Consider the following 106,893-nt stretch of genomic DNA (forward strand, 5'->3'; position numbering starts at 1 on the left):
TATTCATGGGCCCAAGAGTTCCACCGTTGTAGAGTTTCCTAATAGGCCCAAACTGCAATGAAACTTTGAGGCCCACAAAAACATGGACATTCTACAGGCTATGGGGGCGTTGCCCCCACACCCCCGCCGGGGAGGTCTCCCCGGACCTGCGCCCGCTCACTGGGGAGCAAGACTCTGTATCTGTCGGCAATATAATGTGAAGCATGAGCCATACTCAACAAATTTGCGCTTTCCCTGGCTATTTCGACCCAAGTAGCCGATACCTCCGCTCAATCTTCCTAGGATTAAGGACACATAAGCATTTACTTTGATAAGACCATCTATATGAGGGATTCATCAATTATGTTTCAAGTTGATCGTTTGATTTGAGTGGGAATTCGAATTAGGGATTTTCAAGCTTTCAACTTAGTTGAATTCACCGGATGCTTAGCTCGCGAAGAAGCACCACAGGAGACATCAGATGGGACACGCGGAGGGCAAGCACAGGCAGCGGGCCCCCCGGCGTATGTCTGTCTCGCTGTATAATCTGGTTTACCAAAAAAAGATGCTTGGGTCGCTGCTTTGATGATTTTCAGAGGTGAGAGGCTGCCATGGTTTATGGCCAAAGGTAAATTCATTTCTTGCTAACCAAATTTGCCAAAAAACGAACACTGCGTATCCTTTACTTGCTGACTCTTTGTTCCTTCTCTTGATATCGTTCCAACTGAGGATGCATTCGTTTAATTTTGACCCTCGTTCACCTTGAATAAGGAAGGAAAGTTGGGAGCTGAACCACACTGCTCTGGCTAGATCATAGTCCAGGATAATATGATTAGCAGTTTTAGTCTTCTTGCTGCAAATCTTGCAATCAGGGTCAACAAGAATGTTTATGATCTTGATAGCTTGACCTGTAGCTATGCCTTGAGCACAGCTGCGCCAAAAGAGATTTATGATTTTCAGGGTTGTGGGGCATTTCCATAGTAAACTCCAAACCTGGTCATCAAAATCATCTCAATAATGTCTATGAGATGGAGATGCTTAATTTTCCTTTTGTTTCTCCTTCATTTTCTGTAATCTTATTTCTAAAAAATAAATCTTGAAGGTTTACCCGATTTAGACACGCGACTTGTTGAGGTAAGTGATGATGTTATAAAGGTTTTCTTTCGTGCTAACACTAGCTTTTTCAATCTTTACCTTATTTATTTTTTTTCTTTTTAGGTAAAACTTTTTAACGAAATGCGTTTTTTCGTCTACCAAAGCAGCTAATTTTTTATTCCATTCTCCCCCATCGTTTTAGTATTTAGGTTGATGTATTAGATAATCTAGGCCTCATGTTTCTTTTTTGTAGGCTCTCACTTAGAAATTTGACTTTTGCTTCAAATTCTGTATTTTGTTTTCCACGTGGAAATTATTAAATAATAAAAAAATTAAAGATAAATTAAGCTTAGGTATTGACGATTCTTCTGTCTTTTGTGGTATATTGACATTTATTATTTTCTTGTGCTTTTCATGCTGGTTTGATATTTCATTTAGAGTTAAATAAACTATTGTGTTGCATCTGTTTCTTGCTCTTATGGCTTAGAGAAATATCATTGAATAGTGAATTAATGGTTTTGTTCTTCTTTTAATTAGTCACGTGTATTAATAATGTTGAGAAAAAAATACCCCCTCTTTTTTATTATTATTAATAATTTAAATTTACCATTTTGGCCTTATTTCTTTTGTTCCCCCTCTCTCCTTACCCGATTTTGCTTTTTGTTATTTATTTTTTAAAATAAGGAGAATGTTGAATCCTGGCTCCGCCCTGCAAACTGCATTTTCGTTTTTTTATGACAACCCTCAAAGATTTGCTTACTAAGAACTCAACCACAGTGGAACAACTTCTAATGCCAAGAATCTGTATTGTGGACTTCCCTCCACTCCATACTGCATGGAGTATCCCATTTTCGCTCTATGGCCGTTTGGATACTTGCAACAAAGAGTGCTCATCAACGGTCGATGTAGCCAATAAATTAGCTATTGAATTCATTTTGCGAAAGCATTATGAAATCTTCAAAGACAAGTATGCTCTTTATAACAAACAAATTTGGGATGAGGTTTTGGGGGGGGGGGGGGGGGAAGAGAAATTGTTTTTAGTTTCTTATCGGAGTATATGGTTTGGTTTCGATTTCGATTTCTGAGGTCTGGCCCAATGAATAACTTCTATAAGTTGCAGTGGGCTTGATGGGCAAAGATTGGATTTACTATAATGACATTAACTGGACCTGTTCATGGCCGTGGGCTGGGCTAAAAGAATGCAAGATTTCTCTTCCTTCATTTTTATAGTTCTTATACAAACTTTTTTTTTGGGGGTAATTTCTCATACACACTTTTTTTTCATCCTTACATGTGCTTTTATCATGTTTTTTTCCTTAAAAAATGGCAGCAAACAATATTTAAAATAAACCAAAAGTATTACTCGTATGTAATTATATTTAACATACAAAAAAAAAAAAACTTATATCACATTTTCTTTTTACTAGCTAATCCTTATTGTAGTCTGTTCCCACACAAAAAAATCCTCATTGTAGGGTTGAAGTGTTGAAAAAGAGAAAAAAAATTCATATATTTATCCGTAATCAAGACTTTTTGTGATAAAAAATCAAAGAACCTCAATTGAACTTTTCTTGACAAGTACCGGAGGTTGATTAAATGGATAGAAGCACCAACCAATAAGCAATATCCATATGGCTATGTTCTTCTAAGATAGTTACCTTGTTCGGGGTATATGTGTATGAACAAAAGTAAAACATATCCGAAAATTTCAAAGGAGTTGTTTTATCCTATTCAATAAAGAGAAAATAGAAAACGACGTACCATTCCAAACAAACAACTTGGAGAAATGACCTTGCGATTATGACTTCCAATAGAATAAAAAGTTTTATTCTTCTATGATTTATATCCATGTGCTTTAACAAAGAATCTAAGAACTTGAGAACTTGGTTGGTTCAATTTTGCAACGCAAACCATGTTGAGTGATTCTCTTTGCCATTTTAATAGTAAGGATTCTTATCCATGAAGCTTCATCTACTTACTCCCATTAACATTACACAAACAATTTAAACTCTAATAAGCATCTATAAAGCACATCTCAGTCCATGTTGGGTTCCAATCATTTCAAAGTAGATTCAAATTAGCTTGATTGATAAGAAAACAAACTCAAATAAACAAACATGACAATAAAACGAAAAGAACCTGAAATCCAACTAAAGCCGAAACTAATTGAAATCAATTTATGGCCATTATCATTATCAATCCAACATTAACTATAGCTACAATAAGAACGGTTGTGTTGGTTTTTCAAACCTTGACTTCAACTAACTCTAGAAATCTTAGATTTTCCTTATTTATTTATTTATTTATTTTTAAGTAAAAAAGGGGATGCAGTAGTGGCGTCCTTACGCCTGATCCAGTTCCATTTCCTTGTCAGAAATGAACTGGATATTAGTCTGTGACTCCATGCCAAAGCTAAAAGAATACACAACTGTTCATTTGAGAAGCAGAAAAAATGAGATTCAAACTTCAGACATGAAAACTACCAAACCACTTGAAGGTGAGATTGGGACCACCAGAACACCACCTCCAGTGGTAAATTCCCTTCATCTACAATTAAGATTTTCATCTTTATCTTTGGCAGGAAACTTCAAAGTACCAATACAGCCAAGCTGTGTCTGAATCGGTCCTTTTTCAGAAAAGCTCAGTTATACATTATTGTATTGAATGTTTTAAGAACTGAATTTGATGAGCAACTTTACCCAAAAAGTATATATATAATATTAATTGATCAGCTACATCCTGAGTCGGGTTTTAAATTTTATTTGAAATTCAATTATTTTCCGAGTCCGATGGAGAGCAGTTTATGCTCCTCGAACACTTTCTGACTGCAAGAACATGATCGTCTCTCCTGATTGGGAACACTCTGTGCTACTTGATAGCTACTAACCACAAATTTTAAGAGAACCAGAGGATTAAAGTGATGAGTATTTTTTAAGAAAATATTTTATTATTTTTACTTGTAAACTTTATATAATTAGTTTACATAATTTGTGGTAGAAAAACACAGAATGCTTCTATACATGAGATAGGAAATATTTAATGTGGGTCCCACCTGTTCTAAATTTTTTTTTGCATTTCGTGTGATTCCTACCTAATTTTGTGGCTAAGAAAGTTGATTTCAGAGTCTGATGGGGGAGTACTTTGGGCTGGTCGAACACTTTCGTACCACAAAATTGGGGGCCACAGGATATTAGTGTGGGTCCCGCTTCCTCTGAATTGTTGTTTTACTTTTTTGTCCGTAAGCGACCTAATTTCGTGAGTAAGAAGTGTAAGGGAGCACTCCTGTCAGGGTGAGGTCGTGATGATCTAGAGTCGTTTTCATGGTGTGTTAATATTAAAATTCCAGGGAAATAAGAGAAACAAGTCACAGAAGAAAGATCCAAACTTAGACAAACACCATCATGATCTCTGCACACGCGAAGACTGACTTTGCTTAGCCAGTGATGGAAATTGGGTTAATGGACGATGTATCTCGTGAATAAAGTCACTTACCGTGACATTTCTGCTGTCAAAACCATCTTATCCATCTGTCTCTGATTTCTATCCATCTGACCAAAATCTAAAAGCTAGAAGCGACATCAATAATAATGTCAATTAGTTAAAGATAAAGTCTTGCTGAAGCTTTCCTATGGTGTGTGTTCGTTTTCGACCAATGGCTGTTATTCCATTTCGGATATTCATGGAAAATGCATCAGTGACTAAAAATAGGATAAAAATTGGAATATCCTTTCCTTCTAGATCTACGATCTGTCATTTCAATTTTCAACCATAATTGTTATGGTTTGGTGATGAATCCGGTGTAAAATTTAAACAATAAAACACAAGAGAAGGAAGAACAGACGAGGATCTGTTGCCGGAGTTCAGTAAATGTTGTTTACATCTCCGAAGCTCATGTGTAGTTCGATATCACTATGAGATATTAAGATATAGTATAAATACCTGTTCAAGAAACACAACCGAAGATTAATCTAGCCATTAGACCTTGAAATCCCATGAAAACAGGTTAATCTGAGCCAAGAAATTGCCGGAATCCTCCACCGAGAGAGAAGAAGCGTCAAGCCCTAATCGCCTCTGTGATTCTTTCCCTAAAAAATGACCCAATGAACAGTAACATGAACCAACCCCAAAACATACTATATAGCACCGGTTCGCCAACAATGCATGGCATCGGTTCAAAGAGGCTAAACCGTGAAAAATAAAATGCAGCCCATGGTTCAAGTAAATTACAAAATGGGCAATAGAAAATTACAGAAATTACCCTTCTCAGTTTGAATTTTACTAACGGTCTTAATGGATTTTGACAGAGCAGGGTTTTAGATCGTGATTTATGTAATAATAGAGGTCACATCTAATTAAACCCAAGATAAGAGGATTAGAATGCAAAACTTTTTTAAATAAATTTCCTTTTGATGAATAAAGGAAAAAAAAAAGATAACAAATTACAATATACTTTTGAAAAATACTAGTAAAAGTGTCACGTGCAAATGCACAAAGTATTTATCAATCACCATGTATTGGCCATGGAAGTTGAATAGCCTATGTATGAGTGAACCTCTTAACAACAGTTAAGGTTGGAATTTCGAATAAGTTTATCTTTTAGATGCGTGATTGTAATTAAACATTTTTAATGCAGTTTATTCTTCAATTAACATAACATTTCTTAGTTTTCGGGATAAACTTTTCATATTTCCTTTGGTGATAATGGTTTATTTGAAAAATGAGAAGTGGAAAATTTGAAAATTTAACTGATTCAAATAATTTTAAATATTTTAATTGATTATTATAGACATCATTTATTACTAATAAAAATGTCTAATTGATTGAATACAAAAGGGTATTGGAGGGAAACAAATTGTAACCATGTCCTTTTGAGTTCATATTTTTATAATAGTAGTATGATAGTATGATAAGCAAAGGATTATAAAATAAACCTACTACAGTTTAAGGATTATGAAATATTCTTAAAATATTTAATTTGTTTATAGAAATAGAAAACAAAATTTCCATTTATAAAATTTCATCCTTACTAAAACCCTTTAAGCAAATGAAAGCACAACATAAATGAAAAGAGTTTTTTCATGTTGGTCACTTAAGTGTGGCCCAAATCTGGGTTGCTCACTTAGTGATCTTGAAATGTTACAAAGAATCCAACATCAGTTTATGACATCTTGACCGTTAAGTTTTCAAATTTGAAATGTGTAAAGACCAAAATGTCCTTTCCATCTTATTTGTTAATGCAAAAGAATACCCCTCACTCATTATGTTCCTAACTCCTAGGTGGGTGAAAGGATTCTCATATTCTTCTTACACCTCACCAGAAAATCCACCACCGCCGGCGACTACCACCATTTCCCCTGCCGGCAGCCACTACCTCACCTCCCCCATGCTTTGCTATATTCTGATCCAAACATTTCCCCTACAAAGATGAATGAATACATTGTTGGAGTTTAAGACAAGGTAACGAATGTTGAGGTTCTGATTTTGGTTCTAAAGAGTAAGTAAGTGGAGATAATAGGGATCACTAACTAGTAGATGAGAGAAGTGGTGAAACCTTGAGCGGTAGTTTTTCTTTTAAATTTTTTTTAAATGAATTATTTTGGTTTCTAGGAGTTGAACCCTTTTACAGGAAAGCACCTATTTAGCTGATCTCCCTAAGGGAAAGTGCTTCTCTAATGGCATCTCAACACTTTCACCCAGAAGTGGGCTTTTCGGATTAGGGTCCATGATAAAATGGGCTTTCCGAATCAAGGCCTGTGACCTACATCTCAAGTCATATAGAATTATTAATTAATATATAGCTATATAAGCATGGCTGGGTCACACCAGGGTTTAGGCTTGGTTCGCGTCGCACAGGGTTCGATCCTTAACCCCAAAGAAATATTACATAATTCATTATTATATATAAATGTGATAATCAGGTCATTTCAGCCCTATGTGGGACTAAAGTTTCCGTTATAAAAACCATAGAGTAAAAGACATGATCAAAACGTATATTTATATAAAAATACAACATAATAAACATAAAGTTTTAAACATAATTTACAATAAAAACTTGGAAAAGTAGTGACCAATTGTTGGTTATCAGGAAGGATTTGAAAGCTTTTCGCAAAGATTGAATATCTCCACCTTTTGATAGATCCAGGCGATTTTCCTCATCTAAAGAATCAACTTGCCATCAAAGCTCCATAAGAATCTGACGCTTTTTGCTTTAGATCTAAAGTATTGATTGAAACCGCAAATGCATCCATATCTGAATCAAAAAGTTTCTGCAATCTTATCAATGGAGGTAGACCCAAAAGGAGGGCCGATAATTCAAGAACCAGCAATGAAACTCTACCATGGCCATAAAGATGGTGATCTAGGTTAAATTCATTTGCTTTAGGCTTTGCAAGCAATCGAATCGGCTTTGAAGAGGAATAACTTCCACTTCAGTTGCAAAAGAAACCAAGAAAATCAAGAAAGAAGGATGAGTAGGAAACTATTATCTTGTTCTTTGTTTAGTAGAACAACTAACTAATTGATAAAAAGTTGAAAGCCAGATAAGATGAGGGAAAAAAATTCATTTGCTGTGCCCAATAGCCCAATTTTATACCATGTAGAAGACTATTGTTAAAGACTTGACTTTAAATAAATAAATCAAAAAAAATTTCATTAATCTTTTAGGTTTTTTGTTTTGTCGGCCATTTATTTGGCATATTAGTGCACTGTTGTGCACAACAAAGAGAGGCGCACAACAGAGAGTGTTTTTTCGATAGGTGAGTGAGGGTTTTACCAGAATTACAAACCCTAATCATTTGAATGCTTTGAAGAGCGACTTGAAATGAAGGGTTGAGGATTTCATTGCAAGGGTGAACAGATTTCGGGAGAATCATGAAAACCTAAGGAACTTCCGGCGATAGGGAGTGTTTCTGGCAAAGAGAATGTAAATGAATCCGTTTACCCACCTAGGGATTGAGTACACTGTGAGTAAACTGGGCATTTTGGTCAAAAGATAGATGTGAGGTATTCTTGTCCATTAACAATAAAGATGGTGAGTGTATTTACATTTCAAATTTTAAAAACTTAACAAAAAAAATGGTCAAAAAGTAACATTAGATTTTTGTAGAGCAAATTGCACTAGCACCCCAAATGGAGGCCTTAAAGTATTGACACCCCACTTTATGTTTAAAAAACACAAAGACCTCAAAATTGAATTTTCATTGGATATATTTGTCCAATTTGTCATTGGAAATCTTTCAGAGAATGTTTATTATAGGAAATTTTTAAAAATAAATAGTGATTTACTTATTTTCTGTGATAAGTTTGACAAATATATCCAACAAAAATCCAATTTTGGGGTCTATGTGTTTTTAAATATAAAGTGAGGTGCCAGTGTTTTAAGGCCTCCATTTTAAGATGACTATGCAATTTGCTCATTTTTGTAATATTTAAAATTTATCTGTGTGGACAACATGTAATATTGACCACCTAACTAGATAATCCACAAAATTTGAACCCAACTTTAAGTGGATAACATGAAAAAAAAACTAATAAAAAAGATTGCAATGAGCGAAGTAATTATTTTTTTGATGTAGACACACAGCAAAGGATCAAACCGACTTATTTCTCTCTCAAGAAGATCTTCTTTTTCAGGGCAAACCGACTTGCTTCTTTCTCAAGAAGATCTTCTTTTTTATTTTCAGTAATGACTTTGTCAAGAAGATTTGGTCAAGGATGGTCAGATTAAGCACCGACCAAGCCAATTGATTAAATGCGTTAGGTGCAGTGACTTTAGTCAGCTTTCATCTTTGTTAAACAATAAAAAAAATTTAAAAAACAATTTAAAAAAAATTTAAAAGTGGAAAGGTCAGCTTTCATGTATGCAACATTATCCAACAACAAATCTTCCTCAAATGGCTTCCATACCTAGATATTTTGCATACAAAATAAACTATTTTTAATACATATAATAAAAAAGGGTAAATTTTTCAAAAAACGCTCTAAAATGTACAATGAAAACTATAAACAGTTCAAGAATATAATAAGCTGATATAGACATCTCAAAATGTCACTTATATTTACACAAATAATTAGATAATTTCTAAATTACCCTTAATGTCTTGTGACTTTACAGTAATGTCGATTCAATGCATTTCCTGTTCATAGATGGATGACATGTGTCCAACCAAAGTCTATTGGTTAAAATTAAGTCAAGACTAAAAAAAGTTTTTAATGTTCCAAATTCTGTCTCTGTCCTCTGTCGTCTTCAACTCTATCTAAACCATAAATTGATGTTGAACTTTCTTTTATATTCATATTGAGTGTATCTTCTTTCAGAGTAGATTTCGACGTAGTGAAATGTAAAAGGATTTGAAATCGTAGAGATTCAACGTGTGTCTATAAATAGTTTACAGGTTTATAACAATTTTTTGTGTGAATCTGAGAGCATTTTAGGCTCCAGATTTCCTCATGTTCTTTCACCATTATTTATCCTTTGTGTCATAATGGATTACTCGAACCTCCATTTTAGGGTTGGGAGTCATCATCAATGTTGGCAGCATTGTGTCAAGAATCCATGTATTTGAGATTCTCTTCATTTGTACTGTAAAATGCATTCCTTCATATCTGTCAGAATATCCTTTGAAGGTAAAAGGACGCGAAATCGTAGAGATTCGAACGTGTTTCTATCAATAGTATACGGTTTTGGCATGGTAAAGAAGAATGAGAAGACAATAGAGGAGAGAGAAAGAATTCGGAAATGAAAAACTTCTTTATTTTGATTTAATTTAAACAATTAGATCTTATGTTAGACACATGTCATCCATTCATAAGGAACTGGATTGAAAATGGTTAGGAAAAAAAATCAAAGGTTATGGGTAATATTGTAAAGTGACAATTCATTAAGGGCAATTTAGGAACTATGATATTATATAACCATGAGTCCATGAGTTAATGAAATTCATACTATTGTGCAAATTTAATAGACATTTTGGGGTATCTCAGCCAATTTGATATATTCTTGGGGTGTCCGTGTTTTTTATTGTATAGTTTGGAATGTCCATTAAATTTATCCTAAAAAAAGCACAAATAACCGCTAGTTTATATCGGTCCAGCCAACATATCAGAGTCAGACCCATGGATTTTAAGTCAAACCAAAGTCCAGTTTTCTATGGACCCGACCAAGGGTCCATCATGTGATTAGGGACACTAATTATGGCCAGGATGATCCAACAGTTGACTGAAGGTGACGTGAAATAACTAACTTACATGTATTTTTTTGTTGGGGTACAATGATGCTTTTTATGTATAGGGGATAGAGATATTACATAAGCCATAAGTAAAAGTCGAACACACGACCTCTTCATTAAAAGGTGTTGGCCTTACCAATCGAGCAAGCTTGCATTGGCAACTAACTACATGTGATTAGCAAGTCTATGTGAGCAGGATTAGGGGTGTCAATAAAACCCTATTAGCCCAAACTCGCCCTAAGTCTGGCCCAATTTCAATCTGATTTTTTAAACCCAAATTAATAAGCCTTGACAGGTTTGGGTTGGCATTTAGCCCTTAGGCCAACCCGACCTTGTGTTAGTTTAATTTAATTAGAATTATATTAAAATTATTTTAACAATCGAATATTCCCATAAGTCATACATTTCCATGTCAACAATATGGTATGTTTATCATTTTTCATCATTGTCTATATTACGCTTTCTCAAGATAAGGTGTTACCAACAATTCATCTTTGTTTTAGTGATAACTTTAGATGTATGATCATACAAAAACAAAAACTTTAGATGTATGATTATAGCTTTTGATATATAGGACTGAGTTGAAATTTTCTGAAACAAACTTGTCTATGAATTATTTTTGCAAGTTTCATGTTATTAAGTCTTATTTTGCATTAGAAAAAGTTTTCTTTTGCAGTACAAGTACTTAAGGGTTCTAATAGATTGACAATGCCTTTGTTTGTAAGCAATGGATTCGTTTACAATGTATAATGGGTTAATCATATTTATACCCATTGTTAATAAATAAGAAAATGAGTATTAGCATGTTACATTATTGAATTATCACTTGATAAGAAGTGATACAAATTGGGATCGGGGTCAGGGTAAATCTAGGCCAACCCGACCCCATCAAAGTCAATTATGGAGGGTTTGACATAGAGATACTAGGGTGTGGTTAGGGGTAGGGATCTTTAAACCTTGACAGAGTTGGGTAGGGCTTAGGTTTCAATTTCGATCTTCAAGATAGGGTTAGGGTTCAAGGCTAGCCCCACAACCCGGCCTGTACTCCCCTAAGTAGGTTTGTTATTTGTTATTCCACAAGGTATGCATTCACTCTTGAACCCACCATCTTCTCTCTCCCACTACTCACTTTGTGCAATTTCTACCACTCATATTTCTCGTTCAATCTTGGCCTGACATAATCATCGGAGGCAGCCCGCTAATCATTCAGATCAATGTGCTCTGACAGACCTTTTAAGATTTTGTAGACTCATCCAACGATTAGGTCAAATCTAAGGAATTTCGGATTAAATCCGCTTTATATAGGAAGGTCCAATCTGCAGCTAAACCTCTGCGACAAATTCCGCAGCAACATCATATAATGGATTGCCTTAACAAAATTGATATAAGATTCAAAGACCTTGCTTAACTACGATTCTTTTTGGTATCAAGTATCATTCTCAATTATAGGAAATTTTCATTATTTTAAATTATTTGACATCTATTATCAGTTTTATTTTTATTTAAAATAACATAAAAATCTCCAAAATTCATAATAGATTTTTTGTGTGTTATGGATTATGGTGATAATTTCATAATCCTCATTCCATAATTTATTTTCAACAAAATTCATTAAATCATTTTTCATTCTTGACCAACAATAAATTCTTTTATTATTTTTTTTTAAATATACATAATTGAGAATGAGAATTAATACAAAAAAGAGCCTATGTATGATAGATTAATTGTATTATGTTCTCTGATTTTGTTAGTTCTATTTGAATGAAGCCTCTGATTGTACACATTGCTTGTCCTTAAATTCTTATTCTATCCAAAGAAATATTTACTCCTTTTAGCTCAGTGTGGGGTTTTGTTGACACTTCAAATGTGATTCTCTCCAACGTCTCATTTATTCTTTATCTTACTTTTATCTCTTTTCCTCCAATTTCATGTACGACTTGAAGTATTTAATGAAACCATTAATAAAGAATGTGTCATTTTCTTAGTCCCAAAAATATTCGAGGGATTAAGGTACAGATTGAAGTCTTTATAAAAAAAATGAGTACAGATGTTTTTTTTGTCAAAGTAAGATAAACCATGAAACTCAATAGTCGAGGAATATAATATAATATAACATAACCAATTCAATAATAGAGAAGTATAATATTAATAATTTGTTGATAAAATAATATATTTTATAATAAACTAGTAAATGATATCTTATGTCTTCCATTTTAAGAAAAGAATAGTAAAGGCATCGTGCTACATAGAGACGAAGGATGAGAGAGCCCTCATTCTCTCTTGCTTTCATTTTCTAGTCTTTGTCATGAGTTATCATGATATTGGGAAAAAGTCATGGTAAAACATTTTGGCAAATTTCGCTGCCAATGAATGATTTTTTGTTTTTAAAAAAAAATGAAATTTTTTAAAACTCGTTAGAATATCGTCGATTTTCTGGCAAACCAATGAATATCATTGAAAGTCTTGAAAAAAATACTAGCAAATATCGTCAGAGGTGGAGAAGAAGGTAGAGACAATACCATATCTAGCAAACCCTGCAAACCCTCATCCTTGTCTCACAAGTATTTAACAATCTCTATCAAACCCTGCAATAAGGACCACAAACTCAGACAGAGATCTCCTCTCCCACATCCGAGTTAGACCCACCTAAATCTCTATTTTAGTGTTACAGAGATCTCCGCCTAAAGGAGGAGCAAGCCTCGATTGCCAAGTATTTTGTCGAGAAATCCTTGGCCGCTACTACCTCATCCTCTTCTTCTCCTTCTTTGACCTTGGCATCATCAGAAACCATCAATGATCAACAGGCTCCTCTAGCTATATCAGCCTCCGCCTCCGTATCAAAACCGGTGGATTTACACGTGATTCGGCCACCCACGGTGTGACAATCCTTTCACTTGCTCGAGTTCTTCCAAACCTCACAAACCCCTCCATCCAAAACTTAATGACTGCACCACCCTACACCATGTTGAAATTGTTGTTGAATAACTGGCGAAATATTGGCAAAAATTCGTTGGTTCGCCAAGGGGCGAACAGCGAATTTCGCCAAAATGCCGCACCTTGAATAGAGTTAACTTAGTCCATGACCAATATCATGGATCGACTTCTACCCAAAAAAAAAAAAAAAATCAACTCCTAAAATTGTTAATAAGAAAAATGTTGCGCACCCTATTACACATGACATTAATTGATATCTTTAAAATGTTAATAAGGGTAAAGAGATGCCATCTTTTCAAGTGACCAGTTGCCACTGTGCTCATATGTTTCTAACATAGTGATGATAACCTCCTATATAGAGATAATATATAAGACAAAGAAAGAATAAAGACTGTAAATCTGCAATCTTTGCTATTAAGAAGTTGCCTAGTTCTCTGCCAATTTGTCTAGAGTATTCTCTCTGTTATTTCTTGTCTTGAAAATGCTAGTTTCAGGTGCATTTCTTGTTCGGAAAATCATAAGAAGACTTCCCAACCAAGGGGGCATTAAGCTTTTCTCTTTCTAGAGTCCAATGACAGTCTTCACATTTTCTTGTAAATAATTTTAACCTTGCCTCAAGACTGGTCGCTTCAGAAAGCCTAATATAATTTTTCTTTTGACACAAAAAAAGAGAGAGGAGCTCCCCCTTCCTCTCCCCTATGCTTATGAGCTCCAAGTTTTTGTGACAGACTTAACAATAATAAAAAAATAAAAAATAGAGTTGCCACTTGCCACCATAGCTCTTCGGATATACAATGGCTCTCTTCCTATAAAAGTACTAATATTTTTTTCCAATATTGATGCTGACACATGTTGTTTTTCCAAAGAACACCCTAGCCGAAGTTGCTTTAGGGATTTATTTATTTATTATTATTATTAATTTTTTTGAAAAATGCACTTGACATTTTATCTTGACATTTTATTTTCACATTTGAATAGTAATATAGGCATCTTAGAAGTGCTTCTACCTCCGACCATATGGAACCCAAATGGTGCATTAACTTTTTTTTTATTCCAGCACATATTTTTTATTTTTGTGGGGCGTACAAAATTTATAGGTTTTCTACACTTGAAGCAAAAGAATCTAATCATTTCATCACTGGCTACTTTTCATTGAAAAGAAACGAACAAGTAAAAAGCTGCAAATAAATTGATGCAAATCAATCTTAAACTAAAGTTTTTTAGACACCATGCTAAGATATCTTTTGGGCCACTATATATTGGCGTATGAGTGGAGAGAATCATCATTTGCTTGAATGCATGCATGTGAACATATATTTTTAGATGGAAGTCGCTTGAAATGGGTTCCACATCATGTGAATGTGTCACTTGCATTCATGTCCTTTAAGATTCATTGAAGCTTTTGTTGTTTTAGAGAAAAAAGAAAGGAAGAAGATAATAGATTCTAGTCTTTCATCACTCGAATTAAATAGTCTTATTCTCCCACAGATATGCCATAATTAATGGTGACCAAAGAGAAATTTGTTCTTTCCACTCTACAGATCATCTTAAAGCAACTAGAAGACATTCTTTAAGCTTCTTTAGGGCTAAGTATGCTATCATATTTTTGTCTTTCTCTTTATATTATATGAAATATCTTCATTGGTCACTTGAATTTGTGCAGTGGTCCCTTAAAATGGAACCCTTAATATATTGACACCCCATTTTATGTTTAAGAAAAGTTAAAATTGTTAGTATTAGCAATAGAAAGACCAATGCACCCTTTGATAGAACCCAAAGGCTAAAGATGAAAAGACTACTTTACCTACATCTTCTACCATCGTCTATGCCTCCTGATCATGATGGTCATCGTCTTTGTTATTCCAAAATCTGCATGCGTGCAACTTGGTCCATTGTTGACCCGAACCAAATTCCAATGGATCAAAGAGATGTGAGAGTGGACTGCCGTTGGGGACGTGAAACCATCTCTAATGATTAAGTCGGATTCCAAAAAATACAGATCCTCGTATTGAAGAGTAAGTGCTTCAAGAAGGAATGCCTTCTTTGAAACTTGTAGGAGAATTAATGCGAAAGTTATTGTAACTGGATTTACTTTTATTTGTTATGAATGTATTGCTTATATACCAACTCTATATCTCTGTTGTTGTGAAGACACATCATGATCATAAGATCTCTTCCATTGAGATGAAGGGTTGAGATTGATGGCGGCAGATAACTTAATTACCAAGTTAATAACTCAATATTCTTGGAGAAGCTTTGAGCTAGTTGCACCTTCTTCCAAATTGATCATCAGTTAGTTCATATTCACGTGGGCTCAGACGTGACATCTATCCCTTTAATCTCTAGACAAGTCATAAGATAACAACACTCGAAAAGACCTGAATGAATGGGAGGCTTCCCTGATGGGCGCGGCAATTTAATGCTTAATTTAATGCTTTTATTGATGTTTGGATAAAGATGAGCCGAATCCCTTTGCAGTGTTACTTTTGCCAAGAAGTGACATTCCAAGTGCCACATAAAGTATATGCTAAGAAGTCCCAATGCCACGTGGCAGTCATTGAGAGACGTTCCTCAAGGTTCGACTCTCTGCTGATGCATATTAATAATATCCCCATCCCTCGGCTTAATAAAGCGCCTTTGTATAAAAAAATTAAAAAAAAAAAAAAAATGGATCTATGTAATGTCCCCAATCGAACAGTTTGTATCGGTTTTATAGTCTAAACCATAATGTACATAATAGTCTTCCACCAAAGAAAAAAGAAAAAAAAAGCAGAAGAAATAGAAGAAGCTTGAAAAAAGAGATTAAACCCTAAATCTTGATCTCTATAACCATGATCATGCACCCCGAAAAAGATAAAATAAAACAGAAAAAGTATCCTCGAAGAAACATTTCTAGAACATAGGTTTTAAGAATAAATTTCTCACACCATTATAAAATCAGAGGTACCATTGTACCTTCACTCTTGATTTTTACAGCTAAAATCTGAGGTACTTATCATTTTGAATGCTAGCTTTAATTAGGGGTGTAAATGGATGGCTGAAGTTTCGAATTTGCATCCGTATAATTTTTAATTAGGTACTTATCTGAATTTGTCCGATTACTAATAGGATGCGGATATGGTATACCTCCTTCTTACCGATTATTATCCGTCTGATAAAATTATCCGATTAAATTACTTATTTAGTTTATTTTTATAAATTTTTTACGTGTGATATGTGATTATTGTTCTAGATTTTATACTATAATAGCTACCAAAGTTGCTAAAATCGTAAATTTACCTAGCCCTCACAAATAAAATGGTAAAGATGTAAACAAGTAGTCGAAAAGTTGTATTCAATCTGTATTCATGCCTATGTAGAAGAATCTACTTAAGAAAACAACTATCCGATTATCATCCGAATCCGACTAAATCCGTCAAAAAACCAATAGGATATTATTCGAATCTGTCTAAATATAATAGGATGCGGATATGGTATTACCACTATCCGATCCGTTTACACCCCTAGTTTTAATTGATTAACCAACAAAAATGCAAAGCTTGATTCTTAATAAGGCAGCCTTTAGCGTCTTGAAGCCATTACGAGTATGACTTTGTTTTCCTCTAGAGGATTCCCATTTCTCTCAAACACCAATGTAGAGAATTGCAGTTATTTCTGTTTTTGAAAAGATTTGATTCACACCGGAGCATTGTTCCTGGCAGCAAGGAAGGAGGAAAAGAACCCGATTTTTGCTCACAAGATAAATAAATTTGACTAATGTGCCCATTGCAAATCCAACTTTGGGGTGTCTGTATTTTCAAACATAAAATGGGGCATCAATTTATTAAGGGTTCTATTTTGGGGTGTCACTACAATTTACGTTTTTTTTTAAATTGTCTTTTTGGTCCCTTTTTTGGGGGATCATGGAACTGGCCTTATTTTCATGTGTGAATTACAAGCACTTGATCTCCCCTATTAGAAAAAAAAAATTAAGGATAAAAACAATAGATAGAAACTGTCGTTTTAGCCACAATGTTGAATCCTGGCTAAGACAATGGATAGAAACATCATTTTGGCCCTAATATTGAATCCTGGCTCTGTCTCTCATTAACACATTAACACATTATTCTATCTTTTTCTCTTTAAAATAATTTCTATGCCCACTCTTTAATGTCGGATTGTTTTCAACCTTTATTTGTGGTACCTTTTTTTCTCAGAATGGTACTCTTTACTTTACCATACAAGTGCAATGTGGGTATCTTTCTCCCTTTCTCCCTATCCAACAAATGAAAGGATATTTTTTATCCCCTCTCTCCAACAGAGAATCTCATGCATTATTTTTTTTTGGGGTGTCAAGACATCATTTATTTAAAAACACAAGAAATACCATACGAATAGTATATACTAGTACTAGACATAAATGTCTGATTCTAAGCAATGCATAATGATCCATCTGTTGTACATGTATTTGATAGGAATTTTTGAATGATTCTAACTTTAGCACAATTTTTTTGATGGCTTGCAATTGTAACCTAAGATCAAAGCATTGAAATAGTTCCCGCAACGGATTATATAAAAAAAGTTATCTCCTCGAACTTTGCTTATGTGAGAACCTTCAATACCAAATTTGCCCATTTTTATGAAAAGTCAGAAAGAGAAACTACAAATGAGTCATCACTCATAATCCAACTTCTCCTTTGTTTGCACTTCAATGGTAAAGTTGATTTATTTTTTTACCCATGTCAAGGCAAACTTGCTTCCATAGTTCAAGATTTTAAATATAGATACAACTTTTTTTTGTATCAAGATTGTTTTTAGGCAAACTTTCTTCTCATGGTTCAACATTTTAAATATAAATACAATTATTTTATGTATCATTATTTTTTTCAAAATTTGGGTAGACAAAATTAGGGGCAAACCTAGGATTTAACATTGAGAGAGGCCAAGTGTTCAATTTTCACACAAATTATAATGATTTTTTATCAATTGTTTTTACGTTTAAAAAATTTATATAACTGAAGGTCAAATACTAATATATATAATTTTTTTGATATGAGGTTCATTTGGGTTAGCTTGCGTGCACTACGATTATATCTTCAATGGAACTTTTTATACTAATATTTTACACATGAAGAAGGTCAGGGTTCAAATCTCTTTTCGTAGTTAGGGATAAAGTTCTGTGTATATTAATTATATAAAAAAACAGAAAAATATTAAAAAAAAAGTAGATGAAAAGACTGCTTGAGAATAAAAAAGAAAAATCCAGCAATTGAAAACAGAAGGAGGAAATTTAAAAAAATTTGGGGGTAACTGGGTAACTCTGCCGTTGGACAAAATGGTCATTTTACATACTTCACAGGCGCAGGCGCGCAAGGACCACGCTAAAGTAAGGTTTCTTTTCCATTAGTCATTCAATCTTCACAGTCAACTCCCATCAAACAATTGCGTACGCATCCAGCGTGTTTAATGCATAAACTTTTGTCGTTATTGTTAACTCTTTGGTCCACCATTGAATAGGCATAAACAGTCTATTGAATAAAAATCATGAAACGCACGGTTCAGATTTATTCCAGTTATTTAGAAAAATCATGAATATTTGTGATCCAATAACTACCAATAAATTTTCTTTTTTTAGAAAAAATAAATAAATACAAATGATAATGTAATGGGGGAATTTTTTTATTCAGGAGATGAGGAGATGTGGGAGGTTTTGGTGTTGAAAGGTCGCGAGAGCGAAGAAGAGGTTTAAAGATTTCTGAAGAAGCTAAGAAGGTCACCGGAATCCAGAGAGGCGGAGAGGTCGTTTCGCCGGAACTCTGGACGAAGAGTGATTATGTGACTGCCGTCTTAGTGGATTTCGCCGGAGGAGTTGTTGTTTCAGGTGGTTTTCCAGCAGTCGATGGTAGCAGTGAGAAGATTTTCACGATGAATGGTAATGGATATACCATAATGGAGTCAGAGTATATATGGAGACATCATAGACATGAAGCCAGAGAGAATCAGTGTAGTTCTGAAGTCATCAAACACATCAAAGCTCCTGTTCATCTCGTAAGATCTCCTTCTTTGTCTCAAATCAAGATCGGTTATTCTTGCTTAAATAGAGGCGGTTGCCGGATATTTGAGGCTTCAATTCTATTTCTGAAGCTTCAGGATCAGTTCGCCGATGTTTCGGGAGATTAGGTTGTAGGCTTGTAGCTTTCCTTTCTCCCGGACATCTTCTAACGAAATTTTCGGTTCAGATCTGATTATTGCAGTTCGATCTATTTTGGATGATCAAATACTATCCGGTATATTTTCTGGAGTATTACTAGTCACTCTCTGAGTGCCTGCTTTGTAGTTTTCATGCTTCCACGTCTGTGCTACAAAATTTATAGTCGATTTGGTCAAGTATCTGGACTTGTTTAGTCATATGTGAACTGTTCCAGCGGTAAATTTCCGGTTTTTAGACAAGGTCGAAGGAGCTGGATTTGGGGGGATTTTGAAATTCTTTTCTGTCTTTGTTCCTCTACTTCATTTCAATGCGATGTTAACTTTCGATTTCTGTTTTTTACCGAGAATTTCATGGTACATGCCGGTTGAATTTATCCCTGTCAGACGTTATTTATTGAGGATAGGAATTGAGGAAACTGAAACATCCTTAGAATTCAGATAATTACTCCATTACCTTTTTTACGATTTAAAGCTGCTTATATATTTATTTAAATCTTTGGTGCTTCTCACGATTATGTCTTTCCTAATTGTTCCAAGTGTTCTTCACCAGAAACACTGGTATATGTTGGGAAGGCGTTGTCTGCGGGTCTAATTTTTCAACTGTACTTTCTTCTTATCAGGTTTGGTCTTTGGTTAGGAGATTCGATCAACCGCAACAGTATAAACCATTTATCAGCAGGTGCGTTGCGCAGGGAAACTTTGAGATTGGCAGTGTTAGAGAAGTAGATGTGAAGTCCGGGCTTCCAGCGACGACCAGCACCGAAAGGCTGGAACAGCTTGACGATAACGAGCATATCCTCAGCATCCGGATAGTCGGCGGGGATCACAGGCTAAGGGTATGGGCTTTTCTCTGCTTTTTACTCGATCTGTTCTTTCTCTCTGCCAATTCAATTTTGCTTTCAAATAAGATGCTAAATTAGGCTACGAATGGATTGTCTACTGCCATGTTGTGTGTTGTTTGTCATGGTTTTTCTATGATTTTCGTGTGTATTGGTGCGTCCTGGATGTTTTACGATGGCGCTGGAAGCATTTCATTGTTTTCCTGGTCTATTTAATTGAGATATTTCGGTATTCTTAGCAAGTTTTCCCAGAAAAATGAGAATTTGTCTTCCTCAGTAGTCTCTTTTTTCCACTTTGTAAATCCTGGTGAAATTCTTATTCTGATTGAGGTGGCTTTAATCCTCATTCAGCCGTTAAGAGATGAACACTTATTCGTATGGTCCTAAAAATGCTACTTTGAATCGGATGCTGATATCTGCCCCATTGCTGTCCGAGAAACTAGTCTTTAGGTTCTACATTCTTCTTATTGGCTTTAGAAAAGTTAATATTGCCTGTTTAGTTCCATTCATCCGTAGCTGTATCCCTTTGTTTTGTTGACCAGGGAAATTGTTTTTTATTTCTTTCAAAGTAGGTAAGAAAATAGAACTGAGGAATATGTCTTAAAGCAAAGCAGTGGAATGTAGGCAGAGGAGTGGAAGAAACCACAGTTGTTTCAAGCTATAGGCCAAATTGTGTGTCAACTGATTATGGCATTGGGTTTCATTTTTTCCCCTGTTTGGATCATGCAAAAGTTACTACAATAGCCATCTCCTGTTAGTGCCTGAAGAAAATTTAACTGGAACCAAACTATAGCATGTCTGATATGCACAATCAGGGAAGTGAGAAAATGTTGATTTAGTTACGAATTGAGTGCTGAACATCTTAATTTGTTCTGGTTGATCTGAGACGTTGACTTGATCATTTTCCATGTGTTTCACAGGGGTTCCTCCAATAATGATTCATTATAGTACAAAATTGCTTCAGCTGTCTTTTCATTTCCCAAAATTATCTTTCTTCCTCTTGATTCCAGTCCAATCATCTTTCTTACTGCTTTTGGTTTTTTTTTTTTTTTTTCCTTTTTAGAACTATTCATCGATAATTAGCCTTCACCCAGAGATCATTGATGGGAGACCGGGTACCAGTGGTGATCGAGTCATTTGTGGTGGATGTGCCTGAAGGGAATACCAAAGATGAAACTTGCTACTTCGTCCAGGCACTGATTAAGTGCAACCTCAAATCTTTGGCAGATGTCTCAGAGCGGCTTGCTGTGCAGGATCGAACGGAACCGATACATCCAATCTGAGTAAGTGGTTCACATACCTGAACCCCTCAAAAGAAATTGAGAAAAAAAAAAAAAAAGAAAAAAAAGGAGAAAAAGAAATCTTTGTAAATGGCGGTGGTCATGTGGGGGTGGTGGAGACTCCAATCGCCATGGATGAAGCTTCCTAGCTTCTTTGGATCTTAGAAGCTTTGGAGAAAGACTGGTAGCTGCGCTTCTTCCATCTTCAGGGAGATCTTCCTCCCTATTCTGCTTCTTCTTGTTATCGTTTTCCGTTTTGAAATGATAGTGGGATCTGCTTTGTCTCTGTAGTGTCGGTAGAACCACCTCTCCACCGTAAGAGGGGAAAAAAAAACGAAAAGAAAAGTACCAAAAAAAAAAAAAACCGTAAAAACTAAGTTCTCTCTGATTTTATTGCAGCTCTGCAGTTGTGTATTGACCAATTGTGACTGTTGTACAGGTATATTTATCTGTATCGCGACAAGTTAGTGTTTATAGGTAAGACTTGTATGCTGTAAATGGTTGTGGGAGAGGGAGAATGAATGTGTGGCGGATGTGGAAACGGTATTTAATTATTGGGGGTTGCAGGTGGTGCGGTCCTGTGCAGTGTAGGCCAAAGAGAGCCAACGTGGTGATTGTTTTTCCTTTGAAGGTAGGGTTAGGGTTGTTAGCTTATCTTTCCCATCTCTCTTGGCCAAGAAATTGGTATTTCTTATGTCCCTCCTCGCTAGAACAGAGTTCTGATCTTCGATCTGTGAGGGCAGAGGCATGTGTTTCTCTAAAGTGTCTTTACCATGTAGAGTCTTTGTAGATTTTTTCTCTAACCTATTTTGTCAGCATTAAAAAATAGGACTTATCGTGTATGGTAAAGAGGTGTTAGAAAAATACAAACTCTTATCATAGGAAAAATGTCCAGACTCAAGGAAATAAACGAAAAGGGACACAGGTTATCTCTTTAGGGCAATTTATATGGCATTCATTATGTTTGGGGTTACACTGGTGACAACCCACTGTATTGTCTCAAAAATTTTATGACTAACATGCATAAGTAGAAGTTATTCATAGTTTAATTTATTGTGAAAATGGATTTTAAAGTTATTCAAATACCCTTATTTTTATTAAAGTCATTTAAACTTTATATTTTAAGTTACCCATCATCATTTCCCTAGCCTAAATCAAAATAGGGACATCAAGAGGGAAATGATGATGGTGTCCTTATTTTGATTTAGCAAATGACTTTAATACCTTTACTATCATTTTAGTGATAAATTATGTAAATGTTCTTCAGTAAGTGAAGTTAGAAAATGTCCCAAGCTAGTAGTGTTGTCTCTCTCTCTCTGCAACCCATCTTCTCCATCTCCTCTGACCATCCTTCTGCAGCTCTCCACTGTGCAACCTGTCTTCTGCATGTCTCGGAGCTACTTGGAATTGCAGCGCCGTTTTTCGGGTCACGGTCAAATGCTAAAGCAGCAATTATTAGAGAAGAATTGAGGAGAAGACGAACCCGGCTGAGCGGCACCACCACAAAGAAATGCTTGTCGAAGAATTTCCAAACGCAAAGATGATGGCTTCGTTCTTGAATTCGAATGAGAAAGATCTGTTTTCTCCATGTTCTTTTCTTCCATTTTCCCGGCAATTGCTAAATTACGCACAGGGCTTTTGCGGAATTAAACAAAACAGAACTTTTTTCCCAAATTCGTCATCGTTCCTTACAGCAAGCAGCAGATGCCTTGGTATGATCCTAGTCTTATTTACGACCAAAAAAAAAAAAAAATTGATCCTAGTCTTATTGTTATCTCTTGCTGCATTTCTACCCAATTCCAGGACCAAAGAACACATAAGCAAATGAGAACAACTTAAAATCAACACAAAAACCCTATAGCTTCCAATTTCTAAATAACACGATTAATTAACCTTAAAAAAACATGATTATACTTCAGCAACAAGGTACTTGAGTACAGCAACGAGCCTGAAGGAGGTTGATGGGAGCACCAGTTCGAACCTCTGTGCATAGTAACATTTCTTCAAGAAACTAGCAATGGTGAAGCCACATCATGGGGAAAGAAGCCTCAATTCTAAGATAAAAATGATAGGTATAGATGTCATTCTTAATCATTATCCAATGGTTATCATTAAACTCCTATTTTTTAAAGAATAAACAGTTAAATCTTAATTAAAAAAATTAACTCATTATTCATAAATTTCTTTTCAAACGGTTTAATACTCGTCAGATAGGAAGGTGATTTAGACTTATTATTTAGCCCCCTAATGTTTAGTCCTCGCTCGCAACTAGCAACACAACCCACTGATTGACCTTAGCTTTAATGGACTTTGAAACTGCCTTCTTGGATGTTCATTCTGTAGACCCAATCGAGAAACCCAATGGCTTTCTTTAAATGAACCGGTTAGGTTAAAATGATGGAACACCAAGATCTAAGGTTAAGCAGAAATTTACAAGAATAAAACCAGTCGTGAATTCAACAATAAGAAAATGATTTTGGTGAGTAGTGCGCGGTGGAGAGCGGCGGGTGGTTGGAGAAGATAGAGAGATGGTACTATTAGGGTAGGTAGCTTGGGGTATTTTGGTAATTTCACTTACAAAAGGGTATTTACGTAATTTGACTTCATATTTTCAATCACTAAAATAATAATAAGGGTATTAATGTCATTTATTGACTCAAAAGTGGGCATCATTGTCATTTTCCTACATAGAGGATATTTAGATAATTTGAAAATTAAATTTAGAGTGATTTAAATAAAAGTAAGGCCATTTAGGTAATTTTATAAACCATTTTAACCGCAAATTTAACTAAGGCCATTTAGGTAATTTTATAAACCATTCTAACTGCAAATTTAAGTAAAGTTAATTTGTAATTATGCATGTGAGTGTTATATAATTTTTGAGACAATCAGATTCGTTGGTGGCCGTTAACTCTATTTTGGGAACCTATCAAACTCATTGGTCCACCCTTGAAGACATTCTTGATTTGAAAGGTTTTTTCAGTAATTGTGTAATTCGTCATATAGTTAGGGAGACTAATACATGTGCTGATTTACTTACAGGGCTTCCTAAATGTTGAGCAAATAATTGCTTTTGACCGTATCATATTTCCTGACCACATTGCCCTCTTCGTTCATGAAGAGAGACAAGTATATTCAATATGTCTCCATTTTCTCCAAAAAAAAATTTGAGACAATTGCGAATGACCGCTAATTTCACCCTTCATCTACTAATTTCACCCCAAATATAATGAATGTTATAATTTGCTCATCTTTTTAGTAGAGGGGCAGATCACTATCATCAGCCTGCTTGGTCTTTCCAGCCGGTGGGTTCCTATATTAATTAGTAGTTGTTAGGTTTGGAAAAATATGTGCTTGAGACTCAGATTTGGGTAAGATTTAATTGATGACCGAGTGGGACGTCCATGACGCTGTAGAATAACGCATATTCTTCCGCCAGTTCCCATAGATGCTGAACTGTTTGCATTCATATCCGCTCTATTCTGTGTCACTATCGTTGACGGTAAAGAGCTTCCGGTCAAAAACTAATAATTGGCCTGGTCTTGCCTTATCGGTAAAGATAAAGAGTGCTGCTTGCTCTTCCATTCAAGGACGTCTCTGAAACACATCAACATCACTTTTCCAGAAGTGGTAAAAGTGTTTTGGTGAAAGTCTTTGACGGTTGCTCTGAGGTTCTCATTGATACGGCTTTCAATTATACGTTCTGTGAAAGCTGAGATAGAACCGTAGAGTGAAGTTCCACTAGTTAGTCTCGGTTAGGTGTATTTATATTTTAAACGTGGTATATATAACTACGAAATTAACGTTTAATGACCAATTATTTGTTTTCAAAAATATATATTAATTCTACTACAAATCCTGTATGTTAATATAATGTATTAAATAATCTGAAAGACATTTTGGTTTGTTTGAAATTCAAATTAGAGCACAACTAACGTTTACTTGACAATCATCTCTATAGGATGTATGTAACATTAATTTATGATCCACTAAATGCTTACATGTGGATCATTAAAGAAAAAGAAAAACCAGATTCATCTCTTCCAATTAGCCGCCTCTTAGACAACCATATTTCAAATCTTGTGATTCTTGACTGAGCCTTATATCCGTTTACTTGTAAAATCTAACATGGCCTCGAGATTCACCTTTATACTAGGCTTCAGAGATTTATCAGCAACTAATTTTCTCATCGATCCTTGCTCGATTAATGGGTAAGGAGGTCCAGAGATTTCAAAAAAGCTATACATATGGCCATTTACAAAAATGTCGATTCAAATAATTTTTTGGAGTAGCCATGATTTCATTCCACAACCAAACGTTCCCTTAATTACCCTTCTTTATTAAATATCATAAGTGAAGAAAATCTTAAAAATTGGGGTCAGAGAGGCTCGAACTCTCGACCTCAGGATCACTCTATAGCTATGAGACCTACGCGCTAGCCAACTGCGCCACCACCCCATATGTTTAATAACACAAAATCAATGTTTTTCTTGGAGTACAGCTTATTTCACCCCACACATTCTCCATCCAAAGAAGTGATATTTACCGATCCTTAAAAACAAATTGAGATGAATGCTAGCAAGTAACTACTCATTTTGCCTCTTTAGTGATTGGTATTATAATGACCCAATTATTTCTTTTCAAAAATATATACTTGAGTTATTTCTAAATAAAAGTCCTGTATGTTAATATAATGTATTAAATAGGGATGCGAAAGACATTTTGCGTCCTGCTTGACAATGTTCGGAAATTTGAGTTCGACAACCAACCATGTTAGTCTTGTAAACTTGAGATTCACATGCAATCATATTGATATTCACAGGAGGCCTAGTATCATTCACGGAATTTGTGACCCATGCTTAGCCGAAGAGGATGCAACTACCCGAAAAATGAAAAAATAATAATAATAAGATTCGAATGGGATGCTTTCAAATTAATTGTGTTATTAGAAGCTATCATACCACGTGAGAGAGAGCTATCTTAAAAGATTGGGGTGAGAGGGTGGCTGGAATTGTTGCTCGACCTCAGGTTGATCACTCGAGAGGCTGATGAAAAAGAGCTGATCGCGCTAGCCAACTGGGTTAACGCCTATTATGCGCCACCCCATATGTTTAATAACACAAAATCAATGTTCGTTTCTAATGGAGCACAGCTTGTAACCCATTCTACGCTTCTAATCACCATGCCACCAATATTCTTCAATCCAATAGAAGTGATCTTTACCGATGCCTAGATACGGATTGAGATGAATGCTAAATAGCAAGCTACCATTTGCCTCTTTAGTGATTGGTATTATACCGAACCCAGGTCACAACATCAACAACATTCGCTTCACCAATTACACTTTGAGATATTTTTAAATAGAAGTGTTGTCTGCATTTTCTTTTTTTTTGAAAGATAAGCAAGCTAAGTACTTCTACATTGAGTTTTTGAAAACCAGACACATTGTTATGTGGGTACTAAGGTCCAATTTGGTGTATGTTGGGGATGGAAGATAATTCCGAAGAATAACATAAATAGAACAGTGAAGAATTTAACATGATTTGGTAAGATTATCTACGTCCACCTAAAAGGAGGATTTACTTTATGTCCGAAATTTTCACTACACTCACACTTTACTAGTGATGTCATTTTCTTGCTCTCTCATATATAAGTTATGCAACAGAGAATATTTATAAAAAAACCCTAATCTTTGTATATTTATAATTTTACCTTTGTCAAACCCTAATTACAAATGCAATCAAACTATATTTATATGGATCTACAGAATATAAGACACCCAAACCCAACAATGTATTGTGTTAAATTTGGATTTGATCCACTTGCTTTTTCAGCTTTAAAGCTTTTAGTACATTGCTCAAAGTACATGACATCTAGTATCAAAGCTGGTACACGTCAAGGGAGAATATTACCCTTGCCAATAAAGGACTACCTGCCACAAAAAAAAGAAAAGAAAATGTGGGATCGGTTGTTTTACTCGTAAGTAAGAAAGAAAGAAGAGTGTGAGCTGCAAATAGGTTTATGTAATTGAGCACTATGGACATGCAAAAAGCCAGATTGATGGCTAGGGGATTTACTTGCTTAAGTGATCTAACCTAACAAGGAAGGGTTAGAAGCTAGATTCATTTCTCCGTCTCTCGTTTCTCTGTGGTTGAGGAATTGAGACCCCATGCGTTGGGGCAAGGTGTCTGTCCTGGACATTGGATGTTGTGCTTGTGGTACCAAGGTTGGTTGACGCGCTAGAGGTGTTAACAGTGTGGTTTGGAGCAGTTTCGGGCTGAAAACCCCCCAGTTCAAACATAGCTCATTTAAAAGATAATAGTTTCGGTGCAATTTTAGTTCAGTGTTGACTAGTTGTTTGGACTAACGGTTTGGAATAAATTAAAAATCAATATCCAATACTTAAATTAGAAATCCATGATGGATTCCATTTTGATGTCTCAGATGCATTCACGTACGTGCACATCTGTACGCTTTCTCCCATTGCATCAGTGCTGATTTAATTTCTCTCTCACAAAATTGGCGCGAAATCTGTCATCCTCTCGCGTTCTTAGGGTTTCGATAAAGCAGAAGCAACTGACTGAAGTTTTATCCATGGCTTCTTCTCCTCCTTCGAAGCGTCGTCGTAAGGAACATATTGAAGCTGAATCAACCGGGGATTTTACTCAGAAGATCTCACCTCTCGTCGTTTTTGCTCATGGCGCTGGAGCTCCTTCAACTTCTGACTGGATGCTGAGGTCTTCCCTCTATTTAGTGACTTCTAATGTTTTGTCGCTTTTTAGTTCAACAGTTTATTTATATTCATCATTTGATGTACTTTTATTTTAATTTTTCTAAGTGTACGCCAGATAAGAGTTTTCGAATAATTAGATTTTGTCTTGTTAATTTTTTACGAACAGATTTGAATGCTATCCAACAGAAATTGGAGAAACTTGAACATTTGCTTGACTAAGCATCCTAACGGTCTAAATCTCAGTTTTTGTTCTGGTTCCATTTTAAGTGAAAATTTACTTTTAAGTGTTTTTAGATTATAATTGCATTTGATGAGGCGATGTCAACCTAAAAGTATGGAATTTATGTAGATGGAAGGACATGCTAAGCAAGTCGCTGGACGCTGTTGAAGTTGTTACATTTGATTATCCTTGTAAGTCTACGTCCCAGCAGATGTTACTTGGTTCCTTCATTTGAAATAGATCTTTATAATTAGTCATGTCAATCTTACTTTCACGTTACAACAAGGGTGGAGCCAGGATTTAACTTCGGGGGTGGGGGGCAAATAGTGGTGAATTTGGCATTTTGGTTGAAATAGGGCCAGAGGGGTCTCTGCCCCAGATTACAACCATATTTGGTTATATTGGCTTTATTAGTAAAGAATTTAAGCACAGAATTCAACTGATAATTTGTTGTCATTAATTCAAAGTTAGGGTTTTCTGTGATCTTGCTGAGTTGCTATGGAAATTTTTACTAACTGGGCTGAGCTGTTCCAGACATCTCTGGTGGGAAGCGGAGAGCCCCGCCGAAGGCAGAGAAGTTGGTTGAATACCATTCTGATGTTGTCAAGACGGCTGTTGCAAGATTTTCTGGGCACCGATTGATTTTGGTGGGGAAGTCCATGGGTTCCAGGTATTCATATGAATCAAATCATGCTCGGTACCCTCTCAAAGAACATGCCTGTCAAAATATTTCCTGTGCCACAAATTTAATAAATAAATAAAGGGTGTTCTCTATTTTGTTTATGTCATTTGGTTTGGGTTGTTGGTGATTAAGTTTTATATTCCTCTTCTAATGTCTACAGAGTCAGCTGCATGGTGGCTGCTCAGGAAGGCATAAATGCTTCTGCAATAGTTTGCCTGGGATACCCACTAAAGGTTTGTAGTGGTTCATTGTGTCACTTTATAATCTCTAGTTTGTGTGTCCTTGATAGGTTGATCGTTTCTTTGAAACCTTTGAATGCTTCATTCAGAGTTCTGTTCCTTTACTAGTTGTCTAGATAGCGGTGTAGTGGTGCCACTCCTTTGAGAGTCCCTATGTCCAGGGTGACAACTCGCCTTGTTTGACACTTCACAGGTTTATGTTGATATATGTTTTTTGCTTGGTTTTTTATGAATATGGTTATATAATATCACACGATTCGTATCGTATGTTGGGTTTCTCATATTAGGTTGTTACTCAATTATGCATTGTTGACATATTCTATATCATCTTGAATTTGATGTGAGTTCTATGTGGCATATGAGCATAATTACATAAAATCACTGTTGCTATATTATGTTTATTGCGCACTTAGGCTGGCTTCTTGTTGCTTGCATGCCATCTGGTATTGTCATCTATGGTTCATTTTGAATTCTTCAATAGAAGCTTATAACTCTGTATAATCAAGTTTGACCATTAGCAATAAACATTTTCTACATGTCGTGAACATGTTATTTTCTACCCAGAGGAAAAGAAGAACATGTTATGTATGTTAAAAAATTATCTCAAAAGAAAATAATGTATTTGGTGATAGCTGTGACACATATGGGTCATGATTTTCTTCTTTTACTTCTATTTGAGCTTCTTGAATCTTTCACTTTAATATTGCTAATTTAGCAGTTCAATGCAGTAGAATTTGAGATATTGATGTTATACTCAAGATTGGACTAGTGAATTATGATACTACCTAACAAATGGAATGGACTGAGATTGCCGATGGGATGTCAGTGTTATATCAACTTGTGGAGTTTCTCGTTAGGAAAATGAATGGATTAATTACAATCTATGTGTTCTTTTTAATGCTGAAACTGCTTTACCTGATCATCTGATTATTTTCCATGTTATCACATAGATACTATTGGTCTTGGAAGACAGTTTGAGTTGGTAAGCAAAATTAAGAAATAAGCCAGTATATATGGTTTAGCATATGTTGTGAGAGCTTAAGACGACTCTCACTAGTGTTGTCACAAAATATGATGGAATCTAGGAAAAGCGAAGCAACCTCACTTGGGCCAGGTGGACCAAGTCAAACCAGATCGCAGGTCTTACGGGCCAGAAAGAGGTCAGAACCCTGTTCATGTGAACAGTGTTATAACCCTTTTTGGGACCTTAATGAGAATATTAAGGAGATTTTGTGGGATGCAATACCATAGCAATGGAAGATTTTTGTATGAAGACTAAAAGCTGGAGACCTTGATAAAATTTTAAGTATGTTATTTTCTTAGTTTCTAATTTTGCAACTAGGGAGTTTTTGTTTTTGTTGTGTCTGAGAATCTTAGATAAATAACTCAGTGAAGTATCCTTTATTTCCTAAACTAGTAGTTTCTAATCTTTTTTCTTGGCTGTTCTCAGCCAGTAAATATTGTGAAGTTGACTATTGAAGCCTTGCTTTGTGTGATTTTCTTGTCTCTTGCTTGAGTTATAAGAAGGGCAAGGACATTCTGCTGAGAGCTAAATACACAAGGTTGAGGAACCTAGCTGAGAGAGCTGAATTACCTTTATCATGTTACTTTCTATTTTCATTATTCTCATGTTTGAGTTTAACCTTTAACTCAGACCAACATCTGCTCTACTGTGAAGGGAACTTGAAGGTTGTTGTGAATCTGCAAGACTGCAACCACCATGCTGGCACTCAATCAGGTCTTGCTGCTATTTTGAAAGTTGACTTCCTACTGAACCCTACAATTCGAATTAGTCCACCTTCATAACCGTGAATAGTCTCAACACTCAAGTTACTAATTCCTTTCACTATTTCTAATTCTCTGTTTTGGGGGGTTAAATGGGACTAAATCATCCTTGATCTTAGCTTTACATTAAAATAGCTAGCAGAAACATAACTAGGGATTATCCATTCCCATGTTAGAAGCTTGTAATTGTCAAACTGTAAAATCTCAGGAGATGTCTGCTAAAGAAACGGAGGGCCTTCGACCGGAAGTTTCCAGATGATTTTCCAATAAAAATCTCAATGTTTGTTCCCATCATACAAATCCTGGGGAATGTTATGATTTGGTTTCCAAGGAATTCTTATATATTAAAACTTGGTTCATCTTAGAGCAGGAGCCTATGAGGATTCATTGGATTATTGTGATAAACATCCTTTGCAGTATTGTGTGCAACCTTGTTATGTGTGTGCTAGAATTGCTTTACAGTAAGGGTTACCTACCAACCTGCCCTACTATGCGTAATCAGTACGAATGATCTATGTAGATTACTGTTGCATTCTTCATGTTTGAATATATCAATTGAGCTAGACTTTCTTTGCTTAATAAAAAGCAAAGAATTTTTTGTATTGATGAATCAACTAAGTGTGCAATTGAGGTACTGCTTAGTTCTTTTTGCTTTGTTATATTTCCAGACTCTCATTGTATTCTGCCAACCATGAAGGCACCCTGTTCCTAATAAAATTTATCAACCTCAATTCTCATCTCACTGTCTTGCGCAGGGTATGAATGGAGCAATTCGAGACGAAACTCTACTTCAACTTAAAACTCCTGTGATTTTTGTACAGGTAAGAACATTTAAATTTCATCATTTTTCTAGCATTTTGCCACCCTGGGTATGTTAGTTTTAAGTAGCTTGTTTGGTGGACCGCCATCAACATTTTTGGATGACTGTACATGCAGAATTGCTGATGGATATTAGCCGTATTCTGATTGGTATATCTGACCTAGGATGCCTCTTAAATGAAAACTCCGAATACAATGAAATACATTCCTTATTCTTTTTTGTTCTTATGGACTGTCTAGAAAACCAATATTCTATTGGGTAGCTATATTTCTTGTTGAAAATTTCAGAATACTAGGAATCTTGACTCACTTCACTGCCTCATAAAGTTAAGCTCCCTTTGATTGCCTATACAATTTTTCCATGTGGCAGAACAATGTGGTACATTGCCCATTGGACACTCAGTACTCCGTAGACACTGCTGTAGAGCCATCTGTCTAGTTTCAAACTCAGTTTCAGACATATTTTTTCCTGTGCATTTGCATGAGTTCCCATTTGTTCCATGCAAACCTACAAAAGTCTGATGGGTACTGCACAATGATATCTGATAAATCTGGAATTTCAGACCTCTGTTGCAGCATTAACTACACTCTATTCCTCAGACAACTATTTGTTCTCTCCCATAGCTCTGTATTCTTTTTAGTCTCCATCAGTGCCACTGATTAAACTATATACCCCTTTGGACAACTGTTAAAAGAGTTCTGTATGTGAGAGCCCACCCTACTAGGACCAGCATTCTAGTTCTTCCCTTTCTCCCCTTAGAATAGAACTGTGTACAGGTGGGGAAATTGGGTATCTACTCATGTACAAAATTTGAACCGCATCCAACATGCTATTTAATAGCCCTTTGGGCAACAGAGAGCAATCTAATCAAAAAAGACTTCTACCTTGCCACAATGTTGATGTAGTGCCGTAGGATTGTTTGAAGATTCAACTTACGTTGGATCATTAAATCTAATGTGCATCTGGGGTTCTGCATTTGTCTAAACTCCAATGGTTTAAACGGCCTATACTCCCTTGGCATGAGGAAAATAAGATCGAATCATCTACTCGTAAGGGGTTAGTTTTGTGCTCCCCTGCTGTATCTCCGTACATAGTTGGGGTGGGGCCCGCTTCTGGATATTAGGGTAAAATGAATTAGAAGTGAGACTTCTAATGGTCTCACGTGAATCTCGATCTTATTGTATGGTGAAAAAGCGTAAAAAAACACATACTTCTCCCAGGGAGGTGATCCAGAATAGAGAAAAATAGGCTTGGCACTTAAATGTTTTATCAATATCTGGTAGATGTTCGGGTTTTCGACCCTTTCCCAGTTGGTTTCTAAATTCTCTTGCGAAGTCATCTAGATCGCATTATGGGTGCAACAAAATTCTTTTCCCCTTCTAAAAAGAAACAATTATTACACATTTTGGCTTTATATCTTGGCTATGGTGTTCCTGTTCTGCTGCTTTTTGGTTCCAATTGAATGCTTTCTTATCTCCCCACAGGGTAGCAAGGATGGGCTATGTCCACTGGACAAACTCGCCATCGTTCGGAAGAAAATGAAATGTGCCAATGAGTTGCATACCATTGACGGAGGGGATCACTCCTTCAAGATCCCTAAGAAACACCTACAGTTGAACGGGATGACCCAAGACGAAGCTGATGATCAAGCTATGAAGTCAGTAGCAGAGTTTGTCAACATTTCTTTGGGAGGTGCTGCAGGGGAATGACAGTGTTCGAAGTCTTTTTGGCTTTGGTTCTTGCTCGCATATTGTAATGATAAGTTCTGGGTTCTCTGTAATCTATTGAAACGACGCCCTTTTTGGAAATGGCCAAAACAAAAACTTCTTACCCCTGTTGGCTCTGTAATCTACAACTGAACATTCATATCTATGTAGATCGTTTCATAGTCTTGTACAACAAATATTAGTGGCGAAAAATAAACAAAAAGCCAATATCAACGAGACACCATAGACAAACAAAAATCTTATGCTCTCAAGCCTTGCCAGTACCAGTTAGGATATCTCTACCACCACTAATTAGGACATCCTTGTAAGGAGTAGGGATTATAATTGGTGGTGGTGGTTCTTCCACCGTTTGCTTTTTCTTCCTCAGCTGTTCTTCCAATATGAGAGGTACTCGACCTTCCCTCTCCAGAACGAGTTTCTCATGTGCCCCACCTCGCAGCTTCTCTAACCTCAAACCGCCTGGTTGCTGCATTTTAAACACTTTCACCAAGTTTACAATTCCCCCAAACAAGAATAGCAAGCTCCCTGAGATTCCCATCCATACCCAGTTCCTTCCCTGCCAAGAACAATCAAAATAAGGGAATTAGGGAAATCTCACTGTGACTCTGAAACCAGTGTATCGTTTGTTCATAGGATAAAAAAATGAAAAAATAAACAGTAAAACTCACTATCAATGGAAAACAAGAAAGAGAAAGAAAAATTCAATGTCGCTTCTCAGTTATCCCTTAAAATTAATTTCGCTCTTGAATTATCTCATTCATGAATTAGACCACTTATAAGGTAAAAATATGACGTAAAAATATAACGAAGACATACCTGCCGTCAAAAAATTACTGTACAGTTAAATGTTAATACAAGCAAGTTAACTATTTTAAAATAAAAAATAAATTTCAATGAAAAAACCCCTCCACCGTCTGTGAATAATTCCTCTCTCGATCGTACATTTTCACAAAATTTGAAAGTCATGTATTACAAATAGCATTTTTAAACTTAAAATATAAAATAATATTGAAAATAGGCAAGGAAAACTAAAGAAAACGTTAGTAATAGTGAAATTTTATCAGTTTCTTTTGGCCGATGTCCTCTAATCATATCCAAAGATAAGATTGATGTAAGATTTAGAAGATAAAAAAAATTAATTTAATTTAATCTGAGCATTTGAATGTAAATGATGGAAATGAATGGTTACCTGATAAAAATCCTAGCAATAGTAAATCTTTCTTTCTATGGATTGAATTAACTCTAAATAATAAGGGTGCACTGAAAATTTCTTTATAAAAAATTAATAAATAATATAACAGTTTTTCCATTCCCTCCGTTTTGTAAAGTCCTACTTTACAACCCAAATTTTTTTTTTTATCACGTCATAAGAAATCTTGTCATTCCCACTTTATCGAACAAAACATATTTTGGATATTTTGGAATTTCAATAAAAATATTGTATTTTTTTTCATCCATTTTTGTCCAGACCATTTTATTCTTCCGTCAAACAAAAGCATCTTTTCTTCCTGAATTAATATTCTAGGGTTGAATCAGTTCTTACCAGTAACATCAAGCCATGATACGTTCTCCCTTTTCGCTCACTCAAGTTAAGAACAGAGCCAACCGCAAAAAGAAGGCTTCCCATCAAGAATGGAATCTGAGTGCTAACTTGTAAGATTTGAACATGGCCATCAGCTCTCTCGTAAATCTGGCATAAATTGTGCACTGAACCAAGAAGCCATAAAATAGGGCCAGCAACCAACATGCTTAGACAATGCTTCTCCCATCTGTAATAACCTAACCCTTTCTCTTCCTGCAATGCAATTCGAGCTCACTGATCGAGAAAGCTCATGTATATGGCTTGGAAATTGGAATTGCAGGCTAAAAATTACTTACCTGAATGAAGATGAGAAGAATAGCTACGAATGTAAGAATCGATCCAAAGGCCAGAACGATTGGAACAGAGAACTCTACGAGCACAAGCTGTGCGTCGAAGCCCATCACTGATAAGCGATAATCGATACCAGCATAATGCGCGAACAGATCGTGAAGATTTACAAAGATGTATAAGAACAAAGCTATGAAGATGACAACGAGGCCCGATTTGGCTTCCATGGAAAACTGAGATACAAATCCAGCGAGCAGCATAATCGAAGCAAAAACATAGATCCCTGCATTTATGTATTCTAATTTGTGACGGGAAAGCCATGGACCGTATAATCTGATATCTCTAGCAGTTGCGAGCTTCACCATTCTGAAAATGTCTTCTGATCCTGAGAGAGAACCAGAGAAAATAGGGTTTTTCTTTTCTTCTGTGTGGAAAGAGAAGTGAATGAAAACTTCTGTTAAGTCTATCGATGCGCATGAGGTGCAGTTGGAAGGAGATACGTGTCGTGATGCATGGGGCTTCCAGAGGGTTTAGCTTTTCAAGAGTGTTGCGGAAATTGCTTTACGTGTCACCTGGTTCTTAGCTCACTTCTGGGCTTTTCAATTAGCTGGGCCATTAATGTGGACTTCAGGCTTTGCCCATAGGGGATCAATAAATCTCTGTCGACCCAAAACTGTTCAAATCAATCTTGAGTTCAGTGTCACCTTTCTAACCTAAAAGGGTTAGTTTGGGTTTCAAAATTACTAGATCTAGTGTGGTTGGTTACGGTTCAACTTCATTACTGCACATTAATTATGCTGCTAACGGTGTAGATTTTGATCTCGAGCATTTGTCTTGCAGATGGTTGAAAGCGAGACACAAATCGAGATCAAAATCTCAAGATTGAAAGCAGGTTAATGCGCAACATTCAAGTCTTACTCGGTTGGGTAGGATTTTAAATATAAATAGCCCTTGGACCAATCTGGTCCAATTTTACCTCATCCTTTGTTAATTTAGTTTAAAATTATTTTTAATGAAAGTTAATTTAGTTGAATTATAATTATACATAAATTGAGTTTGAATAATTATTTAGGGCATGTTTGCCTGTTTGGTTACTTGAGTCTAGAGATTTCAGACTCCATGGTTCATAAAATTAGTTGTTTGGTTAACCTAAATTTGTGGTTCGGAGAGTTCCGTCAAGGTGATTTTGTGAATGGCACAAATGTTTTAACACTTTTATAGTAAGAGTGAAATATCCAGATTTCACCTCATACTCATAAATCAACTGATTCACATTTTTAATGTAAAAATGTGAATCCCAACATTTCATGAATCCATGGATTCACACAACCAAACGGGTATAAATTTATGTTAATGAATCCAGAGATATGAAAATTATGGATTCATGTAACCAAACAAACCCTTAATCAAGTATTTAATTAATTATATAATGAATTATCTCAATTGGCAAATTTTGGCATTTCACCTAAAAGAAAAGAAGAAAAAAAAATACCATTAAAGCACAGCTCAGTTGGTAATACCGGCACCTCCAATTGAAGAGGTCATGTGTCGAGTCTTCCTATAATATATGTAATAGTCTCTATCTCCTTTGTTAAAAAGAAAAAAAAAAAAAAAAAAAAAGGTTAAGAGTTCAAATTTTATTTGTGCCACTAAGTATGCATCTTGCTTCTTTTACAGGGTTAACAATTAAGACTTTATGTATGTGTTTGGTAACGTTTCCATTATGAGAGATCAGTTCTTAAGCAAAACCATTTTTTAATGTTTTTATGCTAAAATATCGTTCTTTGCTTGGAAATGGACATTTGATAAATCCGTTCTAAAAATATTTTCAAAATACTATTAGAATAAGTTAGTGTTTGATAAACTCGTTCTAAGGTTTCAATTTGAACCAATTTTATCATTTCTGTTTCTATTCTTTGGTAAAAATATCTTTTTGATGTTCTGCAAAACACTTTTTTGACTTAAAAACAGAAGAACAAACCATTTTAACAAAAATGCCTCTAACCCGTTCTATTCGGTTCCCAAAAAACAGAAGAATGCCAAAAACATTTTTTAAAAACATTATCAAACACACCCTATCATACCCTTTCATAGTAAATTGGGGCAGCGCCACTAACTAAGCATTTTGCTTTGCAAGGTTACAATTAATCAAGACTTGATCTGACACTTGCACAGTAAATCAAAGCTGGAGTTCAGACTTAAGATTCAAATCTTATTGGTCCCACTAATTATGCGTTTTGCTTTGTTCTCAGTGTGAAACATCAAGACTTTATTCGAACATTTCATAGTAAATCAGAGCAAGTCAGACTTGGAACCACTAGGCTGCATTTGTTTGCAAAGGTGGGGTGAGAAAAAAAAACATGTGGGTCCCATGTATAATAGGGGTGAGGGAGAAGGAAAGGGTTTTGTGGAAAAGTGATAGTGGTGGGTCCCACTTTTTACTTTTCCCACAAAATTCCACCAAATATGTGGGGTTTTAAAATGGCTTGGGGTGGGAAAGTTGGATTGCGACATCAGCAGACAAGTTTTCTTGAATCTATCATTTTAGAATTTAAGGGAAAAGTAAAAAAATCTGCACTCTTTTCAAGAATTTTCCCACCCCACCTTTATTCCAGCAAATAAACGCAGCCAGTGAATCCTACATATTAACTGTAAAAAAAAAAAAAAGAAGTGAATTTGGCATGGGCTTGACCAGATTTTGTGATGAAAGAAGTGTCAGCTGCTCCCACGTTGGAGAGGTGATCTAAATTCTCATTGGCCACTCATACAATGAAGTGTCTGCTGCTCCCACATCTCCATTTGAGGAGCTGAAACGTTGAATGATTGAGGCGAGAATTGGGTCAAGTATGGCAATTTTATGCAATGGAGGATTGTTCATGGCCGTTCCACGGAGCAAAGCATAGAGAAAGAATGAGCAGAGGTATAAAATTATTCTTTCACCCATTTTGGGTGGATCATTTTACATACTAAGTGATTTTTTTGTCATTTTACACGTCCAGTTAACTGTAGTTTAACTTGTAATTTTGAGTGTAACCGCCATGTAATTTAAGAAATAAAAGAACTGATCAACGATTTACTCCCTCGGTGCCCAATAATTTGCTTTTTTTTTTTTTGGGTAAACAAAAAATCGATGCCCGAATCCGATACAATGGGACACCAACGTAGTAATGCCGTTACCCGATCTATTTAAATCCTATTCAGAAAGTTCGATTTTTTTGTTTTTGGAGAAATCAAGTCGAATCAGTGAAGGTAAGTAGAGATGGGAAAGAGACGAGAGCGACGAATTCCAGCGAATCCCAATCGCGATCTTCAACGGACGGAAGCAACAGATCGAGAAGATCGAAGCAGTAGCAGCGTTGCTTCTGATCGCCGCCGGCTTACCGTTATCTTCTTCGCCTCCCTTGTCTTGCTTCCCATCGTTTCACTAATCGTTTACCGTGTTAAACTGGTTCGGCAGTCAACCGATGAGTTCCTCTCTGTATACGACAGAAGCCTTGTGAAGACTAACGTGAACTACCAAGAGATCCTCTCTGTAAGTTTTATTTCTCGATATATTGTTTTGTTTCTTAAGAATTGTGGGATTTCAGATTTGTTGTTTTATGCTTCCAAGGAATCCAGGAACATTCGAAGGTTTCGGAGAATACAAGCAGTCGACGATATACTAATCCAGTACTGGCTTATGTAACCCCCTGGTATGGTTTTCTGTGATATCGATTCTTATTCATAGAGTGGCAGTATCGTTTTAGCTTAGTGGTGAACTCCCCAAACGATACAGATAGTTATGGGTCTGATTGTAGTGAATTTATCTCTGCGAATTTGCATATGCAATAACACTAGAAAGTGGCAATTAACAATAGTAGAGGCAACCATCTGAATACTAGTAAGGAATTCATATGTTGCCAGTGAGCAAGTTTGGCATGCAGAATACAGCCGCCTATAGTTTATAGACTCAAGCATTTCTGATGATGCAACCTTTTATCTCAAAACACCTAGGAGGAGGGAATGAATGTTAGGGTTAGGGTTTAAGCACGAGGTTGCTTAAATCATTACACCTTGAGTATCTAGTTTGTAATACCAGACCTCTGCTTTCAGCTAGTATTTATAGAATAAATACTGAATTCTATTGGTAATTGGACTCTCCTACAAGGCCCATTACACCGTTAGATCGTAACTAATCTGATGGCTCATATTAAAACATAAGTTGAGTATGACTCAAATACCTCAACAATAAGTTGGGTATAACTTGAGTACCTCAACCTAATTGGGTATGACTCAAATACCTCAACAATCTCCTCCTATGTTCTACATATGACTCTTGGATTAGTCCCAGAAATGTAATGTTCAAACTCAATACAGAATCATTCATAACTTTCCAAATTTAATAATATCCAATTAAATTCAAATGAATACTTTAAAATAGAATCATTAGTTTTAGAATTAATCTAAACAAAATCAAATCAAATTAAGGTTTTATATAAACTATTTAATTTGTATGGACAAATAATAGTTCCTTCTAGCCTTGAACGATTTACTCATCAAGTAAATCATCCTCGTCGAGCTCCAGATTAAGATGCTCTCCTCCATTTTCGTCATTTCCTGTAAATTGTCAATGAATTTCATAAGAAAATGACTCCAATCATTTAGACAATATATATATACCAGTATCTAGTTTTACTAAAAGAACTTAGTACATTTCCACATAATGACTGAAAGAACATTTGCATTTTCATCAAGTTTCTCTACAAGAAAAAGATCTAAATGGTTTCTTTTACCAAGAACCATACCATGTTTTTATTTGGAATGTTATAATCATCTTGTCCAACATAGTTGTTGATTGTATCATCAAAATTGGAATGACAAATCTTTCTATGGAAAACATATCATCAGATGTGGAATGATATATAGATAACAATAACATCATTGAAACCTATTTAACAATTTCTATATTTCTTGTTTGGAATAATAAGGTAATCAAGCTTCATATAAAGGTTGCTACATCATCAAAGTGGAATGACTTCACAAAGCTTTATACTTCACACAATTTTACCAAATTATCTGAAATATGTATATTGTCATGAATGTTAACAATGGCTAGATCATATTCGAAACACTTCAAAATAACATAGAATTTTGGATTAAGACCTACCTATGTGGTGATAAGCCCCTTGTTATACAAGTATATAAACGGAAGGGCAAATAAGGGAAAGCAGCATCAGTTGTAGCAAAGCCACAGAGAACCTAGCACGTCTAATATCTGAAACAGGGGAAGGGACAGGTGGCAACTCACCATTGGTCATTGGACACTCCAGCTGGCAGAAGATGATTGGATAGAAGAGTAAGTTTTGTTGGAGTTTGTTACGTGAAGGGGAGTATGAAAGGAGGAAACTGGGAGGGAAAAGAGGAGGAGAAAATAGAAGCAGCAAGCAGAGCTTGCGGAGAGAGGGAAGACCTCTGGGAATGGCTTAGCCATTATGTTGTTCAGGTTTATCTGTGTTTCAATTTAGTTTGATTAATAGTCCTAAATCTGTAGTATATTCATTCTATCTTGTTCAACAATTTCCATATAAGAATGTTAATGGAATCGACTATCATCTGATTACCAATCTGCTGAATATTGTTCTGAGTTCTTAAGCCTTCAGTCTATAGATATCGATTAATGCTGTGTTTATTTCTGAGATTGGAAGAGTATAGATCTGAAACAGGGGGTTCTATCATCCTGGTATCAGAGCGCGTGAATCCAGGGAATGGTAAGAAGTAGAATGGAATCCAGAGTAGAGATTGTCGAGACTGGTGTGAAGGATTTACAAGATCAAATGGCGATCATCGATTCCAAGCTCAATAGAGTTGAGCAGAGCCATATAGCTTTTGTTAATGAGTTGAGAGCATACCTGCAGAAAGGGAAGTCGATAGAGGTAGAAAACACCATGCCAGAGAACACCGTAAATAGAGGTAACGATCCCATTCGCACTTCCATAAGAGACGAGACCCAGGAAACCCTCGGACAGGAGCAGCAACGAACTACGGCACCGATGGGTCGACGAGAATTTTTTCCACGCCATTTGGAGTTACCAATTTTTAACGGTGATGACCCTAATGGTTGGACAGCGAGGGCTGAGCGATACTTCACGCTGCAAGGGCTTTCTAAAGCAGATAAACTGCAAGCGGCTTTGATCTGTTTTGAAGGGCCGGCACTAGGGTGGGTACAATTCAGGGAATTACAGAACCCTCTCCATTCGTGGGTAGAATTGAAGTATGAACTACGGCGGCGATTTGGTTCGACACAGGCAAAATCTCCCTTAGAATTGATCATGGAGCTCAGACAAAATCACATAGTAGCTGAGTATAGGGGACAATTTGAGACGCTCGTCGCTACTGCCGGCGCCAGAGAAGACGACTGGCTTCAAGGAGCTTTTCTTTCAGGGCTGAAGGAGGCGGCTAGGGCCGAACTACAATTGTTTCAGCCAAGGGGATTAACTCAGATAATGGACTTGGCCCAAGCTATTGAGGCTAAAAATCTGGCAGTAAGTGGGCCGAAACCATTTCTTACAACCCAACCCAGCATTGGTTGGGGACAGCCAACGGCCCAAAGGACAGTAGCAGTGAACTGAAACACTCCAATTGGGCCCCGATTTAATCCTAGCACTCCAAGTAAACCTAATCGTTTCGGTTCGACCACAGCAAACCAACCAACCTTAGGGCAAAACACTTCGTGTTCTCCATCGACATCGAAGAATGCCCCTGCAACTTCGTCCGCCGGAAGTAGCAAGCCGCGATGGTTAACTCCAGAGGAAATGAAGGCCAAAATGGACAAGGGACTCTGTTTTAGCTGCGATGGGCCATATTCTCGAGGTCATCAATGCCCTATGAAGCAGATGAGAGTCATGCTTGTACATGAAGAAGGTTCAAAAGAAGAAACAGAGGACATTGCGTTGGAGGCAGTGAACAGTGATCAACAGTCCCATAACCTGATAGAAATCAAACTGTCACATAGCTCGGTAGCAGGTCTCGATTCACCTCGAACGATGAAGCTTAAAGGAACGATTGAAGACATCCCTGTTGTGTTGCTGGTAGATTGCGGAGCTACACAATTTTATTTCGCTGAGTATCATGAAAAAAATTGGCTTGAACGTGGAAGGGCAGAAGTGTTTCCAGGTGACATTAGGCGATGACAAAATAGTGAAAGGACAAGGCCTGTGTCGCAATGTACAAATTGCGATCGATGGTGTGGAATTTACATTGGACTTGCTGCCGTTCGAGTTGGGAGGAGTCGATGTGATTTTAGGTGTAGAGTGGCTATCGTCGTTAGGCGAGATACAGAGCAATTGGCGATTGCAGACGATGCAGTTTCGGTGGAAGGAAAGGCAAGTGACATTAAAAGGGGACCCTGCACTACTCAGGTTAGAAACCACCTTACAACAATTCTGTAAACTGGTACAGTAGGAAGATGAAGGAATTTGGCTAAAACTAGTACCAGCAGATGCTCAGGCAGGGGCTAACAACAGTAGTAAGGTGAGCAAATTGCTAGAAGAATTTCCATCTCTGTTTGCAGAACCCAGAAACTTACCACCGAGAAGACCCTATGATCATTCGATACGATTGGTCGACAGCAGCAATCCACCAAATATCAGACCATATCGGTATCCTCATTTACAAAAGAATGAAGTGGAAAGGTTAGTCAGTGAGATGTTATCCGCTGGCCTAATACGACCAAGTGTGAGCCCGTATTCAACCCCGGTGCTGTTAGTACGAAAGAAGGATGGAGGTTGGCGGTTTTGTGTTGATTATCGTGCACTCAACAAGCTTACGGTACCCGATAAATTTCCCATTCCAGCAATTGATGAGTTACTAGATGAATTGGGAGGGGCCAAGGTGTTTAGTAAGTTTGATCTCAAGTCTGGCTACCATCAAATTCGAGTGGCTCAAGGGGATGAAGAGAAGACCGTATTTCGAACACATGATGGACATTACGAGTTCCTTGTAATGCCTTTTGGACTGTCAAATGCACCGGCCACTTTTCAAGCACTCATGAATGAGGTATTTCGAGAGCACTTAAGGAAGTTTGTGTTAGTTTTTTTTGACGACATCTTGGTTTATAGCAGGTCCGACGTAGATCATTTGATTCACTTGCGAAAGGTTCTCCATCTCTTATCACACAATCACTTGGTGGTGAATTTGAAGAAGTGTTCCTTTGCGGTACCCACCTTGGATTATTTGGGACATATAATTTCAGCTAATGGAGTTGCAGCAGACCCGTAAAAGCTCTGTTGCATGAGTGAGTGGCCACAGCCCAAGAATGTCTGCGCTTTGAGAGGATTCCTTGGACTCACGGGGTACTACCGGCACTTCGTGCGGGATTATGGGAAAATTGCCACACCCCTCACCAATTTATTAAAAAAAGATGCTTTCCGATGGGATGAATCAGCTACAGCAGCCTTTGAGGAATTAAAAGTAGCCATGACATCACTGCCGGTACTAGCCATGCCTGATTTTTCAAAGGAATTTGTGGTGGAAACGGATGCATCTGGTGTAGGTTTTGGAGCTGTCCTCATGCAAGATGGGCATCCCATTACATTTTGGAGTAAAACTTTATCCCCCCGCACCCGCACTAAATTAGTTTATGAGAAAGAGTTGATGGCCGTAGTGCTGGCCATTCAAAAATGGTGCCATTACCTCTTGGGCAGACACTTCAAGGTCCGCACGGACCAAAGAAGCTTACGGTATTTGATGGACCAGAAATTGGTAGCCGAAGATCAACAAAAATGGATTATGAAGCTATTGGATTATGATTTTGAGATCATTTACCGACCGGGATGTGAGAATAAGGCGGCTGATGCCTTGTCTCGACAGATGGAAGGTATACCCCACCTCTTTAGTTTATCGGCAGCAACATGGGAAGAGGAAGAAAGTCTAGCAGAAGCCATCCAAAAATTTGAGCGTTGTAAGAAGGTGGTTCAGTCCTTGATCAATGGCTCCATTGACTTTCCAGATTATGAACTGAAAAATGGAACTCTCTTTTACAAGAAGAGGCTGGTCATTCCTGAGAATTCCACACTCATTTCTAGACTGTTATCTGAATTTCATTCCACCCCTTTTGGAGGCCATTCTGGATATTTTCGTACCTATAAAAGGCTGGCTGCAGTTGTGTATTGGTTTGGTATGAAGAAAGCTGTGAAAGACTTCGTGGCAAGTTGCGACACCTGTCAACGAAGCAAACACCAAGCAATGAAGCCGGCAGGACTGCTACAACCCCTCCCCATCCCCAATCAAATATGGGAGGACATCAGCCTTGATTTCATTGGCGGTTTACCCAAAACCCGAGGGGGTAACATCATCCTTGTAGTAGTGGACCGACTGTCAAAGTACGGGCATTTTATTGCACTTACCCATCCATTTACAGCAAGGGAGGTTGCCATGATTTTCAGTCAAGAGATAGTACGTCTCCATGGTTTTCCACGGTCAATTGTATCTGATAGGGACAGATTGTTCATGAGCAACTTTTGGAAGGAGTTATTCAAATTGACCGGGACTAACCTTAAGTTCAGCAGCGCTTATCACCCCCAAACGGATGGGCAAACGGAAGTGGTGAACCGGGGGCTAGAGATATATCTCCGCTGTTTTTGTGCACGGCAGCCGAAGAATTGGACTACTTGGATCTCTTGGGCAGAGTATTGGTATAATATCACTTACCACTCGGCTACTAAGATGACACCATTCCAAAGTGTTTATGGCCGTGCCCCTCCTCCTTTACTTAAGTGGGCCGGAAGTACTTCCAAAGTGGATGTCTTCTTATGTGAATGGGATCAAATTTTAGATGAGCTGAAGACCAACTTGCGGGTAGCCCAAGATCGCATGCGCTCCTCTACGAATCAGCACCGCCGAGATGTTACCTACCAAGTAGGGGATCAGGTGTTTCTCAAACTTCAGCCATACCGTTTCAAGAAGTTAGCCAAATGTCCTAATGAGAAGCTCAGCCACCGCTTTTATGGGCCTTATTCCATAACAGCACAAATTGGCCCAGTTGCTTATAAGCTTGACCTTCCACTTGATTCTAAGGTTCACCCAGTTTTCCATGTCTCACAATTAAAGAAGGTCGTTGGGCCACACATCACTACTCAGCCCCTACCAGCATGTTTGGCAGACGATGGGGAACTCCAGCTTATCCCTGAAGCTCTCTTAGACATCCGGTATTCAGCTCGTGGCTCTCTTGAGGTGCTGATTCAATGGAAGCATTTACCTAGTTTTGAGAATACCTGGGAGGACTTTACTGACTTGCACACTTAATTCCCTGATTTCCACCTTGAGGACAAGGTGAAACTGAAGGTGGGGAGTGTTGATAAGCCCCTTGTTATACAAGTATATAACGGAAGGGAAAATAAGGGAAAGCAACATCAGTTGTAGCAAAGCCATAAGAGAACCTAGCACGTCTAACATCTGAAACAGGGGAAGGGACAGGTGGCAACTCACCATTGGTCATTGGTCACTCCAGCTGGCAGAAGATGATTGGATAGAAGAGTAAGTTCTGTTGGAGTTTGTTATGTGAAGGGGAGTATGAAAGGAGGAAACTGGGAGGGAAAAGAGGAGGAGAAAATAGAAGCAACAAGCAGAGCTTGCGGAGAGAGGGAAGACCTCTGGGAATGGCTTAGCCATTATGTTGTTCAGGTTTATCTGTGTTTCAATTTAGTTTGATTAATAGTCCTAAATCTGTAGTATATTCATTCTATCTTGTTCAGCAATTTCCATATAAGAATGTTAATGGAATCGACTATCATCTGATTACCAATCTGCTGAATATTGTTCTGAGTTCTTAAGCCTTCAGTCTATAGATATCGATTAATGCTGTGTTTATTTCTGAGATTGGAAGAGTATAGATCGAAACAAGGGGGTTCTATCATGTGGTCTTTAACCCCATTTCCCCCACAGTTTTGAATGTTCGATCTTTGTCTACTCCCTTTGTAAGGACATCTGCCATGTTCTTCTTTGATCTTACATCAATCAAAGAGATCACTCCTTGTTCAATAAGATAATTCAGCACGGCCTGTCTTAGCCTAATTTAACTCCTCTTACTATTATAGAGTGAGTTATTAGCTATCATTGTCGTTGCTTGATTATCACAAAACAAACTCAAAGAAAGTTACCTTTAAGTTAACTAATGGAATATCCAGGATCAAATCTCTTATCCACTCTGCCTCATCCCCTGCTGAGGCTAGAGCATATAATTCTGATTCCATAGAGCTCAGAGCAATGCAAGTTTGTCTCTTAGATTTCCACGCAACAGCTGCTCCACCTAGTGTAAATATATAACCACTAGTGAATTTGCTGTTTCCTATGTCTGAGCATCATGATGCATCAGAAAATCCTTCCAAAATTGGAGGAGGTCCAATATAGCAAAGGTTATAGTTTGTAGTACCCTCAAGATATCTTATTAACCTTTCAAGGGCAGTCCAATGCTCTGTACTAGGATTACATGTGAAGCGACTCAGCATGCCTACTGTATAGGCTATGTCTGGCCTAGTGCAACTCATTGCATACATGAGACTACCAATCAGTTTAGAATATTCTGACTGATTCATATTCGGTATAAGCTTTTTGTTATAATCATATGGTGTCTCTACCAGTTTGCATTCATAGCCCTTAGCTACTAGACGTGCTTTGAGAGTTAACAGTTAAAGTTACACTACCACTATGAAAAGAAATACACATGCTAGCATTGCATAAAAGGCTAAGTGAAATTAAATTCTTTCTAAATTAGGAACTACTTTAACATCTTTTAAAGTTAGTTTCTTACCTGAATATAGAATCAGATTTGCAGTTCAGGAATTTGTCCACTAGTTGAGGTATTTGAGTCATACCCAATTAGGTTGAGGTACTCAAGTTATACCCAACTTATTGTTGAGGTATTTGGGTCATACTCAACTTATGTTCTAATATGAGCCATCAGATTAGTTACGATCTAACGGTGTAATGGGCCTTGTAGGAGAGTCCAATTACCAATAGAATTCAGTATTTATTCTATAAATACTAGCTGGAAGCAGCGGTTTGGGTATTCCAAACTAGATACTCAGGGTGTAATGATTTAAGCAACCTCGGCTTAAACCCTAACCCTAACAATCTTAAAGCAGTAGTTTTTCTTGAGAAATTCTTATTCAGAAAAGGTGATCGACGTTGCGATCAACGCTGCTTGGAGTATTCTGCGATTCAAGTAATCAGTGAGTAATCCTCCCTCACAAGTAAGTGGTTTCCTCCATCCGTACTGATTTTGCTTTGAAAGAATAAAGTTTCTTTTTTTAGTAAATTCGAATGAACGAACAAATGAATTTTTCTGTCTTGATCGTTCTTTTATAATTAAATATTTGATTCGACGAAAAGTCAAGCAATCTGTACTCGGTTTTTCGTGATTTTATCTTCAGAATAATGACGGCTTCTTACATTGAATTGCATTATGAAACCTTTGATTTCCGTTAACCTTCTGATAAGAGAAGGTAACATTGGTTTTGTCATCATTGGTTTTTTCCACTTTGGAAAAGAAGTTTGAAGATTGTTTAATCAAAGAAAAACAATCCTTATCAAAAGCAATTCTGCCAATACCTTAAATTTGGTTTTGACTCGGTTTTTGAGGTAGACTAAAGTTAACCTGACAATGACCTTTGGAACTCGTTTTTTGAAGAAGACATAAAGTGACGTTATGTTTAAAAGGTTTTTTAAACAAAAGACAACGACTTTATTGTTTTTTCGTTTTGTGATCAAATTGTATTTCTTTTTGAAGATCAAAATTTCTTTTAGAAATCTGTTAGATTCAAACGAATGAAATATTGGTTTGTCTCGTTTTTTTTGAATTAATATTTGATTCAATGTTTCGAATTTTACTTGAGAATTAAATATCTGATTCGATAGGAGGTAACGATTACGTTACGAAGGTAACTATTACTTTATGGAGTTTTTTTTTTTTTTTTTTTTTTTTCGAGAAACAATGAGAAATTCTGACAAGTGACAATGCCATGCTTTATTTTGATTAAAAACAAGGCATTGTTAGAGAAACTTTGACAAATTCGTTTTTGTCTTTATCCATAAAGTGGAGTACCTCAAACAAAAGTGACAAGGTATTCAATTTTAAAAGCAATTTTATGTTGGAACTTGGAACTCGTTTTTTGAGGTATACTGTGTTTATAAAGTAACTTTTGTTTAAAGTGTTTTACACAAAAGACAAAACAACTTTATTGTCTTAGTTTTATGAATCGAATTCTTTATTTTTTTTCATCATTGCATTGAAATCTGGTAAGTTTCCTTTTGTCTTATTCACTGATTTGAAAAGAAAATCATAAAAGTATTTTTTGCTACTTTATTCATTCGACAATAAACCAGTGATAAAGAAAAGGAAGAGTAGACATTGGTTTTATACTTTTATTTCATTTGTATCTTTTTTCCAACCGTACATCATATTTTTGAAAAGAAGATGTCAATTTTGATTTCTTGAAATTCGGTTTTGTTGAGTTGACATAAAGTAACTTTATGTTAAAGAGTTTGTTTTTTTTTAACTCTAAAAGACATTGTCAGTTCTGATTTATTTATACTCAGTTTTGTGAGATAAGGTAACTTTATGATTAAAGTTTGTTTGTTAAATAAAAAAGAGACAAAAGTTTTGGACAATTCTTCCTCCTTTTGATAGGACATTCAACAAGTAGTCTCTGCCAAAAACCTCATCTTTTTTCCATTGTAATTCAGTGATCTCCTCAACAGTATTTTCAAAAGAGGATTCTACTGTATGAAACACTTTCAGATACCTTAATCCAAATTGTGTTTTTCTTTTCCAGGCATTAAATTCAGATCCAGTAAAGGTCTGTAGTTTGACCATGTCAATTGGAACAACATCCATTTTGATCCTGGATATAAAGAAAAACAAGTAAAGAAAGATACAGGTAATAATTATAACTGTTAATATGGCAACTATTGAGGGTATCTTAGTAGCCAGTACCAATGGTTGTCACTTCGGTTCCACCAAAATTAGGTTGCAGTAACCAATTCACTTTGTTAAAGTATCAATTAATTCCAAAACAACAATAGTTACTTTAATCAATTCACGCTACAGTAACCGCAGATGAAAAGTAACCGAATAAAAGAGATAACCACAATTGATCTTTTAGAATCATGATAGCTTTCTTTAAAAAAAATTCATAATTTCAATTCAATAAAGGAGAGCTAATCAAGACTTTGACTATCCAATGACTGTCTTCAACAAGGTTCAATAAATAAATAATGATTTAATAAAGAACCGGTAATGATGACTTTGGTTTTAAAATCTTGTAACCTTCTGAGCATTCAGTTACCCAAAAAATCGAATCAGTAAGTGACTTTGTCTCTTTTTGATTTAACAAACAAACTTTAATCATAAAGTTACCTTATCTCACCAAACTGAGTATAAATAAATCAGAACTGACAATGTGTTTTAGAGTTAAAAAAAACAAACTCTTTAACATAAAGTTACTTTATGTCAACTCAACAAAACCGAATTCCAAGAAATCAAAATTGACATCTTCTTTTCAAAAATATGATGTACGGTTGGAAAAGAGAGACAAAGGAAATAAAAGTATAAAACCAATGTCTACACTTCCTTTTCTTTATCACTGTTTATTGTCAGAATGAATAAAGTAGCGAAACATACTTTTATGATCTTCTTTTCAAATCAGTGAATAAGACAAAAGGAAACTTACCAGATTTCAATGCAATGATGAAAAAAATAAAGAATTTGATTCATAAAACTGAGACAATAAAGTTATTTTGTCTTTTGTATAAAACACTTTAAACAAAAGTTACTTTATAAACACAGTATACCTCAAAAAACGAGTTCCAAGTTCAAACATAAAATTGCTTTTAAAATTGAACACCTTGTCACTTTTGTTTGAGGTACTCCACTTTATGGATAAAGACAAAAACGAATTTGTCAAAGTTTCTCCAACTATGCCTTGTTTTTAATCAAAATAAAGCATGGCATTGTCACTTGTCAGAATTTCCCATTGTTTCTCAGAAACCAAAAAAAAAAAAAAAACTCCATAAAGTAATAGTTACCTTCGTAACGTAATCGTTACCTCCTATCGAATTAGATATTTAATTCTCAAGAAAATTCGAAACATTGAATCAAATATTAATTCAAGAAAAATGACAAACCAATATTTCATTCGTTCGAATCTAACATATTTCTAAAAGAAAATTTGATCTTCAAAAAGAAATACAATTTGATCACAAAACGAAAAAACAATAAAGTCGTTGTCTTTTGTTTAAAAAACCTTTTAAACATAACGTCACTTTATGTCTTCTTCAAAAAACGAGTTCCAAAGGTCATTGTCAGGTTAACTTTAGTCTACCTCAAAAGCCGAGTCAAAACCAAATTTAAGGTATTGGCAGAATTGCTTTTGATAAGGATTGTTTTTCTTTGATTAAACAATCTTCAAACTTCTTTTCCAAAGTGGAAAATACCAATGATGACAAAACCAATGTTACCTTCTCTTGTCAGAAGGTTAACGGAAATCAAAGGTTTCATAATGCAATTCAATGTAAGAAGCCGTTATTATTCTGAAGATGAAATCACGAAAAACCGAGTACAGATTGCTTGACTTTTCATCGAATTAAATATTTAATTATAAAAGAACGATCAAGACAGAAAAATTCATTCGTTTGTTTGTTAGAATTTACTAAAAAAAGAAACTTTATTCTTTCAAAGCAAAATCAGTACGGATGGAGGAAACCACTTACTTGTGAGGGAGGATTACTCACTGATTACTTGAATCGCAGAATACTCCAAGCAGCGTCGATCGCAACGTCGATCACCTTTTCTGAATAAGAATTTCTCAAGAAAAACTAATGCTTTAAGATTGTTAGGGTTAGAGTTTAAGCACGAGGTTGCTTAAAGCATTACACCCTAAGTATCTAGTTTGGAATACCCAAACCGCTGCTTCCAGCTAGTATTTATAGAATAAATACTGAATTCTATTGGTAATTGGACTCTCCTACAAGGCCCATTACACCGTTAGATCGTAACTAATCTGATGGCTCATATTAGAACATAAGTTGAGTATGACCCAAATACCTCAACAATAAGTTGGGTATAACTTGAGTACCTCAACCTAATTGGGTATGACTCAAATACCTCAACAATGAAGAGACCCGAAAAAAAAAAAAAAAAAAAAAACTGAAACACGCACTAAGGTACTGATTTAAACTTCTGGATCCGACTGAATCTCCTCTCGTGCCCGGGACGATGAGTCCTGCAAGAAAGGTTAGATGCGGGCTGGCTTGTATGCCGGGTAGCTGCCTCCGATGGCTAAGTCAGATGATGAGCAAGAAGAATTCTTATATAAAAGCAACACAAGATAATGCTCAGAGTGTCTTGGATCCTTATCGGAGGGGTATGACCCTCTTTCTATACTGTAAGTATAACCTTTTACGTACTTGGTAAGTTTACCCGATGGAGGCTGTTGTTTCTCCTAAGATTATGCCTCCATGTCGTTGGTCCTGCTCGATCAGTGATTGAGTTGACCTTCCTCATTGAGAACGGTTGCTATATTAGTCTAGCATACGTTATGCCTTGGTCGGGGTGGTCGGCATATGTCCCGACTAACTAGCATGTAGAGCCCCATCCGCATCAGACCCGGTCGGGTAGGAATCTTCCGTATCATAAGCCCCCTATCCCGATGTGTTTACATTGTGCGGGATAGCAAGGAAGATTAAAAAAGTGCAAGACCTTAAGGAAGGTGCAAGATGACCGGGATTGACCCGAATCAAATTATTGCCTTAAAAAAGTGCAAGACCTTAAGGAAGGTGCAAGTTGACCGGGATCGACCCGATTCAAATTATTGCCTTAAAAAAAGTGCAAGACCTTAAGGAAGGTGCAAGTTGAGCGGGATTGACCCGATTCAAATTATTGCCTTAAAAAAGAGGTAAGGATCCTGTCTTGGAAGGCAATAAATTGATTCGGGTCCATCCCGGTCATCTTGCACCTTCCTTAAGGACTTGCACTTTTTTAAGGCAATAATTTGAATCGGGTCGATCCCGGTCAACTTGCACTTTCCTTAAGGTCTTGCACTTTTTTAAGGCAATAATTTGAATCGGGTCGATCCCAATCAACTTGCACATTCCTTAAGGTCTTGCACTTTTTTAAGGCAATAATTTGAATCGGGTCGATCCCGGTCAACTTGCACCTTCCTTAAGGTCTTGCACTTTTTTAAGGCAATAATTTGAATCGGGTCGATCCCGGTCAACTTGCACCTTCCTTAAGGTCTTGCACTTTTTTAAGGCAATAATTTGATTCGGGTCAATCCCGGTCATCTTGCACCTTCCTTAAGGTCTTGCACTTTTTTAATCTTCCTTGCTATCCCGCACAATGTAAACAACATCGGGATAGGGGGCTTATGATACGGAAGATTCCTACCCGACCGGGTCTAACGTGGATGGGGCTCCACATGCTAGTTAGTCGGTACATATGCCGACCACCCTGACCAAGGCATAACGTATGCTGGACTAATATAGCAACTGTTCTCAATGAGGAAGGTCAACTTAATCACTGATCGAGCAGGACCAACGATATGGAGGCATAATCTTAGGAGAAACAACGGCCTCCATTGGGTAAACTTACCAAGTACGTAAAAGGTAATACTTACAGTATAAAAAGAGGGCCATACCCCTCCGGTAAGGATCCAAGACACTCTGAGCATTATCTTGTGTTGCTTTTACATAAGAATTCTTCTTGCTCATCATCTGACTTAGCTATCGGAGGCGACTACCCGGCATACAAGCCGGCCCGCATCTAACCTTTCTTGCAGGACTCATCGTCCCGGATACGAGAGGAGGCTCAGTCGGATCCAAAAGTTTAACTGTGACGCATCAGGTACTACCAAGGCCACAAGGTTGCATGCATGGTGACCAAGATAGAAGGCCTGGTGCTGACTTGGGTCAGAAATTTAACCTGCACTAGTGCTTCTGTGTTCAGCAGGGTATGGGAATGATCAAATGTACACAGACATACCCCCTGTTTCTAGAGCACTGTTTCTAGCTTTACCCTCTTTTCTTTAGTATTTCGTTATGTTATTTTGACCATCTATGGAAATTACTGTGTTAACACTTAACAGTGCAGAGCATTTATATAAAATATATTCTCCTCTCCCTACCCCCTTCGCCAACCCCTCCCCAACCCACAAGAAAGAAAAAAATGAAAAGGATAAATAATTGTGGTTTTATCATTTTCAGACTCATATTTAGAACTAACAATGCTTAACCACTATGACCAACTTAGTACTAATGTCCAAGGTAGTTTAATGGTTAGGAGCCCTTTTGTCAAGGCGTCGCCTGGGCATCCTGGCCCTTCTTTAGGTCAGAGGCATCATGGTGTTGCCTTGTTGCCTAGGTGACGCCTTGCTTTTCTTTGCCCTCCATTGCCTCGCCTCGCCTTGTAGTATTGACAACTATGTTTTTGAGCATATGATTATTAGGGTTCTAGTTTTGTACTTTTGTGATCATTTTGTATGATGTTGGTGTGAAAAATATGATCTTAGCTCCATGGTTTGTGCTGGATTTAGACCTGGTTTCTGCAATCAAAATAGAGTGAAAGTGGGCCGCCTCTGAGGACGGGAAGCCACCTCCGACGATCAAGTTAGTTTAAGCAAAAAAACCAAAGACTCCAATGAAGGGTAAAATACCCAAAGAGATGAAGAAGATCATGCTATTTTAGAGTTAAAAAATGCAAGGGAGTGGTGGCTGGAGTGTTCAAGCATCCTGATGGGTTATATAGTTGATCCATACCTAAAGAGATAGTGGATGCTTCACAGCCCTTGGATGCTTTTCTGATGAGATGGAAGGTGGAGATGACTTTTTAGAGAAGCTTGAGCAACAAGCTAGATTGTGTGATCTTCACACCAGCTGAAGATTTTGTTGGTGAATTGAGATTTCAACATCAGATTGATCTTGAGGTGATATCTGCCTACAGTTGAGGGGACAAAAAAAATAGATGCAATATTCAAGGCAAACTTGGGTTACGTGAAAAAGTTCCTTTGTCAACAATAGTATTTAATGCTTTTTGGGGCCTTTAATGCTGAGTTGAATGACCATAACATTATTGCTGCTGAAAAGCGTTTGCAACTTCGCTGCTGAAAAGCGTTTGCAACTTCGATGTTGAAAAGCATTTGCAACTTCGCTGAAAAGCGTTAACAACTTTGCTGAAAGACGTTTTGCAACTTCTCAGAAAGGCTTTTTTATCTCCCAGCAAATTCTTGCCCTCAAGGCTTTGAACGTTGGCAAGATATTCTTCATAACAAGATTTATCATGAAGACTAGGGGGCTAATGTTATGGTCATTCAACTCAGCATTAAAGGCCCCAAGAAGCATTAAATGCTCTTTGTTGACAAAGGAACTTTTTCACGTAATCCAAGTCTGCCTTGAATATTGCATCTATCTTTTTGTCCCCTCAATTGTGGGCAGATGTCACCTCAAGATCAATCTGATGTTGACATCTCAATTCACCAACAAAATCTTTAACTGGTGTGAAGATCACACAATCTAGCTTGTCGCTCAAGCTTCTCTAAGAAGTTATCTCCACCTTTCATCTCATCAGATAAGCATCCAAGGGCTGTGAAGCATCCACTATCTCTTTAGGTATGGATCAACTATATAACCCATCAGGATGCTTGAATAAGGGTAAGACTTGAACACTCCAGCCACCACTCCCTTGCATTTTTTAACTCTAAAAGAGCATGATCTTCTTCATCTCTTTGGGTATTTTACCCTTCAATGGAGTCTTTGTTTTTCTGGCCTGAACTAACTTGATCGTCGGAGGTGGCTTCCCGTCCTCAGAGGCGGCCCACTTTCACTCTATTTTGGTTGCAGGAACCAGGTCTAAATCCAGCACGAACCATGGAGCTAAGATCATATTTTTCACACTAACATATGACATATAGAGTTGACAAAGTTTTGAAGGTGGCTAGAATTCAGTTTCAAAACATAAATAGCGAGGAATCCAGATGAAAAGGCTTCCTCATGTTCAAGGCTTTTGCTACTTCAAGTGCCTGGGGGGAGCAAATGTATGCAGCCTTATCCCAACTTCAATGAGAGGTTGTTCCCTTGTTTTGAATCCACAGCCTTATGGTTGCAATAGCGCAACTTAACCTTGCTCCAAGGCTTCCCCAGTAGTAAAAAGTTCAGCAAATACATGAAAGTGGTTAAGGTAGAAACTCTTTCAAGCCTCCATTGTTTTATCAATAAGCAATATAGATTCAGATGAGTCTTATCCTGAAGACTTGTTCTATAGGTCTAACATTGGGCCAAAAGCTCAGAGCACTACAGGTGTCGAATTAATTAACCTATATGTACCAGTAGGTCCAGCACCCTAATGGTTATCTTTCTTAACGTAGCTGTAGATGAAAACAATAATAGAAAACTGTAATCCATATATGCTTCTTATTTCTCAGCCTTGTTTCTATTTTTTATGCTAGTCGTCAACACCTTGAGAAATCCCAGTTATAGTTGTCTGGGCATCTTGGCGAGCCAAGGTGTTGGAGGCAGCATGGATTCAAGGCAGCACCAACAATGTGATCAAGGCATTCGTGTAGGTGATGACCTGACGACTACAATATTTGTAAAATAACAAAAAAATGTTCCACCATGGAAGGATTAAAATACTACATATTTAGGAAGGTTTTTAAACTGAAGTGAACAACTAGCAGGTGACCACTACTGCTACAGCTGCAGCATCATATGTCATGATCCTCTTGTCTGGCATATCTTAGCCTTACAAATAACTTACTTGCTATCAGCTTCTTGGAATGGGGTAGAGCTGGAGGTACTGCAGGATAACATGCAGAAATGTTACATTGGACCTGTTAAGCGAAAGGTTCATAAAATTTGGGTTTAATGTGGATGATAATGCCTATGCATTTTGTGTATCAATTACCACCAATGACGCAAGTGCCCTTCTTATGGTTGTGCTTTTTATCATATTCGGTGATTGCTGATGTCAGTTAGTGGTTTGCATTGGCCTCTTTCTGCATCATATGCCTCAGTGATTAGTTTTCTGTATTGTATATGCTCATTGGACAATATTGTTCTTCCATTGATCATTTAGCTTTTAAAATTAATGTCCTTCCTTTGTCCAATTGCCGACTGTAGGAATTCCAGAGGCTATGAACTGGCAAAGAGATTCATCTCTAAGATAACACATTTATCACCTGTTTGGTATGATCTGAGAAGGTATGGTTGAAATTGTAGTGCGGGTGCTTGTTCTCTCTCCGCTCTCATTTTCATGTCTTGTCTAAGGTTTCTCCACTTCCAGTGAAGGGACAAAATTAGTTTTGGATGGACGCCACAATGCTGATAGAGGATGGATTTCTGATCTTAGAAAGAATGGGCATGCTCTGGTATGGTTATTAACCTAACATATTCTCCTATAAAATGCATAATATCAAAAGCATGGACTCTGTCTTCTTCTTCTTCTTCTTCTTCTTCTTCTTTTTTTTTTTTTTTTTTTTTTTTTTTTTTTTTTTAATTATGAATTGTCAGCAAAAAAGAAAAGCATCCATTGAGAGTTAATGCCAGGCACTAATTTTTGATACTGCTGGCCTTGGGAGGTTTAAAATAAGTAGGACTCTTAAGTCCTACGAAGATTAATTAGAACTAGGAAGTTTTGATTCTGTTTGGTGTCTGACTTTATTTTATTCTGAAGATTATAAGTAGGAGAATTATGTTTTGGAGTCTTCACACATAGAGAATTGAAGCTCCTTGTAAAATTGAGCTTTCCTCTCTTTCTTCTTCTTCTGCTCTTCACAGGTTTTCATTATAATTGACATTGATAAATGGATGATGTTCAGCAAAATGTATGTGCTCCATTCTTAATAGGAAGATGCTAAAGAGAAGAAGGGATTTAAATCATGGACAGTAAACATAAATGATCAAACCATAATTTATTCATGAATTGTACAGCTAATTATTATTTTTCAGTGGATACTTGTGACCAAAGTGAATCATTTCCCCCTCTCCTATCTCCATCTCCTGTTCTCTCTCTTTGGATCTCTTTGTATCACGAAATTTCTTTTTTAATTTAAAGTTAAATTTTCTTTTATTGTCAGCTATCTTTTTCCTAAACCAACACCCTGCTTCTCATAGGTCTTTCTTTCTCTCCTTCCTTGTTCTCTCATGATTCTCTCACCTGAACCTCTCTTTCTCTCACATCCTCTTTATTTTTTATTTTTTTCCCCATCTATTTGGTTTACCTTATTAATCTCTCTTTCCTATAACTTCTTAACCTCTTTCTCTCCATTGATTCTCACTCACCCACTTTACCCTTCAAGACATCAAGAAGAGATGGGAAGTTTATTTTTTCTAGCCTACTAAACAAACTTACTCAAGTAATAGTATCTTGGAAGATTATACTATTCACCTTGACTATTTTTGTACATGTATAGGGAGAATTATGATGTCCGAAGTAAAAGAAAGCTTTACGGAGGATGAAAGTAGGCAACAGACACAGTCCAGATAGAATCCCAATGGAAGAATGGAAAAGCTTAGGAACCTATGACTTAGCTTCTCACTCTCTCCCTCCCATGGCTTGCAACATTCACCTCACTGCTCTCTCTCTTTCTTTTTTCCCTGTTTAAATTCAAACTTTCGGCTTGGCTGCATTCTTCCCTTTATTTGCAAGAAGAATGGGATAGAAACTGCTTACAACCAAAAGAGGGACTTCCTATAAAATCTAGTTGCCATACATCAAACTTGAAACTCTTATTTTAGGGACCAACAAAAATAATAACAGACTGAAATCATTAACTTATACAGCTTTATAGAATCAGCCTTCTATGCAAACTTGAATAAAGAAAAAGAAAGAAATAAAATTAGAAACTATTAGATCACTAGCCACCAATCTTCATGGGTATCTACTATAGGAATAGAGGAGTTGTAGGGTATCAAACCCAAATAGCCACGTGGGGGACAAAATCAGCCACAAAAGGACGAGGACAAGTGGCAAGCTCCTGCTTAGTTAGGATTCATTAGGTTATACTATGGGATAGGAGGTGAGGGGAAAGGGTGGGTTGTGGTTGTGGTGGTGGTGGTGGGGGGGGGGGAGAATTTTGTAAGGGAAAGGGGCGAGCATAGCTCGTAGGTGAGGGGAATACCCTCGGTTGCAGGAGTTCTTGTAATGGCGGCAGCCATGATGGAGGAGTTTAATGTAGTTTGAATTAGGTTCTTTTCTGTTAATGCCAGTGATACTTGATTTGCCACAGTTGCTTGTTATTGTTGCTTTTCATTGGTTAATTACTCCTTTTTGGATGAAGAGGTTGAGTGAACCTGTCACACCCCACCCACTGGTATTGGTCCGCCCGACAACTCGTGGGTGCGATCCATCATAGGATCCAAGGTTTTATCATCATTAATAATAAATGCAAGTAGTAATAATCATAAGCAAGAATAAATTCGAATAATTGAAAAAAAGAATTACAGGAGTCCAAATACTCCAAGGAGAAGAATCAAAGATAAAGGAAATAAAGTAACAAAGTTCCAAAATTTATCGAGTTCAGCGGAAGCAAAAATTAAACTAGTTCAATTTTATTCTTTTAGTTCTCTCCCGAGCGAGGGTCTTCTCTTCTAATCTATCAACGAGGGGAGCCATCCAACTCTCCTCCACCGATTTCTCGAAGTGTCAAGCTATTTGTCTCCTTCTGCCGTCAATGGGTGCTATAAGTGCATTCCATGCATTTGCAGGAGGTTTCATGACATAAATCTCCGCCTCCCACTGATGTTGCCACAACTTCTTCACAGGAGTCACTCCAGTCATACAGAACTTCTCCTGGTCCAATATACCCATCTGTATAATATAATGTAACATACAAAGAAAAGGAATGAATTCTTACAAACTCAGTAAGGAAAACACATCTCACTTACATATCGGCAGTGTATCAAAGTAAGCACATATATAAAGAATGATATGCAAATATATGGATACAACTATGAGTCTAACTATGCAAGTCTTTATATGGCGAACGTGCTTTAAGATATAACACCAGCCCTCCTCTGGGTAGGTCTAGTCACTCTGATCCCTCACGGACTAGTTACCTCTGTTGAGATCTCTGGTAAAGGGGTTCAGTCCTCATCAATCAACCATGGTTGGGGTTTAGGTCCACATTCTCTCACCAAGACCATTGGCATGAGTACTGGCGCATGTCGGGGTTTCTAATCCAATGCAATGTCATACAATAACATATTACATGTAGTCCAGATACTTCCAGATACTTCCCCTATGGCACCAACCAACTTGGTTCAGTATCTTTCTCTACCTAGGAATGAGAACCCTCACGGACTGGCTACCGTTGTTGGACTCCATTCCCTAACCCTATGGTTATCCACACATTGTTGGGGTGGATGCTTTCATGACCCCTCATGATTCCCAGCTACTTCTTGGATGTCTATGAGCTCAAACCCTAACATATGCAACCCTATCAATGCATGATCAACAGTGGACCACTGAATCTCCGCACGGACTGGTTACCGCTGTAAGATGAAACAATGTCACATCACTATTATCACAGGTCATTCGGCTTCAATTCCCCTACATAAAAGGTACTAGCATGTATGGGTACCTAGCCATGCAATCTAGACTCCTTAGGTATGTCATCCAACAATCATAATAGTGCTGGGGGCATCAATAGGCGGTGTCCCATACCACAGCCCTTTGATATCCCAAGCAATGGATACCCAATATGGATATTCTTCTATGACAATTACATCACATCACCAACCATTATAACCTAATCATTCATTCAATATCACAAAGTAATGAAAAATACATATAAACATTAATCACAGTATATATTCGACTACTAAACATAGAATCATACTACTACAGCAAGTTATAGAGCATATCATCGCATATATATAAGAATGTGTCATTACTTGTAGATATGTAAAAACTAAAGAAATTGCAATTAGACCTCACCCATAACAGTTCCAGTATACCTCAGAGATCACCTAAATATAGATTACAAAGTTATATTAAGTACAGGAGTCAAACCAACTTCACAAAGCTATTGTGACCCAGCCGGTTGCTTGGGGCTGTTGGTTGGCCAAACGACCGCCATAAGCGAACACCCTTGTTCCAGACTACTTCAAAGTCCGAAATTCTGACTTTTGATCTCCCAATTTTAATCCGATTTTGGGATGATCTATATCCGAATTTCGTCCATAAGGAGCCTACAACACAAGCACGAAACAAAACCCTAGAATTCTAATGATTCAATATTCATATCATCTCCTTTAATCAGATCTATTATTTATTCAGGTGTAAGGATCCATTTTCGGACATGATCTAATCAAAATCACTAATGGGGAATAAAACGAATACAATTAAGTCACAACCAATCCATCAAGGAGGATGGATCCACACCATTCAAAGAGATGAGGAAAGAATATAGAGAGTGTGGGATCACTTACCTTCACTTGATTTGCAAAACTGATAAATGATTGGATCTTCTTCGCAAATCACACTTCTCTCACCTTCCAGCACGTGCTTTCTGCCTCCTAACCGTTCTCAGCCGTAATCCCGAATATAATAATGAGTGAAAAGGTCGAGATTGGCTATATATAGAAGACTGGGTCAAATTAGGGTTTAAAATCCCGTAAGTAGACCTGGCGGTTGCTTGGTCAATCAACCGCCTTAAGCAACCGCCCCCTAGTACTTTTCAGTACTTGGGTGCTTTGCTCAAGGGGTTGATCCCCAACTTAAACCTAACCCTATACAACATGTGGGGGTGTTCTTACATTGATTCCGGACATCTTCAACCACACCTTGACTTCGAATGGTGATCCACTTTCCCAGTCCATTAAGGTTTCTATAGGTTCTTCTTCGGATTCCCAATAAGGCAGGGTCTTCATCGGCAGAATCCAGATCCATGGACTCAGGATATGGATCATGGACTCTAATCCGGATATTTCACAACTTGGATTTGCAATACGGATCCCAGATGAGAATTACGGTGGTTGTTACAGAACCATTACCGGAGGTACCAGCGAGTCATTGCATTGTCACTGGAGTTTACTAGGTCTCAATAGGAATTATTAGAAGACCACAAACTAATTTGTTGCAGCAGCAAATAGAATAGTCTACCAACGTCCAGCACCTAATCTTCACACCAGCTGTTCATGGAACACCCCCCCCCCCCCCAAAAAAAAAAAATCACTACTCTTGTGAACATAAATTCTTATGGTACTTTTCATGTGAAACATTATTAGCTGCTAGTGGGGATTTTGTTTCGGTTCCTTCTCTTTGGGGGGCCTGGGGCTGCCTTATATGTTGTTTGTTCTGTTGAACCACTAATACCTGCTGGATCATCAGACCAGGCTGCTTCACGCATCGTGCTAAAGCAATCATTCTGTGATCTATCTCACCAGTCCATAGGATGTGCTAAAGCCCATTTGAGTATGGAAGTGCAAAAGCAATTTGCGAACCAAGTTAAAAGCATGACTGAGGATTGTAATTATAGCATTGTGGCTTGGGTTCAGAATGATTGTCACAATTAACTTGCAGCAATGAAATTTGTAAGTCCCTGTAAATTAGAATCTTAAGACTTTTCAGAGTATGTCTTTTCCAGTGAAATCCAGAGAATTCCATGGCTCTGTATAGGAGCTAGCATGTAAAACCCTTGAAGCATGTCTCACCAAGGAATTAATGTTGTTATGTTTTGCATCTTATTAGTGCTGTTTGTGAGTTCTATGCGCATCTGTATTTCAGTTGTAGTGGATTATTGTCACTGGAGTACCAAAGTTTTTTGGTTGGTTACTTATCCTACAGCACTTACACCCATAAGGATTCTGTAGTGATGAGGAGGTGGGTGTTGGGGAATAGAAAAAATTATTATTTTCATTTTAGGTGTGTTATGATGGAAATTGCGTTGGTTTTCTAAAAAAAATTTTGCCCTTTAATATTTCAAAACATGTATCCGTCCCCAAGATTTTAGAATTTTGTTTAGCAAGTTATCATTAATTTTGCTCCGTGACCTGTCTTTTATTGGGTTGTTTATTTTGGATCATCCAGTCTTTTAAGGATTGGCATCATCTGATTAATAGGTGTTACCTAGAGTTGTTCTTGAAGCATCTCCCAAGGAGTTTCTTAGGAAGAAAAAGCAACAGGCTAAAGCAATAGATCTCATAGTAAACGAGTGCAGGTAAGATATCTACCTTTACTTCTGTCATCTTTCCCTTACAAATAATGCTGATCCTAGTAACTAAAATAAGGGAGGAAGTTGATATGCTCTATGCATGCCTATCCTGTTGTTGGCAAATCTTCATACATCTTTCCTCACCCACCCCCTTTTTTGCTTTTGGTCATGATCCATTTTGTATCATTTGCATATATTTATACAGAGAAGGACAAAATAGGCTGTCATGACTCTTGAGTACTGTTTGTTAAAACCATATCTGCCCAAGGCAGTTAGCTGCCTAAGTGCTTAGGTGCCCATGGTGCTCAGTTATTTTTTATTAATTCCTCTTGTTTCTAGGACCCTTGAGGTGTGCTTATCATCAGAAACCAGAATTAAGCCACATCAAGTCATCAAAACCAACACTAAGCCACATCAAGCCATTGGAATTGAACATTAAGTCGCATCAAGTTCAAAACCAATATTATGCCACATCAAATTGTCAAATACCAATTTAGAACTAGAAGACAACAAAAATGAAGGACCAATATGTAGGAAATTAAAAAAGAAAAAAAGAAAAAGAAAAAAAAATCAAGTCATACATTTGGTCGCACCGAAAGAATATATCAAAACATACATTCGGTCATACTGTTTTTTGAATTGTTCGTTCTAGTATACCAAACCTCACATTTTGTTTATATTGTTCTTAGAAAGTATGATTGTATCTAAAAATTATTAAATTGCTGTTTGATTTAGAGAACTATTCCCCCCCCCCCCTCTTCGTGGTGCAATTGTTGGTGGACCACAATTGTAGCCTAAGTACAAGGCATCAAAACAGCCTCTTAGCAATAATTGTTGGGTTAAGGTCCCGTAGGAATTTGCTACCTCGACGGACTTTGCTTATGCTAAAGCCTTGAAACTGGGTTTGCCCTTTTTTAATTCTCTGTTCAAATGGTTTTATTTGCATGAGACCGTAGTTTAAAGTCTTATTTCATCTCGGTATTGTCAAAACCTTTTACAAATTTTGCCAGGTCTCGGTTATATGTTATGGTGGGGTTTATGCATTTTTTGGATTTGATTCTTCTTGGATAGCTTAGTTTGAAGCCTATAAACACATAGCCGTAGTAAGTTTGATAAAAACAACCCACAATTGTCTTTTGGATTCGCACTCATACTAGGTTTTATTTGTCAAAATTACATGTATTTTCATGTATCTAAACGCACTTGAAGTATAAATTGACATAAATGATAAGAAATTCCAATTGATAATGAAGTGGAATATATAAATCTATATTAAAATACGCATAACAAATAACTAAAACATATGCACATACATCGTTAATAGTCAAATTTCAAAATATAACTCGTGCAAATTGTGTCAAATAAGAGTTTACATGATAACTTTGATTTCATAGGAAATAATAGACCAAAGAATCTCCTTTAGAATATAGAGTCAGTAGACTAATAGAAGTTGCAATGCAGGCCTCGCTCAATGTGACCGTTATGTTGGAGTCAATGTGCATTGCACTCTGTGACATATTTGAGTCCCATGTCATAGACTTCGAGAAGAGTCGAACATAATCTGACACCATAGACATGTATGTCTGCATCATCAGCATGCTGAAGGTCGCCCATATCCTGAGGTAACACTATGATGCGCTAGCATCAGCACCCATTGATCAACCATCATACAAATCATATGGAACCACCTGGAGCATGTGGGGTCTTATTCGGTGTGAAATGTAGGAGATTATCTTATCAACAAATGAGGATCTAGTACTACCACCTGGTAAGTGGGAACTAAGTCAACATAGAATATAATGTAGGCATATTGATACACATCAGATACCTATAGCAATCCCACCGGGGTCACCTAATTCGCCATGTAGATCCACGCGCATGAGTAGGCCCCCAGTCTCTCTCAGAGATTATACTCACTAGAATGCTCGAAGTTGTTAGAGGTGAAGAGAGTGGTGAAGAGAAAAGATATTCAAAGATCAGATCTGAGTAACCGTTTAGATATAAATGTAATTGAGCACCAGAGGACAGATATGAAAGAATTGATTTCCCTATCCTTCTTGTTTTCGTCTATTCTCTTCTCTGTTCTGTAACTCCCAATTTCCCTTGGTTGTAACAATTTTTGGTCCGACCTGCCGAATCCCATAGCCGACGGAACTAGGGCACGACAGACGGAAGAAATCCTACAACAGCTGAGCACAATAGCCACCGACCATACCGCTAAGATTGGTTCCTTGCAAGAGGCGTAAGCAGAGCAGCGGAGTATTTTGGCTGAAATAATGTCTAAATTAATGGAGATGGATGGAAGAGCAACCTCCGGAGTGACCACCCTAGATAACAAAAGCATTCTTGGTTCACCACCAGGTACTACCAACTCTTCACCATCGAGTTCAATTCAGGCACGCCCAGCTCGCATAGATTTTCCAAAATTTGACGGCAACGATCCCATTGGATAGATTTTTCCTACCGAAATTTTTTTTAGCATTCATGGCACTCCAAATGATCAGAAGTAAGATTTAGCATCGATCCATATGGAGGGTTTGGCCTTGCAGTGGTTTCAGTGGGTGAGCAAGACAAGGCTCTTCCATACCTGGAAGACTTTCACTCGTGCTCTGGAAATACGTTTTGGACCAACGGACTTCGATGATCCATGGGCATCGTTAGCAAAATTGATCCAAACAAGCACCGTGGCAGATTACCAAGCACATTATGAAGCCTTAGCCAATTGAGTTGATGGATTACCATTTGATTTCTTAGTATGTTGCTTCATCTGGATTGCGTTCGGAAATTTGTCACGAGGTCAAGGCTTTTAGACCAAGTTAATGGATGCTGTAATGTTGGCTAGCATTTAAGAGCAAAAACAGGCCGAAGGAAGACGACCGTTTCCCTGAGCATTTTCCACAACCATCAGAGCACAAGCTCCAAGTACATTGACACCAAATACCTATGCCAAGGGACCACTACAACCGCTACCGCCACCATCACCGTCCTCTGGAATTCCGATAAAACGCTTATCTACTACAGAGATGCAAGCCCGAAGAGAAAAAGGACTATGCTACAATTGCGAGGAAAGGTTCGTTCCAGGTCATCGCTACAAGCAGTGGCACCTTTACCTTTTAGAATTTGAAGACGACGGCGATCCAAGCACAAGCGGTGACTCGGAGAGGTTTGAAGCCATCATACCTGACTCTACTGAGGCAACAGAACCGGTTAGGGAAATGTTCTCATTGATGGGGGTTAACTCACCAACGACGATTTGACTTACAGGCTTCATTTTGGGCAGGCCGGTTCAGGTACTAGTTGACGGAGGAAGTACCCATAACTTTGTGCATGGTGAGGTTGCTAAATATCTTGATCTGACGGTGGTAATGGCGCACATCATCTCAGTGCTACTTGGAGATGGGAACCGATTAGTATGCGAAGGGCACATGCGAGGTATGACTTTAACACTTCAGAAATATTCCACTAATCTCGATGCATATGTGTTGCCCATCGTTGGTGCAGATGTAGTACTAGGTGTTCAATGGATGGCAACTCTGGGACTAGGGATGTCAACGGTGCGGTTTGGGGCGGTTTCGGGCTAAAAAACACTCGGCCCAAACACGGTCTGTTAGCAAAATAACGGTTTCGGGCCGGTTTTAGTTTGGTGCAGTTTGGGTTCAAGCTAATGGTCTATACTCGGGTTGACTAACGGTTTGGGCTATTAATTTATGGTATGCAAGAAAAAGAATAAACATAAATAGTCGAGCATCCTATAACAAGAGTCAAAATTCTATGGAAAACAAAATTTCTATTGATTAATTTTCATTAAAAAAAATGAAAAGTCATTCCATGTTGTAGAAATCCCACCCACCTTATAGAAATCAAGAATTCAAATAATATGTAGTAACATAGAAACTACAAGCTCATTCCTTAGGCTCCACCGGATAGTCCTGAAACAAATCTTCAAACCAAAAACCTTTTTGAATTCTAACTTGTGCTATGATTGATTGTCTTTAATTGAGTTCTTGTTTTGTGAAAATATTGATTTTTTCCCCTTTCTATGAAATCCGTCTCTTTTTTTGGGTTGGTATTTAGTTGATATGCAAAAAAAATACCTCTTGATAAATATAATTATACTTAATCAACATTCTCATACTTGATAAATATTTACTTAATTTAAACAAACTTTATACATTCAATTGGACATTCATACTTAATCCTTCTAATTGTCTCTTATAAGTAGTACAATGACTATTTGATCTTTGAATTCATGCCCAATTTTTCTGATAGTCTATACCAACTACCTAATGGTAATATGATGATTCAAACAATATTTAATCTTAAACTATATAACGGGTTATAATGGGTTGCGGTTTGGGTTTGGGTTGGTGCGGGCTTTGCCACCCTCAGCCCAAACACAACCCATTAAGGTTCGGTTCGGGCCGGTTCAGGCTATAACGGGCCGGTGTGGTTCGGTTTTAACGGTTCGGGCTGCAAATTGACACCCCTATCTGGGACCCATAATTTTCGATTACCGTCACATAACTCTACAGTTCAAGGATGGCCATCATACGGTTGAATGGCCACTGAACATTCACCTATGCAGCTGCAACATCATTTATTACGCAGAAATTATGAAGCCCATGATTTGGTGGTCTTATTAAGGTTGTAAATGGCGCCCCAGAGCAAGCCCACAAGGCCCACAGCAAAACCAGATTTACAACTGGTCTTGGCCCATTACTCTTCAGTATTTAACGAACCGAATGGGCTTCCTCCTCCGTGGGCCCAAGATCACGTCATTCACCTGCAAAAAGAGGCTCAACCGGTAAACGTTAAACCTTACCGTTATCCTCACTTCCAGAAAGAAGAGATCGAACGGTAAGTCACCACCATGCTACAGAATGGCATCATCCTGCCAAGTATCAGCCCTTTTTCATCGCCGGTGCTCCTAGTTAAAAAACGCGATGGTACCTGGAGGTTTTGTGTAGATTACTGTGCTCTCAATGCTGTCACCATCCGAAATAGATTTCCGATACCCACTGCTAATGAATTGTTTGATGAACTCCATGGAGCTCACTTCTTCTCAAAGATTGACCTTAGAGTAGGGTATCACCAGATCCGCGTAAGAACCGACAATATTGTGAAAACTGATTTTCGCACACATGAAGGTCATTACGAATTTCTCATAATGCCTTTCAGCTTAACAAATGCTCCCTCCACCTTCTAGGCAGCCATGAACCAGATTTTTTGACAATTCCTACGCTGCTATGTTCTCATCTTCTTCGATGATTTATTAATCAACAGCAAAACATGGGAGGATCACTTGTTCCATTTAGAGATAGTTTTACACATGCTGCTGCAACATCAGTTATACGCCAAACAAAGCAAATGTTCCTTTGGGCAAACTGAGGAGGAATACTTAGGACATATTGTGAATGGTAAGGGGCTCTCGGTTGATCATTCAAAGGTAACCGCCTTTTTGGACTGGCCTATACCCAGCACTTTGAAGGCAATTCGGGGATTCCTCAGCTTGACTGGTTATTATCGACGCTTTATATGGGGCTACGCTCAGGTCGCAACACCTCTAACGAACCTCTTAAAAAAAAGGGGAATTCTTGTGGAATAAAGACGTTGTGCATGCCTTTTGCACCTTACAACAACTATTGGTTAGTGCGCCTTTACTTGCCCTTGTTGATTTCTCACAACCATTTATTGTAGAAACAGATGCTTCAGGAAATGGTGCCGGAGCCATTCTCTCCCAGCACGGGCATCCCATTGCTTGCAATAGTCGCAAGTTGTCCCCTAAATTACAAGTTGCTTCAGCCTATGCTCGAGAAATGTTCGTTCTTACTCAAGCTGTTTCCAAATGGAGACAATATCTTCTCGGTAATCGATTCATCATCCGAACCGATCACCGAAGTCTTTAGGATCTCACCTACCAGGTCATTCAAACACCACTTATTGGTTGAGCAAGCTGTTGGGATTTGAATTTGAAATCCAATACAGACCTGGAAAGGAGAACTAGGGAGCAGATGCTCTGTCTCGGACGCCCTCTTTCAATTCATTATCAATTACACTTCCTTCACCTATTTTCCTTGAACAATTACTCTCAGAAATCAAAACATCTGCAGAGTTGCAACGCATATATAAAGGCCTTTAGACAAACGAAGCAGAGTTCCAACAGTATGCAGACCGTAATGGCATTTTACTATACAAAGAGCGAGTCTTATTGCCTTCTACTTCAGATTTATGCAAGGTTTTTCTTAAAGAGTTTCATGACTCTCCTCCTGGTGGTCATGCGGGGTACATGCGCACACTCAAAAGGCTTACAGCCAACGTGTGGTGGAACGGGGTTGCCAAGGCTGTTCAAAAATACTCTGAATGCCAGGTCTGCCAGCAACTCAAAACTCCTAGGCAACACCCTGCCGGGTTACTCCAACCCTTACCTATTCCTAATCAAGTTTGGGAAGCAATTTCCATAGATTTCATTACTGGGCTTCCTCCTTCTCAAGGTAAAACCTCTGTCATGGTGGTTGTTGATCGACTTTCTATATATGGCCACTTCAGCCCGTTGCCAAGTGCCTTCACCAGCGTACACGTGGCTGAAGTCTTTTTCTCTGATGTGCTACGCCATCATGGGGTTCCACACACCATTGTGAGCGACAGGGATCCTCAGTTCTCAAGTAATTTTTGGAAGGAACTACATTGGCCTACAGCTCTGCCTACCATCCCCAAACTAATGGTCAAACCGAGGTCCTAAATCACACCTTGGAGATGTACCTTCACAGCTTTGTTGTTGTTGATGCACCCCAATGCTGGACGAAATACTTGGGTTGGGCAGAATTGTGGTATAATACTGCCCACCATTCTGCCATCAACACCACTCCATATCAGGCTTTATATAGACATCCTCCCCCTGTTCAGAGTCATTATCTACCTCATACCACTATAAATGATACTGTGGATGACATCCTACAAACATGTGAGCAGCTCCTCTCCACTCTCAAACAAAATCTACTTTGTGCCCAAGAAAGAATAGAACTTCACGCAGACTGCCACCGTCTTGATATGGAATTCCAGGTGGGAGACTGGGTATTCGTTCGCCTGCGTCCCTACAGACAATCTACTGTTGCTCGACGCCTTAATACCAAGCTTGGTCGCCATTATTTTGGTCCATATCAGGTGTTGAACAGAATTGGAAAGGTTGCCTATAAATTGGCCTTGCCTGCAGGAACACGAGTGTACCCTGTCTTTCACATTTCGGTGCTCAAACCCTGCACAGGTAACCCGCTACCGTTCACTACCACTCCACATTTTCCTCCTTCGAACCTCTTTCCTGTGGCCATCCTTCAAACTCGCTAGGTTTTTCTTGCCGGCATTGGCACCACACAGTTGTTAGTCCAGTGGAAGGACTGCCTCTAGAGGACACCACCTGGGTCACTTTGGCAGATTTTCAACATTGTTTTCCTACTTTCAACCTTGAGGACAAGGTTGTCTTACATGGGGATGGCAATGATACACGTTAGACACCTATATCAGTCCCACCAAGGCCACCTAATTTGCCACGTAGATCCACACGCATGAGTAGTCCCCCAGCCTCTCTCAGAGATTATACTGACTAGAATGTTCGGATTTGTTAGAGGTGAAGAGAGCGGTGAAGAGAAAAGATATTCAAAGATCAGATCTGAGTAACCGTTTAGGTTTATAGATATAAATGTAATTGAGCACCAGAGGACAGATATGAAAGAATTGATTTCCCAATCCTTCATGTTTTTTTCTATTCTCTTCTCTGTTCTTCTCTCTGTAACTCCCAATTTCCCCTGGTTGTAAGACATATGCTCCCCCGCCTCCTAATCAACTGACTGCTTATTTATGAATAATTAAGTAAATGAAATAACAAAATAATTTACTCAAATGATATTTGGCAGGAATAAGTGCCAATTTGGCCCAAACCTTTCTACCCTTTATACTGCTTATGGGATTTCTAATACTCAGATGAAATTCTTTGCATATAAGTCCTATCTGGACTTCTTTAGCATTCCAGGTACTCTTTTCTCTGCCAGAAAACAGTCAACAATCGGTCAATTTAAAAAAGTAACGCCTTCTTTTTGTTTGAGAATTTTGTCAATTTGTATTATGGAATTTGGATTTGGGTATATGCTATAAGTGGAGTATCATGGGCTCACAGCTATGCATGAGCATTCATTTCCTATTTCTAAGTCTCAATATGTCAAAAAAAATTTATGTGATTTTTAGATTCTTCAAGAACCATCATTCATGTCCACTGACTTCTTACTTTATACAGGGAGATGGGATATGATGGAATCATCCTAGAATCTTGGTCGAGGTGGGCAGGTTATGGTGTCTTGGATGATCCTGGCATGAGAAGTATGTCATTAGCAATTTCCCTTCAATCTATTCTCCTGATCTTGTCGAGGCCCAACATTTCACTGTTTTGAGATGTAGAGAAGTCATAAAAACTTTTGGCACTTCCCTATTTTAGTTGTGAAGACAATTAATTTTCTTTCTTGTTCCCTGTTTGAGGTGGCACTGAATATGGTATCCCTGCATGAGTGCTTTCTACTAAGAGTTATGTTAAAGAGGAATATTTCTTAGTTCTCTTGACAACATTGTCGAAGGAATCAGGGAATAACCTCTGAGAAAATGCTAAGGAATTTTCTAGATGTCCTTGATGATGAAGAACTTCGTTTAATTTATTGAGAAATCTAACTTTCACAGATTTGTAATGGAACGTGGAAGATTTTTTTCTTCTTCTAATTATCTTATTGACTCAAGCTGCAGGGCATGCTGTGCAGTTGTGATGAATTAAAAATCACTAAAAGAAAGGGTGTGGAAGAAGTTACCTGATGTATTCTTGTTTATTGATCCTGTAGTTAGTGTCACAGCTATCAAAGTAGTGATTATTCATGCACTGGAATTGTCTCTGTTTGCTTCTGACAGTCATATAGTCAGAGATCTTGCTTGCCTTAGAGGCAAAGATGCTAAAAGCCTAAGAGCCCTGACCAGGCCACCTCTGTGCATTGCCCAATATCAAAATCCAGTGTGCTCTGTTCTGCTATTGTTTTCCCTTAGCTAGAAGGGTTCTATTTGGGACTAATATTAGTTAATTTGGCTATGTTGGCTAGTTGATAGAGGGCAGACCTTGGCACAATGATAAGGTTGGCCCATTGTTAACACTGTAGTTGCTGGTTTGAGATGTGGAACAGTCTCTCTATGAAGTGGGGTTAACACTGTCTTATGATCCTCCCTAGACCTTGCTGTGGCTGGTACCTCTTGCACTGTGCATGCCCTTTATGTTGGATCTTTCATGGATTTACCTCTTGTATTATTTGCATGGATGGTTCAAGAATCATTAAGAGAAAAGTTTTATGAACAAGTATTTTATTTATAAAACTAGAAACGTTCTCAACGCTTTGAGATTGAGAAACAATTGAAATAGGGGCAAAATGATTTCAACAATATGTGGGAGATTGTACTTAAGCCTTGATGTGTAACATCATCTTCATGGTTAGAGATATTGCCTTGCTTTTCATTTTTTTGCTTTTGGTGTAAATTGGTAACTTTTGAGATTAAGAAATGTTGAAATGGTGGATTTTTTTTTTTTTTTGATAGTTAAACTTCTGATACTTTTATTTGTTGGTGGCATAACATCATTTAGAAGCTATGGAAGTTAGAGCTGTTGTCTTTGTATGATATGCACTGTCAGCCTTCTCCTCTTTAGTGGAAGAATGTTCCTTTTTCTTCTGGTGCATAGAGAATGCATGTTAATTGTACAAATTGATTCATGTTCAGTTTCATTCAGTACTGTCATATTACTGCATCAACTAAATTTATGCCTTGTTGGTAAACTAGTCCAGGCACTGCAGTTCATCAAAGACCTTGGGGATGCGTTGCATGCAGTGAACTCAGAGAGGAAACATGAGTACAATCTACAATTGGTTTATGTTATAGGTCCACCACGTTCAAGGAACCTCCATCCACATGATTTTGGGCCAGAAGATCTTCAAACCCTGAGCAGTGCTGTAGATGGCTTCTCACTTATGACATATGACTTCTCTAATCCTCAAAACCCAGGACCTAATGCTCCTCTCAAATGGATCCAAGCTGTTCTACAGCTGCTGCTTCATGCTACCAAGAGTGATCCAAGTGTGGCTCACAAGATACTCCTTGGCTTCAATTTCTATGGGAATGATTTCATCCTTTCGGAAGGTATGTAGTTGGAGAAGAGTACATATTAAGTCCAAATAGTTTCATACTTTTAGGTTTGATCATCTTCTATATTGATATCGTGATATGTGATCTTCCATATTGGTAATTCACTTGATTGTGTATGACATGATGGGACTGATTGAAGGGGTTTCCAACATCATTTGGCATCCTTTTCTTTCATTTGCCCTCCTCCCTTATGGGGTCTCTTTCCTCACTGTAACCATAGATGATTCAGTGCAACCTGAATTTTTCTTTCCAATTTAAACCTTTGACCATCTTCCCTTCTGTGTCAGTCACATTTTTTTTTTTTTTTTTTGGAGTTACAGTGATGCTTCATTTTACTTTCCAGGACTGTAGATTAGACAGTCTCAAACAATGTATAAAATTTCCAGTTTCCTGCATGTGCTATAGGGAATTGGAATAGAGGTGACCAAGTCTACCCGTGTCTTTAAAATCTGGTTCCCTTTCTCCTATGCAGCAATTTAAGTGAGGCTTATTAATATATAAATGGTATGTTTGGCAGGCTCTGGTGGTGGTGCTATCACTGGCAAGGAATACCTATCTTTGTTGGAGAAGCACAAGCCAGTGTTGCAGTGGGAGGAAGACAGCGCAGAGCATCTATTTGTCTACTTTGATGACAGACGAATCAAGCATGCAGTGTTCTACCCTTCACTGATGTCAATCTCAAAGCGCCTGGAAGAAGCTAAAAAATTTGGGGTTGGCATCTCTATCTGGGAAATAGGGCAAGGCCTAGATTATTTTTTTGATCTTCTCTGAGCTCAATTATGTTATTTTTCGTTTCTCAAATAGTGTAGAAGAGATTTTGTTAATGTAGCTCCAGTTCTTAGTGGCCAGACCTGTTAGAAAGGAGATATGGTCAATGTGCTATAGAATGCATTGCCCACCTCCATAATACCTCTATGTGTGCTTCCTATTACTGAATCAAGATAACGAGTTCCACTTTGGTGGATGGAGCCCGTGTTGCTTCACCTTCCTGCTGGTTTGCTTCTTCATTAGAGCTAATGCAATAAGACAGAAGGGTTTGGAAACATGAAAGTCTTCGACGAAGAAAAGCAGGAAAAAATCTCCAAAACGAATTGTGTGCCAGCGGCAGCTACTATCGCAGGATTGAAGAAACAATCATGCAATCAATGCATCTTCATCAGCAACAAAGGGATGTAACAAGCTATAACCAAGTCAGATTGTTTTCATAAGCATGCCATTGAAATTGTTAATTATTTTTATTAGAATGACATAGCTAAATTTGTTGATAGGGATGTCAATAAAATCCTGTTGGCCTGAATTGATCCTAATCGGCCCGAACTTGGCCGAACTTGGCCCAACTTTTCAGATCGAAAGACAGTTTTCAGTTGCAAATTAACAAGCCTTGTCACGGTTTGTTCGAAGTTCGGGCTTATCCCTAAGGCCAATCTGGCTTGGCCATGCCTGATCTTGTGTTGATTTAATTTTATCTGAACTAAATACTAAATTGAGTTTGAATTACTTAAATGACCCAATATTCCTCAAATCGGGCTTAGAAGAACCCTGAAGTAAGGTTTGGGTTGGAGATTCTTAAGCTTTGTAGAGTTGGGTAGGATTTGGATTTTCATTTAGATTCCTAGGATAAGGCAAGGGTTTTCCCGTACATCACACCCTTATTTATTAAAAATGAATAAAAAAGATTGTCGGAAAAAACAAAGGAGAAGAAACGTGAAGATATCCAAATATGCGATGAATTGAGAAAACACTTGCCTATCAGCTTGTGGCCCCGGGTTTTTTTTGGGGGTTGGGGAAAGGGGCCCTTGGGCGCCGCTTTTCCCCCCCCCGGGGGGGGGGGGGGGGGGCCTTTTCTTTTTTATTTTTTTTTTTTTTTGCTCACATTTTTATTGCCCCCCACCACCAAGAAGGATCAAGGACTTGTGAGGGGCATTTGGGTGAAAGGTAGGGCTCCTCTCTATTTCTCATTTAATGATTGCAGATGATAGTCTTTTGTTTTTGGAGTTGAACCTTGAAAAAGTGTGCAATCTTAAGACTTATCTTGATATGTATTGTAGGGCTAATGGTTAGGCTGTGAATCTTAATAAATCCAATCTTACCTTTAGCCCTAATACCCCTATTAAGTTTCTAAAATGGTTTTCTAGCTTACTAAAAATCTCTCATGCAAAGGCCCATACTAAATACCTTGGTTTACCTCCAGGAAATTCGGTACCTCAAAAAAAGATTTCAAATTTTGTCTGACAAGTTGACCCAAAGGCTAGAAGGGTGGAAACTCAAAGTTACTTTCCCATGTTGGAAAAGAAGTAATGTTGAAGTCAGTGGCTTTTGCATTACCTCAGTATGCATGTAGTCATTTTAAGCTTCCTCGGAGTTCACACAATCAATTTAGGAAGCGAGCAGCCAATTCTTGGGGGGGGGGGGGGAGGGCAAAACAAACCAGGAAGCAGGGACAGAATGCCCCCAAAAGAAGGGGGGAGACAAGGGCTCATACACCCAAAAAGCAGTGCCAAGAGGCAGCCAGGGGGCACACAGACCCCGGGCCCGACAAAGCCAAACTCCACCAAACGAAGCGGGGAAAAACAGGCGGCAAGCGGGGAGGGGAAGGACCCACGGGGCACAGAAAGGGGAAGAGAGGGGGGAGAAATGAAGGGATACACAACGAGGGGGCGCCCCAGGAGGAAAACGGGGCCAAGCTTATCGCAACAACTATTGGAATGTTAATCTTACAACGTTCGGAAGAGGGATAGCCTGAGAGCCAGCTAGTTCCACCACGATAGAGTTGTGTGGACAGGTTTGAAGAATGGTTTGATAACAATTAAGGATGTCTACAAGAGCCTTCAATTGGAGTTTGTTAGGCAAATTGAAGCTAAAGCATCATCTTCTAGAGTCTCTAACTGGCCATTTGGAACTTCATCTTGAAAGCGCCTGTCCTACCTAAGATTGAACATTTGATGTGGCGTGGTTGTGCAGATGGATTAGCTACTAGGAAAGTAATGGCCAAGAGACATTTCAGGTTGATTTAGGTTGTCTTCATTGTGGACAAGAGCTGGAGTCCTTTGATCATATAATCTTGGGTTGCTATTTTGCTCAAGCTACATGGTTTGTGAGTGTTATACACATCATGGTTTAAACCGTTAAACCAATGCAAATTATGCATTTGAGGAACATTTGGCTAAACCCGGTTTGAAGGGATTATTCAGTACTTCTTGACAAGCCACTTCTCGGAAGAATGCTGGCTTTGGAGAACGTCCCTCAGTGAATGCCACATGGCATTTGGGACTTCTTGGATGATACCTTACTTGGCGCCGAAGATGCTAATTCTCGGAAAGTAACGTTGTAAGGGGATTCGACTCATCTAATCCAAATGTCAATCAAGGCATTAAATCCAGCATTAAATTCCCCAACTCTCATCAGGAAGCCCTCTCATTCGCTCAAGCTTTTTTGAGTGTTTTTCCCTTACATTTTTTCTGCGGAATTAAGGGATAGTTGTTGCATCTAAGCTCGTATGACTTTGAGCTCCTGATCAATTGGGGATAGGATGCAGCTGGTTTGAAGCTTTTTCAGGAAGATTGAGCTCTTAACTTGGTGATTAAGCAATCCATCATGAGTAATCTCAACCCTCCATGAGGATATGGGGGATTGCACAGTAAAATTCTTGCAACCTTAGAGGTATGAAATCGATATATAAGCAATACATTCAGCACAAAGAAGGGGTAAGCCCAGTCACAATAACTCTATCATTTATTCTCATGCAAGTTCCAAAGAAGACATTTTTTCTTAAAACATTTACACCTTAATACGAGGATTTGTGTTTTCTTAAATCTGACTTAATCATTGGAGGTGGCTTCTCGTCCTCAGAGGTGGCCCACTCTCACTTTCTTTGATCCTCAGGAACTAGCTTTGAACCAGTAGTGAACCAAATAACAATAGGTAGATTTCGAAACAACAATGAGTGTTGTTAACTTATAAGCCTTCATCGCAGAATCCTAAGGTGCATGCATGATTGAAGGAAATCAAGTCCCTTCCTATTGATGAGAAGGTTATGAAGAATGGCATGTCTACACATTGCCTCAATAAAAGAGTTTGGTCCCTCGCACAGGTAGCTATGGAGACAGCAAGATGAGCAGATGAGTTATATGTGCTACTCTTTTAGAAAGGAGAGGTCACATCTCAGAGGTTCAGCATGTTGATGAACTTTGGGAGATGCCTCCAGATGGGTGGATAAAAATGAATTATGATGCTTCTTTCACTGATAATGGGAAATTGTGTGGTTTGATATTGATTGCTTGTAACCATTTGGGCAAGAACCAGCTTGCTGTTTCAGATCCGATGAATTTTGATTCGGTCTTGGTGGGTGCTGCCTTAGCTCTTTGAAGGGCTATGAGTTATGAACTTTAGGAAGACTGGAGGATGGTTATATTTGAATAAGATAACTTGGAGTTGGTGAACTATTGTGGGAAAAAGACCTCCCAGCCCCCAAGTTGTATCTCAGGTATTGTTAGAGTTATTTTTCATTTCGCCTCTTACCTAGAGGATTGTCGTTTTTCATTTGTTACTAGAACTTGCAATACTGAAGGAGATGTTTAAGCTACGAAGGCCCAGTTTGTTGAGGGTACAACTGTTTAGCCCTTATCCACTCCCTGGCTCAGTGATTGTAATCCTAGTGCCTCGGTTTTACCTCAATAAATGGATTTCTTAACCAAAAAACAAAAATACAACTAAAATGAGGAAAATGAAAGTGTAGAGATCTTGAAAATGTTAATTGTATAAAAGAAGTTGATGAAAGATCGACAAGAATGATTATTATATTTAAAAGGGATGAAAATATTTTCATATTAAGATCCTTCGAGTGATGTTATATCAAAAGATTACATTACATAATGGAAAATTAAAATGTTTAAAGTAAAAAGGAAAATCTGCAGGAGAAAGGAAGTCTTAAAATAAATTGTCAATTTTCAGACAAGAAAAAAATTGTTAATTTATTTTGATATCAACAAAAAAAAATAATGGTCATGTATCGGAATAATGATAAAAATATTGTTAGTGAGAAGGTGCTAGGATCAATATCAGTATTGAGCTGGGATCACCTCCCCATTGGTGCACACTCGATGTTTTTTCATCATAAATTGTGTGGAGCCCACATATGAAATGATAAGATAATTCAAAAGTGGGACCCCACATAGGTCCCACACAACATATGCATTAAAATATGGTCACAGAAGCACTATGGAGGTGATCTGGACTCCTTAATGTCAGCGGAAGCCTATCTTGTTTGTAAACCGATATGATACAGAGTCATAGATTTTATTTAAAAAAGAAGGGTGACTCCGTCCAACCCTTAGCCTATTGAAGAGTCTGGATCTCCTCCTTGTCCAGAAAGAACAATGTGCTCTTTTGACGTTTATTTCCCTACCACATAATAGTAGCGGGATCCACCTGTAAATTTTTTTTTTGGGGGGGGGGGGGAGGAGTTTTTTACATGACACCCATTATTATTGGGGTGAAACTGGTGATCACTTGCTATTATGCTCTAAATTGCATGGCACCCGCTCTCAAAAGTACAAGTTACCTTAATTAAGATTTTCTATTAAGTGATGGGTAGAATGACCTAAAGGCCCTTACTCCCACTCCCATTTAACTCATTTAAATTTAAAATGCAAACTACCCAAATGCCCTTACCCCCATTAATGCATATTTGTTCTTGGTTAAACTTCGCCATTTTTTTGCTGGCCCTAAGGTACTTCTTTCAAATTAACTGCTCTAATCTTCTTGCATTTATACGGGTTTCAACAATAGCTTAACATGTTATTTATCCAATCACTTTTATGGACAATTTCTAGTTCATTTCCCTTTTATTTAGCCATTTGGAATATATTCCATTTTCTGGGAAGAACTTGTTTTTAGATGTTGGGTTTTCTTTTTGAATTTGGCATACCATTTGAAGCTGAACTATTCTTGGTTGAGGAGCATAGTTCAAATTCTTTTATTTTTTATTTTTCTCATTTCAAATTGACTTTGATTTCTATTAAAGCAAATGGTTGATAGAGATCATAGATGTACCTGGAAGGCAAAGGACAATTGAAAAGAACTATATATGATTGAGGTGCACAAAAAGGGAAATCTCTCACTAAAACATGAAGGAAATATGTCATCCTTACACCAGAAACAACCATAGTTTCCTTTTATTTCTTTCTTATTTTTACTGAGTATCAATCACAATCTGATCTTTCCTCAACAGCAAAGACTAAACCCAAACAAACTAGAGAATTTGGAGGGAAAAAAATTACTCAAGAAGCCATTCCTCTGAAGGCTGAATGCTTTAAGAATTGCCTTCTCAAGGCTCAAAATGAAATGGTTTTTTTTTCCTACTTTTTTCGGTACACTAAACGAGGTCAATGACCCAAGAAGAGAACTAAGAACAACAAAAAATACAATCCGCCATGAGAATCTCCTCCAAATCTGAAGGAACATTCTAAATGAACATCAAAGAACACTCAACACTAAGTATCACTTTAGTCATCCAATCAGCAACCTTATTTGCGTCATGTCCCATGTTACAACACCTAATGCAATCCGCACCATCAAGCACCTTATAGAACCACTTTTATAGAACTAGAAATCAACTCGCTCATTAGCGAAGCGACAAGGCCCTACACCAAAATTAGGGACAAATTAAGGAACGTAGGTGGTAAAAAGGATTAGGAGAAGAAGAAAACAAATTTGGAACTGCCTTAGGAAAAGAAAGGTTCTAGTTGTATCAATTTTACTCGAATTGGCTTCCAAGCTCTTGCACCCTTTTCTCTTGGAGAAGAGCCATGGCTTTATATCTACTTTACAAAGGGATCAGTTCGTCAAATCCCGACACTCAAGCCTTGACCCATCAAATTCTTGCTCCATGTAATGGTGATCAAGCATGGAGCAAGTGTAATACAGTTCAAGTAAAGGATTTCTTTGGTAGTCTCTTTTGGTGACTTAATGATTGGACTGAAGGGTAGCAGATTTTGAGAAAAGAAGTTGGATTGGACAATTAAATCTCAAAGTCAAATAATTCATTAGATTTTGTAAGTTGGAAAGTGTTGGTTGAGTTCTACTAGGAGTTCAATTCTGTTAGAGTGTTGGTTCATGTAATTTTATATTTCTTGTTACACAAGTAAGGGTATTTATGTAATAATGTTCTTTCTACCTTATTACAAATAGAGGGCTTGAGATCACACTGATTAATTCAAGTCATTCTACGACAATCGATTTTCTCAACATGGTATCAGAGTCAAAGGTCAATTAGGAGTTCAAGAAGAGTTTTCGGACCAGGGGGAGACTTCAAACAATATACCTGAGGATTCTAATTCTCCCCCTTCATTTTCTGAACCATGTGAAGAACTTGATCAGGGGGAGACCACTCCTATGAGTTACACTATTGAAATCTTTCAAAACAAGATTGACTAGAATAAGGACGTGCAGGCTTCTCAGATGAAGAATTACAATCGGCCAAAGCAGGTGGAGAAAAGTGACATGGTACCACTTCAGTCTATTGCTTCATAATTAGATTCTATTGTTCCCCTTTAGGTTACTTCTTATGATCTTCCTGTTGCTGTTAGAAAAGGAGTTTGATCTTGTACTTGGCATTCCATAACTAAATATGTTTCTTATGACTCTTACCGTTCTTTTATATCATCTCTATCATCTGTTTTTGTTCCTAAAAATTGGCATGAAGGCTGTTAAGGCAATCTAGAAGGGGGTGAATAGGTTGCAACTAGTGGATTTGCCTAATTTATTGATTTAATTGCAAATACAATGTAAATTGTAGGTTTCAATGATAATTAAGTAATGCAATCAATCCACAAAACAAGTATTTTATAGTGGTTCTACTTTGCAAGCCTACGTCCACTCATCTCTTGGCCTCAAGAGAGTATTCCACTAGTGATTCTCTTTCAAAACAATGGGTAGATATCAAACCCTTTACAATCTATGTTCAATAGGGCAAAAGCACCATTTACAATCTTTATTCTAAGTAGGGTAAGATCACCCTTTACAATCTTTGTTCTAAGTAGGGCAAGAGCACCCTCTACCAATTCTAATCAACCTAGACTAGAATTGAACAATCAATACAATTTGAAGAATTGAAAGATATTACCTAACAAGGGGTGTGACACTTTACCCCTTGTGTAAATATGATGCAATGATATGAATGCTCAATGGAAGAGATGCACCATTAATGAAGTCTCAATGACCTTCAATCACTCAAAGCTTTACTCCAATGAGTTTGCTTGACAACTTTGGAATGTCCTTCAAAGTTGAGTGAAGTTGGAAGGCAAGTGATGAATGCTTGTTCACCAATTTGAGAGTTTTGAGAATTTTGAGATAATAAATGCTCAATAGGCAAGGTAGAAGCTCTCAAATGGGGGTGATTGGGTTTATAAAGATGGCATTTAATTGCTTGGCCCAACCTTCCATCGGATAGAAATTTTTGTAAAATTTCAGTTTAGACGGAGTTTGTGAGCTACTATGGTTGAAAAGCCTGCTAGAAGATATTGGAGTCTGAGTTCCAAACCTTATGATGTTATATTGTGACAATAAGGTTGCCATTATTATTTCCATAATCTTGTGCAACATGATCGAACTAAGCATGTTGAAATTGACAAGTTTTTTTTTTCTAAGAAAGTTGAAACAAGGGCTCATCTGCATGTTTTTTGTGAGATCCGAAGATTAAGTGACAGATATTTTCACTAAGGGTTTGAAGGAATGAGTTTTCATTCCTATTATAGGCAAGTTGGGCATGACTAATATCTATGCTTCAACTTGAGGGGGAGTGTTGGTCGAATTCCACTAAGAGTTCAATTCTGTTAGAGTTTTGGTTCATGTAATTTTATATTTTTTGTTACCAAAGTAAGGGTATTTATGTAATAATGCTCTTTTAACCTCATTATAAATAGAGGGCTTGAGATTACACTGATCAATTCAATCCATTCTATCACAATCGATTTTCCCAATAGAAAGGCGAGTCGGGCTTAGAATAATCCTTACAAGGTAGGGTTTTGGTTGGAGATTTTTAAGCTTTGTAGGGTTATGTAGGATTTATATTTTGGTTTATATTCCTAGATAAGACGGGTTTACTCGTACATGACACCCTTATTTATTAAAAATAAACAAAAAAGATTGTCCGAAAACACAAAGGAGAAAAAACGTGAAGATATCCAAACATTCAATGAATTGAAAAAAAAACTTACCTATCAGGCAACTAAAATGAGGAAATGAAAGAGTAGAAATCTTGAAAATATTAATTGTGTAAAAAAGTTGATGAAAGATAATAATGATTATTATATTTAAAAGGGATGAAATTATTTTCTTATGAAGAATATTTTAAAAGACTACATTACATAATGGAAAGTTAACATGTTTAAAGTAAAAAAGAAAATATGCAGGAGAAAGGCAGTCTTAAATAAATTGTAAATTTTCAGATAAGAAAAAGTTGTCTAAAAAAATTGTCAATTTATTTTAATAATACAACAAAAAAATTATGGTCATAATGGAATAAATGATAAAAGTGTTGACCGAAGGTGCTAGGATTGGTATCACTATCAAGCCTGGATCTCCTTTCGATTAGTGCTCACTTGATACTTTTTCATCACAAATTGCATGGGACTCTCATTTGAATATGATCAAATAATTCAAAAGTAGCACTTTACAATGGGTCTCACGTAGTCCCACACAATATATGTAGTGAAAAAAGTATCAAGGAAGCAATATGGAGGTGATCTGGACTCATCAGTATCAACGGAAGCCTATCCCATCTCCAAATAGAATGTCACAAATATTTAGAAAATAAGGGTGACTCCGTTCGACCCTTAACTTGTTGAAGAGTCTAGATCACCTCTCTGTAAGGGGAAACAATGTACTTCCTTGACTTTTTTTTTTCCCTATCACATATATAATAGTGGGATCCACTTGTAAATTTGAGAGGGGGGGGGGGGGGGGAGAGTTTTTACACGGTAGTCACTAATTTGACACCCACTATTATTGGGGTGAAATTAATGACTATACACCATTATGCTCTAAATTACATGGCAACTACTCTCAAAATTACACGTTACTCACAATTAAGATTTTTCTGTTAGTGATGGATAACATGATTTGGGGGGTAAGAGTTTTTTACACAGTAGTCACTAATTTGACATTCACTATTATTGGGTGAAATTAGTGACTACCCCCATTATCGAAGAGTCTGGATCACCTCCTCGTCAGGGGAGAACAATGTGCTCCCTTGACGTTTCTTTCCCTTATCACATAATAATAGTGGGAGTGGGATCCACCTATAAATAGGGGGGTGGGGAAGAATTTTTTATACTATAGTTACTAATTTTGCACACACTATTATTGGGGTGAACTTAAGGACTACTCACTATTATGTTATAAATACCACTCTCTAGATTACAAGTTACTCACAATTAAGATTTCTGTTAAGTGATGGATAAAATGATTTGGGTTGAAGAGTTTTTTACACGGTAGTTACTAATTTGGTGCCCACTATTATTGGTGAAATTAGTGACTACCCACAATTATTGAAGAGTCTGGATCACCTCCTCGTTTGGGGAGAAGAAGGTGCTCCCTTGATCTTTTTTTCTTTACCACATAATAGTAGTGGGATCCACCTGTAAATAGGGGGATGAAAGAGTTTAATATCGTAATCACTAATTTGGCACCCAATATTATTGGGGTGGAATTAGTGACCACCCACTATTATGTTCTAAATTACATAGCAACCATTCTTTAAATTACAAGTTACTCACAATTAAGATTTTTTGTTAAGTGATGGATAAAATGACCTGGGGGAAAGAGTTTTTATATGGTAGTCATTAATTTGGCGCCCACTATTGTTGGGTGAGATTAGTGACTACCTACCATTATACTCTAATTCTTTAAATAAATGACAATCACTATCAAAATTACAAGTTACTCAAAGTTAAGATTTTTTGTTTTTTTTATTTTTTTTATAAAAAAGTCTTACATTGTTAAAAGGAATGTAATACAATTGAAGAGTCCAGATCGAAGACCAAGGATCCAAGGATTAGAAATGTGCCAAACTATTTCTCCTGTGAAGGATAGGGCCCTCATGGCTAGAGAGTAAACACAACTATTATTCTCCCAAAAAATGTGACAAATTCTACATTCCATAAATATAGGCATTAGATATCTAATGTCCTCCACAATCGGAATTAATTCTGCTGAGCCTTTAATGGATTGGTTCTCTATTGCTTGAATCATTTTAAGGCAATCGGATTCAACACTAATTTTGTCATAGCATTCCTTAAGAGCATATAACAACCTATGGCAAAGAATTAAAGAGATTTTTTGTTGAGTGATGGATAAAATGACATGAGGGGAAGAATTTTTTACACGGTAATCACTAATTTGACACAACCTCTATTATTGGGGTGAAATTAATGATTACTCTTATGCTCTAAATTACATGACAACCATTCTCTAAATTATAGGTTACTCACAGTTAAGATTTTTGTTAAGTGATGGATAAAATGACCTAAGTACCCTTACTCTCATTTAACTCATTTAAAATTTGAATTAGAAATTGCCCAAATGCCCTTACACCGGTTAATGTAGATATGTTATTGGTTAAGCTTTGCCTGTTTTTTGTTGGCCCAAGGTACTTCTTTCAAATTAATCCGCTTGTAATTCTTGGGCCATTGAACGAGCAGAAAACAGACGAAGCTTAACCAAGAAGATGGGTGAATAAAGAATCCTTTGAAAGAAAACATCATACTAGGTGGGTGCCATGTAATTTAGAGCATAATAGTGGATGGTCACTAATTTCACGCTAATAATGACGGGTGTCCGGTAAAAGACTCGAAAAAATTTGAAGTAAAAATCATAGTGGGTCCCATGTGGGCCCCACACCATACTCTTCGTCCTCGGAAAGCGTCAGGGGAGCATTCGTCACCCCTACTGAACCCGAAATACACCACAACGGTCCCCTGTCTGGATCGGGCGGGAAATTATTATTTGGAGTAATTTGAACTTCGGAGTAAAACACCGAAGTCATCACTCTCTATTCCTCTTTGTTTCTGTCCCTATTCGTTTCCATGGCGAGGGTTAAGCATAGGGCTTCCAGATCAACTCCCTTAGGGACACGAAAATCTGGACGACTATCAGGTCTGCTCTCGCTGGGTGTGTTTTTGAGTCTAAAGGAAGTTTATCTTAATTTCTGTATCATGGAACCCTAATTTTGTATCTTTTCGTAGGAGCTGGAGAAACTTCTGCATCTGCTGGCCCGAGTCGGGTACTTGTTTCATCTCTCGATTTCTTTCAATGATCGTCTCCTGTCCAACATTTTTGTTCTAAAATTGGAGTTTCTGATACAAAAATTAACATTTAGGATGCTGGTGGCCAAGCTAGAAATGCATCCGACGTGCCGGGAAGTAAGTTCTTTACTGCCTCGGACTCTGTAATTGATGCTTTCTGTCTCTGAAATAGTGAAATATTGATGCTACAGGCTCTGCGGCAAGTCAGAGACAGCGTAAGCCTCGCCGTTTCCGTCCAGGAACGGTAGCTCTTCGGAGAGATTCGGCATTTCCAGAGAAGTTATAAACTGCTGATACCTGCGGCACCTTTCATTAGAACTGTGAGTTGTTAAGCTTAAATTGATCAAAGTGTTGTTTCTTTCTCAGATATTGTTCAAGGAAGCTAGTTTTGAACAGTGTTTTATAAAACGATACCAGCTAAACTTAAAATACTCTAGGCTTGGGTTTTTTGGTGCTCTAATAGAATTGCCTATTTGGTGTGTGAAAGTGAAACAGACTGGATAGATCTCCTTGAAGGCGATCTGTTTTCTATTTTTCCAACCAGTCATATTCTTTATATACAACAGTCATTCAGATTGTAGCACAGTTTTCTCAAAAACAACAGTACTGTTCCTTTGTTGTGGTTACTGAAGGATTAGTCCAGTATATTAATCTCCGCTTGACCAGGATTTTTTTTCCTTTTCTTTTTTGGAACTAGAAGTAGGAAAAACCAATGGACACATAAACATAAAAAACTAGGGATGAATGGTCAGACTATATACACCAACTCAAAAGATGTTGTGCGACATTTTTGCGCTTATTCAAATTTAGGTTTTGCTAGGTTGGTCTGTAATCAACTCTTCCTTTATGGGTGAGGCATTGAATCGTATAGCAGCAATATCTTGAAGTTTTAGATATTTTGTGCCCCACAACCCCAACCCCACCCCAACTTTTTCCCCCCTGTTATGATGTATTTTGTAGTAAGCTTTGAGCATTATCTGCTTGGTGAATAAAAGGGTCCATGTAGCTGAACCCATTAATTGGTATAAGGCTGAGTTGAATATGTGCTCTAAGAAAGGCTTCTCATTTATTGCTAGTTCATTGAGCTGTCTTTTAAACCATAAAATATTGAAGGCCATTCATTTCCCCCCGCCCTCCCCAGTAGGTTGTTTTCAAACTCCTTCAGGGTAAAGCATGAGCATACCAATCTGGTCTTGAACTTCTGAAAATTTAACACATTTGATGGAACAATAATCATCATGCCCAGTAACAAATCTTCCCACACACATAGTATGAACCATAAAAAATAACCATAGATCAATTATAACATATCAGCCCATGGAAAATGCTATTTCGATTAAACTAAGAACTATTTGGCTGAGTGAAATCTGCAACCTTGGCAATATGCTACTGTTCTATCTATAAGCATGCTACTGGTCTATCTCTCCCATGGAATTCCACTCATGTCCCCAAAATAAAGGAAATGAAAAACCTTTGTGCGACTCCCACCCTCCTTTTCCATTTCTTTATATTATCTTCAAATATACCCACATGTAAGCGAGCTTGTTGGTAATTTGAAAGTAGGAAATTGATGTTGTGGAAAGTGAGTTATTAGAGATAAACTCCAATGAGTAGCTTCATTTTTGTTTCAGGTAAGGGAGATCAGTAACTTTTTTGCTCCAGAGATAACTCGTTGGGCAGCTGAAGCTTTGGTGGCTCTTCAGGAGGTACTAGAATGTTGGTTTATAATATGATTAAATCACACCGAAATACCCCTTGAAGATGTCTATTTAGAAACTCATCTTTTCCCTTTCTTCAAGGGGAGCCATTCCTCTATCTCTCGGTGCATAAGTTTATCATGGAATGTATGTTTGAAATGTCATATTAAAGTCAATTGAGAATTGATCATCTATGAAGTCTAGTTCTCTGTTGGTGTATCATCAAAAGATTTCCAACCACGCCTCTCTCTAGTAACCTATGCCAAACAAATACATCTTATGGATCTGTAGGAATGTATGTTGCACTTACTGGGGAACCCTCTTTGTAGGCGGCAGAAGATTATTTGGTTCATCTGTTTGAAGATGCAATGCTTTGTGCAATCCATGCAAAGCGTGTTACTCTTAGTAAGTTGGATTCTTTGTTCTTTCTTTTCATTTTGCATTCTGTTTACTTCAGAGGTTTCTTGTGCACTTTAGGGCTGGTGACTGGTATATCAGTTTACTGATTCCTTTTCTATCAATAAGATCATATCATTCAACGCTATTTATTGACCACAACAATGTGGTTTGATAATGATTGCCTTAAATTATTTTTTTTTTGGGGGGGGGGGGGGGAATAAACCATGCATGTTTTTGGAATAAAAGAACAGATTCTTTGTTTCTAGCGCTGAACGTCTTGTATTAATGAAACTGTTACAACCTTGCTTCCTATTATTTTGTTCTTGTTTTATACAGAAGCAAACTATTGTGTCAAGGGAGTGAGCCTTAGGTTCTATTGTGAGGTGGAGGCATTGGTTTCCTTATCTAGGCTTGTGTAGAGTTGGCCATCCCATAAGAACCATGCTTCTGATGGACATGGATATTATATAAAAGGATAAAACCTAGAGATATAAAGTTGTAAACTTAGCATGGTGTGATTTCATAGTGAGGTTGCATTTATCTGTTATGAACTTATGGTTGGTGTATCTCGTTGGAATATAATCGCTTCCACAGAATAATCAGCATTCCACTTTTCTAGCTTTAATATTGTTCCAGGAATTTGCAGTTAATACTTGGAATATTTTGTATAGGACTGTTCTTGTTTCTTGCATTTTCTGTTTTATTAGTTGGCAAATCATCAGATCAGAAAAACATACAGATATAATGAAGGGACATAGATTCTGCTATTTTACCAGATTCTGGTTTCAAGGGGTTCTAAGCCAGCTAAGCTGTCTTCCTATTTGCTTTCAGTAGCAGCTGGCAAATGAAGTTTGCATCTCTGTTTTCTTGGAACAGTTGATGCTTAATTTTCTCCGTCTCTTTCCTTCATTATTTAACTTTATGAGATTTGCTATTTGCTTTTGCTGTCCATTTTCTGTAGCATTTTCTTGGTCTTTATCAGTTTTCTCCAAGTAATAAAGCTGGAATAGATAATGCATAAGGCATAAAATGGGAAATCCCTCAAGTACATTTTAAAATGCTGGAATGAAATCTACATTAAGAGACTGAAGTAAGTTAAAGAAGCTAAGAAGTGCAACTTGTAATTCAAGTGTATCTGTTACAACTGAAATGGACCATTTGATATTTGTTCAGTGTGCATTCAATTATTTTCCCTGTCAAAATTTGCTAGTTTGACCCTAGTTGTACCGGAATGAAGTTGTTACTGACTTATGGTTTTACCATTTCTGTTCACCATTCCACTGAAGTAGAGTTTTTTTTTTTGCACTTCCACTTGCTTCCATTTTATTAACTTGTCCATGTTGCTGCTGTTACTCCAGTGCAGAAGGACTGGGCACTAGCACGACGGCTGGGAGGGAAAGGGAAGCCTCGGTGAGAGGGGGGGGGGGTTGCAGCAGCAGTGTTTAGGATTACCACCTGTGGATGGTAAATGTTGCAGTTTTTCCCTCTTGTAAATGATGGCAAATGTTACATTTATTTTTATTTTTTTATAGCAATTGCCTCTTTTTTCTTGTGGCAAAAATTTAGGAAACAGTGACCATTTTCAAAGTGCTTCTGTCAGTTCTATTGTATCTTCAGAAGCTTAGTTGATGGTACTGGAGTAATATGGGTCTTCTCTAATTCATAATTTTTCTGAGATTCCCCCTTTCTCTTATACTCTATTGTGGGGTGGGAGGAGGGGGTGGTTTGTCTGACTTGGATGGGTGTCATCCAACAGGACATAACAGTGTGACCAGTGAATCTCCAACTAAATGGATGCTACCAAGTTCCATTTAGTAGACCATATGCTTGATGTTATATCCTAAAGTCAAAAGGTTAAGAATGAAAAACCTAATAATAATTAATATTGTGAGAATATCAAAGCAATAAAACAGGTAGCTAAGAACAAAAAAGAGCAGGTCTTAAGGTTGAGCTTCCTGGGTGTTGCCTCGCTCCTTACGTAAAAGGAAACCATGGATTTGAAGTCATCATATAATCAATACCTGTTTGCAATTTCAGATATTGTCACAGATAAGAAGAATTGAAGAAATCTTAAATACTTTTCCTGTTATGCATCCATAACTCTGGTCGGCATCCAGCCAAGCTGAAGGACATATATAATATAAGCTTCAATACTCCTGTAAGTAATCAATCAATCAAAACCTGTCAAGAACCACCAAAAACAGGGTACTGCCAGCAACACTAAATTAGCAGTAACAGTGGAAGATTGATGGGAATCTTCATACTAATAAAACCCTAGTTTTCCATATCATATCAACTAGGGCTTCATCTAGAACACTTTTACTACTAAGCCCCTTTGTGAAAATATCATCCAACTGGTTGTTAGATTTAATACATGGAACGCAAATTACTCCTTCCAGCTTCTCCTTGTATCTTTCCATTGTTCCACTAACCTTTTGTTTGATAGCAAAAACCCACTTGCAGCCTACATATTTCTTTCCTAGACTAAGGTGACTCTGAATCTCATGTGTCGTTATTTCCCTAGGCACTCATTTCTTTGTTCATTGCCTCTTTCCTCCTTGAATCAGCTGGAGCTTCTTCCAAATTTCAGGAATAGAAACAGAGACCAACAAAGGAACAAAGGGATGGAAGGATGAAGAAAGAGTGTCATATGAAACAATATTAGAAAGGATGCTCAGTTCAAGTTATACGAGGTTTATGAATGGCAATTGGTAAGTTTAAGATTAAAAGACATAGAATGGAGAGACTTACTAGGATAAGTACAATCACTAGGGAGTTGGATATGGTAGTGATAACTGGTGAAGAGAAATGGTAGTAGTAGTTCAATGTGATTCTGTTGTTTATGTAATGATCCTTGAGTAAATACCTTAAAATCATTAGGCTCCGCTTGAACTAAATGCTGCTCCTAAATCTTGTTTGGTCATATCCTTTAAAGTTCATACAAAAGAGTGTTCTAGTGTAGGAGCATAAATAAGCATAAGGATATTAGGTTAGGATTAGTTATGTGGCTCCTAGCTCTGAAACCATGTTGAGATTAAGAATAATAACTTCTTTTTTTTGACAATGGTCAATACTTGCTTTATGACTTGAGTATGTTACAGAAAAAGGAATCATTTTCTCAATCCCAATCTACCACAATTAATGTATATATAATGAACCTTGGCACTACAACAAAACATAACAAAACATACAAGGATGGAACATCCTACAAGGCAAACATATCCTATATAACAGAAAATTCCTTAAGATAAATAAATAGTTAAGAAAATAAATTTAGCATGCTAGTTCTTAATTGATTAGTTAGATATGTTTAGTTTGAAAACAACTCAAAGGAAAACAACTCATTTGAGTAGCCTGGCTTTGGTAAGCTGACCAAACTGACCTATTCTTGTTGTGCCATGTGGAATGATGATGTGGCAATTAATGGTTACTAGATGATGTATAGTTTGGATCAGCTATCTGCCAAATTTCAAATCTTTGTTCAGTCGATGCTCCTTGAGTATTTGCATGGCTCCATGTACATCCATGCATGTCACCCTTTAGAAGTCCAGGATTTTTGAACCTCTATTTTTCCACTGGGCAAACTATGTCTAGGATGGAACTTTACATGTGAGCAAGGGGTCTTGAGGTTTACCTGTCGGGCCAATCCTTAATGTGGCAGCAACTTTGGCCTGCCTTGATAAATGTATGGTCAGCTGTTCTGACAAGTGTTATCCCTTAAGAGTATTGTTTCTGTTAGTGTTCCAATCCATGTTTTTGGTTGGTTTTAGTTTCATTATTGTAGGAAGAAGGGTAATGTTGAGGCATTATTGCTAACCCAATCCTAGCTTGTGGCGTATTAATCATTCCTGCTTGAAGTATAAGCTAGTTTTTACTTTAACTGATGACAATTTTAAAGCTATGCCAGGCCAAGACAGGTCAAGACTTGGCATCCCTAGGGCCAATTTGAGTAAATATCCATCAATTTACCACTTGTACAACCATGATTGACGATGGGTATGAAAAAAAAAAAAGGTTGAGATTTTTCACTTGTTAAATACTGTGATTTGCTATATCTCTGGGACTCTGTTTATGAATGAAACTTCATGGAGGTTGAGATTTTTTCCACTGGTTGATTACTGTGATTAGCTATACCCTTGGACCTCTGTTTTTGAAGGAAAACTTCATGGAGATAGTTGTCCTGGATCTGGCTTACATGGTGAAGTGGTTGAAGCTCCACCTCTCCAACCAAAATAAAAGTGGAGAGATGTATATGTTGATGAGGGAATTAGAACTGATTCTGTACAATATAATGTTCTGGAACTGGTAGTGAAGCTATGGAGGTGGTTGTGGGACCCCACCTTGCTCAGATACTCTTCTCAGAGTATGGTGGTGTTGAGGTGCAAGTAAGTTTAAAGTCTAGTCACACAACTTGGTACACATTATGAATATTTTTCTTTTGGTTGGAGGTTTGAGTTTTATTTGGTCCATTTAATTATTTGATTCAGTTTGATTGATGATAAAACATTCAGTCTTTTGGGTCCATTGCATATTATTATGTTTCACAGGTATTCTCTGTGGAGAACATTCTTTTGGTTCTTGATTATTCATGCTTAGGATAAAATTGTGAAGATTTGAATAAGTTCTCTAGGCTGTCACCGGTGTTACATTATCAAAAATCAGAACCTGATACTTAACGAACTTGATTTGGTGGAAAAAGAGAGACAATCTGAGTTCTTTCAGGATGCAAGTTGCAATGGTGGAACCTAGCAACAAAGGATCCATCTTGTGTTCCTTTGGCAGTTGGCACCCCTTATGCTGTGGGTTCATTCTGAGGCCACAATTTCCAGGGTTTTTTTTTTTTTGAATCCATAAACTTTCGATTCCTACTAATAACTATTTAAATCTTAAGATTTATTAGTTGGATGTTTATAATTTTAGTTATTAATTTTATTTATCTAATCATAATCCTTGATTTTTTTCCCCTACTTTCATGATTTTTTAGTTTTAAATGATTACAAATCTCTACTCAAAAAAAAATTGGCAACAAATTTAATTGTACAATTTTAACCCTTATGCTTCATTTCAATATAATTTAATGATTTATCATAGTTTTGTTATTTATATCTTAGTCTTCCTATTAATTTATTTATAATTTTAATGTGAATCATATATTGGAATATGATAAAATAATTTAAAGGGGGGGGGTGTTACGTGGGCCATACAAGATGCGGCAAAAATGTGTTAGTGCTCACTCGACTGAGAGGTGATCCAGACTCATTATTCCCCCTTCCCCTGCAAAAAAGAAGTTAAATCCTAGCTTTTTGACACCTTATGTTGTGGCCAAGGGTGTAAATGGATAATCAAAATTTGCTTCCGAATCCGCATCAGCATCCGTTTAAGGGGTAATTGAATATGTCCGATTACTAATAGGATGCAGATATGGTATATCATTTTCTTACCTATTATTATTCGTCTGATAAAATTATCCGATTTAAATTACTTATTTGAATTTATTTTTATAAATTTTTTACCTATGATATGTGACTTTTATTCTAGATTTTCTACTAAAATAGCTGTCAAAGTTGCTAAATTCTTAACTTTCAAATCTAGCCATCACAAATAAAATAGTAAAGATGTAAACATGAGTCGAAAATTTGTATTCAATTTGTATTTATGCCCATTTAAAAGAATTTACGTAAGAAAATAACTATCTGATTATCATCTGAATCTGTTCAAAAATCGATAGGATATTATCCAAATTCGTCAAAATATAATAGGATGTGAATATGGTGTTACCATTATTTGATTCAAATTTGGTCCGTTTACACCCCTAAACTTGTAGTTCATTCTCAGTTAGAGGAAGCACTAAGGCGAGAATTTCCAGCTTCTTCTCCCCTTCACCCTACCTTTTTTTCTTTTTCTTTTTTCCCGGAGTTTTTGTTCTTTATTCTACCATTGGATGTTAACCAAAACCACCCAAGTGACCTCGTACTGTCATCAGACATCATTTTGCAGGTTGGTTGAATGCTTTGGCAACTTAGATATGCAGTGTTTGGTATATATATTTTTGGAATATATTCTGAACCACCCTGATTATCAACAATGAATATCCTTTTGAAATCTACAACTTTCATGGCATCGGTCCTTAAAGAAGTCAGTGAAGGAAATCAACAATTCCAGAGACTCTTTCCCTGGAAAAGATGCTTCAGAGTAATCTATCTCTTAGTACATATTCCTTCCAACATTTCCAGAATTTTATTTGATAATTTTGCTCCACTTTGATCAACACCCAGATGGTGTGGAGACAATTAAAAGTACAACAACAGTAAAGCTCCATTCAAGCAAAACCAACATTGGATTTTTACTTCTATTCTCATTGACTTAAATTCGCTACAAACAAGCAACACCCCTAAATCAGTTAAAAAAAAAGAAAAGTACACAACCCAAGACTTTCTTCCAAGTTCCAACTTCCAACACATCTCTATCCACCCACCCCCACTTTTACATATTCTTGTCTCATTTGTTAATAATAATTTAAACTGCCGGCTCGCCCAAATTTGGTTTTTCTACTTTCACCTGTCACAGCCATCAAAAAGTGAAGAGAAATGACCCAATTTTTAGTCTTCCTTGTCTAGGGTTAACCATTTTATAAGTTTACTAAGAATATTTGAAAGGGAGAACAGAACTCAACCATTCTCAGTTAGATCTTGCCATTGGTGCCATTCAACATCTGCTGTGGTTTATGTTCCACTCCATTTGATTCCACGTCCATCTTGATTGGTTCTTCTATTACTCCCTTCTTGCGATACACGCAATATAGTATCAACTGAAAAAGACCCAATGGGCTCCCTATGACATTTGGACTCTGCCCATCAACAAGAAAATTCAAGAAATGTTAAAACCCTAAAGCTGAGATAGTTCAGGTATGAAAGAAGAAAACTTGAGAAATACTAAAAGGGTTCCTGTACAGACCGCAAGGAAAATATCATGGCTCAGAAGACCATATACCATCCAGAGTGTACTAGCCAGGAATGAGAAGAGAGACAAGTAGAATGGCATGAATTCTACACTCTTCGTCCTTATCACTGTTCTCTGTAATCGCAAAAAAACATAAAAGGATTAAGTAAGTTGAACCGGAAGCTTATAACTTCTCCCAGAACAAGTGAAAGGTACACTTTTAAATGGAGGTGAATAAAAGTCTGCTTATATTTCAATTGCAGTTCAGATCATTTTTCTGTCATAGAAGTACATAACTATTTTCTTAACGTTTTTATACCACACAATAAATATAAGACCCTATATTTAAGTATTTTAGAGATAAAATATTCTTCAAGTTACACATGAGCTCAGCTTCAATCTTAACTTTGAAGAAAGATTAAGCTTTTCAGGATATTTTTTTTCATTGGTTTTCAGAAATATATGATATGATATTGGCATACAGTAGTATCAGCATTATATAAAGAGAACGTTTGCCCAGTCAGTCAGGACCATCTTTATAATAAACTAAGGGTGGCACTTGCATGCTTATACGTGCATTACTATCATCTACATATCAGGAGCTGGATTTCTGCCTTCCAAGGGACGTAAGTACTTTTCAGTTTAGATTTGCTATATGAATGCAGGTCGGGACTGATCCAGACCATAAACCCAGATTTAGAAGTATACCTCGCATCCCGTAAGTGGGTTTCGTATTCTCGTAAACATAGAGATTTGACCTCACTTGTGTCCATGTCGGTTCATATCTTTTTAACGGGTAGAGGATTGTATTTCTCTCACACTTTTCTATTATTTAGAGTTTACTAGTACTCAGAAACAAGCTTCACTACTAATACTCCTAATATGCGGTGGTGAAGTGTGAGAAGAACACAAATCTTTGCCATGAGGACTACAGGAACTCCCCGTCAGTTAAGCTCTTCTACTCTAAACTAAATAGAAAACTAAATAGAAAGATAAAGAATTGAGGGAAAATGAATACTAACCACTGCAACAAGGGGAGATCCATACATCACAACGGAAGCCACCAGACCAACGCTGCCAACAAAGACCTTGCGCAGGCGATGAGTGTGGAATTCAAATGTTGAAACTAATATAGTCACGGAGATGGCTATTAACACAGGAAGCAACACCACGACAACCATCTTCTGCACTTTCATGCCCAATATGACTCATTGTTAGCTTTTCTTTATATATTGCAGCAACTCTAATCTGAAAAAGACGACAAAATACCACACTATACCCACTCGCATAGAAAGTGCGTATCAGCTCCATTTACGTGAAGCCTTCATTTATGGGTTAGTGACGATACCTAAATATTGCTACTTTTCTGATTTTTTTAGAGGCGATTACTCTAAAAGGAAAAGCACATACATCATCACAAAACCATACATGAAGAGTATCATTGCACTCCACGTAGTGATGATCAGAGACAGAGAGAGATATAGGTGAAGAACTCTCTTTATCTGCAACTTTTAAGGTTTTTATTTGAACCTTTGAAGTGGATTGCATGAAATATGTGGTTCTGGGAAGAGTTAGAATGCAATTAACTGATAAAATATGAACTACAAAAATTTACTTGCCTTGCCCTTTGATGAAGCAAACCAGAAATATATGATGATAAAGCTGAACTCCGTGAGAACCCCAAGGCCATTAATGGTGACAAGAGGGAAGTTTTCCCAACCAATGCTCACTACAGGCAAACCATACCAGGTGTAGAGAAAGCAGTTAAAAAGAGATAAAATATAAGGGACACATGAGAATCCCTCAGTGTTCTTCTTCGTTATGACCCTTTTGAAAGTTAATCTGTTTAAACAAACAACAAACAAGAAGGAAGGTAAGAATCTGATCATTTAAAACAAGTGGAATTCATATTTTTGAATACAAGAGATGGAAGCACAGTATGTTATTACATAGGAGCAGCAAACAGTAGCAAGGAAGCCGCGTTGCCTGCAACAAGTAACCATGCATGTTGAGTAAGAAACATTACAATGAAGAACTTTGTGTGTTTGGCATCAAGAAAATGGTCAGAGATGTAATGAAAGAAAACAAAGAAAATCAGAAAGGCAAGGTATACCCATTATTCCAACTGCCATACGCCCTGTAAAACCCATGATTTTGGCTCTCAAGCTCAAATGGTTACTAACTCCCAAGAGCTACAAGACTCTTTAGACTTGCAGTGATGCAGGAGAAAGGACTCACTCAAATATGATGGTGACTGAGTCTGTTGGACAACTCTCGAAGGGTATAAATAATGCAGATCTAGGGTTTGATATGTAATATGAGAGAAATGTAAGTGGAGGGCAGGTGATGTCTTATGTCTCCATAATCTTGTGAAGGTTAACTTTGCTTGTAGATTTATGCTTGATTTTGATAATTTATTAAAAGGCAGAAAGGTATATGAATGGTTATGCAGACAAATATATGTTTATCCATCTACTTGTGCGTAGTGGATGCTTGATTCTGATAATTTTGTAAAGCTTAAAAGGTTTTATGAACGGTCATAAATATCTATTGGGTGATCCCAGTTGTGCCTAGTGGATGGATCATATTTGAAAATTCTGATAATCTCTATCTTTAAAAATTCCTTGATCTGTTATTTGCTAATTTTGTACTAAACATCCTATGACTATAAGTGATCCGTCTAATTATGCGTAACGGATGCTTAAAAAGAACGTATCCAAGCGCATGAGACTCAGGCACTTGAATCCATGACCACTTGATCACAACAAAGCAATTTTTTCCTTTTACGAAAGTCCACGCAATTCATAATGGATGCTTGATTTTGATTAACTAAAAGCAAAACGTCTAATGAATGGTCATTTCCATAAATATTTGTGCATCGAGTTGTGCTTAATGGATGAGTCCTGTTGCACATGTTGATCATTTGATACCTTGAGAATGTTTTTTGATAAGTTAAAATTGTCAAATTTTATACTTGTTAATTATGTACCTTCTATAACTTCTTGTAGAGTAAGCATCGATCGTCATTACTTCATTGATAATCTACAAATTGTAATTTTTTTTCTTCATCCGATCAAATTCTATGAGACATCCCATGGAAGAGACCACTTACCTAGTTACCTGCACTATATAACAAGCTTGATGGGGTTAATCTTATAAAATGTTAAAGCCAAAGTATCTTATATCACATGTTTTAGAGATAGCAAATTTTGAGGGGTTAAATATAGCTTTTGAAAAACCTTTGACAATTAAATAAGGATGCACGAATGACAAAGCTCAGATCTTGGATTATCAAAATATTTAGTAAATGACAAGTATATGACTGTGTCTTAGTACATATCTGATAAGGGACAAATTCATCAATTCAAATAGTACAATTAGGTGAATCACATAGGGATGTTACTATTTAAAATAAAATAAGAAAGAAGCTTTTCCCATTTAATAAAACTCTCTTCTCCACCCAGAGGTTGCTGGAGATAATAGTTTTTTTCAAAAAGAAAAGAAGTCAGAATGAGATGTGGGAAAAGGCAGAAAACAGAAGGAATTTGTGGCAAGTTTTTGATCCTTTGGTGAGTGGAACAAGTCAGAGCTTGTTAGGACTTCCACTAATCCTAATTCCTTACCACTTGTGATTCATCTCTTCGCCAAATGGTGGCATACATGCAAGTATTTTTATTCTGTTTCTTAAAAATGACAGGGATGCTAGGGTTCGGAGTAGAAGAAGCATTTTCCTTCACAAGAATCAAAATATACCCAACAGACAACAAATGCTCTTGTGTGGTGTATAATTAGCAGAAAGTCAGAAAAATACTGCAAAAAAGTGAAAATAAATCTATTCCCCTATTCTCATTTCATTTCTCTCCAAATAGGTATTTCCTGCTTTTACTACTTACTTGTAAACATAAAGAGCAAATTAAAAGTTCAGTAAAATATTTTTTTCCCCATACATGTACATCAGTAAAAAGCTTAAATTCTGTTCTTTTTTTCTTTCTTTTTCTTCCTTCCATGATGGGGAGAGGGGAGAGGGGAGGGGTGTCACTTGACAAGAAAAGAAAAGATGGAATTAGATCTGATGAAGAAAATCATTTTGTTTGGAATAAAACAAGAAAATAACTTTGTCTTCTTCTGCAGTTGTGTGGCTTCTTATACTCGCAATTCCCTTGTACATGCTCTCTTTTCCTATCCCTCTACCCTAAAAAAAATTCTATATTCATTGGCTCCTAGCACTCTGGGTTCTGATGCCTTATTCGATCTAAGTGCTGATCTTTAATAACTTGAAAATGTTCTTCAAATGTGAGAATTCTACAAACGCACATGAGGATAATGTAATATGGTGTGTCTCAGTCATTCTTTCTTTATCATTCTAAATTGCATCAATCTAATAACTTCGTTCTTGAAAACCCATCAGTCTTACCACCTGGATTTATTCAAAATCACAAAAGAAATTCTCTTAGCAATCAGATTCCAGTGGAGAACCACATATTTTACTGGGTTTCTGGAAAACAATCCTTTTTCAACCAGTCCACCTTAGAGAGAGTAAGATGAGATAAAGAGGTGGGAAAAGAAGAGAAAAATTATATCAAATTGGTGCATGACAGTAATAAAGGAGAAAAGGTGACCCGGACAGAGAGTACGTTCTTTTTTTTTGGGCCAGAGACAAGAATACGTTCACTGCAACTGTAATACTGCTGTTGTAATCCATGGTTGAACTGGTAAAGTTCAATCTGATGAGTCCTTTCAGTCACAGTACCTGCTTCTCTTTTTTTCGAATTTTTTTTTCTTTGTGATAAGCCTTTTTCTCGTATTGTTTTTCTACTGCTCTCGTGGATACAATTTGTCCCATTGGCACAGGCTTTCTACAAGCATGGCCAAGGGCTCCACCTGGTCAGGTTGATGGAACCAGCCTTCTCTAGATGTGTGTGTGCTTGTTTTAATGGAATGAGATACCCTAGAACAGAAACTATATGAAAATCAGCTTATATGGCTATCCACATTCATAGATAATATCTTATCACATTAGCTATCTGTTAGGTATTTGACCAACATGTCAAAAGTTTCGCTCGTACACCAGATTGGACCCTATTAAGTACATTACATATTATTACATTTTCGTAGTTGTCGTTTTTTATGGCTCTCACTCTAATTGATCAGTGCATCATCAAAAATTCCGAAAATAATAGTAGAAATAATTAAGTTATTTAACCTATTTTATGCTAAGTTGACAAAATCTAAAGAATAGACCCCATTAAACACATAATCTTGGGATTTATAAGTTAGACGTACATTCTTCATACGCATAAAGCAAGAGAGAATAAGGGAATATTAAACCCTAGAAACTCCCTCGGCCATTCTTTTTGGTTTTTTTTTGACTGAACCTATGGGTCCTCATTCAACACCTGAACCTTTACAGGTTTGAATTCTTTTTTCACCGAGTGCAACAAATCTTGCATGATGCCTTGTCACCAAAGAGAAAAGGGTATGTAATCATGGCTGAATTTGGTAATGTCCTATCAAATTTGGAGCTAAGTTCGTGAAAAAAAACGACTGGCAACAGGAGATTTTTGGCAGTAAATGGAAAGCATCTTAAGCCTTTTTGATTTTTAGGTTTTAGCACTAGGGTTTTTATGAAAAATTGCTTCAGTTATGTTTAAATGCGCATGATGGTTAAGTAAAATTTCAATCTGATGGACCAAAGTGTTTCACAGGACTGAAGCAAGGTTCTGTTTCTATGTCCATAACACACCTAGAAGTGTCTATTAGTATTGCCGGTATTGATCAGTGCAAACTGTCGTGATTGCTCGAGCTTGCAGATTCTATTGGGTGCTCCTCGTCTTTCTCTTAGTTACATTCGTCTTTCCCCCCAAGCTTATATTTGAAGCTCCATCATCTCAATACAAAGAGTTTGGATCACATTCTCGTTAGAGGAGAACAATGTGCTCTCTTGACACTTGTAAACATAAAACATAGGTGGAACACACATTGTATACTGAGGAAATGGATTAGAGGTGGAATCCTTCTAGGTCTCACATGGGTCCCATTCCTTTTTTGTGGTGAGGATCGTTAGGGGAACACATTGTTCTTCCCGGATGGAGAGGAGATCCAAACTCCCATAGTCCCATATATGCAAATGCAATAAGGATGTCGCGGATCTTGGATTTGTTGACTTTGCTAATGTATGCAGTCATGGGTTTTGAAAATGTCTATCTCAATAAAAAGTCAATCAAGGTGAGGACTGATAGAGCCAAATAGGGACACAGATAATCAAGGGTGGAGCACAATTTGACATTGAGGGAGGTTAAGTACCAATATTTCACACAAACTTTTCTATGCATCGTCTTTACAATTCAAAACTTCTTCTAATCAGGAGGGCTAAGTATTAATATTTTATACATTGAAAGAGGATTAGAGGGAAAATTAAAAAAAAATAATAAGGAAAGGAATGGAGGAAATTTGAAAAAAATTGGAAAAATCAAAGTACTAATATTTCATACATGGAAAGAAGCTTAGAAGGAAAATTTCAAAACATTAGAAAAGGAAAGAAAATATTCCAAACATTGGGAAAAAGGGGGGGGGGGGGGCGTGGTCCCCTTTGCCTTGCCCTTGCGAACAATGATTGAAATAAGGGCAGGGCCAACCATTCTGATATTTTCTAATTCTTCTTCACCACACATTAGTAGAAATTCTTAGGAATTCACTGGGAGTTCTAACTGATTCATTTTATTAAAACTTAAATATAAACCTCCACTTTTAAAATGTGACTGCAAAGTACGAGGTGAGTACATACCTCTACTCTACTCAAATAGGTATAAAATTCAAGACTTAAAAGAGTTTTTAGAAACAAATCTTTATAATAATTTAATTTTAAATTATCTTTAATGAATGAATGAATGACGACAGAGACAAGATGTATATGACTCAGAGCTTACTAGATATGACCTTGCTCATATCCATTAACCAAAACTTAGTGTTTCCACCCTTGATGTCTCCCACCATACTCCAAAAAGGAAAGAAAGGAACAAGGACAACCGCTTAAAATGCCACTGGAGTCCAAAACCATTGAAAAATAACAATAAAAGTAAAATTGATAAAAGAACCTATGATGTTTTCTTCTTTTGTCTCCTTGTCCCTTGGATAACAGTTATTTGGCAATAGAATTGAAGTATGGGGCAATCAACCTCAACTCAACGCTTAAAAAATAAAACAATCACTTGCTCTGATCTGTTCTCGACATGTATCCTTCTGGATTCAACTAATCCTCACATTATAATAATAAGTGGGAAAAAAAAAAAAACCCGAAAAAAACAACTCCTCAATTTATCTGAATCATAAGTAAAATGAAGGTTAGAATAAAATTAAATTTTACCCCAAACTCAAAAAAAAAAAAAAAAAAAAAAATCTATATAGAGTCCGAATCAACTCTACATTAGGGGAGAACAATGTGCTTTTCAGACGCTTTTGATTCACATAATAAGGGAAGAGACCGATATAGAATTCACTGATATTATAATTTTTTCCCAATATTTATAGGTGGGTCCCACCATTATGTGTGATTCAAGAACATCAGGGGAACACATTGTTCTCCTTTGACAGGAAAGTGATCTAGACCTTAGTTTCTGTCATAGTAATGAATTGTCAATAAGAGTGTTTAGTGTGTTATAGATTATTATCCAATACTTGTATCATTTGATGATGCCATGTGAATTGTTATACATGCAATAAAAGTAAATTATTTTTTCAAAATTTCCACAATCTCTTCTTGAACCAAACATGAACCATTCAATTCATTTGGCTCTATAGCCTCTCAACGACTTGGCCTAGAATTGACACCCTTGAAAAAAATTGTCGGGAGTCAACAAGAAGGTGGTTACAGAACCAATAGAAAGAAGCTGGCCAAAAGCTCACAAAGTCGTAATTCAAGTTTGTTTGCAGCAAAATTGTTGAAGTAATGACTCTCATGCGAAAGCTTTCTTCTCTTAGTTTCACCCTTTCTTGAGAGTTGAGAATTAATGAGAAGACTAGAAACCACCATGAGTTTGATTTTTAGACCACATAGATCATCACTAGCTCAAAATAGCGTTTACCACACCTGCAGAATGATCATCAAGATTCAATTTGACATTGTGATTGCCAAGTGAATGGAATGGTGGAGACCACACACCACACCAGGATGGAAATTGATTATCCATTGACATCCACTCATATCAGCACCATCTAGCATCACGTATGGTCCCACCATACATGCATGCATGGCCACCATCATATTCATGGCTTAATAATTAGTAATTATTAATACGGCTGGATCTAATTAATCAAAATTAGTAAATCAAATTATCCCAATGCTGTCCACGTAATATAAAACATTTTTTTTTTTAAAAAAAATATATTTTAAATTAATTATTTCTATTGTTTATGAGTATTGAGTTGCAATTGGTGTGGTATAAGAGATTTTTCTTGTTACACGAAACCTTTAATTTCTGCCACTAGATACATACAATAATGTTAATACAAAATTCGTTATTATTAGGCCATGCATGCAACAATTGCAATATGACCCAACGTCATGAAAAAAATGATTTGCACATTATTCCTCAATATTCAACTATCTTCTTTTCTTAGAAAAGGAGTATTCTTTTTCCCCACTCGAGCTCTTTTGTAGACTTTAGATCTTCTATCCATATATATATATATATATAATATCTTTCAATGGGCTATTATTGGTGTCTCATGAGATATTAATCTTATGCTGAGAACATTGAACCCCTTATGCATAAATAAAGTAAAGTTATTGATGATCAAGTACTGCTGTTAGGTTAATATAACTTAACGTGTTCAACAAATACATCATCTGCATGCTATTCATGTGTAACGTTAAATATGTTTGCAAAAAATGTTTGTGGATATATTGTGGGCTAGACGTGATATGGATAGTGATCCATAAGGAATAGGTCAGACCAGACTTATACGAGTCGGTTTGACTCGATTCATGGTTGAGCCGATCTTGGACTGGCTTGACCAACTTGTGGTCGAACCATGCGCTAAGCAACAAAGATTCGCCTAGATAATGTAGGTAATCTGGCCTCCTAAAATTCAGGGAAGACTCAAATTACTTATAGAGTACCAATCGAACTCTATAACAGCAACGCAAAGGAAGAGAATCCAAACTGGAGTACTCTAGTTCGAACTTTAGTTTTCCAGCACTTCAAGGTAACTCCACTGAACACTATAAGTACTCGGAGAATCCCTAAAGAAAGACATGTATTCTAAAGTCATCCTCTATGGTTGGAGTTGATATAATTTATTGTTGACTTGATTGTCGGAGGCATTACTTGACCAACACGGTAGAGCACGTGGTGCTTGCAGGTACCTTCATTCAGGTAATCGAGTCAGATTCTACATCAACAGGAAAGTATAAACATATTTTGTAGATAAATGAACAACATTGCATAAAAAATTTTCAACTAAAAAGGCCAAATTGTATATTTCCAAGTTCCTTTATATGCTGTGTTTGGTTGTCATAAATGTAAAAAATTTCAATTCATTGACTATTTGGTTGTGAAACTTTAAAAGCATTTTCTTGTATTTTAATCTTTCAATAATATCTTTCAATGTGCTATAATTGGTAGGGGTGTAAACAGACCGGATTCAAATCGAATAATGGTAATATCATATCCGCATCTTATTATATTTGAATGGATTTGGATAATATCCTATCGGTTTTCGGACGAATTCAGTCGGATTTGGATGATAATCAGATCAGTTATTTTCTTAAGTAGATTCTTCTAAATGGGAATGAATATAAATTGAATACAAGTTTTCAACTACCTATTTACATCTTTACCATTTTATTTGTAAGGACTAAGTTTAAAATTTAAGAATTTAGCAACTTTGGTAGCTAAAATCTAGAAAAACTATCACATATCACAGGTAAAAAAAAGTAAAAATAAATTTAAATAAATAACTTAATTGAATAATTTATTAAACTACAGATAATAATCGGTAAGAAATGGGTATGCCATATCCACATCTTATTAGTAATCGGACGGATTCGGATACCCCTAAACGGATGCGGATGCAAATTCAAAAGCGAATTTCGATTATCCATTTACACCCCTAATAATTGGTGTGTCATGAGATATCAATCTTATGCTGACAACATTGAACCTTATGCATGAATAAAGTAAAGTTATTGATAAAGTACTGCTGTTAGGTTAATAACTTAACTTGTTCAAAAAAATACATCTGCATACCATTCATGTGTAACATAAAATATGTTTGCAAAAAGTGTTTGTGAACATATTGTGGGTTGGAAGCTATGAGCATATTTTGTAGATAAATGAACAGCACTACATAAAAAAATTCAACTAAAAATGCCAAACTAGATATCTCCAAGTTCCATTATATGCCATGTTTGGTTGTCATAAATGTAAAAATTTTCAATTCATTGACTATTTGGTTGTGAAACTAGTAATCCAATTTTTTTTTTTTTTTTTTTTGAAAACCTTGTAACCTAAACTTTTTCCAGCATTTTCTTGTATTCTAGGTCAAAACAAAGTGATATATCCAAGAAAAATAAATAAATAAATTTACTTTATCAGAAAATTATTCTTTTAGGTTATTTGCACGACAACAGATGAAACAATGGAAAAAAAACCGAGGAAAAAATTATTATCTTTTCAATAGTAAATGGTAAAAATGTTCATTGAGATACCCTTTTCTCGGGTTTGTATGGAAAAATCGTTTTTTTAATGTATTTCTTTCACAAGCAAACACAGTCTTCCAGAAAGACAAGAGGAAGACAAAGACAAGAGGTTAGTAGAGCTAAAAACCCATTATTCACATAAGAAATAAATATGTTATAAAAGAAGATTTCATAAATAAAAAATTGTTTAAGTTTAGTCTAAGCTTATAGTAGGTGTTACCTTATTAAGGTGTCTTTTCTTGCAAATAACAACAGTCAAGTAATGAGACATTGAGAGATGAGACAAAGTGACCAGATATTTATCAATGGAGTAACTTAAATATATATATATATATATAGAGGACGGGGAGATTCTGAGTTTGGATCCTCTCTTGAAGAGGTTCTCACTTCTTTTATTTGTTTTTCTTATTTATTTTATTTATTTGTTCTCTATTTGGTCAAAGGAGATCATTAGTATATTTGGTTTAAGTTAGGTCTTACTAGTTTGTTTAATTATTTGAGTAAATTGCATTGGCACATCAAATTGAGACTTTAAAGTTCTAACACTCCACTTTATGTTTAAAAAGTACAGAGATTCCAAAATTAAATTTTCATTGGATATATTTGCTCAATTTGTCACTGAAAACCTTTCAGACACTGTTTATTATAGGGATATTTTTGAAAATAAACATTGATCTAATTGTTTTTAGTGATAAATTTGACAAATATATTCAATGGAAATCCAAATTTGGGGTTTTTGTGCTTTTTAAACATAAAGTGGAGGTATCAATGCTTTAAGGCCCCTATTTTAGGGTGCCAGTGCAATTTGCTCTAATTATTTTGTATAATGGAAATATACTTAATTTTTGTACCATAATTAAGCAACCTTAACAGCTACATAAATAATTTTTGTACCATGATTAAGCAACCTTAACAACTACATAAAGAGATCTTTTCTCTATTTTCTTACATGGTCACTAGGTTAGAATGGCTAAACCTTCAAATCTAAGCGCACATAAATTTCTTTTTTGACGTGAAATCTTAAATTAATAAAGAACACGTAAATTAGATCAAACCAACCAAGCAAGACCATGAAACATGGTATATTAACATTCACACAATTTGCATTAAAAATACGTAACACCCTTAGAACCCCAATGATAGAAATGGTGAAAAAGTCAAAAAGGAGTTAAAAATTTTTTAGTGCCGTACTAAGGCATTTTGCTTGGGTGCTGCATAATTAATGTGCAGCACCTGCAGTTTACGGTCGAGATTCTACTGTTTTGCAAAGTGTTGAAATCCATTTCTGTGAAATAGACAGTCGAGATTGAAATCTTTGTGCATTAATTGTACAATACTGAAACAAAACCCGCATAAAAACGAAGAATACTGGGTAATTGTTTGATGCATTTATAAAAATTTCAAGATTCTCCCCTTACCCCACATAATCACTGATGTAATCTTTTCTACCGAAAAACCCAAAAAGAAAAAAAAAATCACAATGATGTGATACGAATATTTCATGCAGAGAAATGGCCAAAAAGAAACTCCCACAAGTTCCTTTTGCCAGTCCCTACTCTACTACTGTCCCTGGTCTAGCTCGTAATATTTTTCTTTAAAAACAGTACTCTTTCAGTTTTCTTTCCATTCCAATTCCCACCTACCTTTGGGAGCAAAGAGACTCTCTCTTTTGTGGGATTCCATACGATGAATCAAACAAGTTCTTAGCATGTAAATTTGATGCAAACTCTTCTTTTGATCTCAACTATAATATCTCTGCAAGTATGATTCTCTAAACTCCCATCTTCTCTGCATCATTGGGTTGGGTTCTCAAATGAAGCTGCTCTCATGTACTTTCAAGTTTC

At 37.0% G+C, this 106,893-nt stretch overlaps 5 protein-coding genes, 1 non-coding gene and 1 pseudogene across 10 annotated transcripts; 4 read left to right on the plus strand and 3 right to left on the minus strand.

Moving 5' to 3' along the window:
• Positions 1-18,891: 18,891 nt before the first annotated feature.
• On the plus strand, positions 18,892-22,041 carry LOC149029756 (abscisic acid receptor PYL8-like; annotated as a pseudogene). Its single transcript, XR_016171197.1, has 3 exons — positions 18,892-19,262; positions 20,045-20,260; positions 21,327-22,041. The product of XR_016171197.1 is annotated as an abscisic acid receptor PYL8-like (transcript).
• A 3,875-nt stretch (positions 22,042-25,916) lies between these two features.
• TRNAM-CAU (transfer RNA methionine (anticodon CAU)) lies at positions 25,917-26,001 on the minus strand. Its single transcript is given in 2 exon segments — positions 25,917-25,952; positions 25,964-26,001. It is a non-coding gene; the product is annotated as a tRNA-Met (tRNA).
• Positions 26,002-28,055: 2,054 nt separating this feature from the next.
• Positions 28,056-33,741, plus strand: LOC149029758 (alpha/beta-Hydrolases superfamily protein). The gene is made up of 6 exons (XM_089151411.1): positions 28,056-28,280; positions 28,626-28,687; positions 29,031-29,166; positions 29,339-29,411; positions 31,958-32,023; positions 33,507-33,741. The coding sequence occupies exons 1-6, from the start codon at positions 28,138-28,140 to the stop codon at positions 33,729-33,731; spliced, it is 705 nt and encodes a 234-aa protein (XP_089007537.1). The 5' UTR covers positions 28,056-28,137; the 3' UTR covers positions 33,732-33,741.
• Positions 33,503-36,013, minus strand: LOC149029759 (polypyrimidine tract-binding-like protein). The gene is made up of 3 exons (XM_089151398.1): positions 35,628-36,013; positions 35,293-35,544; positions 33,503-34,305 (listed from the first exon to the last, which is right to left on the minus strand). Exons 1-3 carry the CDS (start codon positions 35,982-35,984, stop codon positions 33,997-33,999), a joined length of 918 nt encoding a protein of 305 aa, XP_089007524.1. The 5' UTR covers positions 35,985-36,013; the 3' UTR covers positions 33,503-33,996.
• A 2,804-nt stretch (positions 36,014-38,817) lies between these two features.
• Positions 38,818-74,735, plus strand: LOC149029760 (Glycosyl hydrolase superfamily protein). Of its 3 annotated transcripts, XM_089142101.1 has the most exons (8): positions 38,818-39,151; positions 39,238-39,311; positions 56,764-56,844; positions 56,927-57,011; positions 62,707-62,804; positions 71,083-71,165; positions 72,651-73,007; positions 73,531-74,735. In XM_089142101.1, the coding sequence occupies exons 1-8, from the start codon at positions 38,879-38,881 to the stop codon at positions 73,782-73,784; spliced, it is 1,305 nt and encodes a 434-aa protein (XP_088998227.1). In that variant the 5' UTR covers positions 38,818-38,878; the 3' UTR covers positions 73,785-74,735. The 3 variants fall into 3 exon arrangements, with proteins under 3 accessions (XP_088998227.1, XP_088998225.1, XP_088998226.1); XM_089142099.1 differs by lacking the exons at positions 56,764-56,844; positions 56,927-57,011; positions 62,707-62,804; ... (1 more) ...; positions 72,651-73,007; positions 73,531-74,735 and having other exon boundaries at positions 39,063-39,151; positions 39,230-48,545; XM_089142100.1 differs by lacking the exons at positions 56,764-56,844; positions 56,927-57,011; positions 62,707-62,804; ... (1 more) ...; positions 72,651-73,007; positions 73,531-74,735 and having other exon boundaries at positions 39,127-39,151; positions 39,238-48,545.
• Positions 74,736-85,052: 10,317 nt separating this feature from the next.
• On the plus strand, positions 85,053-92,206 carry HTR12 (Histone superfamily protein). The gene is given in 8 exon segments (XM_089142102.1): positions 85,053-85,166; positions 85,256-85,293; positions 85,390-85,432; positions 85,507-85,571; positions 85,573-85,635; positions 86,947-87,021; positions 87,342-87,417; positions 88,770-92,206. Coding segments are annotated over 8 exon segments (486 nt in total). The 5' UTR covers positions 85,053-85,096; the 3' UTR covers positions 88,826-92,206.
• Positions 92,207-93,625: 1,419 nt separating this feature from the next.
• On the minus strand, positions 93,626-96,695 carry LOC149029762 (bidirectional sugar transporter SWEET3b-like). Of its 2 annotated transcripts, XM_089142104.1 has the most exons (7): positions 96,464-96,695; positions 96,300-96,336; positions 95,970-96,192; positions 95,373-95,534; positions 94,366-94,485; positions 94,085-94,258; positions 93,626-93,969 (listed from the first exon to the last, which is right to left on the minus strand). In XM_089142104.1, exons 1-6 carry the CDS (start codon positions 96,498-96,500, stop codon positions 94,094-94,096), a joined length of 744 nt encoding a protein of 247 aa, XP_088998230.1. In that variant the 5' UTR covers positions 96,501-96,695; the 3' UTR covers positions 93,626-93,969; positions 94,085-94,093. The 2 variants fall into 2 exon arrangements, with proteins under 2 accessions (XP_088998230.1, XP_088998229.1); XM_089142103.1 differs by having other exon boundaries at positions 93,626-94,258.
• Positions 96,696-106,893: the final 10,198 nt, after the last annotated feature.

The sequence above is a fragment of the Hakea prostrata genome, chromosome 1 (assembly GCF_041222555.1).
Source record: "Hakea prostrata isolate BN-2017 chromosome 1, UWA_Hpros_2, whole genome shotgun sequence".
Lineage (NCBI taxonomy): Eukaryota > Viridiplantae > Streptophyta > Magnoliopsida > Proteales > Proteaceae > Hakea > Hakea prostrata.

Coding starts and splice junctions, on each gene's coding strand:
- LOC149029762 (XM_089142104.1), bottom strand. CDS start 96,500: ATGGGTTTTACAGGGCGTATGGCAGTTGGAATAATGG. Junction 96,337..96,463: donor TATGGCAGTTGGAATAATGG/GTATACCTTGCC, acceptor TACTTGTTGCAG/GCAACGCGGCTTCCTTGCTA. Junction 95,535..95,969: donor TTGCTTCATCAAAGGGCAAG/GCAAGTAAATTT, acceptor ATGAAAGTGCAG/AAGATGGTTGTCGTGGTGTT.
- LOC149029758 (XM_089151411.1), top strand. CDS start 28,138: ATGGCTTCTTCTCCTCCTTCGAAGCGTCGTCGTAAGGAACATATTGAA. Junction 29,412..31,957: donor GCCTGGGATACCCACTAAAG/GTTTGTAGTGGT, acceptor TGTCTTGCGCAG/GGTATGAATGGAGCAATTCG. Junction 32,024..33,506: donor CTCCTGTGATTTTTGTACAG/GTAAGAACATTT, acceptor ATCTCCCCACAG/GGTAGCAAGGATGGGCTATG.
- LOC149029760 (XM_089142099.1), top strand. CDS start 43,888: ATGAGTGAGTGGCCACAGCCCAAGAATGTCTGCGCTTTGAGAGGATTC.
- LOC149029759 (XM_089151398.1), bottom strand. CDS start 35,984: ATGGTGAAGCTCGCAACTGCTAGAGATATCAGATTATACGGTCCATGG. Junction 35,545..35,627: donor TTCTTCTCATCTTCATTCAG/GTAAGTAATTTT, acceptor ATTGCATTGCAG/GAAGAGAAAGGGTTAGGTTA. Junction 34,306..35,292: donor ATCATGGCTTGATGTTACTG/GTAAGAACTGAT, acceptor TGTTCTTGGCAG/GGAAGGAACTGGGTATGGAT.